Raw genomic sequence first — 144,179 nt, forward strand, 5'->3', positions numbered from 1 at the left:
TAAATATCGGGTTACTAAGCGCAAGGCCGCATTTAGTAACCCTATGTTTACCCTGGTTACCATTGTAAATCTAAAAAAAAAAAACACATACTCACATTCCGGTGCCTGTCACGTCCCCCGGCGTCCGCTTCCCTGCACTCCTCCTGCATCCTGTGTCAGCGCTGGCCAGCCGTAAAGCAGAGCACAGCGGTGATGTCACCGCTCTGCTTTATGGCCGGCGCTTACACAGGATGCAGGAGGAGTGCAGGGAAGCGGACGCCGGGGACGTGACAGGCACCGGAATGTGAGTATGTGTTTTTTTTTTTTTACATTTACAATGGTAACCAGGGTAAACATCGGGTTACTAAGCGCGGCCCTGCGCTTAGTAACCCGATGTTTACCCTGGTTACCCGGGGACTTCGGCATCGTTGTTCGCTGGAGAGCTGTCTGTGTGACCGCTCTCCAGCGACTACACAAGGACTTTCCAACGATCATGGCCAGGTCGTATCGCTGGTCGTAATCGTTGGAAAATTGCTGAGTGTGACGGTATCTTAAGATTTTCACTTCCTTTCCTCTGGAATCTTGGTCTTCTTTACTTCTTCCCACAACAGATATCCTAATTGAATTATTTGGTCACCGCAGGCAGTCCAAACCTCAAAGGGAGTTTTAATTAGTTTTCTCACTTCTGAGCTATAGGCAATTTACTCTCTTCCCGTATGTTAAACATCTTAGATTGTAAGCTCTCTTTCTCCTGGAGATTTTAAGTTTTCTGTGACACAATCCAATAATAGGTTTGACCTGTAGCCCATGAGCAGGCAGAGGCTGTATTATAGACAGCATGACAGCACGTGCCTGATGTTGAAATCAGGCACGCAATCGAGACTGAGAATTCCTACAAACATTTGTGTCCCGATTAGTGGCTTGTCTATGTAGACGGCCAGACACCTGCGGAACAAGCAAAACGCTCATTGGTCAGCTGTAATGAGTTTTAAGCTTTCATCCTGTGTGACCCATATGTGCTGCTGAGATCTTCATATTCTGTGTTCATAGAATGATCATATCATTGACACTTCTATGGCAATGGAAGTACAGTTGACCTCACTAAACAGGCTATTAAATAACGATGCATTGGCTTAAATATGTAGAAGATCACGGATGTGGGTAGCCATTGAAAACACAACCTTTAAATACAGGAGTAAGTTCACTTTAAAGTGTTTTGCCAACTTGTTGAGTCATCATTAAACTTATTACACAGACCTTGCTTCTGGGAGTTACAGATTAACCCAGTCAGCAACCCTAGAGAAATCACTGTCCAGTCCCCAAGATCACTGGATTATCTCCTGCTCTTTTTCTTTTTTGATTGCCAGGATCTACTCAGGGTTTGTTTTCTCTCCGCTCAACGAATTCATTAACTAATCATTATCTCGTGTACCGGAGATAATTATGGTAAGCGCCTACAAATATTTAACAAAGAAGTTGCGCACAGCCGTGTTAAGGTTCATTTATACTGTGAGATTATCATAAACGACCATTCCTGAGAACAGGACCAGACTCGCGCTGCTGAGTACAATGGCGGCCTATGTGCATAGAAGGATCTGTTACAGAACATTCAGTGCCCATCTGACGAGGTGTCTACCTGTGTAAACTGGCTATTAAACCACTGTGATGGGTAACTGCTTAACAATCAGCGGTCATTTAATGCTGCAAAATTGGGTGGTGCAAATGCGCTCTATAGGGTTTTGCTGGAGGCTGGGGGTTTGAAGCAGATTTCACCTTCAGTAATTGCAAGGGGAGAAATCAATGCCTCACAAAGAATTGACATACTCCAGATTTGTAAAACTTCTCAGCATGTACATTTCTTCACTGACATTTTCCATGTTTAGATGAGATTTGCTGGTACCATATTAGGCAGCAAGTTATCCGCCCTTAAGTCGAAACTGAAAATGTATCCCAAATATGCAATCTGTACTCAGAAGTAGAACTTGGTAGAATTGATCAAACTAAAGGACATTTAAATCACTACTTCAATGGGTTTTTTTCAGTGCAGGAGTGAAGTTTGTAATCTAAGGCCCCTGCACCTAGTCTTATACTTAAGGTACTGTCACACTAGACGATATCGCTAGCGATCCGTGACGTTGCAGCGTCCTCGCTAGCGATATCGTCCAGTGTGACAGGCAGCAGCGATCAGGCCCCTGCTGGGAGATCGCTGGTCGGGGAAGAAAGTCCAGAACTTTATTTCATCGCTGGACTCCCCATAGACATCGCTGAATCGGCGTGTGTGACACCGATTCAGCGATGTCTTTGCTGGTAACCAGGGTAAACATCGGGTAACTAAGCGCAGGGCCGCGCTTAGTAACCCGATGTTTACCCTGGTTACCATCCTAAAAGTAAAAAAACAAACGCTACATACTTACCTACCGCTGTCTGTCCTCCAGCGCTGTGCTCTGCACTCCTCCTGCTCTGGCTGTGAGCGTCGGTCAGCCGGAAAGCAGAGCGGTGACGTCACCGCTCTGCTTTCTGGCTGCCCGGCGCTCACAGCCAGACCAGAGAAGCAGAGCGCCGAGGACAGACGGCTGTAGGTAAGTATGTAGCGTTTGTTTTTTTACTTTTTAGGATGGTAACCAGGGTAAACATCGGGTTACTAAGCGCGGCCCTGCGCTTAGTTACCCGATGTTTACCCTGGTTACCGGGGACCTCGGGATCGTTGGTCGCTGGAGAGCTGTCTGTGTGACAGCTCTCCAGCGACCAAACAGTGACGCTGCAGCGATCCGGATCGTTGTCGGTATCGCTGCAGCGTCGCTATGTGTGACGGTACCTTTACTCACCACTGTCTTCACCCTTTATTGGTGCTGCTCAAGTTCTGCGGCGCCATCTTGTGGCCGCAACTTCTGACTGACCGAAAGTCAGAAGTAATGTTCACAAGCACTTATTTTAAAGGGAACCTGTCACCACATTTGGCCAATAAGAGATATGGCCATCACCTTTCAGGGCAGTTATACAGCATTCTATAATGCTGTATATCTGCTCCCAACCTGACCTGCAAGAGAAGAGAAATAACTTTTGCTATACTCACTTGCGGGGCGGTCCGGTCCAATGGGTATTGCTTTTCTTGGTCTGGCGCCTCCCTTCTTCTTGTGATGCCGCCCTCCTGCTTGCTTCCTCTGGCTGACGCATCTGCTAAGCACCGCACTCCTGCGCAGGCGCACTTCTCTGCCCTGTTGAGGGCAGAGCAAAGTACTGCAGTGCGCAGGTGCCGGGAAAGGTCAGAGCCCCGTGCATGCGCACTGCAGTACTTTGCTCTGCTCTCGACGCGTCATCCACATGAAGCCAGCAGCAGGATGGGATCGTAAGAAGATGGGAGGTGCCGGACCAAAACCAGCGACACCCATCGGACCGGACCGTCTGTTGTGAATTCCGCTCTTGGGCTCCCTCCGGTGGTTGTAAGTGGCACTTTTGTGAGTTCTGCTCTTGGGCTCCCTCTTGTGGTTTCAAGTGGTATGGCTGCTCCTTGGATTTAGCTGTCAGCAGCTGCTTCTACTGATTGTCTTTTCTGCTCGGCTATTTATGCCTGGCTCTTTCCTTCAGCCAGTGCCACTTGTAAATGGTTCCTGGTTGGATTCACATCTCTTTGGATTTCCCTGTTATCCTGACCAGTTCAGCAAAGCTAAGTTCTTGCTTGCTCTTTTCCGTCCACAGATTGTGGACTTATCCGTTCTGTGCTTTCTATGTTTGTCCAGCTTATCATTATGAATTATCTCTGTGTTGCTGGAAGCTCTGGGAAGCAGATTTACCCTCCACACCTTTAGTCAGGTGTGGAGATTTTTGTAATCTCTGCGTGGATTTTTGTAGTGTTTTATACTGACCGCACAGTATTCCATCCTGTCCTATCTCTCTAGCTAGACTGGCCTCCTGTGCTCATCCTGGTTTCATTCTGTGTATGTCTTTTCCCTCTCCACTCAGTCATTATTTGTGGGGGGCTAATCTATCCTTTGGGGATTTTCTCTGAGGCAAGATAGTTTTCCTGCTTCTATCTTTAGGGGTAGTTAGCTCTTAGGCTGTGTCGAGGTGCCTAGGGAGAGTTAGGAGCATCCCACGGCTACTTCTAGTGTTGTGTTGAGCTTAGGGACTGCGGTCAGTACAGATACCACTTCCTTCAGAGCTCGTTCCATGTTGCTCCTAAACCTCCAGATCATAACACCGTCCCGCAGGTAAGTATAATAAAAGTTATTTTTCTTCTCTTACAGGTTGGGTTGGGGGCATATTTACAATATTATAGAATGTTGTATATCAACTCTGAAAGGTGATGGCCGCAACTCTTATTGGCCAATCCTGGTGACAGGTTCACTTGAAGGCTATAAAAGCTAGAATGAAGCTCATATAGACTTACATTGAAAATAGAATGTGAAGATGGGGACAGGTAAGTATAAGTCTAGAGTAAGAAACCTAAGATTATAAGCACCACTCCAGCGTTGGAATACAAAAAAACATGCTGCAGTGGTGTTGCTGTAATTACTCAACAGCTAAAAAAACACTGGATGATCCAGATTCAGAATAGCCTTATCTTATCTGAGTCATATTCTAGAATTTTGCCTCTGACCTTTACGAAGCTCCAGGGAGAACAACCACAATTATCTGCTTTAAACAACGTACATTACACTAACACTATTCTTAGCTGACTAGATCATAATGGTTACCATATATGTCCATTCCTATACAAAAATCATAAAAATTCCTGAAAAGTGTCCAGTTATGTTAGGCATTTTGAATGCGAATTCCTTATGTGTTTTATTGCAATCACACCATTTATGAGCCTTCATCAAGCCACATGCTGAGGGGGTCCGCTGATGCGGCTGCGAAGTGTGTCCAAAACAAAACTTAACTGCAAGGGAGAATGAGTGGATACGTTTGCAAAAAACAGTGGTGTTACTGGAAAACGTGTGTGCTCATTCGCTTATGCAAGTGGATGAGGCTTTTGCCCACACGTGGCAGACACTGCCTAAAGAGAAATAAATAACCGTGCACACAACTAGAGCGGGTGCCCGAGTAGGTTCCCACACCATTAATATATATAAAGAAACTCGGCACTCAACTTAAATGATCAAGTGGTGATTTATTGTTATCTACTGTAGTAGTATAACATTTTGGTCTTACTTCAGACCTTCTTCAGTTACCGATTACAGTGCATCTATTGGAATAGATGGACCAATAGGTTCAGTAGAGAAATGCTTGATCAGTCTGTCATAAATAGTAATGTTGGAGGGACCTGTCCATGGACATTCTGAGGGACCACCATTAGGCACTTCCAAATCCTTGTTCAAGCACAGCATTCTACTGTCCCTACACCAGGCTTTGGAAAGAAAAAGAAAGTTCCCAGCCATCCACCCACTGACCCAAACGCTAAATGGGCACATTTCCAGGCTGCTTGCAGACATGGAGGATTCCTACCGACTCATGGCGGTAGCCGTCCTCACGTGTCTAGGAAAATCACCCGTGCCCTTATCAGCGCACTTACTGAGATTGTCCACTTAATGACCAAGCATGGGCAAGCACTTGTGGCCAGAGACACTACATTTTCCAGATGGCACACTGGGTAGACATTGTGGAGGCTGGGGTTGAGTCCCTCCCTGGCACGGCACATGTAGTACCGACTCCGAGGATTGCTAGACCTATGTCTCTCAGGGTTTCCTCCACCTTCTACATCAGTTCATTCACTCCTCCGTATCCTCCATCTTCGATATGATATCTCAGAGCATGTTGTCCACATCAGCCGGAACCTGGAAGCTCTGCAGCGCTGCCTCAGCAAAGCGGCAACAGGCTCCGCTGAAGCTATTTTGTCTTGGAGGCAAACCGCACACCACAGCAGAAGGAATAATAGACCAGACAGATATGTGGCTTTCGCTGTTGAACCTACAACCAGGCATGGTCTTGTGTGATAATGGCCGTAATCTGGTGGCGGCTGTGAAGCTTGGCTGTGACATTAGTCACTATTCACGGACAGGCCGTAAGGCAGAGAAGTCAGACATTCCAGGGTCAGTACCAAGAAAGCATGTGGTAAAGTAATGGAAAAGATGAAGGCAAAAGTCAGGTCACAGTTCAGGGTCAGAATACCAGAGAACTAGTGGATAAGCAAAGGGGCAATAACAAATGGGTAGTCGAAAGGTCAGGCAGCAGTAGATCTGAACTCACCGCACAGGAATCGGGTAAACACACTAGACAGCAGAAGCTTTTGACTGGTATTGATCTGGGCCACACAGCTCACCTAAGTAGCAGGGCAATTACTATGAACAGGGAGCACCTGGAGATAATCTCTGCATCTCACGATCTCAGATAGGTCACCTGAGTTGTCAATCAAAGCACCGACAGCTGAGCATGCCCCAGCACAGGATAGGATGACAGAACTGTCTATCACTGAGTCCCAGACACATTGAGCTGAGGAATCGTGACACTGGCAAGCTCACACATGTACCATTCTTAGCCCACGTGCTCAACTTGGTAGTTCAGCGGTTTCTGAAAACCTACCCAGATTTGCCATAGCTTATGTTCAAGCTGTGTCAGCACCGGTTTCCACAGATTTGCGCAGCTGCTGTCACTCTGGCAGTGTTGCAACATTACATCCAAGTGCCAGCTCACCGATTGGTGTGCGACGTAATCATGCACTAGAACTCCTCACTGCACATTCTGGCATGGCTTTGCGAGCAGCAGATGTCAGTTGTTGAACACCAGCTCCAAGACGACCGTCTGTATTCTAGTCAGCCGCACATAACTGAAAAGTGGGCATGGATGTCTGAAATTTGTGGAGCTCTCCAAATCTTTGAGGACTCCACAGAGATGGTGAGCAGTGATTACACCATAATCAGAGCAACAGTCCATCTTATGTGCCTACTTAAACAGTCGTCAGTATACACAGCATTCTATGAACTGAAAAATAACTTTTTTATATTCACCTGCCGGGTGGTCCACTGGTCTTGGTCCAATGGTCCGGCACCTCCCATCTTCTTACAATGAGGTGATCCTGCATCATCCACACAGTCTCCTCGGCATTGCGCTCCTGTGCATTCATACTTCTCTGGCAGAGCAAAGCACTGCAGTGCGCAGGTGCTGGAAAAGGTCAAAGAGCCCCTGTACCTGTGCACTGCAGTGCTTTGCTCTGCCCTCAACAAGGCAGATAAGTATGCCTGCGCAGGAGCGGGATGCCGAGCAGACTGTGTAGGTGATGCAGGGTCGCATCATCTACAAGAAGCAAGCAGGAGGGCAGCAATTGTAGGAAGATGAGAGGCGCCGTACCAAGACCAGCGACATTCCTCTGACCAGACAGCCCCACAGGTGAGTATAATAAAAGTTATTTTTCAGTTCTTCCAGGTCGGGTTGGGGGCTTATATACAGTATTATAGAATGCTGTATATAATCCCTGAAAGGTGGTGGCCGTATCTTACAGTGCCTTGCGAAAGTATTCGCCCCCCTGGAACTTTTCAACCTTTCCCCACATATCATGCTTCAAACATAAAGATACCAAATGTAAATTTTTGGTGAAGAATCAACAACAAGTGGAACACAATTGTGAAGTTGAATGAAATTTATTGGTTATTTGAAATTTTTCTGGAAATTGAAAAACTGAAAAGTGGAGCATGGAATATTATTCTGCCCCTTTACTTTCAGTGCAGCAAACTCACTCCAGAAGTTCATTGTGGATCCCTGAATGATCCAATGTTGTCCTAAATGCCTAATGATGATAAATATAATCCACCTGTGTGTAATCAAGTCTCCGTATAAATGCACCGGCTCTGTGATAGTCTCAGGGTTCTGTTTGAAGCACAGAGAGCATCATGAAGACCAAGGAACACAACAGGTAGGTCCATGATACTGTTGTGGAGAAGTTTAAAGCCGGATTTGGATACAAAATGATTTCCAAAACTTTAAACATCCCAAGGAGCACTGTGCAAGCGACCATATTGAAATGGTAGGAGTATCATACCAATGCAAATCTACCAAGACCCGGCCGTCTCTCTAAACTTTCATCTCAAACAAGGAGAAGACTGATCAGAGATGCAGCCAAGAGGCCCATGATCACTCTGGATGAACTGCAGAGATCTACAGCTGAGGTGGGACAGTCTGTCCATAGGACAACAATCAGTCGTACACTGCACAAATCTGGCCTTTATGGAGGAGTGGCAAGAAGAAAGCCATTTCTCAAAGATATTCATAAAAAGTGTTGTTTAAAGTTTGCAAGCCACATGGGAGACATACCAAACATGTGGAAGAAGGTGCTCTGGTAAGATGAAACCAAAATCGAACTTTTTGGCAACAATGCCAAACGATATGTTTAGTGTAAAGGCAACAAAGCTCATCACACTGAACACACCATCCCCACTGTCAAAAATGGTGGTGGCAGCATCATGGTTTGCGCCTGCTTTTCTTCAGCAGAGACAGGGAAGATGGCTAAAATTGATGGGAAGATGGATGGAGCCAAATACAGGACCAACCACTCTTGAAGAAAACCTGTTGGAGTCTGCAAAAGACCTGAGACTGGGATGGAGATTTGTTTTCCAACAAGACAATGATCCCAAACATAAAGCATAATCTACAATGGAATGGTTCACAAATAAATGTATCCAGGTGTTAGAATGGCCAAGTCAAAATCCAGACCTCAATCCAATCGATAATGTGTGGAAAGAGCTGAAAACTGCTGTTCACAAACGATCTTCATCCAACCTCGCTGAGCTCGAGCTGTTTGCCAAGGAAAAATGGGCAAGAATTTCAGTCTCTCGATGTACAAAACTGATAGAGAGATACCCCAAGCGACTTGCAGCTGTAATCACAGCAAAAGGTGGCACAACAAAGTATTAAGTTAAAGGGGCCGAATAATATTGCACGCCAATATTTGCACAAAAATTTTAAAATAACCAATAAATTTTGTTCAACTTCATAATTGTGTTCCACTTGTTGTTGATTGTTCACCAAAAATTTACATGAGGTATCTTTATATTTGAAGCATGATATGTGGGAAAAGGTTGAAAAGTTCCAGGGAGCAAATACTTTCGCAAGGCACTGTATATCGGCCAAAACTGCTGACAGGTTCCCTTTAAGTTATATATTTTTTTTAATAAATCCTTTTAAAATGTTCCCTTATTTAGAAGTCATTATACAAAGGATTCTTAATTTTTTTTCCCTGTAAACTCCAATTTCTTGTTGATTTTGAAGATTTTATTGTCAGTCCTTAAATGGAGTAAAACTGTGACACCATTTTTCTCAGCAACGATTTGGGAGACAGATGCATAGATGCTTACAGGGGTCTTCCCCATGCTGTTCTCCTTCTATTCAGCATTTTTTTCCATCCATTTCAACATTTTCACTGCCCCCCAAGACCTTGTAGGGTTTGTCGGAAAAATGCTCAGATTTCCCATTGACTCCCATTATACTCATTACTCAAAACGAGCATTCTAGCATTAGGAATTGCTTGGTTCGAGTAACGAGCATCAAAGCATTTTAGTATGATATATTGTTTATACAGAGTATAAGGGTATGTGTCCACGGGGTGTAATGGCTGTGCTTTGGACGCAGCGGATACCCTGCTCCGCCCAAAGCGCCGCCCCCCTTTGTACACGCGGTGATTCCGCATGTGTTCATTGAACATCCATGGGATGCTAAGAACTTCCCTGTGGCCCGAGTGGTCATAGACTCAAACTGTGGTACTGAGTCCCATGTGGTGGGCGTAGTCAAGGACCTATTGCACCCTATTATAATAGAGTGGGACTTTGCATTATTTTGGGACTTGTGGGGGAAAGAGACTACGCCTGGTTGTCTGGACAAAAGCCAGGTCCCACCAAAGAAACCTCATTGCAGGCCACAGCTGACGGGTTTACTTTTTGTGTCCTTGTTGGCGATGAGGATGAAGACGCATCCCCAAGGGCCAACATCCCTGAGCTGGAGGTGTCCGGGGAAGCTTTGGAACCACTCAACTCAGGAATTTAACTGTAAAAGGGGCGTTTGACAATGTGACGGTGCTTAATGGTGTTGCTCAAGAGTCAAGGGCTGACATGAATTGCACATACTTTGTTGTAAATTTTGAGTTACTCTACAGGGTCACTCAGCTGAGAGGGGAGGTAGTTGAGCAGTTACTGGTGCCTGGGCCATATAGACACTGGGTTTTAGAGATGGCCCATAGGCATGTGTTAGGTGGTTACCTGGTCGTGGAAAAAACTCAGGAACGGATTCTCCAGAGATTCTATTGACCCGGATGTCACTGAGAAATCCTAAACTATTGTAGGTCATGTCCCACCTGCCAGCTGACCTCCCCAGTGGCCCACTTTCATAACCCCTTAGTGCCGTTGCCTGTTATTGAGGTGCCCTTCTATCGACCCCTGGTAGAGTCCGCCAGAGGGCATCAGTATATCTTGGTGGTACTAGACTATGCTATGTGATACTTGGAGGCCATTCCACTATGTAACTCCATCAAGTGTATCGCCTGAGAATTGGTCCATATCTTCTCTAGAACAGGGCTGCCTAAAGATATCCTGATGGACCAAGGGATCCTGTTTATGTCAAAAGTTAAGAAGGAGTTGTGCAAAACCCTGCAAGTCATCCAACTTCAGACCTCAGTCTACCATCCGCAGACTGATGGCTTGGTAGAAAGTCTGAATAAAACCTTGAAGGCCATGTTAAAGAAGATCATAGAGAAGTACTTCCGGGACTGGGAATGTCCACTACCATACCTTCTATTCTCCACCAGAGAACTCCCACAGGCCTTGACTGGATTCTCCCTTTTGAACTTTTGTATGGCCAACACCTCCATGGGCATAGCAAAAGAGACATGGGAGGTGGAGTCTACACCCTACCGTAGTGTAATTGAGCATGTGTCCCAGTTGCAAGAGAGGATTGCCAAGGTGATGCCCATTGTGAGAGAATATCTCCTCAAAGCACAAGAGGCGCAGTCGAGGGTGGACAATAGGTGGGCGAGGGTGAGATACTTCAACCCTGGGGTTCAAATACTGGTGCTGGTACCTATGGTAGAACACAAATTCCTGGCCAAGTGGCAGGGCTCTACGAAATAGATGAAAAGGTTGGGGATGTCAACTATAAAAGTCCACCAATCAGGGAGAAGGAAGAACTACCAGGTATACCACGTCAACCTGATTAAGTCGTGGTGAGATAGGGAGCCCATAGAAGCTCCATGTTTGGTGGCCAAGCCTGAAGCTGACATGGGAGAAGTCAAGGTGGCAGAGACGCTGTCAGGTACCCAAAAGCAACAATGCCGAGAGTTACAACAGTGGAACAGAGACCTGTTTTCGGAACTGTCAGGTTGTACAATAGTCATAGAGCATGAGGTTCTGGCGGAGCCTCATGTCCGGGTCAACTTGAACCCATATCGGATTCCTGAAGCCCGTTGAGAGGTGATCTCGAAAGAGGTAAAGCGCATGCTGAGCCTGGGAGTCATCGACGAGTCCAAGAGTCGCTGATCCAGTCCAATAATAATAATAATAAATAACGTTACATTTTAGAGAGAACTTGTACAGACAATAAAAGACATTCCAGCATAGCAATAATCACATAAATCAACAGATAACAAGAGGAATGAGGGCCCTGCTCACAAGCTTACAATCTATGAATAGCCTTAATACCGAAATCAGATGGAGATGGAGAATGGCGATTTTGTAATGACTTTAGGGTGCTTAACCCCTTCATGACCTTGGGATTTTTCATTTTTCCGTGTTCATTTTTCACTCCCCTCCTTCCCAGAGCCATAACTTTTTTATTTTTCCGTGAATTTGGCCATGTGAGGGCTTATTTTTTGCGGGACGAGTTTTACTTTTGAACGACATCATTGGTTTTAGCATGTCGTGTACTAGAAAACGGGAAAAAAATTCCAAGTGCGGTGAAATTGCAAAAAAAGTGCAATCCCACACTTGTTTTTTGTTTGGCATTTTTGCTAGGTTCACTAAATGCTAAAACTGACCTGACATTATGATTCTCCAGCTCAGTACGAGTTCATAGACACCTAACATGACTAGGTTATTTTTTATCTAAGTGGTGAAAAAAAATTCCAAACTTTGCTAAAAAAAAAAAAAATTGCACCATTTTCCGATACTCGTAGCGTCTCCATTTTTCGTGATCTGGGGTCGGTTGCGGGCTTATTTTTTGCGTGCCAAGATGACGTTTTTAATGATAGCATTTTGGTGCAGATACGTTCTTTTGATCGCCCGTTATTGCATTTTAATGCAATGTCGCGGCGACCTAAAAAACGTAATTCTGGCGTTTCGAATTTTTTTCTCGCTACGCCGTTTAGCGATCAGGTTAATGCTTTTTTTTAATTGATAGATCAGGCGATTCTGAGCGCGGCGATACCAAATATGTGTAGATTTGATTTTTTTTTATTGATTTATTTTGATTGGGGCGAAAGGGGGGTGATTTAAACTTTTATATTTTTTTTATTTTTTTCACTTTTTTTTCACTTTTTTTTTTACTTTTGCCATGCTTCAATAGCCTCCATGGGAGGCTAGAAGCAGGCACAACGCGATCGGCTCTGCTACATAGCAGCGATCTGCTGATCGCTGCTATGTAGCAGAAATGGAGGTGTGCTGTGAGCGCCGACCACAGGGTGGCGCTCACAGCCACCGGTCATCAGTAACCATAGAGGTCTCAAGGACCTCTATGGTTACTATGGAGACGCATCGCCGACCCCCGATCATGTGACGGGGTCGGCGATGACGTCATTTCCGGCCGCCCGGCCGGATGCGGTAGTTGAATGCCGCTGTCTGCGATTGACAGCGGCATTTAACTAGTTAATAGGTGCGGGCAGATCGCGATTCTGCCCGCACCTATTGCGGGCACATGTCAGCTGTTCAAAACAGCTGACATGTCCCGGCTTTGATGCGGGCTCACCGCGGAGCCCTGCATCAAAGCAGGGGATGTGACCTCGGACGTACTATCCCGTCCAAGGTCAGATAGGGGTTAATAAGGTCTCTTTATTTGATACATACCCAATGCCCATGTCGATGAGTTAATTAAGAGGCTAGGGTCGGCTCGGTACATCACTACTTTTGACCTCACAAAAGGGTATTGGCAAATCCTCATGTCACAAGACGCCAAGGAGAACACTGCCTTTTCAACGCCAGATGGATGCTTCCAATACACTAAGATGCTGTTTGGGTTACAAGGCACTCCAGCCATATTTCAGAGAGCCATTGACCGAATCCTATCTCCCCACAAGAGGTACGCAGCGGCCTACCTGGACGACATTGTGATCTTCAGCCAGGATTGGGGAAGCCATCTGAGCAAGTTCCAGGTGATACTTGATGCTCTACGGAAGCTCTACATAAAGCCAAAGAAATGTGCCTTGGGTATGGAGGAGGCTAAATACTTGGGCTGTGTTGTAGGCAGGGGCAAAATAAAGCCCCAGATAAATATAGTTGAGGAGATCCAAAGTTGGCCACAACCCCTCTCAAAGAAGCATGTCAGAGCTTTCCTGGGCATTGTGGGCTATTACCGCCGGTTTATCCCAAACTTCGTCATGGTAGCAGCCTCTCAAGACAGAAAGTTGGCTATGGCTAAGTGGTCTCCAGATGCTGAGATGGCCTTTTAGGAACTGAAGCTGGCCCTGTGTAAACAGATGATGCTGGTGGCACCAGATTTCTACAAGGAGTTTGTGGTCCAGACGGACGCTTTGGATGTCGGGCTGGGCGCTGTCTTATCTCACGAGGTGAACGGGTAAGAGCACCCCATAATGTATCTGAGTTGGAAGTTGTCATCCTGCGAGAATAATTACTACATAGTAGAGAAGGATTGTTTGGCCATCAAGTGGGCATTAGACACTTTAAGATACTACCTCTTAGGCAGGAAATTCAGATTAGTGTCAGACCATGCACCACTGAAGTGAATGAGGGAGAAGAAAGAGAACAATGCCCGAGTGACTTCAAGATTTTAACTTCCATGAGGAGCATAGGCCAGGGAAACTGCATGGCAATACTGATGCTCTGTCGAGAGTCCATTGTTGGTTGGCAGAAGGTGCCAAGCCCCCGCGGCTTTGGGCAGAGTGGGATGTATGAGCCGGCCGTCGGATGGGTCCTTGAGGGGAGATATGTGTCATCGTGGTTATTAGTCGTGGTGATGTGAGCTCGAAAGCAGGCTCCAGCACGTATAGCACCGAAAGAGTTCTTAAGCCATTCCAGGGCTGGGTTTAAGGAACAGTCATAAGAGATGGGTGGGAATGACTGCTCACGTATACCTACCCCAGGGGCGTGGTCTAGCAAATATAATGGAGATCGACTGTCTCCTTCAGTGTCTGGACCTGAAGATATGTGGATCTCCTGTGTGTTGGTTTATGCTAAAACCTAAAGAACAGGACACTATCCTGAGCGGGCGGACCCGCTGTATTGTATGGACATTTTACTTTCTGTCTTCACCTTGTGCTGGAAAAGGCTGTTTTTTTGTTTGCTATCCTGAGAAGTTTATGAACTGTAAATATACTTGCCTGGACATTTCAGCAATACCATTTCCTGTGCCTACCTCAACATTGGCTAGGAGAGTATAAATCCCTACAATGTGTACATATGATAGGATCAAACATATTTGTCCTCAATTTCGCCTCTAGGATTAGCAAAAAATACCTAAATAGCTAGTATAATATTGCTATAAGATTTGCAGAGTATTAAATTTTTCTCAATAACCTTAGCAAAGCATCTACTAATGGATTACCACCTTGTTATTTGTGGTTGAGTGTTTCAATTATTAATTGTTCCAGTAGAACTCCATTCTTAGCTCACCTGATAAGTCTCATTTGCTGGCACATGTCTTATGTTTTCCACAACTCCTTTTATGATTCCAGCCAATATTATATTTATAGTGCCAGGCACCATAGTTTACCTGCTTAGTGGTATCCACTGTTGCCTCCTAAAGTTCATGCACAGTTCCTGTACAGGGCCAATGATTAAATCATTGTGTGGGTACTGCAATACAGTTCATCGTTTTTTACCTTCCTGACCAGATTTTATAATTCTGACCAGCATCACTTTACGTTGTAGTAAATCTGGAATGCTTCAACAAATTCCAGTGATTTTCACATTGTTTTTCGTGACATATTGTACTTTGTCGGTCGTAAATTTAGGTACAATGTTTTTGCGTTTTGTATATGGATATATTGGAAGTTAGGCGAAAATTTAGCAATTTTCAAATTTTAAATTTTTAAATCCTAAATCCAGTTAGTCATAAAGTAGAAAATAATTTATGAATAACATTTCCCACGTTTAATTTACATCTGCAAATATTTTTTTTTGGTTAGGAAGTAGTTAGAAAGGTTAAAAGCTGATCAGAAATTTCTAATTTTTCCAACAAGATGATGGGACCCCATTACGTTTGAAGTGACCATGTAACAGAAAATACCCAAAAGTTCAACCATTTTAAAAACTGCACCCATCAAAGTGCTTAAAACCACATTCAATAAGTTTATTAACACTTTAGGTGCTTTACAGGAATTGAAGCAATGTGGAAGGAAAAAATGAACATTATAATTTTTCCCACAAAGATTTTCCTTTAGCCCCAAATTTTGCATTTTAAAAGAGTATCAGGATAAAATGGAACACACAATTTGTTGGGCAATTTCTCCTGAATACGCTGATACTCCATATGTGGTGAAAATATACTGTTTGGGAGCATAGCAAGGCTCAGGGAAGGCACACCATTTAACTTATGGAGTTCAAAATTTGCTGAAATAGATAGAGGACTCCATGTTGTGTTTGCAGAACCCCTGATGTCCCTAAGCAGTGGAGGTTCCGCACAAGTGACCCCATTTAGGAACCTATACCCCATATGGAATTTATCGAGAGGTGAGGTGAGCACCTTGAACCCACAGGTGCTTCACAGAATCTTATAATGTTGAGCTGTGAAAATGAAAAAATTAAATTTTTCCCACAAAAATGTTGGTTTATCTCCAAATATTTTATTTTTACAAGGTTCACAGGAGAAAATTGATCATCAAAAATTGTTGTGCAATTTCTCCTGAGTGCATCGATATTTCATATGTGGAGGAAAACTACTATTTTGGCACATGGCAGGGCTCAGAAGGGAAGGAGCGCCATTTTACTTTTTAAATGCAAAATCAGCTGCAATAGATCGTGAACATCATGTTGCGTTTGCAGAGCCTTGTGCCTAAACAGTGGAAACCCCTTACAAGTGACCCCATTTTGGAAACTAGGTCCCTCAAGGAATTTATCTGATAGTGTGGTGAGGACCTTGAACACACAACTGCTTCTCAGAATTTTATAACTTTGCGCTGTCAAAATGAAAAAATACATTTCTCCCATGAACCTGTTAGTTAAGCCCCAAGCTTTTCATTTTCACAAGAGAAACATGATAACATGGACTGTACAATGTGTTGTGCATTTTCTCCTGAAGACACCGATACCCCATATATGGTGAAAAACTATTGTTTGGGCACATGGCAGGGCTCGGAAGGGAAGGAGCACCAATTGAATTCTTGGAGCGCAATTTTGGCTGGAATAGATTGTGGTTGCTATGTCACATTTGAAGAGCGCCCGATATGGTATAACAGCAGATACCCTCACAAGTGACCCCATTTTGGACCTATACCTCTTGAAGGATTCATATAAGGGCATAGTAAACATTTTTAACCCTCAGGCGATTTACAGAATTCCATAGCACTGGGCTGAGTCAATGGAAAAGTACAATTTTTTCCACTAAAATGTTGCTTTGGCCCTGAGTTTTCAATTTTCAAATGTGATAATATGAGCAAATAAACAGTACAATTAGTTACACAATTTCTCCTGAGTGTGCCAATACCCCATATGTGGTTGAAAACTACTTTTGAGTCAATGTGCAAACCTCATGAGGCAAGGAGCACCATATTGTAGCGCAGAATTTGCTGGAATGGTTTGAGGGTGCCATGTCACATTGGAAGAGGCCCTGAGGTGGCAGAACAGCAGAACACCCCTCCCCCATAAGTGACCTAATTTTACAAACTACACCTCTCATTGAATTCATCTAGTGGTGTAGCGATCTGTTGTGAATTCCGCTCTTGGGCTCCCTCTGGTGGTTGTAAGTAGCATTTTTGTGAGTTCTGCTCTTTGGCTCCCTCCTGTGGTTTTTAGTGGTATAGCTGCTTCTTGGATTTAGCTTCAGCAGCTGTTTTCACTGATCGTCTTTCTGGCTCGGCTATATTAGTCTGGCCTTATCCCTCATTCAATGCCAGTTGTCAATTGTTCCTGCCTGGAGTCATTGCTCTTAGGACTTTCCTGACACTCTGACCAGTTCATCAAAGCTAAGTCCTTGCTTGTCCTTTTGCGGTTCTCTTGTTGTGGACTTTGTTGTTCAGCACTTTCTTGTTTTTGTTCATTTGTCCAGCTTTTCAGTATGGATCTATTCAGCTAAGCTGGAAGCTCTGGGCAGCAGAGTTTGCCCTCCACACCTTTAGTCAGGTGTGGAGATTTTTGCATTTCTCTGCGGTGGACTTTTTCTAGTTTTTATTACTGACCGCACAGCGTTCTGTCCTGTACTATTTTCTATCTAGCTAGAAGTGGCCTCCTGTGCTAAATCTTGTTTCATACTACGTATGTCATTTCCTTCTCCTCTCACAGTCATTATTTGTGGGGGGCTAATCTATCCTTTGGGGATTTTCTCTGAGGCAAGATAGTTTTCCTGCTTCTATCTTTAGGGGTAGTTAGCTCTTAGGCTGTGACGAGATGCCTAGGCAGAGTTAGGAGCATTCCACGGCTACTTCTAGTGTTGTGTTGAGCTTAGGGACTGCGGTCAGTATAGTTGCCACCTGCTCAGAGCTAGACGCATGTCGCTCCTTAATCACCAGATCATAACAGTACAACTGGCCAAAAAATGAGCTGAATGCCTCTCAAAAGAAGGAAGAGAAAAAGAGTTCTGAGCCATTTTTTTTTCTTTAGTTTGTTTTGTCTTTTTCCTTCCTCTTGATCTCTGGGTGATTCGGGATTTGGATGCAGGCATGGATGTTCAGGGTTTGTTTTCTCGTGTGGATCAGCTTGCTGCAAGAGTACAGAGTATTCAAGATTATGTGGTTCAGACTCCGGCCTTAGAGCCTAGAATTCCTACTCCGGATTTGTTTTACGGGGATAGATCTAAGTTTTTGAACTTTAAAAATAATTGCAAATTGTTTTTTGCTCTGAAACCCCGTTCCTCTGGTGACCCCATTCAGCAAGTAAAGATAGTTATTTCTCTACTGCGTGGCGACCCTCAGGACTGGGCATTCTCACTTGAGTCAGGGAATCCGGCATTGCTTAATGTAGATGCATTTTTTCAATCGCTCGGATTATTGTATGACGAACCTAACTCTGTAGAGCATGCTGAGAAAACACCGTTGGCCCTGTGTCAGGGTCAGGAAGCCGCAGAATTATACTGCCAGAAATTTAGAAAATGGTCTGTGCTCACTAAATGGAATGAGGAGGCTCTGGCAGCAATTTTCAGAAAGGGTCTTTCTGAAGCCCTTAAAGATGTTATGGTGGGGTTTCCCACGCTTGTTGGTTTGAGCGAATCTATGTCTCTGGCCATTCAGATTGATCGGCGCCTGCGCGAACGCAAAGTGGTGCACCATATTGCAGTGTCCTCTGAGCAAAGTCCTGAGCCCATGCAATGTGATAGGATTTTGACTAGAGCGGAACAGAGGGGATACAGACGTCAGAATGGGCTGTGTTTTTACTGTGGTGATTCTGCTCATACTATTTCTGATTGCCCTAAGTGTATTAAGAGGGTCGCTAGATGTGTTACCATTAGTACTGTGCAGCCTAAGTTTCTCCTGTCTGTGACCCTGATTTGCTCATTGTCATCTTTTTCTGTCATGGCATTTGTGGATTCAGGCGCTGCTCTGAACTTAATGGACTTAGAATTCGCTAGGCGCTGTGGTTTTTCTTTGCAGCCTTTGCAGAGTCCCATACCCTTGAGGGGTATTGATGCTACACCATTGGCCAAGAATAAACCTCAGTACTGGACGCAGATGACTATGTACACGGCTCCTGCACATCAGGAGGATTGTCGTTTTCTGGTGTTGCATAATTTACATGATGTTGTTGTATTGGGTTTTCCATGGTTACAAGTACACAATCCAGTGCTGGATTGGAAATCAATGTCTGTGACTAGTTGGGGTTGTCAAGGGGTACATAGTGACGTTCCTTTGATGTCAATTTCCTCTTCCCCCTCTTCTGATGTTCCTGAATTTTTGTTAGATTTCCAGGATGTATTCGATGAGCCCAAGTCCAGTTCCCTTCCTCCACATAGGGACTGTGATTGTGCTATTGACTTGATTCCTGGCTGTAAGTTCCCTAAGGGCCGACTTTTCAACCTGTCTGTGCCAGAGCATGCCGCCATGCGGAGCTATGTTAAGGAGTCTTTAGAGAAGGGGCATATTCGGCCGTCTTCGTCACCATTGGGAGCGGGATTCTTTTTTGTTGCCAAGAAGGATGGCTCCTTGAGACCCTGTATTGATTATCGCCTTCTTAATAAGATCACGGTCAAATTCCAATACCCTTTACCTTTGCTCTCTGATTTGTTTGCTAGGATTAAGGGGGCTAGTTGGTTTACCAAGATTGACCTTCGAGGGGCATATAATCTTGTTCGTATTAAACAGGGTGACGAATGGAAGACTGCATTTAATACGCCCGAAGGCCATTTTGAATACCTTGTGATGCAATTTGGGCTCTCTAATGCTCCATCTGTGTTCCAGTCTTTCATGCATGATATTTTCCGCAATTATCTTGACAAATTCTTGATTGTGTATTTGGATGATATTTTGATTTTTTCCGATGATTGGGAGTCTCATGTGAAGCAGGTCAGGATGGTATTCCAGATCCTTCGTGATAATGCTCTATTTGTGAAGGGGACTAAGTGCCTATTTGGAGTTCAGAAGGTCTCTTTTTTGGGGTTTATTTTTTCTCCTTCGTCTATAGAAATGGATCCTGTTAAGGTCCAAGCCATTCATGACTGGATTCAACCCACATCTGTGAAGAGCCTTCAGAAATGTTTGGGCTTTGCTAATTTTTATCACCGTTTCATTGTCAACTTCTCTAGTGTGGTTAAACCCCTGACCAATTTGACGAAGAAAGGCGCTGATGTGACTAATTGGTCCTCTGAGGCTGTTGAGGCCTTTCAGGAGCTTAAACGCTGATTTACTTCTGCCCCTGTGTTGTGTCAACCGGATGTTTCTCTTCCTTTTCAGGTTGAGGTTGACGCTTCTGAGATTGGGGCAGGGGCCGTTTTGTCACAGAGGAATTCTAATGGTTTCTTGATGAAGCCATGTGCCTTCTTTTCCTGAAAGTTTTCGCCTGCGGAACGCAATTATGATGTTGGCAATCGGGAGTTGTTGGCTATGAAGTGGGCATTTGAGGAGTGGCGACATTGGCTTGAGGGAGCCAAGCACCGCATTGTGGTCTCGACCGATCATAAGAATTTGATTTACCTTGAGTCGGCCAAGCGGCTGAACCCTAGACAGGCTCGGTGGTCCCTGTTTTTCTCTCGTTTTGATTTTGTGGTCTCGTATCTTCCAGGATCTAAGAATGTTAAGGCGGATGCCCTCTCTAGGAGTTTTTTGCCGGATTCTCCTGGAGTCCTTGAGCCGGTTGGCATTCTTAAGGAAGGGGTGATTCTTTCTGCCATCTCCCCTGATTTGCGGCGGGTGCTTCAGGAATTTCAGGCTGATAGGCCTGACCGCTGTCCTGTGGGAAAGCTGTTTGTTCCTGACAGATGGACGAGTAAAGTGATTTCTGAGGTCCATTGTTCAGTGTTGGCTGGTCATCCTGGGATTTTTGGTACCAGAGATTTGGTTGCTAGGTCCTTTTGGTGGCCTTCCTTGTCGCGCGATGTCCGTGCTTTTGTGCAGTCCTGTGGGACTTGCGCCCGAGCCAAGCCTTGCTGTTCCCGCGCTAGTGGGTTGCTTTTGCCTTTGCCCGTCCCGGAGAGGCCTTGGACGCATATTTCCATGGATTTTATTTTGGATCTTCCTGTGTCCCAGAGGATGTCTGTTATCTGAGTGGTTTGTGACCGGTTCTCTAAAATGGTCCATTTGGTACCTTTGCCTAAATTGCCTTCCTCCTCTGATTTGGTTCCATTGTTTTTTCAGCATGTGGTTCGTTTGCATGGCATTCCGGAGAATATTGTGTCTAACAGAGGTTCCCAGTTTGTTTCCAGGTTTTGGCGGTCCTTTTGTGCTAGGATGGGTATTGATTTGTCTTTTTCTTCGGCGTTCCATCCTCAGACCAATGGCCAAACTGAGCGAACTAATCAGACCTTGGAAACCTATTTGAGATGCTTTGTGTCTGCTGATCATGATGATTGGGTGACTTTCTTGCCGTTGGCCGAGTTTGCCCTTAATAATCGGGCCAGTTCGGCTACTTTGGTTTCGCCTTTCTTTTGTAATTTTGGTTTCCATCCTCGTTTTTCTTCAGGGCAGGTTGAGCCTTCTGATTGTCCTGGTGTTGATTCTGTGATGGACAGGTTACAGCAGATTTGGACTCATGTGGTAGACAATTTGACGTTGTCCCAGGAAAAGGCTCAGCGTTTTGCTAACCGCCGTCGGTGTGTTGGTCCTCGGCTTTGTGTGGGGGATTTGGTTTGGTTGTCCTCTCGTCATGTTCCTATGAAGGTTTCTTCCCCTAAGTTCAAGCCTCGTTTTATTGGTCCTTATAAGATTTCTGAGATTATCAATCCTGTGTCTTTTCATTTGGCCCTTCCAGCCTCTTTTGCCATCCACAATGTTTTCCATAGATCTTTGTTGCGGAGATATGTGGTGCCCGTTGTTCCATCTGTTGATCCTCCTGCCCCGGTGTTGGTTGAGGGGGAGTTGGAATATGTGGTTGAGAAAATTTTGGATTCTCGTTTTTCGAGGCGGAACCTTCAGTATCTTGTCAAGTGGAAGGGTTATGGCCAGTAGGATAATTCTTGGGTTCTTGCCTCCGATGTTCATGCCGCCGATTTGGTTCGTGCTTTTCATTTGGCTCATCCTGATCGGCCTGGGGGCTCTGGTGAGGGTTCGGTGACCCCTCCTTAATGGGGGGGTACTGTTGTGAATTCCGCTCTTGGGCTCCCTCTGGTGGTCGTAAGTAGCATTTTTGTGAGTTCTGCTCTTTGGCTCCCTCCTGTGGTTTTTAGTGGTATGGCTGCTTCTTGGATTTAGCTTCAGCAGCTGTTTTCGCTGATCGTCTTTCTGGCTCGGCTATATTAGTCTGGCCTTATCCCTCATTCAATGCCAGTTGTCAATTGTTCCTGCCTGGAGTCATTGCTCTTAGGACTTTCCTGACACTCTGACCAGTTCATCAAAGCTAAGTCCTTGCTTGTCCTTTTGCGGTTCTCTTGTTGTGGACTTTGTTGTCCAGCACTTTCTTGTTTTTGTTCATTTGTCCAGCTTTTCAGTATGGATCTATTCAGCTAAGCTGGAAGCTCTGGGCAGCAGAGTTTGCCCTCCACACCTTTAGTCAGGTGTGGAGATTTTTGCATTTCTCTGCGGTGGACTTTTTCTAGTTTTTATTACTGACCGCACAGCGTTCTGTCCTGTACTATTTTCTATCTAGCTAGAAGTGGCCTCCTGTGCTTAATCTTGTTTCATACTACGTATGTCATTTCCTTCTCCTCTCACAGTCAATATTTGTGGGGGGCTAATCTATCCTTTGGGGATTTTCTCTGAGGCAAGATAGTTTTCCTGCTTCTATCTTTAGGGGTAGTTAGCTCTTAGGCTGTGACGAGATGCCTAGGCAGAGTTAGGAGCATTCCACGGCTACTTCTAGTGTTGTGTTGAGCTTAGGGACTGCGGTCAGTATAGTTGCCACCTGCTCAGAGCTAGACGCATGTCGCTCCTTAATCACCAGATCATAACAGTGATCATATTGACACCACAGGTGTCACAGAACCAAATTTTATAATATTGGATGGTGAAGAAAATATAATTATATTTTTATACACAAATTTTAGCCCAACGTTTTATATTTTCACATGGGGAAGTGGGTAAAAATGGCACCAAGATTTGTCACAGAATTTCTTCTGAACATGGCAATACCTTATATATGGATGCACAGTATTCGGTACATTATATATATATATATATATATATATATATATATATATATATATATATATATACCGTTAAGTCCATATATATTTGGACAGAGACATCATTTTTCTAATTTTGCTTATAGGCATTACCACAATGAGTTTTAAACAAAACAATTCAGATGAAGTTGAAGTTCAGACTTTCAGCTTTCATTTGAGGGTATCCACATTAAAATTGGATGAAGGGTTTAGGAGTTTCAGCTCCTTAACATGTGCCACCCTGTTTTTAAAGGGACCAAAAGTAATTGGACAATTGACTCCAAGGCTATTTCATGGACAGATGTGGGCAATCCCTTCGTTAAGTCATTCTCAGTTAAGCAGTTAAAAAGCCTGGAGTTGATTTTAGGTGTGGAAGGTTTTGCTGTGAAGTAAACATGCATTTGGAAGGTTTTGCTGTGAAGTAAACATCCGGTCAATGGAGCTCTCCATGCAGGTGAAGCAAGCCATCCTTAAGCTGCGAAAACAGAAAAAACCCATCCGAGAAATTGCTACAATATTAGGAGTGGCAAAATCTACAGTTTGGTACATCCTGAGAAAGAAAGAAAGAAAGTACTGGTGAACTCATCAATGCAAAATGACCTGCACGCCCACGGATGACAACAGTGGTGGATGATCACAGAATAATCTCCATGGTGAAGAGAAACCCCTTCACAACAGCCAACCAAGTGAACAACACTCTCCAGGAGGTCGGTGTATCAATATCCAAATCTACCATAAAGAGAAGACTGCTTGAAAGTAAATAAAAAGTTCACTGCACGGTGCAAGGCACTCATAAGCATCAAGAATAAAAGGCTAGACTGGACTTTGCTAAAAAAACATCTAAAAAAGCCAGCACAGTTCTGGAAGAACTTTTTCTTTGGACAGATGAAACCAAGATCAACATCTACCAGAATGATGGAAAGAGAAAAGTATGGCGAAGGCATGGTGCAGCTCATTATCCACAGCATACCACATCATCTGTAAAACACGGCGGAGGCAGTGTGATGGCTTGGTCATGCATGGCTGCCAGTGGCACTGGGTCACTAGTGTTTATTGATGATGTGACACAGGACAGAAGCAGCCGAATGAATTCTGAGGTATTCAGAGACATACTGTGTGCTCAGATCCAGCCAAATGCAGCCAAACTGATTGGTCGTTGTTTCATACTGCAGATGGACAATGACCCAAAACATAAAGCCAAAGCAACTCAGGAGTTTATTAAAGCAAAGAAGTGGAATATTCTTGAATGGCCAAGTCCGTCACCTGATCTCAACCCAATTGAGCATGCATTTCACTTGTTAAAGACTAAACTTCAGACAGAAAGGCCCACAAACATATAGCAACTGAAAACCACCGCAGTGAAGGCCTGGCAGAGCATCAAAAAGGAGGAAACACAGCGTCTGGTGATGTCCATGAGTTCAAGACTTCAGGCAGTCATTGCCAACAAAGGGTTTTCAACCAAGTACTAGGAATGAACATTTTATTTAAAATTATTTAATCTGTCCAATTACTTTTGGTCCTTTTAAAAACAGAGTGGCACATGTTAAGGAGCTGAAACTCCTAAACCCTTCATCCAATTTTAATGTGGATACCCTCAAATGAAAGCTGAAAGTCTGAACTTCAACTGCATCTGAATTGTTTTGTTTAAATTTCTTTGTGGTAATGTCTATAACCAAAAGTAGAACCAAAAGTAGAAAAATGTTGTCTCTGTCCAAATATATATGGACTGTATGTATATAATGTACAAAAACAGCTTTACCATCCACCTCTCGTGTCTCCCCTTTTCCTCATAGTCTGTAAGCTTGCGAGCAGGGCCCTCATTCCTCTTGGTATCTATTTTGAACTGTATTTCTGTTATGCTGTAATGTCTATTATCTGTACAAGTCCCCTCTATAATTTGTAAAGCGCTGCGGAATATGTTGGCGCTATATGAATAAAAATTATTATTATTATTATTATTTACTAGAATGTCCTTACAGAATGATAACTTTCAGGTCAGTGCTGTATGTTACACAATCTTCTGTTAGTCATAAGATCCTGACTCTGCAGAATAGAGATAAGTACTCCCCTCCTAGATGAAATGCGCACAAAAGTCCATGCAAGGACGGAATGACACAGTGATAATGGCACACTTGCTGCATCAACAGCTTCTATAGGAGAGATGCCGATGCAGCTCTTTTAGATCAGCGGACCCAACAACACCAAAAAATTTCCTCGATTTATGAACGTTAAAATATCCCTAAGGATTGCCTCATACATTATGTTACAACAGAATCAATACTCTATAATACAGGCATAAAGTCTAATCTTGATATAATTATTTATTCTTTAAATACATGGAATTGAGCTATCATATGGCCATGTATATAAAGGTTACGATACTTGTTCTCTAGTGCAGATTGAAAACAATTCATGGGTGTTTTTTTTAAGTGACAAAGACATTCCTGTGACCTAGAACGTCCCTCCCTGCTCAAACTGGCACACCCTTCAGGACCTTGACCAGGGTAAGAAGCAAGAAGCGTGTCCTACAGACGCTGGTGAATAACTAAGGTATGGTTAATGAGAGCTGGGGTCTAGTAACTTCCTGGGTATACAATTTGTATAGTTTCTTCATAATAACTCAATCATTCTGGGCAATATTTCTCACAAAGCAGAGAAAATAGTTATAACCATGAAAGTATTCGGCCATGTCTCTAGTAGAGCTTAAAAATTCACAGCATGGCTTACAATACACGCAAGTCTAGTTTTGCTGACTAATGTGATACATAGGACAATGCTATAGAGTAGACTGATGTAGCAGGAGGCATCCTTGTAGTTGTATGACAACATTTTGATTGACTAGTTGAATAGTTTACTGACATATACTGTACGTCTCAGACATCTTGGCCTCAGTGTTATGTCTTTTGATAAGAGCAGAAGCCATAACTTTGTGACAGATCAGTCACGTTACGCTCAACATACTCCATTGACTTATAGGGTCATGCACACAACATCTCCAAAAGAGATCTAATATCTTGAAATTTTGCATTTGTGACATACAAATCCAATTCTTGCACTGGATGAAACAGGGCAGGCCATATTGTGGTGCCATTGTGGGAAGTGCCCTTAACCCATTGATGTAAATAAATTGGACCTGTCATGGATATATGTTCACAATCCATGTGCTAAATACAGTGTATGATATTTTAAAGAGCACCTACCCTTTATTGCTTGCCCAATGTGTGACAGGGTCTGATATACAGACTTTCTTTGAGCCTATATACCACTCTGTCTGCACGCAGACAAGCAGAACACATGAGACTAGTGTTTGGGAGTCTCATTTTACTATACAAATTATATTTGAAGACTATTGCCATATGACCAGTGATTGTTGCATGTCTTGTTGGTCTGATCACTAATATCCTTAATACACTTCTCAACACTGAAATTGCAACACCAAGATGGAAATGTCATGGCGTTATGAAAATCACAGGATTGATAAACATGTTAATGATTTGCAAATGATGAAAAAGATGGAAACTACATTTTCAGAACATTTATTCATTAAGTATCAGCGCTCTGCTTTACACGCACTTATTGCCCTTGGCTTTCTATCAATGAAGTTATTAAAAGTTATCTGAGGAATGTTCTGACATGCTGAATGCACTTGGGTACGAAACTCATCAAGATCCACTGCTGGCAGCTCCATTAGCAATTGCCGACCAATGACGTCTCAGATGTGTGCAACGTGGGACAGGTCCGGAGATGCTGCAGGACATGGTAGTACATTTAGACCACACAGGCTACACACAGCAGCACAAGCAAAATTTGGCCTGACATTGTTGTATTGAAAAATGGCTTCAATGACATTTGGAGAAATGGCCATACCACTGGTGTCATGATGAAATCAATATAACGCTGAGCAGTTAGTGTACCCTGGAATGAAGACTAGAGGGGTTCTGCTACTGCATATAATGTTAGCCCACATTATAATCCGAGGAGAAGGACCCTCGTTAAGGCCTCTTCATGGCGCTGCCATATGGTCTCCAGCTATCAGTGCATCCAAGACAAAAGTATGACTTATGCTATAGAGGATAGACCTCCATTCCAGCCTCCATTGCCATTTTGTTCTGTATCATTATAAACTTTGAGAATAGTAGCATGAGAACAATTGAACACCTGCAGCTGGACATCTGGCTCGTAGCCCAATATTATGCATACACCTTAGTATGTGTAGCCCCTGTTTGATACCGCAGGTTTTGTAAGTGATATCCAGTTTTACTTGCAGTATAGAATCTGTCTGTCACGCCCGCACATACTTACCCGGCTTCTCCTATCCCTCGGCGCGCTCACGATCCTGTCCCGCGCCGCTCTGCCTCCTCCTTCGCCGGCTCTCGGCGTCTGGTCTCTTCGCGCATGCGCGGTCACGTCTCCCCCGTCGCTGAGCCTTCTGGGAGGTCGCGACCCGGTGGCTCCGCCCCAACATGGCGGCGCCCATCGGGTATTTCTTCCCGGCGTCTTCCTAGGTAAGACGCCTTTGCTTTGTAGGTGCACTGTCTGCCGTCAGTGTCCCTATGCCCTAGGCTCCCCTGTACCAGTGTCTTTTCTCAGCCCAGTCCTTGCTTTGTCTCTGTATCCTGCCAGTCCGTGTTCCTGTTGTATCCTGCCAGTCCGTGTTCCTGCTGTGTCCTGCCAGCCCGTGTTCCTGCTGTATCCTGCCAGTCCGTGTTCCTGCTGTATCCTGCCAGTCCGTGTTCCTGCTGTATCCTCCCAGTCCGTGTTCCTGCTGTATTCTGCCAGTCCGTGTTCCTGCTGTATCCTGCCTGTCCGTGTTCCTGCTGTATTCTGCCAGTCCGTGTTCCTGCTGTATCCTGCCAGTCCGTGTTCCTGCTGTGTCCTGCCAGCCCGTGTTCCTGCTGTATCCTGCCTGTCCGTGTTCCTGCTGTATCCCGCCAGTCCGTGTTCCTGTTGTATCCTGCCGGTCCGTGTTCCTGCTGAGTCCTGCCGTTCCGTGTTCCAGACATTCTTTCAGTTAAGTCTTGTTTTCCTATTATTCCCTGCCATCCTTATAGCCTGTGGTTTCCTTCTTTATTTTGGGTCGTCCCTTTGGCTCTAGCTGTTGTGTCTCCATTCCCCCGAGGTCCTGCTCCTAACACTCCCTGTATAGGGGGTGATTCCATCTGGTCCGCTCGACCCCGGGGGCTCTAGAGTCACGACCCAGAGGGTCCACTCTCGGATTTCTGTCCGAATACTTACAGGAAGCAAAGGCCATGGACCCCGCTGGGGCCTCTGCTACGCAAAAAGAGCTACTCTTTTTGCGGGAGAATCAGTCCCGTATGATGTCCTTTATGAAGGCTATGGATTCTCGTTTGTCCACGCTCCAGTCCTCTGATCCTGGCAACGCCGCTCTACTCATTGGCTTACAGCAAGAGTTAGCTCAGCAGCGTGACACCCAGGCCCATATACTTAGTTATATGTCTTCTATTGACGATCGGCTGCTTTCCATCCAGACAGCCGCTTCTACGTCTGCTCCTGCTTCCCACCCTCCACCCCGCTTGGCTAAACCGCCTCGGTACAATGGGGATCCTAAGTCCTGCCGAGGATTTCTAAACCAATGCCGTCTTCACTTTGAGCTTCTGCCCCAGCATTACCCGACGGATCGGTCCAAAGTTGCGTTTTTGATTTCCCATCTAGAGGGTGACGCCTTGGCATGGGTTAATCCACTCTGGGAGCGAGACGATCCCCTAGTCTCCCGGTTGTCTGAATTTTTGGAGACTTTCCGTCTTGTCTTTGACGAACCTGGACGACTGGCCTCTACTACTGAAGCCCTATTCTCTCTCCATCAGGGATCGTTATCCGTAGGCCAGTACGCTATTCAGTTCCGCACCCTCTCCTCTGACTTGGGCTGGAACAATGAGGCGTTGGTGGGTGCTTTCTGGCGGGGTCTCTCTGGGCGCATAAAGGATGAGTTAGCTGGTCGGGACACCCCTACGGTTTTGGAGGAATTAATTTCCTTAGCGACCCGTATTGACCTTCGGTTCCAAGAACGCGCTCGCGAGCGGAGGTCTCTTCGTCCTTCTTCTGCCACCCGTAAGCCACTCAGTCCACAGCCTAGAACCTCCTCTCAGGCGTCCGCACCGGAACCTATGCAAGTGGACCGTCTTAAAATGTCCGAACAACGTCGTAAAGAGAGGCGCACTCAGGGGTTATGTTTTTACTGCGGAAGTGCTGCTCATTTATTGCGCTCTTGCCCTGAACGTCCGGAAAACTCCTCCGCCTAGGTCAGGTAAGAGAGGCCTCCCTAGGTGTGTGTGATTCCTCTCAACCCCTTACTTTGTCCGTTCTTTTGCATATTGCGGGCAAGGGCGTTTCTCTGGATGCGTATGTGGATTCGGGCGCTGCAGGGAATTTTATTAGGTTGGAAGAGGTTTTGAAATTCTCCGTTCCAGTCAGAACCTTAGAGGCTCCTGTGATTCTAGCATCTGTGGATGGTAAACCTTTACAGGAGACCATTACTCAAGTGACACTTGAGGTGGAACTTCAGGTTGGGGCTCTGCACAAGGAGAGAATTGCATTTTATGTTTTAGCGGGTCTGTCTCATCCTATGCTCTTAGGTCTTCCTTGGTTACGGAGCCACGAGCCCATTTTAGATTGGCGCAATGGTAATATCTTGCGCTGGGGTGAGCTTTGTCGGGAACGTTGTCTGCTGCCGGTGCGTCCTGTGGGATATTCCTCTAATTCTTCTCCTTCTTCTTCCTTTCCCGCCTTACCCTCTGTCTACAGCGCTTTTTCTGATGTCTTCAACAAGAAGGAGGCTGAGGAGCTTCCGCCTCACCGTCTCTATGATTGTTCCATAGATCTCGTGCCTGGAACTAACCCGCCCAGGGGCAGAAACTATCCTCTCTCTCCTGCTGAGACTCAAGCTATGTCTGAGTACATTCAAGAAAATCTTGCTAAAGGTTTCATCCGCAAGTCTTCTTCTCCGGCCGGAGCAGGGTTTTTTTTTCGTGAAGAAGAAAGACGGTTCCCTCCGTCCCTGCATTGATTATCGAGGCCTAAACAACATCACGGTGAAGAACAAATATCCTCTGCCACTCATTCCGGAACTCTTCGACCGTGTTCGGGGTGCGCAAATCTTTACCAAATTAGATCTACGTGGCGCATACAATCTGGTTCGTATTCGTGCAGGCGATGAGTGGAAGACCGCCTTCAATACGCGTGACGGTCACTACGAATACTTGGTTATGCCGTTTGGTCTCTGCAACGCCCCCGCGGTTTTCCAGGAATTTGTGAACGATGTATTTCGGGATCTTCTCTACTCCTCAGTCGTGGTTTACCTTGACGACATCCTCATCTTCTCTCCGGATCTCTCCACTCACAGGCGAGTTGTCCGCCGAGTCCTGCAAAGGCTAAGAGAGAATCATCTGTTCGCTAAGATTGAAAAGTGCGTCTTTGAACAGTCCTCTCTTCCCTTCCTAGGGTATATTGTCTCAAGATCTGGCTTAGAGATGGATCCAGAGAAGGTTTCTGCTGTCCTGAATTGGCCTCCTCCTCTTGGAACAAAAGCAATCCAACGTTTTCTTGGCTTTGCCAACTACTATAGACAATTTATTCCTCATTTTTCTTCCATGACCAAGCCTATCTCTGCCCTAGTTCGCAAGGGAGTCAATTCCAGCCTTTGGACCCCTGAGGCTGAAGAGTCTTTTTTGTCCCTTAAACAAAGTTTCGCTACGGCCCCTGTGCTTCATCGTCCTGATGCTAATAGACCGTTTGTCCTTGAGGTCGACGCATCTTCTATTGGAGCTGGAGCAGTACTTTTGCAAAGATCTTTGTCCGGACGTTTGGTGACCTGTGGTTTCTTTTCTAAAACTTTTTCCGCTCCTGAGCGTAACTACTCTATAGGGGATAAGGAGCTATTGGCTATCAAGCTAGCCTTGGAAGAATGGCGTTATCTTCTTGAAGGGTCTCTTCATCCATTCATCATTTACACTGACCACAAGAATCTGGCCTATATTCAGTCTGCCCAAAGACTAAATCCACGACAAGCCAGATGGTCTTTATTCTTCGGACGATTTGAGTTTGAACTTCATTTCCGACTTGGAAATAAGAATGTCAAAGCAGATGCTCTTTCGAGATCCTTTCAACCTCAGGACATGGAGGATTCTCCGGCTCACATAATTGATCCTGCGAGGATCGTCACTCTTGCTCCTCTAAGAGTGATTCCTACTCCTCCTGGCAAGACTCTTGTGGCTAATCAAGACAAGGAGAGAGTTTTACGTTGGGGTCACTCCTCCAAAATTGCAGGACATGTAGGAGTCAAGAAGACACTGTCTCTTATCTCTCGGCACTACTGGTGGCCATCTCTCCGTCAAGACGTCACCAAATTCATCGCTTCTTGTCCTTCTTGTGCTAAAAATAAAGTCCCTAGGCAGCTTCCCTCCGGTCTCCTGCATCCTCTGCCTGTGCCTTCCATTCCATGGAGTCATATCGCTATGGACTTCATCACTGATCTACCTTCTTCCTTGAATTGCTCTGTCATCTTGGTTGTTGTAGATCGGTTCTCTAAAATGGCTCACTTCATCGCTTTGCCTGGTCTGCCTTCCGCTCCTGAGTTGGCAAAGATCTTTTTACACCAAGTCTTCCGTCTTCATGGTTTTCCACATCATATTGTCTCAGACCGTGGAGTACAATTTACCTCACGTTTTTGGAGAGCTCTCTGCAGTCTATTAAAGGTTAACTTGGACTTCTCTTCCGCCTATCACCCTCAGTCCAACGGACAAGTGGAGCGAGTTAATCAAGTTCTGACTACATATCTGCGACACTTCACCAATGCACACCAAGATGACTGGGTCTCTCTTCTCCCTTGGGCTGAATTCTCTTACAACAATCTTCCCAGCGAGTCTTCCTCCAAATCTCCCTTTTTCGTAGTCTATGGTCAACATCCGAACATTCCTCTTCCTGTTTCTCTTTCCTCGGGGGTACCGGCAGCGGATTTCTTGTCCCGGGAATTCTCTACGATTTGGAATGAGACCAAAGTGGCTCTTGAGAAAGCTAGCCTTAATATGAAAAGGTTTGCTGACAAGAAGCGTTTGGATGCTCCGCCATATTCTCCGGGTGATAAAGTTTGGCTCTCCTCTCGCTATATCAAGCTTAAAATTCCCTCTTACAAACTGGGTCCTCGCTACATTGGTCCTTTTCCTATCTTGAGTCGCATTAATGATGTCTCTTATAAGTTGAAGCTACCTGCCTCTTTGCGCATCCCCAATGCCTTCCATGTGTCTCTTCTTAAACCCGCAGTCTTTAATTGTTTTCACTCCGCTACCTCTTCCTCTCCTCAGCTCTGTACTTCTGATGGAATCTTTAATGTTAAAGATATTCTTGCCAAAAAAGTAGTTAGGGGTAAAACTTATTTTTTGATTGATTGGGAGGGATTTGGCCCTGAGGAGAGGTCCTGGGAGCCCTGAGAGAACATCAACGCTCCCCTTATCATGAAAAGATTCCTTTCTAGCCTTAAAAGGAGGGGGACTAAGGAGGGGGGTACTGTCACGCCCGCACATACTTACCCGGCTTCTCCCATCCCTCGGCGCGCTCACGATCCTGTCCCGCGCCGCTCTGCCTCCTCCTTCGCCGGCTCTCGGCGTCTGGTCTCTTTGCGCATGCGCGGTCGCGTCTCCCCCGTCGCTGAGCCTTCTGGGAGGTCGCGACCCGGTGGCTCCGCCCCAACATGGCGGCACCCATCGGGTATTTCTTCCCGGCGTCTTCCTAGGTAAGACGCCTTTGCTTTGTAGGTGCACTGTCTGCCGTCAGTGTCCCTATGCCCTAGGCTCCCCTGTACCAGTGTCTTTTCTCAGCCCAGTCCTTGCTTTGTCTCTGTATCCTGCCAGTCCGTGTTCCTGTTGTATCCTGCCAGTCCGTGTTCCTGCTGTGTCCTGCCAGCCCGTGTTCCTGCTGTATCCTGCCAGTCCGTGTTCCTGCTGTATCCTCCCAGTCCGTGTTCCTGCTGTATTCTGCCAGTCCGTGTTCCTGCTGTATCCTGCCTGTCCGTGTTCCTGCTGTATTCTGCCAGTCCGTGTTCCTGCTGTATCCTGCCAGTCCGTGTTCCTGCTGTGTCCTGCCAGCCCGTGTTCCTGCTGTATCCTGCCTGTCCGTGTTCCTGCTGTATCCCGCCAGTCCGTGTTCCTGTTGTATCCTGCCGGTCCGTGTTCCTGCTGAGTCCTGCCGTTCCGTGTTCCAGACATTCTTTCAGTTAAGTCTTGTTTTCCTATTATTCCCTGCCATCCTTATAGCCTGTGGTTTCCTTCTTTATTTTGGGTCGTCCCTTTGGCTCTAGCTGTTGTGTCTCCATTCCCCCGAGGTCCTGCTCCTAACACTCCCTGTATAGGGGGTGATTCCATCTGGTCCGCTCGACCCCGGGGGCTCTAGAGTCACGACCCAGAGGGTCCACTCTCGGATTTCTGTCCGAATACTTACACTGTCACTATGCGCCATTCTTCTAATCTAACTATGTGACCATGCAGAGGTTTGCTTCTGTTCACCTCATACTGTCATTCTAGGTGGTTGTTGTTTTCCCAACCACTGGGACACACAACGTTGAACAATGCTGACATCTCGGCCTACGTATGCGATGTACCAGAAATTTACATCAGTTTGCAGGCAGGTTGAAAAATAGGAGGCGTTACACAATCATCCCATAAGACTTCATCTGATTTTTGAGGTTTCACGTGGCTAAAAAATTTCTTTCAATTAGTTTTTTCCCCTTTCACATGCCACAGAATGGTGCTAGGTACTTAAATATGTGATCATTTGCAGATCTTAGCGACACATGCTATTTCCTAAATTTGTATAACCTTACAACTTGCACTTCTAGGTGTTTCATTTTCAGTGTTCAGGAGTGTATATATCTTTTATGTATATTTTAATAAATTTTGTAATGATTAATAAACTTTAGACATTGGTGAATTATGTTTGTGTGAGACCCCTATTTTTGTGTTGGTATTATGTATTGATTAATTTGTTGTGTTTCATTGCAGCGTGTGTTTTTTTGGCTCTCACAGGTGGTGTATACCATCACAATATACATGGTAATGAGACTAAATAACTAAGCCTTTGCTTGATGAGAGCCAGTGAGACACCATAATATTGTTACAGTGTTCTGCATCTTTTCTAATAACAGATACCATATTTTTACCAGAAATAATGGATCCCCAAGATGAAATCCCTTTTCACATTGTTAGTCCACTGAAGGAAAGTTTAGCTCTCTCCAAACTAGCTGGTACTCAGGTCCTAATAAAATTGGAAAACATTCAACCATTGGGTTCCTTCAAGATTCGTGGTATAGGACATTTTTGTCAGAAGGTGAGTTGGTTCCCAATTGTAAGATGCTTATTCTGGTGTGGTTTTGTGATAAGTCTCAGCTTAAAGGGAAAATGTCAGGCGATTTAAACTGCTTCGGTGTTTTGCAGAAAGCATACTTTAAAGAGCTAGCTGGCAACCATAGCCAGAGATAAGACAAGTCAGGCTCTGCCCCAGCCAGATCTTCCCAGTACCACTTCAAATGATTGACAGGTTTCTTGCTTGCGTGTACCTAGAAAGAGACATGTCAATCACCTACAGCATGGCCAGGGTCTATAGCTGGAGACAAGACTAGTCCAGCTCCAGAGGCAGGAAAGGCGAGGCTGGAGCGACTCTGAAAAAAAAAATACCTGGCTGTCGAAGGACATCCATTAATACCAAATATTAAAAAATTAAACAGGCTTTAAGTTAAACATATATGTTTTTTTTTAAATAAAGGTGTTCATGGAATATTCAGGGTATGTTCCCACGATCAGTAAACGCTGCGGGTTTGACGCTGCGTACATCCGCAGCGTGCAACCTGCAGCGGACAAATATTACAGCATAGTGGATGGGATTTCAAGAAATTCCATGTCCACTATGCCTGCATAGACGCCTACAGCTTTCCTGCGGAGATGGACATGCGGTACGTCTTTCCAGACTGCAGCATGTCTATTTATCTTACGGAGATGCTCAGTCTCCACATGTATTGGACACAGTGATTCCGCACTGTTCAAAGAACACCTGCGTTCAAAAGCCGGCAGCGCTTTGGATGCAACATACACGTGCTGTGTCCAAAGCGCTGCTGATTACTGACCGTGGGGACCTAGCCTCACATATAGCACACACACTTTTTTTGGCATGACTACCACAATATCGAGACAAAATTCTGATATTTTGCAAAAAAACACAATGTTTTGCTACAATCAGTTTTGCAATAGTACAGTACAATTATTAGAGTTTTATAATAATAATTTTATTTTTATAGTGCCGACATATTCCGCAGCGCTTTACATTTTAGAGGGGACTTGCACAGACAATAGACATTACAGCATAACGATAAACACAAAGATCAAAACAGATACCAAGAGGAATGTGGGCTTACAATCTATGAGGAAAAGGGGAGACACAAAAGGTGGATAATAAGCTATATTTCCGTATGTTCATCAAATGACCACAGGCAAATTTTTTGTGTACAAGAGGTAAACTATGAAAGTGTTTATTAAAGGGAATATTATTCTTTTATTTAAATTAGGTTTTTCTGTTAAATGCATTTTAAATATTTTAAAAAAATGTTGGTAATGCATTTTATTTTTTTCATATTACATTCTTTATTAAAATAAAAATGTGAACTCTTGCAATTGTCTATGTGGCCACTAGGTTTTATAGACTTCCTGTTTCATGAAACAACACATGTAGGTTAGCAGCATTGAGCTGATTATTATTATTATTATTTATATAGCACCATTAATTCCATGGTGCTGTACATGAGAAAGGGGTTACATACAGAGTTATAGATATCGATTACAGTAAGCAAATTTACAATGACAGACTGGTACAGAGGGGAGATGACCCCGTCCTTGCGATCTTACATTATACGGGATATTGGGGAACAGACAGAAGGTCTGTGGTGGCTGATGCAGATCCAGAGGCATACGTAGAAATCAAGGGGCCCATAGCAGAAGTCCTAATTGGGCCCCTTCCACAAAAAAAGAAATAATATTTGTCAGGGACACAGAAGAACATATCTCACAACCTTGCAGCCTTTACAAAATCATTTTGCTCCAATTAAAGCTACTAGTGTTCTCAGTACTTTTCATGGACCCTATAAAATAGGATGCCAAAAAAGTGCCCCCAAAACATAGTATGATAAACCCAAAGTGAATTCCTCCACAGTATCCTCCACACACAGTTTGCTTACCGTATAGTGCCCTACCTCCTCAAAGTATATTACCGTCAGTGATTCCAATTTAGTGTGATGACTCCACAGTGACTCCAACACAGTTTGATGGCCCTGCCACAAGCCTCCATACAACATGATGGCCCCCATGTAGCCCTCTATTCAGTATAACAGCCCTCCATACAATATAGTGGCCCTCCACACAGTGTCATGGCCCTCACATAGCCCTTCAAACATTATAATGGCCATCATAGAACTGTACACATAGTATGAAGGCATGAGGGACCACACCCAAGCCTCCACACTGTATAATGACCTTCCATACAGTATAATGACCCATATATCTTTCCACACAGTATCATGGCCCCCACAGAACCCTCTACACAGTATTATGACCATAACACAACCCACCACACTGTATAATAGCCCACACAACAGTATAATGTTCCCCCACATATCCCTGAAAACATTTTAATGACCCCCACATAGCCCTCCAAATAGGATAATATCCCCCACAATGTCCTATAAAATACTTCCCTCTCCCTTGTTTCCCTGCTGCTCTGGTCTCTTCAGCATTTGGTCTGAAACCTTGGACTGCACATGAGCACAAAGTAGTGATGTCATTGCAACCGCTGCACTCAAATGCATAGGGAGAATGATGGAGGAGGGAGCTGACGGCTCCCTGGTCCACCATTGCTGTCAACTGTATCTGCATTCAGAATGGGTGGGTGAGTCATTGGATACATAGTGGATTCGTGGTCTGCTGCTATTAGCGGTATGCCACTGCTCAAACCCTATCTTTTGTATTGAATCATATAATGAGCAAGGGCAAAGGTCATTGTAAAGGGATGGAAAGCTGGGCCAGTTGTGACATCACCTATTCTGCATGGTTGATGCTGTGTTATCATCTGTGTATGGAGATGTTACCTGTCATTGTAACCCTGCCTCTGATAATTAGAAAACTTTTGTGATTCTATACGGATAGGATGTATGAACCTAAAATAGCCCTAGTAGTCAGTGTGAAAATGACAAGATTACTTATTTTGTTTTATAATACAGACAGTAATATGAAAAAAAGCATTGCCAAACTTTTGTTTAAAACGACATGTAGCACAAAAAACTAAATTATGCAATAGGTCATTTGCTGATCAAATATTCTGTTTAGTTACAGCAAGAGGATATGTTGAAACCTTTTTAAATACATTACATTTTCTATAAGTACTTGAGATACAATGAAATCCTGCACTATATACACCAAACATACTAAGGCCATGTTCACACAGTGCGTTTTTTACTGCGGAACCGCCGCGATTTTGCCGCTGCGGCTCCGCAGCTGTTTTCCATGCAGGGTACAGTACACTGTACCCTATGGAAAACAGGAACCACTGTGCACATGATGCGGGAATTAACTAAAAAAGCCGCGTTGAATAGCTGCGATAAAAAAGAAGTACCATGTCACTTCTTTTTGCGGAACTGCAGCGGTTCTGCACCCATAGACCTCCATTGTGAGGTCAGACCCGCAGTAAAACCCGCAGATGAATAAAATATCTGCGGGTTTTCTGCGGTTTGTGGTGCAGAACCGCTGCAGTGTGGCTGCCCCCCGTGCCCCAATCCCACCCCCCATGCTCCGATGCCACCCCCCGTGCTCCGACGCCCCCCCGTGCCCTCATCTCCCCCCCTTATACTTACCCGGCCTCCCGGTGTCCGTCCGTCTTCTCCCTGGGCGCCGCCATCTTCCAAAATGGCGGGCGCATGCGCAGTGTGCCCGCCGAATCTGCCGGCCGGCAGATTCGTTCCAAAGTGCATTTTGATCACTGAGATATAACCTATCTCAGTGATCAAACTAAAAAAAATAGTAAATGACCCCCCCCCCCCTTTGTCACCCCCATAGGTAGTGACAATAAAAAAATAAATAATTTTTTTTTTTCCCACTAAGGTTAGAATAGGGGTAGGGTTAGAGTTAGAGTTAGGGGTAGGGTTAGGGTATTTTCAGCCATTTTAACCCTAAAAAACTTCCTAGAAAACACACAGACTCTGCATAGAAAACTGCATAAAAAAACACACTAAAAAACGCACCAAAAAACGCATCAAAAAACGCACCAAAAAAAGGACCTGCGTTTTCTGCCAAGAGCTGCGGTTTTTAGTGCAGAAAAAACAGCAGGGAAATCAGGAACGTGTGAACATGGCCTAAAACATGAACCAGTGTTTGGTATTATAGACCGGTACATGCAGTTTATATAGCCTGTCCATTTATTGGCCAAGGAAACACTGATGTCTCCTTTCAAAGTTTTCTTTTCTTCTGCAGTTGGCAAAGAAGGGATGTAAGAAATTTGTCTGCTCTTCAGGTACCCCAATATTAACATGTCTAAATACTTACTGTATATAATAAGATCAGTAATATGCCCGTGATATATTCTACAATATTCTCCTTTCGTAACCAATTTTTTTCATATTTCTAAACAATTGATAAATATCTGTGTTTGTTCAATGCTTCTTTTATTTATCTTCATCCAGGTGGGAATGCTGGATTAGCAGCAGCATATGCCTGCAGTAAACTGGGGATGCCAGCCACTATTATTGTGCCAGAGTCCACCCCTAAAAAAATCGTACATAAACTGAAAGAGCTGAATGCAGAAGTGGTGGTAACTGGAAAGGTGAGAAAAGGAGTGGAAATATGGAAATATCTAGTAACGGAATTATGGGACAAAACAATGAGTGATGGAAATAAACATGAAAAGGTTTTAATATTATGAACACCTCTTGTGTGTGTTATATACAGTGGAGAAAATAAGTATTTCATACACTGCCAATTTTGCAAGTTTTACCACTTACAAAGAAAAAAGGAACAAAGGTTTCTGCACCAAATATTGAATAGTTTTCCTGTTATATCAAATACTTATTTCATCCATTAAACTGCTGATTAATTATGTAAAATTCATACAATGCGATTTTCTGGTTTTTATTTTTAGATTCTGTCTCTCTACGATAAAAATTACAGACCTCTCTATTTGTAGGTGGGAAAACTTGCAAAGTCGGCAATGTATCAAATACTTATTTTCCCCACTTTGTATGTGTGTGTGTGTGTGTGTGTACATATATATATATATATATATATATATATATATATATATATATATATATATAATCGTATTTTTCGGCATATAAGATGACCCCCAACTCTTTTGGGGTCATCTTATACAGCGGGTGTCGTCTTATACGGCGTGTGCAGGGAGCGGTCCCGGATGGTTCCCAGGGTCTAGAGGAGAGGAGTCTCTCCTTCAGGCCCTGGGATCCATATTCTTGTAAAAAAAAAGAATAAAAATAAAAAATATGGATGTACTTACCTTCCGACGGCCCCCGGAGTTCTCCCTGTTCTCAGCAGTGCATGCGGCGGCTGCCGTTCCAAGGGATGCATTGCGCACCATGAAGGACATTTGTGACAACATTACTCCCTGTTTACTCCATAACACTATTGTAATGTTCTGAGGTTTAAAGGGAACCGGTCATCTGATTTATGCTGCCCAAACAGTAACGATTGCAACCAGGTATATTTTACTCTGCAATGCTCTGACATGTCAGAGGAAATATACTTTAACCCCTTTCTGATATTGGACGTAATGTGCCCTGGGCCTATTTGACCAGTGATGGAATATTACATCGACGCGATCGCCCGCGGACACAGGGGGTGTACGGACAAATCCAGCACTTTAACTCCCGAAATGCTGTGATTGAACATGATCACAGCATTCCGGAAGTCGGCAGAGGGCTAACAGCCCGTCTGCCTTTGGATCGGAGACCTCGCGGCATGTCGTGGGGTACCGATCGTTGCCATGGTGACCCGATGTCGTCATGACAACATCCGGGTCACTGAACCTAGCAAACTTGCTGATCATGCCCAGTGCATGATGAGCAAGTTTGTCTGTCAGTGCAGAGCTGACAGTGTCTATAGCATGGGGATGCTGCTTCATCTCCATTCTATAGAAGCGATCATCCTGCAAAAAATTATAGTCCCATAGTGGGACAAAGAAAAAAGTTAGAAAAATGTAAAAAAAAAATGTTTCAAATAATTATAAAAATATTTTACAAAAATAATAAAAAATAATAAAAAAATCAAAAGGTGATATATCTCTAAATAAATATTTGGAAAAAAAACTAAACAATAAAAGTGCACATATTCGGTATAACCATGTCCGCAAAGATCTAACCTATAAAATTGTCCCACTAGTTAACCCCTTTAGTGAACACCATAAAAAAATTAAAGCCCTAGGCTAAAAAACAATGCTTTATCATCTGTGATGCAGTGTCCCATGCTGCAGCTAAGCTGAGCTGTGTGAGCTCCTCAGGTTAAGCACGTAACTGGGTTTGTGAAATAGGGTTCGGCATAATTGTAAATGGCCGGTATGTGTCGCAGAGGGAATCTTCGCTGTAAGCCAGTATTGTTGTTCTTGGATTTGTAGTTCCATAAGAGTTGTATTTGTCTAGCTTTAAAGGGAGGCTTACAGGGTTAGTCGGAGAGCTGGGCGAGTCTGACTAACCACACACACCTCCCACCTATGGGAGTGGTTACAAGTATATAAGGTGACCATGGTTCAAATGGTCTTTCTCTGCTTGCAAGGTCCTGTGTGTGGACCTGATTCCTGGGAAGCACATGGGGGAGAGTGTGTAAGGTCCTGGAAGGTCTATGTGTTGGAAGGTCCGAGGTGGGATGGACTTCCTGAAGAGCACAGGTGAGGCCTTGGACCTGGAGGCCTATGTGTTGGAAGCTCCTGGGAGCAGGATTTCTTGAATAGCACTTGCTGTGTTGGAAGATCCTGGGAGTAGGACTTCCTGAATAGCATGGCCATGTCTGTAGAGTCTGTGATGCACTGCATTGGGGGAGCTATCGCCTGTCTGAGGATCTGGACTGTCAGGTGGCCTGGTGAGCAAGGCATTGTCTGGGATGGTGATCCCAGTTCGACAGCTTCCCTGTGAGAAAGAGTACTGACAGGAGTCAGCAGGTGGAGCAGGATCTCCTGGAAGGTAACCCAGAGTAAGGGAAACTGTGTGCACTGACAGGGGGTCAGTTAATGAACTGTGCGGTCACCCATGGTAACTCGACAGAGTAAGGTCCAACATGTTTAGAGGCTGCAACCTAATGTTGTGTGTTGGTGCCTGTTGTGTTCCATGGACATTAATGAACTGTTCGGCGTGCGGTCACCCACGGTAACTGGACAAAGAGGTCCAGCGTGTTTAGTAACTACACGTTAAAGCCGCATACTATGAAGTGCTGTGGAGTATGTGTTAAGCCTGTGATATATAACATGTCCTCAAGTGGTTTATGATTGCAAAATAAACCAAAAAGACTGTTCATGTGAAAAAACGTGCCCATGTGCTTTAATCCCTCCCATTGCTAAGTGAGTATTCCCCAACCGGTTAGTGATCGCGGCATCACACATCATACCGCCAAACGAAAAGTGGAATAACACACAATCAAAAAGGCAGATATAAAAAAAATGGCACAGCTGAAAACATCATTTTGTCCTGCAAAAAACAAACTATCATACAGTTCCTTCAGCGTAAAAATAAAAAAGTTGTAGCTCTCACAATTAAACGATGCAAAAACAATTATTTTTTCTATAAAATAGTTTCTTTTGTATAAAAGCGCCAAAACATAAAAAAAGTATATACGGTAAATGAGTTATCGCTGTAATCATACTGACCTGAAGAATAAAACTGCTTTATCAATTTTACCACATACGGAACGGCATAAAGCACCCCCCAAAAGAAATTCCTGAATTGCTGCTTTATGTTTGTTCTGCCTAACAAAAATCGGAATAGAAAGTGATAAAAAAATGTCATGTGCCCGGGAATGGTACCAATAAAAATGTCAACGTTAACAAGCCATCACATGACTTTGTGGGCCAAAATATGGAAAAATTATAGTTCTCAAAATGTGATGATGCAAAAACTATTTTTTACAATAAAATGCGTCTATTAGTGTGTGACAACAGCCAAACATAAAAACTCGATATAAATGTGGTATTGCTGTAATCGCACCGATCCGAAGAGTAAATCGTCTAATTACTTATACCACACGAGAAATGGCGTAAAAAATAAAACCAATTCTTCATCAACTGTTCAATTGTAGTAAGGCTCAGCACACATTTATCCTGCGTCTGCATTGAGCCCTTACACCGGGGTTTCCGTGTATCTCTGAAATACGTGATTCAGACAGAACCTCTGGCAGAAGATTCCCTATAATGAGACAGATGGAGGCACTGTGGACGCCGTCTGGGATGTGATCCAGCGTTGTCCATCTTTTTTAGGCCTGCATAAAAGTGCCATCGGCAACAGTTTTGTGCACTTCTGAAAAGGACAACGCTAAACAGAGGCCAGACGGAGTCCAGAGTACCTCTGCTGCCTCATTATAGTGAATGGATCCCTCGGGGGTTTCATCTGATTTAGATGGAAACGCCAAAGTAAGTGGTCAGCGTAGAACGCCGGATAAATGTGAGCCCAAACGTTATGTAAAATGTTCCCAATAAAAGCTTCATCTCAATCCACAAAAAAGTTCTCACTCAGGTCTGTCATCTGTTAACGGAAATATAGGGGGCATCCACATTACTGGTAGCACAAAGGCTCTGGAAAAGCGAAATGGCTCCTCACCCGCCAAAAGAAATTCAGCAAATTCTGCGCTCCGAAATCCAAATGCTCCCCTCCCTTTTGAGCGCCACAGTGTACCTAAACCACATATTGTGTCCACGTTTGGGATTTCTGAAGCGATGAAAACCCGCCTAACTTACGGGTGCATGCCTCCAGAAGCACGGGCTGGGCATAATGTACTGGTGACGGTAACGTACTGGTCACTACAGCGTACTGGTCAATACAGCGGCAGTTTGCAGTCTTCACTTGGCAACATTCATTGCTGCTTGTTTCTGGAAAATACTTGTGGCGTAAAATCAGCACTACACCTGCAGATAAATTTCCAAAGGGGTATAATTTCCAAAATGGGGTCACTTGAGGGGGGATTCTGCTCTTCTAGCACTTAGGGCTCTGTATGTGGAGTCCGCAAACTCTTCTAGGAAAATCTGCACTCAAGGAGGCAAATAGCGCTCCGTTCATCCCGAGTCTCTCCGTATGGCTAAGTAGCACTGTGCAGCCACATATGGGGTATTGCCATGTTCAGTAGAAATTGTGGACAAATTTTGGTGCCATTTTTACCCACTTCTTATGTCAAAATGTAAAATTTGGGGCTAAAACTAAATTGTGTTGGTAAAAATATATGGTAGTTATTTTTTCTTCACTGCTCAAATGGTATAAAATTCTGTGGCACACCTGTGATGTCAATATGATCACTGCACCTCTAGATTAATTGATTGAGAGCTGTAGTTTATAAAATGGGGTCACTTATGGGGTTCTGTTCAGGCACCTCATAGGATCTCCTAGAGGGTCATGTCACCTGCAAACCAAAGCAGTAAAATCTGGCGCTCCTTGCCTTCTGAGCTTTGCACTGTCTCTGAAAAATATTTCACTATTAGGCCATGTGCACACGCTGCGTTTCCGCAGCTGTGGGTCCATAGCGGTTTCCCATGCGTTTACAGTACCATGTAAACCTATGGGAAATGCAATCCGCAGTGCACATGCTGCGGAAAAAAACGCGCGGAAACGCAGCGGTTTGTTTTCCGCAGCATGTCAATTCTTTGTGCGGATTCCGCAGCGGTTTTATACCTGCTCCATAATAGAAAACCGCAGGTGTAAAACCGCAGTAGAATCCGCTCAAAAAACAGCGATAAATCCGCAGGAAAAACACACTGTTTTTACCCTGCGGATTTATCAAATCCGCTGGGGAAAAATCCGCAGTGGATCATTCTACGCGTGCACATACCCTAACATGTAGGGTATCGGTACACTCAGGAAAAAATGGACCTCAGTTTGTTGTAAAAAAAATCCTATTAGCCCTTAGAAAAAATAAAAACTTGGGGCTAAAACAACATTTTTGTGAGGAAAATGTGATTTTATTATTTTCATGGCTCAATGTTATAAACTTCTGTGAAGCACCTGGGGGTTCAAGGTGCTTACCATGCATCTAAATACATTCCTTGAGGGGTCTATTTTCCAAAATGGGGTCCCTTGTGTGGGTTTTCCACTGTATAGGCACATCAGGGGCTCTCCAAATAGGACATGACGTACGCTAATGATTCCAGTAAATTTTACATTCAAAAAGTCAAATGATGCTGCTTCCCTTCCGAGCCCTGCCATGCGCCTAAACAGTAGTTTTCTCCCACATATGGGGTATCAGCATACTCAGGAGAAATTGCACAACAAATTGAAAAGTGCAATTTCTCCTGTTATGAAAATGCAATATTTTGCAGTAAAAAGATATTTGTGGGGAAAATTTGATTTTTTTAATTTTTACGGCTCAACGATATAAACTTCTGTGAAGCACCTGAGGGTTTTATATGCTCACCACACATCTAGATCAGTTCCCTGAGGGGTCTAGTTTCCAAAATTGTGTCACTTGTGTGGGATTTTCACTGTTTAGGCACATCATAGGCTCTCCAAACGCGACATGTCGTTTGCCAATTGTTGCAGCAAATTTTTCATTTAAAAAGTCAAATGGCTCTTATTCCCTTCTGAGCCATGCCGTGCGCTCAAACAGTGGTTTTCTCAATCATATGGGGTATCGGTGTACTCAGGAGAAATTGCACAACAAATTTTGGGGTCCATTTTTTTCCTATTATCGTTGTCAAAATAAAAAAAATTGGAGAAAAAAAGTTAAATGTTAATTTTTTATTGCATATTCCAAATATTCCTGAGAAGCACCTGAAGGGTTAATAAACTTCTTGAATTTGGTTTTGAGCACCTTGAGGGGTGCAGTTTTTTAGAATTGTGTCACTTTTGGGTTTCTTATAGACCCTTCGAAGCGACTTCAAATGTCATGTGGTCCCTAAAAAAAATAAAACATAATTTGGACATATTGTTTGCGTGATTCTCCAACAGGTTTGGGATGATGCCGATGCATACGCCCATCGCTTGACTGAGGCACCAGGCTCTGTATATATCTCCCCATTCAATCACCCTCTGGTATGGTGAGTACACTTGAAATGGAGCAGTCCAATATTCTCCAACTCTCAGCAGTAACTCCATAGACATTATATTGGTATTTATCCTAGAAGAAGACATTCTCTAGCCTGTCATGTTGCATATATGTTGCACTAAAGCCATCGTCTTGCTTTAAGCTGCCTAGAAAGAAAAAAGGCTCCGAAACAAATAATTTTACATTTTTAGTTTTGTTTTCTACTTTCTTCCAGGGAAGGTCACTCCAGTCTTATTTTGGAACTAAAGTCTTCTCTTGGCAATCAAAAACCAGGAGCTCTTGTGGTTGCAGTTGGAGGTGGAGGCCTTTTGGCTGGGTTGGTTGAAGGAATTGTCAAGGTGGGCTGGTCTGATGTGCCCATTATTGCCATGGAAACAGTGGGTGCTCATTGCCTAAATGCAGCCCTTCAGGCCGGGAGACCAGTGTCATTACCTGACATTACAAGGTGGGATATTATTAGGGATAGAAAGCAGAGATCTGGAAAATTGTAAGGTAACGGAATATTGATATAACACATCTCCCAAGAAATGACAAACTCAGTTTTAATAGGTAAATTACATTTATTTTTGTGTATTTAATTTATTTTGGATAGATGGAAAATCCAGCAGCCAATTATTTTATACTTGTTGCATTTTACCCAGCCTTATATTTGTTGGGTAATAACTAGATGAAATTTGGGAAAACACTTTTTCTACCAAGTAATTCACAGTTGGAGAAATAAAAAAGAGGAAAATGAATAAAAACAGAGTCTTAAAAAAAGAGGAAGATGAGTGTGAACTGAGCCTTAAGGATAGATGAGGAAGGAAGGTGACCAGGACCTTTATGTACTATAATCCAGAAGGGGTCATGGCAAAGATTTTTTTTCACAAAACTTCTGTTTCATTAATTGCTATATTTAGAGAAGCGTGTAGTCATCATTTTTTCCAGATAAGGTGTAATGTATAAAACGCAAGACAAAAGAATAATAACAGTCAATGGGGCATGTACCAGAAATGGATTCTTACTGATGGGTATACTCTGGTGATACAAGAAAATAATTGTGATTTGTAGTATTTTAGTTTAATTCTCATTCCACTGACCAAATGGACACTAAGCATAGAATAGCAAACTCACCTGTCTGTCATTGAGAAGAAAAGTATCTGTAATTACAGCCCCTCTTCAAGCTGCAATTTACTAGGGTTATTAAGCCCCAGTTTGTTCCTGACAGCTCCTTGCTAGCAACCAGATTGGACTGTCCAATTAACTGTGACAATCTGACACTTCTGAAGTGAGAACTGTCCCTTTATCCCAGACACTCACACATGACTAGGTTGGAGGCAGTCAGCTGCGCTCCCTTGTCCATAGGTTTGTGTAGTGGTCTCTATTATTTTCCTTGTAATAATGTTTAACATGCCTGTCTCTTACAGCATTGCAAAGTGTCTAGGTGCGAAAACAGTATGTGACAGAGCACTGGAGTGTGCAAAAAAATACAAAGTCATCTCAGTGACTGTGGATGATAAAGATGCCTTGGCGGCAGTGGAGATGTTCTTAGGTAGGTGGAAACAGCTTGTCCTCTCTGTTTCAAAGCCCCCATATACATAGACTAAAGACACCCGAAGCCACTGATATCAGCTGACTATCTAATGTATGAACATCCCCCGAAATCCAACTGCTGATCCTATTATTCTTTGGAGATAAGTCACTGCCAGAGGAGTCTGGCAGTGGTCTTTTACATTGCGGCTTTAAGTCTCCTCATCTCGGCATGCTTAGCATGTCAATCTCTGCAAGAAAAAATTATACTTCTTAGATATCGGTCGGACGCCTCTCACACAGCCAAACCAGATCTCCACTTTGCACTGACGAGGGGCAGTACCCCGAAACACAGTGTCTGCAAATTGAGATTCTGGTTTGGCTATTATCCTAAGTCATGTGACAAGGCTCGTTAAAGTGTCAACATTGACTTGTAGGATTGCTACTTCCATTAGGTGGCACGAGAGTTCTAGTTCTCTTCCTCTCTGAAGAGACAATTTGCATAATTAGCATATTTCCCAGAGGAGCATTGCGGCTTTAAGTCTCCTCATCTTGGCATGCTTAGCATGTCAATCTCCGCAAGGAGAAACGATACTTCTTGGATAACAGAGAACCCTTGAAAGCTTAACTGAGTCGTATGTCCCTGTGTATGGGTAAATTGTGTGAAATAGCTGTCGGCCAAATGATCATTTTGCTGTCAGCTACAAAATATACTGTGTATGGGGCCTTTAACACACTATATTCAATATATAGACTCTGGTGCTTAAGGACAACCTATGCACCTCTGCCTCATGAGAAAACACCAGTCCTTCAAGTCACGCATGATGAACAGAAGCCCTGGAGCTTCAAGCAACACAATAGGGGCAGAATGGAGCGTATAGTACTAAAGGTACCGTCACACTTAAGCGACGCTGCAGCGATACCGACAACGATCCAGATCGCTGCAGCGTCGCTGTTTGGTCGCTGGAGAGCTGTCACACAGACAGCTCTCCAGCGACCAACTATGCCAGTAACCAGGGTAAACATCGGGTTACTAAGCGCAGGGCCGCACTTAGTAACCCGATGTTTACCCTGGTTACCAGCGTAAAAGTAAAAAAAAAAAAAACACTACATACTTACCTTCCGCTGTCTGTCCCTCGGCGCTCTGCTTCTCTGCCCTGTGTAAGCACAGCGGCCGGAAAGCACAGCGGTGACGTCACCGCTCTGCTTTCCGGCCGCTGTGCTTACACACGGCAGAGAAGCAGAGCGCCGAGGGACAGACAACGGAAGGTAAGTATGTAGTGTTTTTTTTTTTTTTTACTTTTACGCTGGTAACCAGGGTAAACATCGGGTTACTAAGTGCGACGAAATAAAGTGCTGGACTTTCTGCAGCGACCAACGACATCACAGCAGGATTCTGATCGCTGCTGTGTGTCAAACTGAACGATATCGCTAGCCAGGACGCTGCAATGTCACGGATCGCTAGCGATATCGTTCAGTGTGACGGTACCTTAAGATTGGTGATACATGGAATAAGTATTAAGTATTTTTAGGAAGCCCCTGTAGCTATGTCTATGCTATGTTCTCCCTAAACCCAATTACATTTTTTCTCCTATGCATCACTAGGTTCACATTGGTAGCAGTATCCAAAACATGGCTTTTTTTGTTGTATTGCATTGTGTTGACCAGTGGTTTCCTACTATGGATAATAGAGCGGTGTCCTTAACAAGGAAATGTAACATCTGTCAGATGTTGTAGTCAAGGGGTCAATGCTGCCATCATGTCAACAAAGACCAGGGGCATGGGGGCAGCAGCGAAGAGGCAACGCTGGAGCGGCAAGGGGTAAGCAAAGGTAATTTTTTGTTATTTCTAAAATGTGCATGTTTGTGAGTTTAGAAAAAAAATTCTGTAAAAGCCCTTTAATAGGTCATAGGGGTAATTGTTATCGTCTTGAGACCCCCTTTATTGCACTTGTTTTTTCACTTGTGTTTGTGCAACACCCGCTACGGCCGTGAGGTACTCGGAACCGGGTCGGACAGTTCAGGGGTGGTCACGGCAGCAGTGACCCGGTCCGTGGCCCTGCGCGCAATAAAAGAGGTGAGGGAATGTTTGTAGGGAATTGTTCGTGATGCAACCTTTGATATTCGGCTATAGATGGCCGACGCTGCTTAAATGGACCGCTGGGGTAGATGGTAATGCGGCTAGGATGGTCCTGCTCCCCACAGGTGGAGTGGCGCCCCAGGGCAACCAGAACAGTCCATCAGGGGTTGTGGAAGTTGGGGTGCAGGAATGATTGGAGGATACAGGGACTGTTGTTTCTTTACCTTTAATTGTAGGTGCAGTCCGAAGCACAGGTACAGGTGGTATTGGAAATCTGGGCAGCCTGGAAGCAGTTCAGAATCCCCTAGCCAGGTGGGGTTGGAAGCCTCCCTACTGCGCTTTTTTTAGGTTCTTGATGCCTTAAGCTCTCTTTAAGTCCTTCTCTCAGTCTGTCCTTTTGGTGGAACACTACCCACATGACAGGCAGCTCGAGCCTTTTCCTGATGTCACTCCCTCGTGGTGACTCCGGGCTCTCCAGTATGCTGCTGTGCATTTGGGCATCAGATGTGGCCAGGAGACCTGCAATCTCCTGTTCTCCGGATTCAGTTGCGGGGCATGCAGTTCCCACACAACCACGGATTACGGTGTCCGGTCAGTCCTGGGGTCATCTCAATCACAGCTCCTATCCCCAGCTTTTCCTCACTTGCTTCCTCTTCCTTCACTGTCTCTGACTAACTGACTATTCCCACTTCCAGACCAGAACTTATCAGGGAAGCTCCCCTGTAACTGGGTTTAGAGCTCCCTCTTCTGGTCTGGAGTCAGGAAAGTGTTGCATGCTAGTGTTACCCCTTAAAGGGATCCCTTCTTGCTTCCAGGCATGGCATTACCCCCTGTGAGGGAGGCATTGCCACTGTGGCATCCGGACTCCTGGGGTGCCACATTTGTATGGTAAAACATTGCTAAAAAATATGAGCTTGAGTCAAAAATATTCTGCTCTCCATATATATTAAAACTTATTTCGGCCGCACTTTCCATATGAGGTCGCCGTCTTCCCAGTCGCTGCTGTGCAGGTTTGAACATGTTATGTCCATTCATTTGTGACTTTGGGGTAAATAGTGTTTGCCACACTTATAATTTGCTCATCACTCCAACACAGAGGTATCCTGGCTTGTTCGAAGCTCCTATATTTCTTTCAGATAGCTTGGTTCTAGCCAGAGTTACTGCAGAATATCAAGGGCCTCTTTCGAGTGAATCTCCTTGTGTGTATCAATGGATAAAGAAGTTCAAGGAAAGTTGCAAAAGTGTGAGCCCTGATTAAGGAGCTGGATGCCAGTCCAAAACTGATGACAGTGTTGAGCGTGCATGTGTACTGATTCTATTGGAAAGACGAGTGACAGTGGATTATATCTACTGAAAAAAAGCCCCACGAGGATGAAAATTAACATTTGATGAAGAGGTGAAGGCAGTGGTGAATTTGTGGCTCGGTTTTCTGCATAAAATATTTTTCAATGAGGGAATATGAAAGCTTGTTGATGATAATTTCCCTGCTTTTCAATGCAGTTTGTCTATGTTAAATTATGTATTTGTCTTTTTTTAAACTACGGTAATTGAAATAAATTTCACAGAGGAGTGCAAGCAATTTTTGACTCATCCTCGTATATAAATCAAACCATTTGTCGTAACTTTCTTTCATTTACAACAAAAGGACTTCTCCTTCTGCCTCTAACCTCTGGCATGTCATTCATCATCTTCATATTAGACTCACTTCACCTTTAAAGGGAACCTGTCACCCCGTTTTTTCAGATTGAGATATAAATACTGTTAAATAGGGCCTGCGCTGTGCGTTACTATAGTGTATGTAGTGTACCCTGATTCCCCACCTATGCTGAGAAATACATTACCAAAGTCGCCGTTTTCGCCTGTCAATCAGGCTGGTCTGGTCAGGTGGGCGTGGTGACATCGCTCTTTTCTTCCCCAGCTTTCCGTTGGTGGCGTAGTGGTGTGCGCATGTCCAAGTTCCGAATTCCCTGCGCGCACGTGAAGAAACAGCGCGCGATCTGCGCTGTTATCCCTTTCATCGGTGGGGGCGGCCATCTTCCTGGGGCCGCACGTGCGCAGATGGAGTGCTCTGCTGCACGGGGCTTCAGGAAAATGGCCGCGGGATGCCGCGCGTGCGCAGAAGAGATCGCGGCGGCCATTTTCCCAAAGCCGAGTTTGCATCATACTTTTGGCCACATTCCAACTAGACTTTCACAGACTCGCCAGCACTTTTTTGCGCTGTTCGTTAAAAATATTTGAGGAGTCCATTATATTTTTGAGGCAGAAGAAACTTATTCAGGTTATAATGACTGTAATTATCATAATTTTACAGTTAATGCAGCTGATGTCTTCTTACCAGAATGATGGATTGTAGACATGTATCTCTTATAATCATAATGATTTATTATGGTTTTCCAATGTGTCCATAAAAAATATTGTCCGCTTGTTATTTTTTGATAAGCTGTCCAAAAAAATAAAAGGTTGGGCCTCACTCAACACACTTAGATTGAGTGAGGCCACACACGACTAGTTGGATTGTGGCCGCGAGTATGCATATCACATACTTGCTGTCACATGACCACTGGTGTCAGCATTGGAGAATCCTGACAGCACGCACTGTGTGGATTCACAAGAGGGACTGCAGACCTTTTTGCCAAACCTGGACAATACCTTTCAGACCATGTTCATATGTTCAGTATTTGGTTAGTATTTTACCTCAGTATTTGTAAGCCAAAGCCAGGAGTGGAAAAATCTGAGGAAAAGTATAATAGAAACACGTCACCACTAGGGTTGAGCAAAACGGATCGGACAAATTCAAAAATCGCGGACTTTCGGCAAAGTCGGGTTTCATGAAACCTGACCTGATCCTAGTGGGGAATCAGCCATGAGGCCAGCGGTCTTCGCGCCATAGTCGCGTTTCGTATGACGCTTTCAGCGCCATTTTTCAGCCAATGAAGGAGGACACAGAGTGTGGGCAGCGTGATGACGTAGGTCTCAGTCCCCACCATCTTAGAGAAGGGCATGACAGTGATTGGCTTGCTTTCTGCGGCTTCACAGGGGCTATAAAGGGGCGTGCACGCCGACCGCCCTCTTACTTCTGCCGATCGTAGCATAGGGAGTGGTTGCCGCAGCTGCATCAGAAGAAGGGATATAGTTAGGGAGGGAAGATTAACCCCCAAACTGCTTGTGCTGTAGCGATTTCCACTGTCCAACACCACCATTTGTTTGCAGGGACAGTGGAGGCTATATTTTTGTACATCAGCTCTGTAGCTTATTAGACTGCCCTATAAGGCTCCCTGATAGCTACATTGCTGTTTGCACGCCGCTGTGCAAACCAACTGCTTTTTTAAAAGCAAAAATCCTGTTGCTCCTTTCTGCACAGTTATCTTGTTTATTTGTCCACACTTTTGTGTGCAGCAGTCCGTTTTATCGCTGCCATACTTTTCCTGAGATCATTGTAGGGAGATTGAAATTGTACTACAGTCCTTGTATTTTTTCATATATCTTCCAGCCACTTTCTGCCACTTAGATTGCGTTGTTTATATACACTGGGCCTGAGTTTTAGGTCAGTCTCCCCCCCCAAAAAGGGGAGATTCAAATTCTCACAAAGTGGATCTACTGCAGTCCTGTTCGTTTGTCGTATGTCAGCCAGCCACTTTCTGCCACTTAGATTGCGCTGTTTTACACACTGGGCCTGAGTTTTGGGTCAGTCTCCCCAAAATAAAGGGAGTTTCAAATTCTCACAAAGTGGATCTACTGCAGTCCTGTTAGTTTGGTGTATGTCAGCCAGCTACTTTCTGCCACTTAGATTGCGTTGTTTTATACACTGGGCCTGAATTTTGGGTCAGTCTCCCCCCAAAAAAGGGAGTTTCAAATTCTCACAAAGTGGATCTACTGCAGTCCTGTTAGTTTGGTGTATGTCAGCCAGCCACTTTCTGGCACTTACATTGCGTTGTTTTATACACTGGGCCTGAGTTTTGGGTCAGTCTCCCCCCAAAAAAAGGGAGATTCAAATTCTCAACAAGTTTATATACACTTTCTACTTTGTTTTACTGTACCATATAACGGTTGTTATTTTGGTTAGATTTTCCAAAAAATTAGGAAGTCTCATGGAAGAGGCCGTGGGCGGTAGTTGTCAGCTGGTACTGATGGTGGTGGTGCATCTGGTGGTAGTGGCAAAAGCACAATAGCACCTAAGCCTGGAGGTGTTGAGCCAGCGTCATCATCTGGCTTCACAAGGCCTCGAATGCTCCCTTTTCTGGGAGTAGGAAAACGGCTTTTAAAGCCGGAGCAGCAGGAAAAAGTTTTGGCTTTCATTGCTGACTCAGCCTCTAGCTCTTTCGCCTCCTCTTCAGAAAGTTCCAAATATAAAAGCAGCGAGTCGTCAGTGGATGCTCCCGGTCAGGAACAAGACGCTTCCTTGTGTCCTTCACCCAAACCAAAAGTGAAGGATGCATCAGGCGACACTACAGGTTACTCCATGAAGCTCTTTACACATACCGTGCCTGGGTTAGAACGGGAAATTGTAAACTGCCCATTACAAGATGAATCGGACATGGAGTGCACTGATGCACAGCCACAGCTAGATTATAATGCTGTTCCATTGACTCAGATCACTACATTGCCCTCGCAGTGTACTGAGCCAGAATCTGACCCTGATGAGACTATGGTGCCCCATCCTGAACGCTATAGCACCTTACACGGTGACACATGACATTGAAGAGGAGGTGATAGATGACCCAGTTGTTGACCCAGATTGGCAGCCATTGGGGGAAGATGGTGCCGCTGCCAGTAGCTCTGAAGCGGAGGAGGATGATCTGCAGCAGCCATCTACATCGCAACAGCTGTCATCTGGCAGGCCCGTATCAGGCCAAAAACGTTTGTCAAAAACAAAAACAGTTTTGGGACAGCGTGGCCATCCGGTGAAAGTAGCACAGCGTGCAATGCCTGAAAAGGTATTCCATAGTAGGAAGAGTGCAGTGTGGCAATGTTTTAACCAAGATCCGAATGATCAGTCAAAAGTTATCTGTAAGAAATGATCAAAGACCTTTAGCAGAGGGAAGAATCTTCAAAATTTAAATACATCGTGCATGCTTAGACATTTAACGAGCATGCACATGCAAACCTGGACTAACTACCAAACGTCCTGTACCGTTGGTGCACCTGCTCAGAATGAAGGTAGTCAGCAACGCTACATTGCTTCCCTCACTGTGAGCCCACCGGTTAGGACACCACCAGCAGCAAATGTGGAGGTATTGTCGCAAGGCCAAAGCAGTCAGGGAATCACAAGGTTATTTGTAGGAAACACTGTATGTAGGCCAACATCGAGAATACCATCACCAATCCTCTCTGAATCCGCCATGTCCACCACCACCACCACCACCGCTAGTTCCACCATATGCACCTCTCCAGTCCAGCTCACTCTACAAGAGACTCTCGTTAGGAAAAGAAAGTACTCATCCTCTCATCCGCATACCCAGGGTTTGAACACCCATATTGCTAGACTAATCTCGTTAGAGAGGATGCCCTACCGGTTGGTTGAAAGCGAAGCCGCTGTTGTGAATTCTGTTGTCGGGCTCCCTCCTGTGGTCATGAATGGTACTTCGGCTGGTTCTGTCCATGGACTTCCTCTGGTGGGTGTTTCTGAGTTTCCTTTCACAGGTGACGAGGTTAATTCGTTAGCTGCTGCTCTATTTAACTCCACTTAGATCTTTGCTCCACGCCACCTGTCAATGTTCCAGTATTGGTCTAGTTCACTCCTGGATCGTTCTTGTGACCTGTCTTCCCATCAGAAGCTAAGTTCCAGCTTGTATTTCTTTGGTTTGCTATTTTTCTGTCCAGCTTGCTATTTAATTTGTTGTCTTGCTTGCTGGAAGCTCTGGGACGCAGAGGGAGCGCCTCCGCACCGTGAGTCGGTGCGGAGGGTCTTTTTGCGCCCTCTGCGTGGTCTTTTTGTAGGTTTTTGTGCTGACCGCAAAGTAACCTTTCCTATCCTCGGTCTGTTCAGTAAGTCGGGCCTCACTTTGCTTAATCTATTTCATCTCTGTGTTTGTATTTTCATCTTTACTCACAGTCATTATATGTGGGGGGCTGCCTTTTCCTTTGGGGAATTTCTCTGAGGCAAGGTAGGCTTTATTTTCCGATCTTCAGGGCTAGCTAGTTTCTTAGGCTGTGCCGAGTTGCATAGGGAGCGTTAGGCGCAATCCACGGCTATTTCTAGTGTGGTTGATAGGTTTAGGGATTGCGGTCAGCAGAGTTCCCACGTCCCAGAGCTCGTCCTTTATTATCAGTAACTATCAGGTCATTCCGTGTGCTCTTAACCACCAGGTCCATTATTGTCCTGACCACCAGGTCATAACAGTACAGGTGGCCCAAAGTACTAATGCATCTCAATAGAGGGATAAGAGAAGTTCTGAGCCCATTTTTTTTTCTTTGCAGTGTGTTTTGTCTCAATTTTCCCCTTTACCTCTGGGTGGTTCAGGACACTGGTGTAAACATGGACATTCAAGGTCTGTCCTCTTGGATGGATAATCTCACTACATTTTCCCTTGCGCCAGGAGATCCAGCATTGCGTGATGTTGATGCGTTTTTCCTGGCGATTGGATTGCTTTATGACGAACCTAATTCAGTGGATCAGGCAGAGAAAATCTTGCTGGCTCTGTGTCAGGGTCAGGATGAAGCGGAGATATATTGTCAGAAGTTTAGAAAGTGGTCTGTGCTCACTCAGTGGAATGAATGTGCCCTGGCAGCAATCTTCAGAAAGGGTCTCTCTGAAGCCCTTAAGGATGTCATGGTGGGGTTTCCCATGCCTGCTGGTCTGAATGAGTCTATGTCCTTGGCCATTCAGATCGATCGACGCTTGCGTGAGCGTAAAGCTGTGCACCATTTGGCGGTACTATCTGAGCATGGGCCTGAGCCTATGCAATGTGATAGGACTTTGACCAGAGCTGAACGGCAAGAACACAGACGTCGGAATGGGCTGCGTTTTTACTGTGGTGAATCCACTCATGCTATCTCCGATTGTCCTAAGCACACTAAGCGGTTCGCTAGGTCTGCCACCATTGGTACGGTACAGTCTAAACTTCTATTGTCTGTTACTCTGATTTGCTCTTTGTCATCCTATTCTGTTATGGCATTTGTGGATTCAGGCGCTGCCCTGAATTTGATGGACTTGGAGTATGCTAGGCGCTGTGGTTTTTTCTTGGAGCCCTTGCAGTATCCTATTCCATTGAGAGGAATTGATGCTACGCCTTTGGCCAAGAATAAGCCTCAGTATTGGACCCAATTGACCATGTGCATGGCTCCTGCACGTCAGGAGGATATCCGCTTTCTGGTGTTGCATAATCTGCATGATGTGGTCGTTTTGGTGTTGCCATGGCTACAGGTTCATAATCCAGTATTGGACTGGAAATCTATGTCTGTGTCCAGCTGGGGTTGCCAGGGGGTACATGGTGATGTTCCATTTTTGTCTATTTCGTCTTCCACTCCTTCTGAAGTTCCAGAGTTTTTGTCGGATTATCGGGATGTATTTGATGAGCCCAAAGCCAGTGCCCTACCTCCTCATAGGGATTGCGATTGTGCAATTAATTTGATTCCTGGTAGTAAGTTTCCTAAGGGCCAATTGTTCAATTTATCTGTGCCAGAACACGCCGCTATGCGGAGTTATATAAAGGAATCCTTGGAGAAAGGCCATATTCGCCCGTCGTCATCACCGTAAGGAGCAGGCTTCTTTTTTTGTGGCCAAGAAGGATGGTTCTTTGAGACCTTGCATTGATTACCGCCTTCTTAATAAAATTACAGTCAAATTTCAGTATCCTTTGCCGTTGCTGTCTGATTTGTTTGCTCGTATTAAAAGGGCTAGTTGGTTCACCAAGATAGATCTTCGAGGGGCGTATAATCTTGTGCGTATTAAACAAGGCGATGAATGGAAAACAGCATTTAATACGCCCGAGGGCCATTTTGAGTACCTGGTTATGCCATTCGGGCTTTCCAATGCTCCATCAGTATTTCAGTTCTTTATGCATGATATCTTCCGAGAGTACCTGGATAAATTCCTGATTGTGTATTTGGATGATATTTTGGTCTTTTCGGATGATTGGGAGTCTCATGTGAAGCAGGTCAGAATGGTGTTCCAGGTCCTTCGTGCGAATTCCTTGTTTGTGAAGGGGTCAAAGTGTCTCTTTGGAGTTCAGAAGGTTTCATTTTTGGGGTTCATTTTTTCCCCTTCTACTATCGAGATGGACCCTGTTAAAGTCCAGGCCATTTACGATTGGACTCAGCCGACATCTGTGAAGAGCCTGCAAAAGTTCCTGGGCTTTGCTAATTTTTATCGGCGCTTCATCGCTAATTTTTCTACTGTTGCTAAACCGTTGACTGATTTGACCAAGAAGGGTGCTGATGTGGTCAATTGGTCTTCTGCGGCTGTAGAGGCTTTTCAGAAGTTGAAGCGTCATTTTTCTTCTGCCCCTGTGTTGTGCCAGCCAGATGTTTCGCTTCCGTTTCAGGTTGAGGTTGATGCTTCTGAGATTGGAGCAGGGGCTGTTTTGTCGCAAAGAAGTTCTGATGGCTCGGTGATTAAGCCATGTGCTTTCTTTTCTAGAAAGTTTTCGCCTGCTGAGCGTAACTATGATGTTGGTAATCGTGAATTGTTGGCCATGAAGTGGGCATTCGAGGAGTGGCGTCATTGGCTGGAAGGAGCCAAGCATCGCGTGGTGGTCTTGACAGATCACAAGAATTTGACTTATCTTGAGTCTGCCAAACGGTTGAATCCGAGACAGGCTCGATGGTCGTTATTTTTCTCCCGTTTTGATTTTGTGGTTTCGTACCTTCCGGGCTCTAAGAATGTGAAGGCTGATGCCCTGTCAAGGAGTTTTGTGCCTGACTCTCCGGGTGTTCCTGAGCCGGCGGGTATTCTCAAAGAGGGAGTAATTTTGTCTGCCATCTCCCCTGATTTGCGGCGGGTGCTGCAAAAATTTCAGGCTGATAGACCTGACCATTGCCCAGCGGAGAAACTGTTTGTCCCTGATAGATGGACTAGTAGAGTTATCTCTGAGATTCATTGTTCAGTGTTGGCTGGGCATCCTGGAATCTTTGGTACCAGAGATTTGGTGGCTAGATCCTTCTGGTGGCTGTCTTTGTCGCGGGATGTGCGTTCTTTTGTGCAGTCCTGTGGGACTTGTGCTCGGGCTAAGCCCTGCTGTTCTCGTGCCAGTGGGTTGCTTTTGCCCTTGCCGGTCCCGAAGAGGCCCTGGACGCATATTTCTATGGATTTTATTTCGGATCTCCCCGTCTCTCAAAAGATGTCGGTCATTTGGGTGGTTTGTGATCGCTTTCCTAAGATGGTCCATTTGGTACCTTTGTCTAAATTGCCTTCCTCCTCTGATTTGGTGCCATTATTTTTCCAGCATGTGGTTCATTTACATGGTATCCCAGAGAACATCGTTTCTGACAGAGGTTCCCAGTTTGTTTCAAGGTTTTGGCGATCCTTTTGTGCTAGGATGGGCATTGATTTGTCTTTTTCCTCGGCTTTCCATCCTCAGACAAATGGCCAAACCGAACGAACTAATCAAACTTTGGAAACATATCTGAGATGCTTTGTTTCTGCTGATCAGGATGATTGGGTATCCTTTTTGCCGTTGGCTGAGTTCGCCCTTAATAATCGGACCAGCTCGGCTACTTTGGTTTCGTCGTTTTTCTGCAATTCTGGTTTCCATCCTCGTTTCTCTTCAGGGCAGGTTGAGTCTTCAGACTGTCCTGGTGTAGATACTGTGGTGGATAGGTTGCAGCAGATTTGGACTCATGTGGTGGACAATTTGACATTGTCCCAGGAGAAGGCTCAACGTTTCGCTAACCGCCGGCGCTGTGTGGGTCCCCGACTTCGTGTTGGGGATTTGGTTTGGTTGTCGTCTCGTTATGTTCCTATGAAGGTTTCCTCTCCTAAGTTTAAGCCTCGTTTCATTGGTCCGTATAAGATTTCTGAGGTTATCAATCCTGTGTCATTTTGTTTGGCGTTTCCTGCTTCTTTTGCCATCCATAATGTGTTCCATAGGTCGTTATTGCGGAGATACGTGGCGCCTGTGGTTCCATCCGTTGATCCTCCTGCCCCGGTGTTAGTTGAGGGGGAGTTGGAGTATGTGGTGGAGAAGATTTTGGATTCTCGTGTTTCGAGACGGAAACTCCAGTACCTGGTCAAGTGGAAGGGTTATGGTCAGGAAGATAATTCCTGGGTTTTTGCCTCTGATGTTCATGCTGCCGATCTGGTTCGTGCCTTTCATTTGGCTCATCCTGGTCGGCCTGGGGGCTCTGGTGAGGGTTCGGTGACCCCTCCTCAAGGGGGGGGGGTACTGTTGTGAATTCTGTTGTCGGGCTCCCTCCTGTGGTCATGAATGGTACTTCGGCTGGTTCTGTCCATGGACTTCCTCTGGTGGGTGTTTCTGAGTTTCCTTTCACAGGTGACGAGGTTAATTCGTTAGCTGCTGCTCTATTTAACTCCACTTAGATCTTTGCTCCACGCCACCTGTCAATGTTCCAGTATTGGTCTAGTTCACTCCTGGATCGTTCTTGTGACCTGTCTTCCCATCAGAAGCTAAGTTCCAGTTTGTATTTCTTTGGTTTGCTATTTTTCTGTCCAGCTTGCTATTTAATTTGTTGTTTTGCTTGCTGGAAGCTCTGGGACGCAGAGGGAGCACCTCCGCACCGTGAGTCGGTGCGGAGGGTCTTTTTGCGCCCTCTGCGTGGTCTTTTTGTAGGTTTTTGTGCTGACCGCAAAGTAACCTTTCCTATCCTCGGTCTGTTCAGTAAGTCGGGCCTCACTTTGCTTAATCTATTTCAACTCTGTGTTTGTATTTTCATCTTTACTCACAGTCATTATATGTGGGGGGCTGCCTTTTCCTTTGGGGAATTTTTCTGAGGCAAGGTAGGCTTTATTTTCCTATCTTCAGGGCTAGCTAGTTTCTTAGGCTGTGCCGAGTTGCATAGGGAGCGTTAGGCGCAATCCACGGCTATTTCTAGTGTGGTTGATAGGTTTAGGGATTGCGGTCAGCAGAGTTCCCACGTCCCAGAGCTCGTCCTTTATTATCAGTAACTATCAGGTCATTCCTTGTGCTCTTAACCACCAGGTCCATTATTGTCCTGACCACCAGGTCATAACACTACGCAGTGCCATGCTATGACCTAACCAGTCGACGCTTCTTTGCGAGAAAAGCCATCCCAGCCCTCCACCAGCATGTCAAAGACCGCATTGTCCATGCACCGAGGCAATCAGTCAGTGGAAAGGTGCACCTAACAACAGATGCATGGACCACTAGGCATGGCCAGTGACGTTACGTGTCCATCACGGCACACTGGGTTAATGTGGTGGATGCAGGGTCCACAGGTTACAGCCATAGTGGGACAGTTCTGCCTAGCCCCCGGTCTAGGAAACAGTTGGCTGTAGGCTTTCGCAACCCCTCCTCCTCCTCCTCCAGAAGCGAAAGCTCGTCCACAGAGCGCAGGCACATGACCACTCCATCCGCAGCTGCTAGTGTTGCACACGAGGTGTCCCATTATCGAACAGCTAGTGGTAAGCGTCAGCAGGCTGTGTTAGAAATGAAATGTTTGGGCGACAACAGACCGCGGAAGTACTAGCCGAGTACTTGCAGCAATAAACTCATAGCTGGGCAGTGTACATCTTGAGGCAGGCAAGGTAGTCAGTGATAACAGAAGGAATTTTATGGCTGCCATAGCCCTTTTGGAACTTAAACACATTCCTTGCCTGGCTCACACCTTGAACCTGGTGGTGCAGTGCTTCCTCAAAAATTACCCGGAGTTACCAGCCCTGCTCCTGAAGGTGCGAAGACTTTGCTCGCACATCTACCGGTCGCCCGTACACTCCAGCCGTATGCTGAACCATCAGCGATCGCTGAATCTTCCCCAGCACCGCCTAATAATCAACGTTGCAACAAGGTGGAACTCCACACTGCACATGGTTCGAGGCTGTGCGAACAGAGGCGTGTTGTAATTACTTTGTGGGAGGATACACATAGACGGGCAGGCAGTTGGATGGCAGACATGGAGTTGTCTGGTGTGCAGTGGTCGAAGCTCCAAGACCTCTGTCAAGTCCTTCAGTGTTTTGAGGAATGCACACGGCTGGTAAGTGCAGATGACGCCATCATAAGCATGAGCATCCCACTAATGAGTCTGCTGATGCAAAGTTTGACGCACATTAAGAAGCTGGCGTCTGCAGTCGAGGAGGAGGGAAGCCTTGATGACAGTCAGCCATTGTCTGCTCAGGGAACTCTCCTGGACAAGGTGGAGGACGAAGGGGAGGAGGAGGAGGATGATGGGGATGAATATTTATGGGAGGAGGATGCTTCTCAGGGGGCAATAGGAACTGGTGGTGTTGCAAGGTCAAGTACAGGGTTTTTGCGGGACACAAGTGATGTTGATTTGCAAGAAAGTGCTCCTCAACCCAGCACAAGCAGTGAATTGACACCTGGAACATTGGCCCACATTGCTGAGTATGCCTTGTGTATCCTAAAAAGGGACCCCCGCATTATCAAAATGATGACCGATTACGATTACTGGTTGGCCTGCCTCCTGGATCCACGATATAAAGGAAAATGACAAAATATCATGCCACATGAGAACCTTGAGCAAATATTGGCTACCAAACAATCAACTCTTGTAGACCGTTTGGTTCAGGCATTCCCAGCACACAGCCGTAGGGGGCAACATGGCAGAGGTGTTAGAGGTGCACAAATCCAAAGTGGCATTGGACAGAGGGGTTTTATGACCAGGTTGTGGAGTGATTTCACAATGACGGCTGACACGACAGGTAGTGCTGCATCGATTCAAAGTGACAGGAGACAGCATTTGTCCAGTATGGTTACGAACTACTTTTCCTCCCTTATCGATGTTCTCCCTCACAGGTCATTCCACTTTGATTACTGGGCATTGTAAGACTCATGCTGGTGTGGTAGTTGGAGGCAGGTATATCTCGCCCAGGTGTTTGTCCTATGTGAATTAGGCCACTCAGTATCTTCAGGGTGCTAATGGGTTAATAAGTGCAGGAATAAAAGATGACCAGCTGGGGGTTTCCAGCGTCTGCCTGGGGCACACAGATTGCCTGTCTGTGTGAGACAAACGTGAGTGAGAGCTATGTTCAAGAATTGTGTAATGTTAGCTGGGTGGGAGAAGCCCCTCAGCTGTTGAGATCAGGGCTGCCACTAGAAATTTCGGGGCCCCATACTGGCAAAATTTTCGGGGCCCCCTTGAGACTCCGCCCAGGCTCCACCCCAGCCCTGCCTCCAGGCTCCACCCCTCGAACTGTCCACAGTCCCACCGCTCTCTCTTGGAAAATCTCCACTTCTCACCTATCACACATTAACAGTTCCCATCACCAGATCACACATATAGCCGGCAGCTTTTGTTTTGGCCAAAAGATTTTTTAAGCCGCCACCAGAACACGGTTGACACTTTTGGCCGGGCCCTACTGTACTGTAACCTACTAAATATTTGTTAAAATATGCAATACAATTTAGGTATATTTTTATTTATTTTTCAATTTTTAAAATGACCTATAATACTACATACAAGGAACAAATACCACAGCACTATGACCAGATGACATATTACCACCACAGTGACCGAATAATATCAAACACAAGGAACAAATACCACAACACCATGACCAGACCGCATATTACCACCACATAGTGACTGAATACTACAATACTGATCAGTAATAAAAAAAAAAACCACAATACTATCACCACCAGTGCCATTATGCACAGGAGATCTGTAATTAGTAAGCAGTGTCTGTGTAGAGGTAATACAGTGATCACTGGTGACATTATACACAGGAGCTCTGTATATAGTATACAGTGTATAGTGTCAGTGTATAGTTAACACTGACTCACCAGTGACGTCTCTAGGTGAAGTCCTTCATCTTTCATCCAGCACAGACCGCCATCATTTCTTCCAGCCAGGACTCGTCTCTGCAGGAAATAACACAGTTATCTTGAGTTCCATTTGCAGAACACATTACTTAATTTTCACAGCCTCTACATTACACCACATAAAGAAGGTGACATAGTATCACTCTACACAGTAACAGGACCTCCCCCCATTTAAAACAGTATACTCAAAAAATAAACTAAATACATCACTGCAATAATAATATCCCTTAATTAGCCCCTATGGTAATATTCGCCATCCTAGCCCCTGTGTGTCTCATTGCAGGCTCCAGCCATATGTTCTCCCATCCTGCCCTCATGAGTATCCATTCTGCCCCATATGATCTCCCCATCCTGCCCCATCTGTCTCCATCGTATCCATCCTGCCCCATCTGTCTCCAATCCTGCCCCATCTGTCTCCATTCTGCCCCATCTGTTTCCAATCCTGCCCCATCTGTGTCCAGCACTCTGCCCCATCTGTGTCCAGCACTCTGCCCCATATGTTTCCAATCCTGCCCCATCTGTGTCCAGCACTCTGCCCCATCTGTGTCCAGCACTCTGCCCCATCTGTGTCCAATTTTGCCCCATCTGTGTCCAGCACTCTGCCCCATCTGTGTCCAATCCTGCCCCATCTGTGTCCAGCACTCTGCCCCATCTGTGTCCAATCCTGCCCCATCTGTGTCCAGCACTCTGCCCCATCTGTGTCCAATCCTGCCCCATCTGTGTCCAGCACTCTGCTCCATCTGTGTCCAATCCTGCCCCATCTGTGTCCAGCACTCTGCCCCATCTGTGTCCAGCACTCTGCCCCATCTGTGTCCAGCATATCTGCCCCATCTGTGTCCAGCACTCTGCCCCATCTGTGTCCAGCACTCTGCCCCATCTGTGTCCAATCCTGCCCCATCTCTGTCCAGCACTCTGCCCCATCTCTGTCCAGCACTCTGCCCCATCTCTGTCCAGCACTCTGCCCCATCTCTGTCCAGCACTGTGCCCCATCTCTGTCCAGCACTCTGCCCCATCTCTGTCCAGCACTCTGCCCCATCTCTGTCCAGCACTCTGCCCCATCTCTGTCCAGCACTCTGCCCCATCTCTGTCCAGCACTCTGCCCAGCACTCTGCCCCGCACTCTGCCCAGCACTCTGCCCCATCTCTTCCCAGCACTCTGCCCCATCTCTGTCCAGCACTCTGCCCCATCTCTGTCCAGCACTCTGCCCCTTCTCTGTCCAGCACTCTGCCCCTTCTCTGTCCAGCACTCTGCCCCATCTCTGTCCAGCACTCTGCCCCATCTCTGTCCAGCACTCTGCCCAGCACTCTGCCCCATCTCTTCCCAGCACTCTGCCCCATCTCTTCCCAGCACTCTGCCCCATCTCTGTCCAGCACTCTGTCCCATCTCTGTCCAGCACTCTGCCCCATCTCTTCCCAGCACTCTGTCCCATCTCTTCCCAGCACTCTGCCCCATCTCTGTCCAGCACTCTGCCCCATCTCTGTCCAGCGTTTTGCCCTGGGCCCCCGGATCGCCGCTCTCAAGAAAAAAAAAGTTCTTCTTACCTGCCGCGCTCCTGCGGCGGGCGAAGTCTCCACGCAGCTGCAGTGTGCATGCACTCGCCGGCGACTGACAATGATGTCAGACGCCGGCGACATGCACGCACGCTGCGGCTGACGTCAGCGCCTGCCAGCCTCAGATTGGCTGGCGGCGCCGCGGCTGTTAACTATTGACGTGCGGGCCCGCGCCCGCACGTCAATAGCTTTAAACAGCTGCAGCGTCGGCGCTAAGGGCCCGGTTCAGCCTGCGGCTGCCGGTAGGGGCCCGGTGAGCAGATAAGACGGGGCCCGATGCGGGCCCCCTCTGCTCACCGGGCCCCATACGCCAGTCACGGCCGTCATGCCCTGATGGCGGCCCTGGTTGAGATAGCAACGTGTTGGTTTAGTTAGCGCCGGACAGGCTAGGATTTATTTTTATGTTTTGTTTTATCTATGTTGCTTTCACATTAATAAATCTGACCTGAGGTCAGCCTGCTCAGAAAACCTGCTGTACGCCTCAGATTCAATGCACAAACCACGTGGCCTTTGACCCCAGCAAAGGCGATCCCAGACTGTTGTGTCACATTGTGGTGGAGAATGCGGGCATACCGTGGCACAGGCGACAGCATGGAAGACGTGGTGAAAGCCTTAGTACAGTCCACTGCCGTACAGCAGCAGGCCACTGCCGCACAGCACGAAGCTAATCGCTTGATGGCCGCACAGCTGAAGGAGTTAGTGGACATGACGGTTGCAGACCGCCAACTTCTCCAACAGGTGGCGCAGCGCCTGGTGAGCATGCCTGACGCTGACCCGGAAGCAGAGTCCAGAAGGATCCATGTGAGTCGATACTGGCAAAAGCTGACTGCAGAAGATGACGTCGAGGCATACCTGACAACGTTTGAGCGGACAGCATTGAGAAAGAAGTGGCCGAAGGCACGATTGGCCAATTTGATTGCCCCGTTTCTCTCCGGCGAGGCCCAAAAAGCTTACCATGATTTGGACCCGGAGGTCGCTCAGGACTTTGAGAAACTGAAAGCTGAGATCCTGGCCCGGCTAGGTGTGACGACGGCTGTCCGGGCACAGAGGGTACATCAGTGGACATACCAGCAAGATAAACCGGCGCGGTCTCAGATGTTCGACCTGATCTACTTGACAAAGAAATGGCTGCAACCCGAGGTACTGACAATACCCGAAATAATCTAGCGGGTTGTCCTGGACAAGTACCTGAGAGTACTACCCCCAGTGCTGAAAAGGTGGGTAAGCCAAGGAAATCCCACGACAGCGGATCAACTTGTGGAGTTGGTCGAGCGTTATTCCGTGGCAGAAGGACTTCCCGACGACACCGCCAACCCCCGGTCTGTGCCTCCTCCTCGTGGAACCGGTAAGACTGTTCCAGGGACCACGGGTGAAGGAAAATCGCTTAAAACTGTGGGGGAGGAGTCCGGGACTGCTCGCACTCCGAGATCAAGAGTATTGGACGGTGGTCTCAGTAGGGGACCTGTTAGGTGTTTCCGCTGCCATGAGAAGGGTCATGTTTCTGCGAACTGTCCTGTTACCACTGAACCCATGCAGTGCGACGTTATAGACTCTAAAAAACGCATGTCTTTGGTTACACAGCTAGGGAGTGTGAATGCGGGTCAAAATGATACAGCGAAACACCTGTGTGAATTATCTGTTGATGGGAAAAATGTTGTGGCATTACTAGACTCTGGAAGTGTGGTGACTCTGGTGAAAGCTAGTCTGATGGCACTTCCATCTGGTCCGGCTGACAAGTTTTCTGTGACGTGTGTGCATGGTGACACCTGCTCGTACTTAACAGCGGTCATATGGATTTCTACTCCCTATGGGTCAGTGCAGCACAAAGTGGGACTCGTACCCGCATTGTTACAGGATGTAATCCTGGGCAGGGATTTTCCCTATTTCTGGCAGTTGTGGGAGAATCAGTTGCTCCTTCACGGTAGCTGTACCCGTGAATCTTCTCCCATGCCATCTGGAGGTCCCGAGTCCCTAGAGGAGACCCCACAGGAAGATGTTGCTGGGGAGGTTAGTGAATCTAACCTTCAGTACCCCTTCTCCGTCATGGTGGGGGAAACGGAGGAAACTGAGGAACCTCAGCGAGAGGCGGAGGCAGACAGCCATCCGGCACCCTGCCTGCCAGATTTGGGAGTCCAGGTGGATGACTTCCACAGCGAGCAAATGAAAGATCCTACCCTGACTCCGGCTAGGAAAAATGTAAAAATGATAGATGGGGTACCCGTAGAACCTGACATTAGGCTAGCGTACCCGTATATGGTTCTTGAAAATGATTTGCTCTACCAGGTAGAAAAAAAGGGGAAGACACAGTGCAACGGTTAGTGGTACCCAAACCTTATCGGCGGAAGGTACTGGATTTGGCCCACGGACATATAATGGGGGGACATCTGGGGGTACAAAAAACCACATAAAGGATATTGCATTGTTTTGTGTGGCCTGGAATACATTATGATGTGCGTAACTATTGTGAGTCCTGTCCAGAGTGCCAAATCGCGGCCCCTAAATCTCGGTTCCGTAGCCCTTTGGTACCCCTTCCTATCATTGGGGTCCCTTTTGAGAGAATTGGGATTGATTTGGTTGGGCCCCTTCCCCGATCCGCACGTGGGCACCAACATATCCTCATCATCGTGGACTATGCCACTCGTTACCTGGAAGCCGTCCCTTTGCGTAACACAGCTACCAAGACGATCGCCAAGGAATTGGTACAAGTGTTTAGTCGGGTGGGAATTCCAAAACAGATACTCACCGACCAGGGGACTCCCTTTATGTCGAGGGTAATGAAGGAGCTCTGCAGGCTCTTACAAATAGACCCGTTGCGTACGTCTGTCTATCACCCTCAAACAGATGGCCTGGTTGAGCGCTTCAACAAAACCTTAAAACAGATGCTCCGGAAGGCGATAGACAAAGATGGGAAGAACTGGGATTACTTGTTACCCTATTTGCTGTTTGCCATTAGGGAAGTTCCCCAGTCTTCCACAGGGTTTTCGCCTTTCGAACTGTTGTACGCCCGTCGTCCCCGGGGACTGCTGGACGTAGCAAAAGAAACCTGGGAAGGTCAAGTCACTCCCTTTAAAACGGTGATCGACCATGTAACACAAATGCAGGATCGTATTGCCGCTGTCATGCCCATTGTTAGGGACCATATGTTACAGGCCCAGGAAGCCCAGAGGCAAAGTTATGATAGAGGCGCTAAGGTCCGTACATTTGCACCCGGCGATAGGGTGTTGGTCCTAATCCCTACGGTGGATAGTAAATTCCTGGCGAAATGGCAGGGCCCATTTGAGGTCCGAGAAAGAGTTGGTGAAGTGAACTATAAAGTGTACCAGCCGTGTAAGAGAAAACCGGAACAGATTTATCATGTGAATCTGATAAAATCCTGGAAAGACCGCTCTGCCCTAACGGCGGATCTGCCCCGTCCGGTTTGTTCACCTACCGTACCGGAGGTGCAGGTTGCCGAGACTCTCTCAGAACGACAAAAATCTGAGGTTAAGCAATTTTTGTTACAGAACCGACAGTTTTTCTCCGAAAAACCTGGCCGGACTAAGTTGGTGAAACATGAGATTGTCACAGAGCCTGGCGTCACTGTTCATGTGAAGCCCTACCGGATTCCGGAAGCCCGCCGTGAAGCCATCTCCCGGGAAGTGATGGCAATGTTGGACTTAGGAGTCATTGAGGAGTCGCACAGCGCCTGGTCCAGTCCAATTGTTGATACCTAAACCGGATGGCTCCATCCGGTTTTGTAATGACTTTAGGAAACTGAATGCAGTTTCTAAATTTGATGCGTACCCTATGCCCCAGGTCGATGAGTTGATCGACCGGCTTGGTAAAGCCCGATACATTACGACCCTGGATTTAACAAAGGGGTACTGGCAGATTCCTCTGGCTGAGGCGGCCAGAGAGAAGACGGCATTTGCTACACCGGAAGGTCTGTTCCAGTATGTCTGTATGCCGTTTGGACTTCACGGAGCTCCGGCAACGTTCCAGAGATTGATGGATCGAGTCTTGAGGCCTCACAGACAGTACGCTTCTGCCTACCTGGATGACATCATAATTTACAGCATGGACTGGGAAACTCATCTCCAGAAGGTACAAGCGGTGATTGATGACCTGCGAGATGCAGGTTTAACGGCAAACCCCAAGAAATGCCACATCGGGCTTGAAGAAGCCCGATACTTGGGCTACGTGATTGGCCGAGGAGTGGTTAAACCTCAGATCGACAAAATACAGGCAATTCAGGGCTGGCCACAACCAGTGAACAAAAAACAAGTACAGGCTTTCCTGGGGATTGCCGGCTATTATCGCCGGTTCATACCCAATTTTGCAGCCATGGCTACTCCCTTGACGGATCTTACCAAGGGGAAGGGTTCCGTCATGGTAAAATGGACCTCAGCTGCTGAAGAGGCCTTCCACAGCCTGAAACGGGCTTTGTGCTCTCAGCCCGTACTAGTGACTCCTGATTTCAGCAGCGAGTTTGTGGTACAAACTGATGCCTCTGATACTGGTGTCGGAGCTGTACTTTCCCAGGTGAGGGACGGAGTCGAACACCCGGTCCTCTACCTCAGTCGGAAACTGAATGTACATGAGCAGAGGTATGCGGTGGTTGAAAAAGAGTGCCTAGCCATTAAATGGGCTCTCGACTCCCTCAAGTATTACCTGGCCGGTAGGAAGTTTAGGCTGGTCACAGACCATGCCCCTCTCAAGTGGATGCACCTCCACAAAGACCGTAATAGTCGGGTAACCCGGTGGTTCCTTACCCTGCAGGCTTACTCTTTTACGGTGGAGCACCGACCTGGGGTGCAGATGGGGAACGCCGATGCCCTATCCCGAGTGCACTGTTTCAAGAGTGTTCTTGCTCGACCGGAGTGGTCTGAGCAAGGGGGGGGGGATATGTAAGACTCATGCTGGTGTTGTAGTTGGAGGCAGGTATATCTCGCCCAGGTGTTTGTCCTATGTGAATTAGGCCACTCAGTATCTTCAGGGTGCTAATGGGTTAATAAGTGCAGGAATAAAAGATGACCAGCTGGGGGTTTCCAGCGTCTGCCTGGGGCACACAGATTGCCTGTCTGTGTGAGACAAACATGAGTGAGAGCTATGTTCAAGAATTGTGTAATGTTAGCTGGGTGGGAGAAGCCCCTCAGCTGTTGAGATAGCAACGTGTTGGTTTAGTTAGCACCGGACAGGCTAGGATTTATTTTTATGTTTTGTTTTTCTATGTTGCTTTCACGTTAATAAATCTGACCTGAGGTCAGCTTGCTCAGAAACCTGCTGTACTTCAATGCACAAACCACGTGGCCTTTGACCCCAGCAAAGGCGATCCCAGACTGTTGTGTCACAGCATCTAAAATAGACACCTGGCCTGAATTGGCAGAATATGCATTACAGGAACTCGCTTGCCCTGCTTCTAGTGTGCCTGAAAAATGTCTTGCTTTTGGCATCCTCTTACTGACTTCTCCAATTCCTCCATTTGCAGCTGCTGAATGTCCACCATAGGCCATTTTTATACCTCTCTAAATGGGCTGACTCCCCCCACAGGGCCATGGTCACCACCTGGCGCAAGCACCCGTGCGAGTGCCGTTTGCCTGGACAGGTGGGTGCGCCCACTCTTGGGCGACAGCACTGACACAGGGTCCCTCATAGTGCAATGAAGTGTCTCTGACGGTGGTGGTGCACCACCATTGTCAGACACACCGTCGTAATATGAGGGGCCCTGTGCCAGTACCACCGCCCATGAGAGAGTGTTCCCCCCAGCTCGAACAGTGCTCTACCACTTGCAATACTTACCTCTCCCTGCTCCACCACTGTGTAGTCTGTGCTGTTAAGTCCTTCAATGGCACTGCCAATACAAATTTGTTGAAATGATAGATGATAGCTAAAATATACAGGGGCCCTGGCCTCCATTTAGACCAGTTAATACTTTGCGCCTACTACCACTGTCTGCTACTCAGCAGAGGAGCCCACCCCAGTACCTAGCTATGCCACCTGTTTAGTCCTGTTACCAATTTTGAACTGCTTTTAGCTTACTTTTGTATTTGGGCCTACTAACTATGTCTGCGCCACTCATTACAATTGTCCTCCACTGAACAAAGCAATGCCGCCTGTTTAGTCCTGTTACCAGTTTTGAACTGTATTTACCTACTTTTGTATTTTGGGCCTAGTACCTTTGTCTGCGCCACTCATTACAATTGTCCTCCACATAACAAAGCTGTGCTGCCTATTTAGTCCTGTTACCAATTTTGAACTGCTTTTAGCCTACTTTTGTATTTGGGCCTACTACCTGTGTCTGCGCCATTCATTACAATTGTCCTCCACAGAACAAAGCTATGCCGCCTGTTTAGTCCTGTTACCAATTTTGAACTGCTTTTAGCCTACTTTTGTATTTGGGCCTACTACCTGTGTCTGCGCCACTCATTACAATTGTCCTCCACTTAACAAAGCTATGCCGCCTGTTTAGTCCTGTTACCAATTTTGAACTGAATTTAGCCTACTTTTTTATTTTGGGCCTACTAACTGTGTCTGCGCCACTCATTACAATTGTCCTCCACTGAACAAAGCAATGCCGCCTGTTTAGTCCTGTTACCAATTTTGAACTGCTTTTAGCCTACTTTTGTATTTGGGCCTACTACCTGTGTCTGCGCCACTCATTACAATTGTCCTCCACTTAACAAAGCTATGCCGCCTGTTTAGTTCTGTTACCAATTTTGAACTGAATTTAGCCTACTTTTTTTATTTTGGGCCTACTAACTGTGTCTGCGCCACTCATTACAATTGCCCTCCACTGAACAAAGCAATGCTGCCTGTTTAGTCCTGTTACCAATTTTGAACTGCCTTTAGCCTACTTTTTTTATTTTGGGCCTATATATGTGTTTCCTCCTCATCCTGCCCATTGCCCAGCCACTGCTAGATGAGTCTGCTGGTACATTGACCCAGACAATTACATTCCCCTTGCACTCTACACAGCCAGAATCTGACCCTGCTGAAAGTCAGGTTCCCCTTCCCGCATACCATACCACCTTACACGGGGACAAAGAGGAAGGTGCAGATGAAAGTGCAGGTTCCTTCATCAGGTGAGGGGGGGGGGGGGCATACTCTTTGGCACTGGCACAGGGCCCCTCATAGTATGCAAACGTGTCTATGGCAGTGGGAGGCGCCACCCGCCGTCAAAAACACTGCCGTACTATGAAGGGCCCTGTGTCAGTGCCAACGGGGCCCCCCCTGCTTGCTCAGGATCACAGCACTTGCAAAGTTGAAATACTTACCTCTCCCTGCTCCACCGCCGTGACGTATTCTGCGTTTCCTGGGCCCACGAAAATCTTGAGCCAGCCCTACCCCCCCACAACTTTAGCCAAATGACCCCGTTTTCAATGCCTAACTATTATTATAAAGTAAATTAAGATTGACAAGCTTAAGAAATAAGAATTGATGTTTTTGGCATTAAAATGGGCACTGTAGGTGTTTCCTGTCCTCCACTCACTGCCGACTTTGATTCCCCATTGACTTGCATTGGGTTTCGTGTTTCGATCTGCCACCGACTTTTCGAAATAATCGGCCGATTTCACCTTTTGATGCGAAACCCGACTCGATCCTAAAAAAGTAAAAGTCACTCAACTCTAGTCACCACTTCTGTATTTATCACCAGCTCCTGGTTTTGTCTTACAAACACTGAGGTAAAATACTGATCAAATACTGAACGTGTGAATACAGCCTAAATCATGTGCTGTCTTTTCTCATATATCTAAGGCTATGTGCCCACGGTCAGGAAATAGCAGCGTTTTGGACGCAGCAGATAATTAACATGCTGCAGCTCGAAAACCCGCACCATGGGTGAGTTTCCGTAGCTTTAAATACAAAAACAGTGGACATGGGATTTCTATAAATCCCATCCAATTTTTTCCATGTTTTGGATGCATCACAGGTGAGATGTGTCCAAAACGCTGCTCTTCCTGATTGTGGGCATGTACCCTTAGGCACCATCCAGATGTCCGTGAGTCACATACTGTATGTGTTCTATCCATGTATTTGTGTATTTTACAGATAGAACATTTACCCATCACAGTCTATGAGGCTATTCACCTGTCTGTGATTTTCTCTTTTTTTTCAGTTGGTTTGCGAAAAAACAGTCCAAATCATGGAAAACAATTCCCCATACAAGTCTTTGGGTTTATGAAAATCACATACATATGATGAATATTTGGTGAATAATTTGTGATGACAAGATATTACTTACCGTACTTTGCATTTGCTTTTGTTCCCTCATTTATGTTATTACTCATTGTGTAACATTTTCTATTTTTTGGGGTGCTTCTTTCCTCACTCCCCCCCCCCTCTCTATCTCTTACAGAGGATGAGCTGATGTTGGTGGAAGCTGCCTGTGGAGCTGCACTTGCTGCAGTTTATTCGGGACACATCCAGCGCTTGCAAAAGGAGGGCAAGTTGGAACAGTTGGCGGGGCCACTGATAATGATCGTTTGTGGTGGAAGTTCAATAAGTCTGTCTGAACTCCAGAACTTCAAGTCCCAACTAGGAATGGTTTAATTGCCTGAATAAAGAAAATTGTATAAATGAGTAAGACTTGTAGTGCTTCAGCTGAGAATTCATGGTCTTTCCACTGGAGGGAGTCTGGAGACCAACAATTATCTTCTACGTTGATGAGAACGGAATGTTTGCAAGATTTCTATTAACCTTTGACTTCAGTTCTAGCTATTGATCAATACAACACTCTCGCATTTTCTCTATACCTTCTGGTCTTTTCATTTTTCTCCTCCCTGACTTGCCAGTTTTCTAGCCCTTTGCTTCTGTCTACCCTCGCCACTGCTGATGAATTTCCTACTAGCATGAGTCCTCTTACAGATTCTCTTTAGGATCAGAGCTCTATAAATCATAACTCTCCAGCCAATATCTTATGTAAAAAGGCACCTCGGGGCTGGGAAATCCTATTACCAGAAGCACCATTAATTATTGCAAGTCAGCTTTCCCTCCAGCTGTAATATGTTATCTGCAGCCCTTTTAGCCCAGACAGCGGCCTTCCCCACGAAATCGCTGGAGGGGATGCAGAGAATGTTTGGAAAATAAAATAAATAAATATACAAATAAAATAATCAATGTTTTAGCCACCAATTTGCAGTTGGTATCTATCTATCTATCTATCTATCTATCTATCTATCTATCTATCATCTATCTATCTATCTATCTATCTATCTCATATCTATCTAAACAAGAAAAGCTAAGAGCAGCACAAAAAATACAATAAGGGTGCAAAGCCCCCCAGGCATGTACCAAACCTTATACAGGGATTCAAAAATGGAGGCAGCGCACCATGCTTGAAAAAGGTCCACACTTAGGACTGAAACATTGCTGTTATGGGCTATTAAATGTAAGCACCCTTAACCTTTACAGAGCACCTGATTTTCTATTTGTTAATCACAGTTTGAACGGTGCTGATTGGCATTACCAATTCCTTGTATATCTTTTTCTATCCCTTTCCTATTTTATACAGTTCAACTACCTTTTCCCGTAGATCCATTGACAATTCTTTTGCTTTCCCCATGACTCACAATCCAGAAACGTCAGTGGCTGGATGAAAGATGCAAGAGTCTGTCTGGATCCCAGACAGATGTACACACACTGATTACAAGCGAACAGGTCACAGGTGAGGCTGTTACCTTTAGTAGCCATTCACACCCATTTGTGTCAACGTCTGTGCATGTTATCAGGCCAAAATCACCAGGGTATGTAAGCTTTTGATCAGGGTCATTTGGATGTTTTGGTTTGTCATTATGATTTAAAAAGAGAAAACACAGTAGTATGACCATAAATGGCTTCACCCAACCACTAACCATGAGTGGAGAAAAAGTTTTGGTGTTTTCATTCATATTCTTTGAAAAAAAGCCAAGAAAGCAAAAATTCTGCAGGAGTATGTAAACTTTTGAGCACAACTGTATTTACCTTTTTTATTCTTTGCAGTATTTGTTCACTAATTGTACCGCTCAGCACTATGTTCATGTTGGGTTTTTTTTGCAAGCAATTGTATGATAATCTAAAGTAATCTATTAAGTAATCTATTAATCTACAATATTAATAAAGATTAATCTATTTATTGCAAGCAATGATCATACTTTAGATCTATTAACTATCACCTTTTTTATGCCATTGACACCTTTGATGAAGGTACCAATTTTTTATGTAGCAATAACTATCATTTGAGTTATCTGCATCAACTGTTATGTAATATTTTAGCATCTTTACCTCAGTCAGAATGTTCTGTTTTAAAGGGGATGTCTGACTTATAGCTGAGCAAAAAGATTTCCAGGACCCTAGAACGGCATTCATGTTGGTTCGCTGTTGGAGCCAGACCAGGGCAGTGCATTCTGTGAACCTCTTGTGTGATTACAAGCCCCCACAACATCATGACAAGTGTCACATTGGCTTAGTAATCACAAAAGATGCCCATGAAGCTGACCTTAGAGTGTCAGGTGAGGTAGGTTTCACTGCATTGGTTCAGTTGCCATAGAATACTGACGTGGCCCTGGACAAGGCTCCTGCAAATCTTTTTACTGAACTCTACTGACATGTAAAAATATTTCCAAGTAGCAGGGATGGTTTCAATCTTGATAGATCCAGAGCAGGTCCTTCCAGTGCTCTCCACTGGGACAGAAGGTCTGTAATTGGCTGCAGTGGTCACCCAACTGGAATACAACTGGAGTGGCCTCTAGTGGATCCACTGGGTTTAGAAGAGCATGCCTTATTTTATTATTTTAAACCCTTCCTTGACATCTGGAAATTAATTTTAGAAGTCAGACAACCCCAATACCACAAGTCACAATCATTTATGCCAACCCAAAGCCATACATTTTGATTTTATGCAATATAGAGAATTATTTTTTCAATTAGCAATATGTATTCTATATATTTTTTAGGGAGCATCATGCATGTTAATTGAGAATTTAAGTATCTTAAGGACATAGGGGCTGGCACTGTCAGCCTGTCCTGTCAAATTCACTGGGGTCTCCTGACTTTCATCTAATATATATGTGGGGGCCTTTAAAGTCCGTCTGGTGAGAGAGGCAGAATTAGAAAAAGTTTAAGAAGTCATCAAGACTGTCACACAGGGCTGGGACGAGGGGTAGGCAGGGTAAGCACCCGCCTAGGGTGCTACCTCCTGCCTCCCATGGGGGGCATGCTTTAGGGAAAAAAAGACAATGCCCAATGCCTGCGGCCACCAAACAACTTCCTCCGGCTGCAGGCATTCAGCACAGTGACAGTAGGGGAACAAGCACACGTGGGAGCAGTTTCACTCACTGACACCACTCACCCATCTCTCTGCCTGCGGTCCGGCCATTGCTCCCTCCCCACATTTAAATGTATTCGCGTCTGTTAGATGCTAACACAATTGCTGTGAGTCGTGCCGCCTGGCAGAGGAATTGTAATCAGCGCTCTCCTCCTGCTGGGAACCCCATCAGAATGCAGACCACTTTTGGTCTGTCCCCCTTTGGAGATGGCGTACACAGAGGACATCGGATGGCGTAATACGGTGACATCACACCATCCAGCGCCCACTACTATACAGGAAAGTAAAAGAGATGGAGGCCACGGTGTACAGGGAGTCTGGAATAGGTGAGAATATTTCTCATTTTACCAGTGAACGATCGACATTACTTGAGGGGCTGGCTGTGTGGGACATACGAGAGGCTGGCTGTGGGGGGAATATGAGGGGTTGGCTCAAATTTCATTATTTCATGCAATAAAATGCAAATTCATTATGTAAAAATCATGCAATGTGATGTTCTGGAATTTTTTTTTTAAGATTCTGTCTTTCACAGTTGAAGTGTACCTAAAATAAAAATTACAGAACTATCCATCCTTTATAGGTGGAAAAACTTGCAAAATCGGCAGTGTTTCAAATACTTTTTTTCACCACAGTATATTGGAGACTGTAGGGAATATTATACTGGGAAATGTATGAGACATTATACCGGGAATTATGGGTGACATTATACCTGGGCTTTAGGGACATCATACTATATAGGATATGTGGGGGCATCATTGTATATGCGGCTGTGGGGGCATCATACTGAATATGGGTTGTTGTGGACATCATACTGTATATTGGGGCTGTGGTGGCCATCATAGTGTATATTGGGGGATGTTGTGGATATCGTACCGCATGAATGGCTGTGATCACCATCATACCATATAAGGGGACAGTGTGAGGGGGACACAGTATGGAGCGGACAATGTGGTGGCCAGTATGAGTGCATAGTGTGAAAACAGTGCACATAATGGTTATGAAGAGGGGCAGCGTGAAATGGGGGCACAGTATGGAGAAAAGTCATCTTGACTGAGGGACAATGTGGAGATGTAGAGAGTGTAAGGGAAAAGTAGAGAGGAGACAGCCGTGATACAGGCCGTGGTTCATAAGGGCGGATGGTGTAACCGTAATAGATGATAATTCTAGCCAGTATGGCGGGTATAGCTCATTAATGCAGAAAGTGAGGAGGCCTAATACCATAGGAGACTTATTTAGGTCATAATATGGACAGATATTTTAATGTAGAGTTCATTTTAATAACACTTTTATTTAAAGCACTGTGTTGGGATGTGCTGCAGAAGACCAAAGAAGAATGAAGTCTGCAGAGAAGAACTGTGGCGTCTGGACAAGATGGCGAGGTAAGGAAAGAAGAGACTCAATCAGAGAAGATGCCATCCATAAGGTACCTGGATATAAATGTTTACTTGTTGATACTGACTATGTCTCATCAGTACTGCGGTTCCTGTATGGTCTGCCGTTTGATAAAGGCTGATAACTCCCAGCATCTCCTTACCATTGTTAAGGACATACTGGGATTAGCAGTTTCATGACATACAAATGTATATGGACCTGACTTGACATTACAATTGACCGTACTAAGCTTGGTGATGTATTCATGAAGTGATGGTGGTTCTGGGGACATATACATGTACAAATGATGGCACTGGTATTGTGTTTACTGATGGTGGTTGCCGTGATGTATTCATGTACTGATGGTGGTTCTGTTCATGTATTTATGTACTAATGGTGGTTCTGGTGCCGTACTAATGTACTGATAGTGGTTCTAGTGACCTATTTATTTACTAATTCGGGTCCTGGTGTTGTATTTATGTTGTTTTGATGGCTCTGATGTTTTATTTATGTGCTGATGATTTTGGTTTCAAATTCATGTACTGATAATGGCTCTGGTGATGAATACAGCACCAGAACCATCATCACTGCACAAATACATCATCAGAGTTATCAACAGTACATGAATACATCACCAGAACCACCATCAGTGCAGGAATAATGACACAAGAACCACCATCAGTCCATGAATAAGTCACCAGAATCACCTTCAGTACAGGAATACAGCCCCAGAACCACCATAAGTTTTGTTGCAAACTGTACTTTTTATATGATGGACTTGAAATACTTCCATCAAAGTTTTTATATTCTTAATATATTGCAGTCATCATATTATACCACACAATGCATTTAAAATAGGCTTATTTTGCCCTTCTACCCAGCTAATTCTTCTCTTTTCTCTGCTGTATGTAGAAACAGTAAGTCTCTTGTCTCTGCATTCATCATTCCTCTCTTCATCTCCTGATTCAACTTCTTCCTCCTCCCCCTTGTCATGGACTTTTGCTGTGACTCATGACTCACAGAGAAAATTGACCTCCTATTTCTACATATAGCTTAGAAGGATCCAGCTAGACAGTTTTAAATCACGTGATGTCATAGATCTAATGGAAAACGGAAGAATTTACTGGGTACAAAGGCAAAATGAGCAATTATAAGTACACAGTTCTATATAATATAATGATTGCAATATATTAAGAGGATAAATATTTTGATGGGAGTTCTTCTTTAAAAAACAATCATACGTATCTGTATCCTTTTATCAATATTGGGGTCTATTTAGTTTCCATTAAGGCATCTGCCAGATGATGGACACTTTAATTGAAACCACACAGCCCCGATTATAGTTAAGTCATATTAGTTTCCATAACCATCTGTAGTGCAGTGGGGTTGGTGCTGCGTGACAGACAGGCAGTGACAACAAGAAAGATCAAAACAAAGAGTCTTTAATGTCCAACGTACTCACAAATGGAAAACAATTGGTATCCTTCGGATCGTAGCCGGGAATCAAGACCGTACATATACAAGTTCGGTTGCTGTGGGCGACTGCACCACCGTGTCACGCCAAAGGGTGCCCGGCCTTTTGGCTTAGCTTGTCTCCTTGTTACTTTACACAGGCTGAGCTTTGCAGATCCACCTGCTCTGCAGTTTGCAAACCAAGACTGACCCACCCAACCCTTTGCTGCAGGGTTTTTAAATGTAATCTGTTGCCATGGGCCACTTGTAAGACCCGGCCTGGTGGGAGTGAACTGACCCACTACCATCCTGTAGTTCTTTTAAAAAAAATAAAAGCCCACATCAGGTTTTGTTAAATCTGCCCTGGGCAAAAAGCTTGTCCACGACCAAACTTGCTTTATTTTTCCCTGTAATCACAGCTATATCTGTGACTGCACTACACACCAGCGGCCTTAATACGCTTCTATGCACATCCTGGGGGACACATAGTGACCCTCGCATATACCGTAATACCTGTCACTGCCTCACACATCCTTGGCTCTGACATTTAAAATATAGGATGGCAGGGATGAACATCGCTGTTTATCCCTTGTGTCCAAATGGTCCACAAACAATGAATGATTCTTTATCTAACTTTGAAAGCCTACTCCATGTTGAACCTCACCCCTAAAGCACATCACTTTTTTTGGTGAAAAAAGAGAGACCTTAATCTCTGACCCTTTCCTTTACTTGGAGGCTGAGGGTTCATCGGGATAGGGAAATTGGGGGGCTGTCAGCTTCATCTACCTGGGTCATCAAGATACCTTGTCCGGACCCTGCTGTCACTTGTACACATCATCCTAAAATGAAAATACATTCCATGATGTGACATTGCTGCATTGACATTAGGTGTCATATATCTTCCATTTAATATGCTTATTCTGTCATCATCCATCTATAAATAAATTTTCTACATTTTGCTTCATTTCCTGACCCTCCACCTCACACTATTCTGTCCTTTAACTTTCAACCTCTATTATCTCTCTGCCCCTCCTGGGTCTTCCTTGCTGCATCTTCTTTCCTCTGAACACCTTATTTTTCCTAGCCAGTGTATATTTAAGAAGCAATTTCTTGCAGACTCATTTTTTGTAATGTTGTCTGGGAGAAAATAACTTTTGCGGTGTCCTGCATTCAGCTGATTACCACCAATCACAAATCATCTTGCCATGCTGTACCCGATAGCACAAAGACAACTGGTTTAGCAAATTATTAACCCTATGTTCCCTAGAGCAGAAAAGTAATGTGCAGGAGAAGGTAAGAATTACACATTTGCAGCATTTTAGCATATATATATATGGGATTTAATTTACTTTCTAACTCTAAATGTTGCAAAATAAAAAAAATATAACACAAGCAGGCAGCAAATTTGTGAAATATCATTTTTTACAGTCTGGAGAATTTTTTTTCCAATTTTCAATAGATATTCTCTATTATCTTTTTAGGTAGTGAAGTGCAGGACAACGGAGAATATAAATATTGCATTTTATGGCCACCTTTGTAATAGTAGCGGCTCTATAGTCACTGCTTTGTGCTATATACATCGTATTTGGGACTGGTCTCCTTTCTCTCTAACAATTCTCTCTAATTTCTCTCTAATTTCGTTGTAAGTCAAAACTATACATGTAAACTGACACACAACAATTCTGGTAATTCCTTTTAGGGTTCAATGCCCTTATATACTTATTCTTTACTAGATGGTGGCCCGATTCTAACGCATCGGGTATTCTAGAATATGCATGTCCACGTAGTATATTGCCCAGCCACGTAGTATATTGCCCAGCCACGTTGTATATTGCCCAGCCATGTAGTATATTGCTCAGCCACGTTGTATATTGCCCAGTCACGTAGTATATTGCCCAGTCACGTAGTATATTGCCCAGCCACGTATTATATTGCCCAGCCACGTAGTATATTGCCCAGCCACGTAGTATATTGCCCAGTGACTTACTATATTGCCCAGTCACGTAGTATATTGCCCAGCCACGTAGTATACAGCACAGCCACGTAGTATATTGCCCAGTCATGTAGTATATTGCCCAGCCACGTAGTATATTGCCCAGCGACGTAGTATATTGCCCAGTGACGTAGTATATTGCCCAGCCACGTAGTATATTACCCAGTGATGTAGTATATTGCCCAGCCACGTAGTATATTGCCCAGCCACGTAGTATATTGCCCAGTCATGTAGTATATTGCCCAGCCACGTAGTATATTGCCCAGCCACGTAGTATATTGCCCAGTCACGTAGTATATTGCCCAGTGACGTAGTATATTGCCCAGCCATGTAGTATAGCAGGACCTGTGATGACGTCACGGTGACATGACTGTGACGTCATGGCAGGTCCCTCTCGCGCAAGCGCACAGGGCCTGTGATGATGTCGCGGTCACATGACCATGACGTCATGGCAGGTCCTTCTCCCATACCATCCTTGCCACTGGAACCTGCCGCTTGCATGGAGCGGTCACCGGAGCGTCGCAAAAGGTGAGTATATAATGATTTTTTATTTTTTTTATTATTTTTAACATTAGATGTTTTTACTATTGACGCTGCATAAGCAGCATCAATAGTAAAAACTTGGTCACACAGGGTTAATAGCGGCGGTAACGGAGTGAGTTACCCGCGGCATAACACAGTCCGTTACCGCTGGCATTAACCCTGTGTGAGCGGTGACTGCGGGGAGTATGGAGCGGGCGCTCACTGCAGGAGAGTAGGGAGAGACTAATCGGACTGTGGCCGTCGCTGATTGGTCGCGGCAGCCATGACAGGCAGCTGGCGAGACCAATCCGCTACATGGATTCCATGACAGACAGAGGCCGCGACCAATGAATATCCGTGACAGACAGAAGGAGAGACAGACAGAAAGACGGAAGTGACCCTTAGACAATTATATAGTAGATGGAACAGCATAGGTTGTCTTGTCTATATGATATGTCTGCTCCACTTGAGTAATTCTGTGTTAATGTTCTTTTTTTTCATAATTGAAATTACATTTCATAATAGACACATGTGTAGCTAGGGGTTCAGCACAGGGGGTCCTAATCAGGTAACCCTGATAACAACTACAGTGGTGGACCCTAATCATGGGATATGGGGAAACCTCAGCAGATGAGAGCACTGTTATTGAAAAGAGGTTACTATACAAAGACCATCACTGATATTACCACCATATAGTGAACATATTGTGGTAGATACCAGCCCTGCAGAACATATAGGAGATTAGAGTACAGTTATATATAGTGATCTACACATAATGTTCTTTCTGATGGAGTCGTTCACTTTTTCTGTCTTTTCCATCTGGCCCAGACCGACATGACAACTTCTACCGGCCACGATTCATCTGTAAAGTTTACAACAATGACACATTTGATTTGTCATATTTCTAGCACCAGCCCCATCTACTCACAAACTGTACACACTCCTCATCCTGCTGATACCCCAATGCTGAGTCGGTTTTACTGCATTTGTCCTGTTACTGGACCTGCTATGTGGCCCACAACAAGCTCCTCTTAATGCCCTACGTAACAATAATTTTCTGTACTAGCACTGTTTTTCGATTCTTAGTTTCTTATATTTTATCCTTGGTGTCTAATTGGTGCCTACTTGACTGAGAGAGCGCTTTAATATTCTGTTAACATGTCCGTTTATCTTTTTCATTTAGAACAGAGCAACCGAATGGAAAGAACGAAATTAGCATCCTGTTCATTCCCATTTCAAAGGGAAGCAAAGCGACCCAGTGGATTGGCATGATGTCCGTCTGCACTGAAATAGTTTTTTCCAAAACAACAAATGGAAACCAGACTGGACCCTATAAACCTATGGGGCCCCCTAGCTTTCATTTGAAACAGGAATGCAAAAGAAGCTAGTTTCTGTTTAACTATTTTGTCTGTTCTATATGTAACTATAAGCTACTTTCACACTGGCGTTTTTTGCCAGACGTCGCAATGCGTCGTTTATGGCAAAAAACGCATCCTGCAAAGTTATTTGCAGGATGCGTTTTTGCCCCATAGATTAACATTGGCGACGCATTGCGACGCTTTGCCACACGTCGCAACCGTTTGCTCCTGACGGACCGCTTTTTCCGACCGCGCATGCGCGGCTGGAACTCCGCCCCCACCTCACCGCACCTCACAATGGGGCAGCAGATGCGCCGGAGAAATGCATCCGTTGCACCCGTTGTGCAGTGCATCAAACGCTAGCGTCGGAATCTCTGCCCGACGCATTGCGACGGGGAGATTCCGACGCTAGTGTGAAAGTAGCCTAAACCGGACATGTGAATAGAGCCTAATTGGTAGGATGAATATGATTAAACCTTTCTTCTGCCTATGAGACTCTTAGGCGGGAATCACAGTAGCACATGGCACATGGCATGCGATGAGAGAGCATCCAATGAGATATGGTAATGACACTCGGCTCTTGCTCTGCTGCAAGCGTGAGCCGAGTGTCAGTGCGCTGTGCTCCGATCCTCTCACATGAGAGCATTGCAGCACAGGTACGGAGGAGACGGGTACAGTAATTTCTCCATCTCCTCCATTGCCTGTCTCTTCCTCTCCTTGACGAAGCAATGTGTGAAACGCGCGTTGGAGTGCGGGGTGGCGGTGCCAGCATATGCAGCATGATTTATAATTTAATTAGTGTATTTTTCTGCTACTGGCAATGCTCTTTATGATGTTAATAATTGCTGACCATACTTTTAGTGTGGGTCTCTGGAATAACAGTGAAGCTGTAATGTAATAACAATTAAGCAATGATACACGTGCACTGCACTTTATATTTATTTTGATTATCGTGGATTGGCTTCCCTGTGCTCCTAGTGTCTCACACTATGGGACTAAAATTTGTAGCATTTGCATTTGACAATTATGATGGTGTATATGCCGACAGAACGTAGCGTCAAGCAGGGGACACAGCGCGGCGGCAGCACCCAGGAAAAGAGCGCGGCAGCAAGCACCGGGGACACAGCATGGCAGCAGCACGGGACAGAGCGTGACAGTAAGCACCGGGGACACAGCGCGGCGGTAGCACCCGGCAGCATCGGGGATACAGCGCAGCGGCCGCACATTGGAACACCCCCTCATCCCAGCCTGCGGCCTGCAGCAAAGCTCCACTCTTGCCTCCTCCAGCAGCAACCCAGGGAACCCCGCTTCACCGCAGCCATCACACTCAGTAAGCAATAAGACGCTTGGATTATAAGAAGCACCACCATTTTTTTTAATTTTTTTTTTTAATTTTTCCCTATTTTTCTTCTCAAAATTTGGGGTGCGTCTTATGATCCGGAGCTGTTGTGAATTCTGCTCTTGGGCTCCCTCCGGTGGTTATGAGTGGTAGTGCTGCTGTCTTTGGATCGTAGCATTTATCAGGTGTGTTCACTTATTGCAATTTGGACTGGGCTATTTAGTCTTCCTTGATCCTTTAGTCAGTGCTAGTTGTCCATTGTTTTTGGAGGATTCACATCCATACCTGGTCTCTCCTGTTTTGCTGTTCATTTCAACAAAGATAAGTTCTGGCTTTGTTTTTGCTGTCCACAGGTTGTGGACCTTATAGTTCAGTGCATTTTCATGTTTTGTCTTGTCCAGCTTTGTCTGTGAAGGATTTTTTGCAGCCAAGCTGTGTCTCTGGAGATGCAGATTTACCCTCCATGTCTTTAGTCAGATGTGGAGATTTGTATTTTCTGTGGTGGATATTTTCTAGTGTTTTAATACTGACCGAATAGTACTCTGTCCTATTCTTTCTTTTTAGCTAGAATGGCCTCCTTTGCTAAATCCTGATTTCAGTCTGCGTATGTCATTTCCCTCTCCTCTCACAGTCAATATTTGTGGGGGGCTGTCTATCCTTTGGGGATTTTCTCTGAGGCAAAATAGTTTTCCCGTTTTTATCTTTAGGGGAAGTTAGTTCTTAGGCTGTGTCGAGGTGTCTAGGGAGTGTTAGGTACATCCCACGGCTACTTCTAGTTCCGGTGCTAAGTTCAGGGTCTGCGGTCAGTACAGGTACCACCTTCTCCAGAGTACGTCTCATGCTGCTCTTAGGCCACCAGATCATAACACGGAGCGTCTTATAAAGAGAAAAATAAGATAGTTGTTTTTTGTTTCAGGACAACCTAGTCCGATGTTTCACAAGCACCCATAGACTTGTATGGGTGCGTCTGAGCCGAGTCTGGCTGCCAATCGCAGCGTGCTGCAATTGTTGTTGCCTGCTGAATCGGCATGAGAAAATACATGTTTTCTGCTCTGTCCCATAGTATAACACTGGGTCAATTGCTAAAACATCAGATAACACTCGGTCATGTTATACTCTAGTGTGACCCTTGCATTGAAGTAGCACTCTAGTGTTTTTTATTGCACTGCTGGAGTGGTGTTTTAAATGTAATTCCCTAGCCCCCTGTCTCATTGTCACCTTCTGCAGCCTTCATCCTTTTCCAGTGTCGCTCCTGTTGGTCTCCGGCAAAAAGTGAAAAACATTTCAATACATCTATAAGAGAGAGTGAGAATACAGATTAGATATTAGAAAAAACTTTTTGACAGTAAGGGTGATCAATGAGTGGAAAGGGCTGCCACTAGAGGTGGTGCGTTCTCCTTCAATGGAAGTCTTCAAACAGAGGCTGGACAGATATCTGTCCATGATGGTTTAGTGAATCCTGCATTGCATTGAGCAGGGGGCTGGACACGATGACCCTTTAGGCCCCTTCCAACTCTAACGCTCTATGATTCTATGATATGACAGCCTTGCTCTGGCTCTCATAGACTTGCATTGAGCTCTTGTGATGTAGCTTTTGACTTCCAACCAGTCAAAAGTTAAAGGCACAAGATGGCTCCATGGGAACAGAGCGACATCAGTAACAGTTGAAGACACCAGAAGGTGAGTGTAAGAACAGGGGCAGGAGGCTTACATTTAAAGCGCCACTCCGGCACTGAAAGAAAACAAAACTTTGGAGTGGTGCTACAAGCAATACTAGCCTTGGCATTCTGAAGATGCTGTTCTTGCTTTTCTGTTTCCTTACATTTACTACAACTTATAGACTACTCATGGCAACAGATTAAAAGAAATGCGCCTGTGCAAATATTCCATTCTGATTACTTCTTTGAACAGTTTGTTGCTGCAGCAATACAAAAGATAAAAATAAAAATAGGACATCAAGCTCCTTTAACCCCTTAACGACCGCCAATACGCCTTTTAATGGCGGAAGTAAAGGGGCCTTATTCCTCAGTGCCGCTTTTTAACGGCACCGAGAAATAAATGTATAGTGTCCCACAGCACTGGAAAATCTCTGAGGTCTCTGCTACAGGGGGTAGCTGAGACCCCGGGGAACATGATTCAGGTAGGTTTTTACCATCCCCTGTCACACACAAAAAAAGTCAGATTTTCCATTAATTTCTCTTTCCTCTGATATGATCTAGCATACCAGTGGAGAAAGAAATGAGGTCCCCCGAGCCTTCCCAGATCCTCTTGCTCCGTCCCCCCAACCCTCCACGTCATCTTCCTTGAAGAAAATGGCGGGTGCATGCGCATTGCGCATGCCAAGATCAAGATCTGTTGGCTGGTACCAGGCAACAATAGGAGATTTTTCCAATTGGTTAATCTTGATCACTATGATAGACCCTATCACAGTGATCAAAATAAAAAGATAGTAAATCAGACCGGCTCTTTGTCACCCCCTTTGTCACAATTGGGGGGTTTCCACTGTTTAGGCACATCAGGGGGTCTCCAAACACGACATGGTGCCTGCCATCGATTCCAGACAATTTTGTGCTCAAAAAGTCAAACGTGCTCCCTCCCTTCTGAGCCCTGCTATGCGCCCAAGCAGTGGTTTTCCCCCACATATCGTGTACTGAGGAGAAATTGAACAAATTTTGTGGTCCATTTCTCCTGTTACCCTTGTGCAGGGCTGCCACTAAGAATTTTGGGGCCCCATACTGGCTACATTTTTGGGGCCCCCTTGAGACTCCACCCAGGCTCCACCACAGCCCCGCCTTAACCCCTTAAACTGTCCACAGTCCCACCGCTCTCTCTTGGAAAAACTCCACTTCTCACCAATCACACACATAGCCAGCAGATTTTGTTTTGGCCAAAAGATTTTTTTAATCTGCCACGATGACAAGGTAGACTTTTTTGGCCGAGCACTATTCTACTCTAACCTATTAAACATTTGTTAAAATATGCAATGCAATTTAGGTATATTTTTATTTATTTTTCAATCTTTAAAATGATCAATAATGCAACATACAAGGGACAAATACCACCACACCATGACCAGACACCATATTACCACCACATAGGGACTATAATACCACATAAAAGGAACAAATACCGTCACACCATGTCCAGATCACATATTGTTCAGTCACTGTGGTGGTAATATCACATACAAGGGACAAATACCACCGCACCATGTCCAGACCACGTATTACCACCACATTGTTACCAATAATACCACATACAAGGAACAAATACCAACACAACATGACCAGACCACATATTACCACCACACAGTGACCGAATAATAGCACATACAAGGAACAAATACCAACACACCATGACCAGACCACATATTACCACCACATAGTGACCAAATAATAGCCCATACAAGGAACAAATACCGCCACACCATGGCCGGACAACATATAACTACCACATTGTGACTGAATTTTACAATATTGATCATTAATAAAAGAAAAATACTATCACTAGGGTTGAGCGACCTTGACCTTTTTAGAGTCGAGCCGTGTTTCGCGAAACCCGACTATCTTAGAAGTCGAGTCGAGTGGAATCGGCCGATTATCGCGAAAAGTCGGGTATCGCCCGAAACACGAAACCCAATGCAAGTCAATGGGGGAGCATAGTCGGCAGTGAGTGGAGGCCAGGAAAACACCTACACTGCCCATTTTAATGGCAAAAACATCCATTCTTGTTAAAGAAGCTTGTCAATCGTAATTTACCTTATAATAATTGGAAGGCATTTGAAATTGGGGGTCATTTGGCTAAAGTTGTGGGGGGTAGGGCTGGTTCAAGTAATTAGTGGGCCCAGTAAATCTGGACCACGTCACGGCAGTGGAGCAGGGAGAGGTAAGTATTTCAACTTTGCAAGTGCTGTGATCCTGAGCAAGCAGGGGGGGCCCACTCGTTGGCATTGGCACTGGCACAGGGCCCCTCAAAGTACAGCGGTGTGTTTGCATGGCGGGGGCGCCTCCCACCGGCAGCAACACTTTTGCGTACTATGAGAGGCCCTGTGCCAGTGACGTCGCCAACTAGTATTCCTCCCCCCACCTGATGAAGGAACCTGCACTTTCATCTGCACCTTCCTCTTTGTCCCCGTGTAAGGTGGTATGGTATGCGGGAAGAGGAACCTGACTTTCAGCAGGGTCACAATCTTGCTGTGTAGCGTGCACGGGGAATTTTGCGTTATGGGTCAATGTACCAGCAGACTCATCTATCACTGGCTGGGCAATCGGCAGGATGAGGAGGAAACACAGATATAGGCCCAAAGAATAAAGTTGGCTAAATGCAGTTCAAAATTGGTAACACAGGACTAACCAGGGGGCATTGCAGTGGAGGACAACTGGAATGAGAGGCTGACACAGAGAGTAGGCCCAAATCAGTAAGTAGTCGAAATGCAGTTCAAAATTGGCAACCGTAGTAAACAGGCGGCACAGCTTTGTTCAGTGGAGGAGAACAGCAAGGAGTGGCAGACACCGATAGTAGGCCCCAACCCAACTAGTAGGCCAAATGCAGTCTAACATTAACAACTACTTAACGAGAGCCTGAAAATGGAATTTCAGGACAGGAAACCAGGAGAACAGCAAGGAGTGGCAGACACCGATAGTAGGCCCCAAACCAACTAGTACGCCAAATGCAGTTGTTCCGTTTAACCACAATTTAATGAGAGCCTGAAGATAGAAGTTCAGGAAAGGCAACCTGGAGAACACCTTGGAGTGTAACACACCATCTCTCTACACCCCATACCCAATTTGTAGGCCTAATGCAGCGTAGTTTCCAACAACTACTAAACGAGAGCCGGAAGATTGAAGCTCAGGAAAGGCAACCTGGAGAACACCTTGGAGTGGAACACACCATCTCTCTAAACCCCATACCCAATTTGTAGGCCTAATGCAGTGTAGTTTCCAACAACTACTAAATGAGAGCATGAAGATCGAAGCATTGGCGAGGAAACCTGGGGAACACCTTGGAGTGGAACACACCATCTCTCTACACCCCATACCCAATTTGTAGGCCTAATGCAGCGTAGTTTCCAACAACTACTAAACGAGAGCCGGAAGATCGAAGCTCAGGAAAGGCAACCTGGAGAACACCTTGGAGTGGAACACACCATCTCTCTACACCCCATACCCAATTTGTAGGCCTAATGCAGTGAAGTTTCCAAGAACTACTAAACGAGAGCCGGAAGATCGAAGCTCAGGAAAGGCAACCTGGAGAACACCTTGGAGTGGAACACACCATCTCTCTACACCCCATACCCAATTTGTAGGCCTAATGCAGTGTAGTTTCCAAGAACTACTAAACGAGAGCCGGAAGATCGAAGCTCAGGAAAGGAAACCTGGAGAACACCTTGGAGTGGAACACACCATCTCTCCACCCCATACCCAATTTGTAGGCCTAATGCAGTGTAGTTTCCACGAACTACTAAACGAGAGCCGGAAGATCGGAGCTCAGGAAAGGTAACCTGGAGAACACCTTGGAGTGGAACACACCATCTCTCTACACCCCATACCCAATTTGTAGGCCTAATGCAGTGTAGTTTCCAACAACTACTAAACGAGAGCATTAAGATCGAAGCAATGGCGAGGAAACCTGGGGCACACCTTGGGGAGGCAGACACCGTTAGTAGGCCCTACCAAAGTTGTACCCCCAATGCAGTTTTAAAATTCCTAGAGGCTGAAAACAAGACTATTGACGCTCAGCTTTTTTCAAAGGAACACAGCTGAATTGAGTGGCGCAGACAGACACAGGTAGTAGGACTTAACCCAAAAATGTGGCTCACTGCAGCTTAAAAAAGTTACAGGGGTACACAAGCAGCAGTGCTCTGGGCAGTGGAGGACAATTTCAATAGTGGACCGCAGACAGACTTTGTACGCCTACTATTAAAAAAAGGATGCTCTATGCAATTAAAAATAGGTTCCAGGGGTCCACGGGCAGCAGTGGTGTGGTCAGTGGACGAGTATTGGAAGGAGGGACCGCAGACAGGCGTAGTAGGCCTAACATAACAAAATTAGGCTGTAGACACTGTAAAATTGGTTCCAGGGGTACACGGGCAGCAGTGGTGTGGTCAGCGGAGGAAAATTGGAATTAGGGACTGCAGACAGACTTTGTAGGCTGTCCCCTGTGGACCATGCATCCAACACATTAACCCAGTGCGCCGTAATGGACACGTAACTTTTTGTGGACATGCCTACTGGTCCATGCGTCTCTTGTCAGGTGCACCTTTCTACTGTTTGATTGCCTGAGTGCTATGACAATGCAGACTTTTTCATGCCGGTGGAGGGCTGGGATGGCTTTTCTCGCAAAAGAAATGTCGACTGGGTAGCTTGAACCGTTGCACAGCGTAGTTCATCTGGGCTTTCTAAATATAAAACAAAGAAAAAAAGGAGGCTACATGCACTTTCAGCTGGGTTCCAGGGGTACACGGCCAGCATTGGTCTGGTCAGTGGAGAACTATTGGAAGGAGTGACCGCAAACAGGCATCGAAGGCCTAACATAATAACACATTGCTGTTGGCAATTTTAAATTGGTTCCAGGGGAACACGGGCAGCAGTGGCCTGGTCAGTGTAGTAGTAGTAGAAAGAACGGACCGCAGACAGGCATCGAAGGCCTAAAATAAAAAAAATTGGGCTGGCTGTAGGTAATTTTAAATTGGTTCCAGGGGTACACGGGCAGCAGTGGTGTGGTCAGTGGAGGCATATTGTAAGGAGTGACCGCAGACAGGCATCGAAGGCCTAAAATAATAACACATGGCTGTAGGCAATTTTAAATTGGTTCCAGGGGTACACGGGCAGCAGTGGTGTGGTCAGTGGAGGCCTAGTGGAAGGAGTGACCGCAGACAGGCATCGAAGGCCTAAAATAATAACACATGGCTGTAGGCAATTTTAAATTGGTTCCAGGGGTACACGGGCAGCAGTGGCCTGGTCAGTGTAGTAGTAGTAGAAAGAACGGACCGCAGACAGGCATCGAAGGCCTAAAATAAAAAAATTGGGCTGGCTGTAGGCAATTTTAAATTGGTTCCAGGGGTACACGGGCAGCAGTGGTGTGGTCAGTGGAGGCATAGTGGAAGGAGTGACCGCAGACAGGCTTCGAAGGCCTAACATAACAAAAATGTCAATACAATGGTATTGTCAGTGGCAGGCATTGAAGGATGTCAGCGCATAGACTAAACATTGGTGGAGCTGTGAGATAATTTTGCAAGTGGTAGAGCACTGTTTGAGCTGGGGGGGGGGAACTGTCTTGTGGCCGGCGGTACAGGCCCAGGGCCCCTCATATTACAACGGTGTGTCTGACATTGGGTGCGCACCACCACCGCCAGAGACACTTTATTGTACTAGGAGGGACCCAGTGGCAGTGCCGTCGACCAAAAGCGGGCACACCCACCTCTTCAGACAAACAGCACTCTCACGGATGCTGTCGCCAAGTGTCGATACCACGGCCCCGTGTGGGGAGTTTGGCCATTTAGTGAGGTGTAAACATGTCGTATGCTGGACAATCAGGTGCAGAAAATTACGAGATTGGAAAAGGCATTCAGAATAGTCCACAGGCAAGACCTTTTCATAGGAAAGCTAGGTGTCAGCCGGGCAAGGTGGGGCAAAAGATTTCGAAATCCAGTTGTGGTTCATTTTAATGAAGGTTAGATCATCTACATTTTGGGTAGCCAGACGAGTCCTTTTTTCTGTTAGTATTGAACCTGCAGCACTGAATACTCTTTCTGATAGGACACTAGCTGCCGGGCAAGCAAGCTCCTGCAATGCATATTCTGCCAATTCTGGCCAGGTGTCTAATTTTGATGCCCAGTAATCAAATGGGAATGACGGTTGAGGGAAAACATCGATAAGGGATGAAAAATAGTTTGTAACCATACTGGACAAATGTTGTCTCCTGTCACTTTGAATTGATGCTGCAGTACCTGTCCTGTCTGCGGTCATAGCAAAATCACTCCACAACCTGGTCAGAAAACCCCTCTGGCCAACGCCACTTCTGATTTCTGCCCCTCTAACTCCTCTGGTCTGCTGGCCCCTGCAGCTCGTGTGAGAACGATCACGGGCGCTGTGTGCAGGGAATGCCAGAAGCAAACGGTCAACAAGAGTTGATTGTTTGGTTGCTAATATTAGTTCCAAGTTCTCATGTGGCATTATATTTTGCAATTTGCCTTTATAGCGAGGATCAAGGAGGCAGGCCAACCAGTAATCGTCATCGTTCATCATTTTAGTTATGCGTGTGTCCCTTTTGAGGATACGTAAGGCATAATCCGCCATGTGGGCCAAAGTTCCAGTTCTCAAATCTGCGGTTGTGCTTGGTTGAGGGGCAGTTTCAGGCAAATCCACGTCACTTGTGTCCCTCCAAAAACCAGAACCCGGCCTTGCCGCGCCACCAATTTCCAGTGGCCCCGGAAAAGCTTCCTCATTAAAAATATAATCATCCCCATCATCCTCCTCATCCTCCTCTTCGCCCGCTAACTCGTCCTGTACACTGCCCTGGCCAGACAATGGCTGACTGTCATCAAGGCTTTCCTCTTCCTCAGCTGCAGACGCCTGATCCTTTATGTGCGTCAAACTTTGCATCAGCAGACGCATTAGGGGGATGCTCATGCTTATTATGGCGTTGTCTGCACTAACCAGCCGTGTGCATTCCTCAAAACACTGAAGGACTTGACACATGTCTTGAATCTTCGACCACTGCACACCTGACAACTCCATGTCTGCCATCCTACTGCCTGCCCGTGTATGTGTATCCTCCCACAAAAACATAACAGCCCGCCTCTGTTCGCACAGTCTCTGAAGCATGTGCAGTGTTGAGTTCCACCTTGTTGCAACGTCTATGATTAGGCGATGCTGGGGAAGGTTCAAAGAACGCTGATAGGTCTGCATACGGCTGGAGTGTACGGGCGAACGGCGGATATGTGAGCAAAGTCCACGCACTTTGAGGAGCAGGTCGGATAACCCCGGATAACTTTTCAGGAAGCACTGCACCACCAGGTTTAAGGTGTGAGCCAGGCAAGGAATGTGTTTCAGTTGGGAAAGGGAGATGGCAGCCATGAAATTCCTTCCGTTATCACTCACTACCTTGCCTGCCTCAAGATCTACAGTGCCCAGCCACGACTGCGTTTGTTTCTGCAAGAACTCGGACAGAACTTCTGCGGTGTGTCTGTTGTCGCCCAAACACTTCATAGCCAATACAGCCTGCTGACGTTTGCCAGTAGCTGCCCCATAATGGGAGACCTGGTGTGCAACAGTGGCAGCTGCGGATGGAGTGGTTGTGCGACTGCGGTCTGTGGACGAGCTCTCGCTTCTGCAGGAGGACGAAGAGGAGGAGGAGGGGGTGCGAACGGCTACAGCCAACTGTTTCCTAGACCGTGGGCTAGGCAGAACTGTCCCAAACTTGCTGTCCCCTGTGGACCCTGCATCCACAACATTCACCCAGTGTGCCGTGATGGACACGTAACGTCCCTGGCCATGCCTACTGGTCCATGCATCTGTTGTCAGGTGCACCTTTGTGCTCACAGATTGCCTGAGTGCATGGACGATGCGCTCTTTAACATGCTGGTGGAGGGCTGGGATGGCTTTTCTGGAAAAAAAGTGTCGACTGGGTAGCTCGTAGCGTGGTACAGCGTAGTCCATCAGGGCTTTGAAAGCTTTGCTTTCAACTAACCGGTAGGGCATCATCTCTAACGAGATTAGTCTAGCTATGTGGGCGTTCAAACCCTGTGTACGCAGATGCGAGGCTAAGTACTTCCTTTTTCTAACCATAGTCTCATCTCATGTAGGGTGAGCTGGACTGGAGAGCTGGAGATCGTGGAACTAGCGGGGGTGCTGGTGGACATGGCAGACTGAGAGACGGTGGGAGATGGTATTGTTGCCGCCGGTGCCCTAGATGCAGTGTTTCCTACTACGAAACTGGTGATTCCCTGACCCTGACTGCTTTGGCCTGGCAAAGAAACCTGCACAGATACTGCAGGTGGTGCGGAAAATGGTGGCCCTACACTGCCGGAAGGGATGTTGCGTTGCTGACTAGCTTCATTGGCCGAGGGTGCTACAACCTTAAGGGACGTTTGGTACTTAGTCCAGGCTTGCAAATGCATGGTGGTTAAATGTCTATGCATGCAACTTGTATTGAGACTTTTCAGATTCTGTCCTCTGCTTAAGGTAGTTGAACATTTTTGACAGATGACTTTGCGCTGATCAATTGGATGTTGTTTAAAAAAATGCCTGAAAAGGTATCCGATGCTAGAAAGAGTGCATCTTTCTAGCATCGGATACCTTTTCAGGCATTGCAGACTGAGCTTTAACCGGATGGCCACGCTGTCCTCCAACAGGTTTTGGCTTTGCCACGCGTTTTGGGCAAGATACGGGCCCGGCAGATGGAACCTGTTGCGATGTTGATGCCTGCTGCGGCCCCTCCTCCTCCGCTTCAGAACTGCTGCCGCCTGCACCCTGTTCCCCCAATGGCTGCCAATCGGGGTCAAGAACTGGGTCATCTATTACCTCTTCTTGTAGCTCGTGTGCAACTTCGTCTGTGTCACCGTGTCGGTCGGTGGTATAGCGTTCGTGATGGGGCAACATAGTCTCATCAGGGTCTGATTCTTGATCATTACCCTGCGAGGGCAATGTTGTGGTCTGAGTCAAAGGACCAGCATAGTAGTCTGGCTGTGGCTGTGCATCAGTGCACTCCATGTCAGATTCAACTTGTAATGGGCATGGACTGTTAACTGCTTCACTTTCTAAGCCAGGGACGGTATGTGTAAAGAGCTCCATGGAGTAACCCGTTGTGTCGCCTGCTGCATTCTTCTCTGTTGTTGTTTTTGCTGAAGAGGACAAGGAAGCGACTTGTCCCTGACCGTGAACATCCACTAACGACGCGGTGCTTTGACATTTACCAGTTTCACGAGAGGAGGCAAAAGAGCTAGAGGCTGAGTCAGCAAGATAAGCCAAAACTTGCTCTTGCTGCTCCGGCTTTAAAAGCGGTTTTCCTACTCCCAGAAAAGGGAGCGTTCGAGGCCTTGTGTAGCCAGACGACGAACCTGGCTCCACAGCTCCAGACTTAGGTGCAATATTTTTTTTCCCACGACCAGCTGATGCTCCACCACTACCACTACCCTCATTACCAGCTGACAATGAACGCCCTCGGCCACGACCTCTTCCACCAGACTTCCTCATTGTTTTAAAAACGTAAACAAACTAACGGTATTTGTTGCTGTCACACAACTTACACGGTGAGCTATAACTTCAGTATGATTTAGCTACCCCTTTACAGGTGAGTGAGACCACAACGAAAATCAGGCACAATGTTACACACTCTGTTGTTGGTGGCAACAAATGAGAGAGATGCCACACACGCAGGACTGTCACTGAAGCACAAATGTAAATATTAATCTCCCACTGATTTGATTTTTTTTTTTTTTTCAGGGAGACTTTAGGAAAAAAAAATAATAGAATAAAATGATTTTTTCAGGAAGAATTTAGAAACCAAATAAAATAAAATGATTTTTTCAGGGAGAATTTAGAAAACAAATAAAACAAAAAAAGGCTTTCTATGGCCCACTGAGTGAGAGATGACGCACACAGGAGTCAGGAGTGGCACACAAGCCCAGAGGCCAATATTTATCTCCCACTGATTGATGTAGTGATTTTTTCAGGTAGATTTTGGAACCCAAATCAAGCTAAAAAAAATAATAGGCTTTCTATGGCCCACAATTGGAGAGAGAGAGAGAGAGATGGCACACCCAGGAGTCAAGACTGGCACACAAGCAGAAAGGGCAATATTAATCTCCCACTGATTTGTTTTTTTGTTTTTTTTTCAGGGAGACTTTAGGAAAAAAAAATAATAGAATAAAATGATTTTTTCAGGAAGAATTTAGAAACCAAATAAAATAAAATGATTTTTTCAGGGAGAATTTAGAAAACAAATAAAACAAAAAAAGGCTTTCTATGGCCCACTGAGTGAGAGATGACGCACACAGGAGTCAGGAGTGGCACACAAGCCCAGAGGCCAATATTTATCTCCCACTGATTGATTTATTGATTTTTTCAGGTAGAATTTAGAACCCAAATCAACCAAAAACATAAATAGGCTTTCTATGGCCCACTATTTGTGAGAGAGATGGCACGCTCAGGACTGGCACACAAGCCCAGAGGCCAATATTAATCTCCCACTTTTTATTTTTTTTCAGGGAAAATTTATAAACCCAATAAAAAAATAAATAAATAGGCTTTCTATGGCCCACTATCTGAGAGAGAGAGATGGCACGCTTAGGACTGGCACACAAGCCCAAAGGCCAATATTAATCTCCCTTTTTTTTTTCAGGGAGAATTTATAAAACCAAAAAAAAATAAATAAATAGGCTTTCTATGGCCCACTATTTGTGAGAGAGATGGCACGCTCAGGACTGGCACACAAGCCCAGAGGCCAATATTAATCTCCCACTTTTTTTTTTTTGTTCCAGGGAAAATTTATAAACCCAATAAAAAAATAAATAAATAGGCTTTCTATGGCCCACTATCTGAGAGAGAGAGATGGCACGCTTAGGACTGGCACACAAGCCCAAAGGCCAATATTAATCTCCCTTTTTTTTTTCAGGGAGAATTTATAAAACCAAAAAAAAATAAATAAATAGTCTTTCTATGGCCCACTATTTGTGAGAGAGATGGCACGCTCAGGACTGGCACACAAGCCCAGAGGCCAATATTAATCTCCCACTTTTTTTTTTTTTGTTCCAGGGAAAATTTATAAACCCAATAAAAAAAATAATAAATAGGCTTTCTATGGCCCACTATCTGAGAGAGAGAGATGGCACGCTTAGGACTGGCACACAAGCCCAAAGGCCAATATTAATCTCCCACTGATTGATTTATTGATTTTTTTCAGGTAGAATTTAGAACCCAAATAAAGCAAAAAAAAAAAAAAAGGGCTTTCTATGGCCCACTGAGTGAGTGATGATGCACACAGGAGTCAGGAGTGGCACACAAGCCCTGAGGCCAATATTTTTCTCCCACTGATTGATGTAGTGATTTTTTCAGGTAGATTTTAGAACCCAAATCAAGCAAAAAAATAAATAGGCTTTCTATGGCCCACTATTTGTGAGAGAGATGGCACGCTCAGGACTGGCACACAAGCCCAGAGGCCAATATTAATCTCCCACTTTTTTTTTTTTTGTTCCAGGGAAAATTTATAAACCCAATAAAAAAATAATAAATAGGCTTTCTATGGCCCACTATCTGAGAGAGAGAGAGATGGCACGCTTAGGACTGGCACACAAGCCCAAAGGCCAATATTAATCTCCCACTGATTGATTTATTGATTTTTTCAGGTTGAATTTAGAACCCAAATAAAGCAAAAAAAAAAAAAAAAGGGCTTTCTATGGCCCACTGAGTGAGTGATGATGCACACAGGAGTCAGGAGTGGCACACAAGCCCTGAGGCCAATATTTTTCTCCCACTGATTGATGTAGTGATTTTTTCAGGTAGATTTTAGAACCCAAATCAAGCAAAAAAATAAATAGGCTTTCTATGGCCCACTGACTGAGAGATGGCACACACAGGAGTCAAGAGTGGCACACAAGCCCTGAGGCCAATATTTTTCTCCCACTGATTGATGTAGTGATTTTTTCAGGTAGATTTTATAACCCAAATCAAGCAAAAAAATAAATAGGCTTTCTATGGCCCACTGAGTGAGAGATGGCACACACAGGGATGGCACTCTAGCAGAAATGTCAATCTTAATCTCCCACAAAAAAAAAAAAAAAACAGGGAGTGTCCAACAATTACTATCTCCCTGCAGTAATCTCAGCCAGGTATGGCAGGCAGCAATAAGGAGTGGACTGATGCACAAATTAAATAAAAAGTGTGGACAAACAAAAAAGATAGCTGTGCAGAAAGGAAGGAACAAGAGGATTTGTGCTTTGAAAAAAGCAGTTGGTTTGCTCAGCGGCGTACACACAGCAATGCAGCTATCAGGGAGCCTTCTAGGGCAGCCCAATGAGCTACAGCGCTGAGGGGAAAAAAAAAAAAATGTAGCTTCCACTGTCCTTGCACACCGAAGGTGGTGTTGGGCAGTGGAAATCGCTACAGCACAAGCGGTTTGGTGGTTAATGGACCCTGCCTAATGCTATCCTTGCTTCTGACGAAGCGGCAGCAACCTCTCCCTAAGCTCAGATCAGCAGCAGTAACATGGCGGTCGGCGGGAACGCCCCTTTATAGCCCCTGTGATGCCGCAGACAGCAAGCCAATCACTGCAATGCCCTTCTCTAAGATGGTGGGGACCAGGACCTATGTCATCACGCTGCCCACACTCTGCGTTTACCTTCATTGGCTGAGAAATGGCGCTTTTCGCGTCATTCAAACGCGACTTTGGCGCGAAAATCGCGTACCGCATGGCCGACCCCGCACAGGGGTCGGATCGGGTTTCATGAAACCCGACTTTGCCAAAAGTCGGCGACTTTTGAAAATGAACGACCCGTTTCGCTCAACCCTAACTATCACCATAAGTGCCATTATACACAGGAGATCTGTACTTAGTATGCAGTGTCTGTGTACAGGTAATACAGTAATCACCGGTGACATTATACACAGAAGCTCTGTATATAGTATAATGTACAGGTAATACAGTGATGACTACTGACACTTTGCATGGGAGCTCTGCATATAGTGTATAGTGTACAGGTAATACAGTGATCACCAGTGACATTATACACAGGAGCTCTGTATACAGTATACAGAGTCAGTGTACGGGTAACACACTGACTCACCAGTGGCGTCTCTAGCTGAAGTCCTTCATCTTTGCTTTTCTTTTTAATCCAGCACAGACCGCCATCACTTCTTTCAGCCAGGACTCGTCTCTGCATAAAATAACACAGTTATCTAGAGCACCGCTTCCAGAGCACATTCACAACTTTTTCCCTTTCTTCTACACTACACATCTGAATACAGACGTGCACCCACCATTAATATATAATTAGTTATTATGCAACCCACCATTCCAAATATAAATTATAATCTACCAATGTGCCCTCACTATCTATACATAGCCACTTTCCCCATTTAATATATAAATTAATTAGAACCTGTACTCTTTGCCCCAATTCAATACCAGTAACTTTCTCCTCAATGCTCCCCACTATGTACCTCCCGCTCTAACCCTTAAGGTACCTTCACACTAAACGATATCGCTAGCGATCCGTGACGTTGCAGCGTCCTCGCTAGCGATATCGTTCAGAATCCTGCTGTGATGTCGTTGGTCGGGGCTAGAAGGCCAGAACTTTCTTTGGTCGCTGGCTCTCCCGCTGACATCGCTGAATCGGCGTGTGTGACACCGATTCAGCGATGTCTTTGCTGGTAACCAGGGTAAACATCGGGTTACTAAGCGCAGGGCCGCGCTTAGTAACCCGATGTTTACCCTGGTTACCATCCTAAAAGTAAAAAAAACAAACGCTTCATACTTACCTTCCGCTGTCTGTCCTCCGGCGCTGTGCTTTCCTGCACTCACTGTGAGCACAGCGGCCAGAAAGCAGAGCGGTGACGTCACCGCTCTGCTTTCCGGCCGCTGTGCTCACAGCCAGTACAGAGAAGCAGAGCGCCGGGGACAGACAGCGGAAGGTAAGTATGTAGCGTTTGTTTTTTTTACTTTTAGGATGGTAACCAGGGTAAACATTGGGTTACTAAGCGCGGCCCTGCGCTTAGTAACCCGATGTTTACCCTGGTTACCGGGGACCTAGGGATCGTTGGTCGCTAGAGAGCTGTCTGTGTGACAGCTCTCCAGCGACCAAACAGCGACGCTGCAGCGATCCGGATCGTTGTCTGGATCGCTGCAGCGTCGTTTAGTGTGAAGGTACCTTAACCCCGATTCATTATAGTTACATGCCCCTTCTGCCTCAATTCATTGTCATGTCTTCTCTCTCTCCGACCCTCTATTCATTATCAACTGCTCTTCCCCACATTCAATACATCATTTAATCCCCCACCCTCAAAATTCATCATTATTTGCTCTCCTTACTCCCCACCTTCAATTCACCATTTGCTCTCCCCACCCCCACCTTCAATTCTATTGCTGTTACCCGTCCCTCACCCCCACTTCATCATTTGCAGTCCCCATCACCCCCACATCATCATTTGCAGTCCCCATCACCCCCACATCATCATTTGCAGTCCGCATCACCCCCACTTCATCGTTTGCAGTCCCCCTTACTTCATCATTTGCAGGCACCTATCGCCCCTTCACTTCATCTGCAGTCTCCCTTCATCATTTGAAACCCCCTATCCCACTATCATTTCACCATATGCAGTACCCCCTCAAACACACTTCATCTTTTGCAGCCCCCTATCATTTCATCATGTGCAGTACTCCCTCAAACACACTTCATCATGTGCAGTCTCATTCCCCCCACCTCACCCATTTAACCCCTTCAAGACCCAGCCTATTTTGACCTTAAAGACCTTGCCGTTTTTTGCAATTCTGACCAGTGTCCCTTTATGAGGTAATAACTCAGGAACGCTTCAACGGATCCTAGCGGTTCTGAGACTGTTTTTTCGTGACATATTGGGCTTCATGTTAGTGGTAAATTTAGGTCAATAAATTCTGCATTTATTTGTGATAAACACGGAAATTTGGCGAAAATTTTGAAAATTTCGCAATTTTCACATTTTGAATTTTTATTCTGTTAAACCAGAGAGATATGTGACACAAAATAGTTAATAAATAACATTTCCCACATGTTTACTTTACATCAGCACAATTTTGGAAACAAAATTTTTTTTTGTTAGGAAGTTATAAGGGTTAAAATTTGACCAGCGATTTGTCATTTTTACAACGAAATTTACAAAACCATTTTTTTTAGGGACCACCTCACATTTGAAGTCAGTTTGAGGGGTCTATATGGCTGAAAATACCCAAAAGTGACACCATTCTAAAAACTGCACCCCTCAAGGTACTCAAAACCACATTCAAGAAGTTTATTAACCCTTCAGGTGCTTCACAGCAGCAGAAGCAACATGGAAGGAAAAAATGAACATTTAACTTTTTAGTCACAAAAATTATCTTTTAGCAACAATTTTTTTATTTTCCCAATGGTAAAAGGAGAAACTGAACCACGAAAGTTGTTGTCCAATTTGTCCTGAGTACGCTGATACCTCATATGTGGGGGTAAACCACTGTTTGGGCGCACGGCAGGGCTTGGAAGGGAAGGAGCGCCATTTGACTTTTTGAATCAAAAATTGGCTCCACTCTTTAGCGGACACCATGTCACGTTTGGAGAGCCCCCGTGTGCCTAAAAATTGGAGCTCCCCCACAAGTGACCCCATTTTGGAAACTAGACGCCCCAAGGAACTTATCTAGATGCATAGTGAGCACTTTGAACCCCCAGGTGCTTCACAAATTGATCCGTAAAAATGAAAAAGTACTTTTTTTTCACAAAAAAATTCTTTTAGCCTCAATTTTTTCATTTTCACATGGGCAACAGGATAAAATGGATCCTAAAATGTGTTGGGCAATTTCTCCTGAGTACACCAATACCTCACATGTGGGGGTAAACCACTGTTTGGGCACATGGTAAGGCTCGGAAGGGAAGGAGCGCCATTTGACTTTTTGAATGAAAAATTATTTCCATCGTTAGCGGACACCATGTCGCGTTTGGATAGCTCCTGTGTGCCTAAACATTGGCGCTCCCCCACAAGTGACCCCATTTTGGAAACTAGACCCCCCAAGGAACTTATTTAGATGCCTAGTGAGCACTTTAAACCCTCAGGTGCTTCACAAATTGATCTGTAAAAATGAAAAAGTACTTTTTTTTCACAAAAAAATTATTTTCGCCTCAATTTTTTCATTTTCACATGGGCAGTAGGATAAAATGGATCATAAAATTTGTTGGGCAATTTCTCCCGAGTACGCCGATACCTCATATGTGGGGGTAAACCACTGTTTGGGCACACGGCAGGGCTCGGAAGGGAAGGCGCGCCATTTGACTTTTTGAATGGAAAATTAGCTCCAATTGTTAGCGGACACCATGTCGCGTTTGGAGAGCCCCCTGTGTGCCTAAACATTGGAGCTCCCCCACAAGTGACCCCATTTTGGAAACTAGACCCCCCCAAGGAACTTATCTAGATGCATATTGAGCACTTTAAACCCCCAGGTGCTTCACAGAAGTTTATAACGCAGAGCCATGAAAATAAAAAATAATTTTTCTTTCCTCAAAAATGATTTTTTAGCCTGGAATTTCCTATTTTGCCAAGGATAATGGGAGAAATTGGACCCCAAATATTGTTGTCCAGTTTGTCCTGAGTACGCTGATACCCCATATGTGGGGGTAAACCACTGTTTGGGCGCACGGCAGGGCTCGGAAGGGATGGCACGCCATTTGGCTTTTTAAATGGAAAATTAGCTCCAATCATTAGCGGACACCATGTCACGTTTGGAGAGCCCCTGTGTGCTTAAACATTGGAGATCCCCCAGAAATGACACCATTTTGGAAACTAGACCCCCAAAGGAACTAATCTAGATGTGTGGTGAGGACTTTGAACCCCCAAGTGCTTCACAGAAGTTTATAACGCAGAGCCATGAAAATAAAAAAAAAAATTATTTTCTCAAAAATGATCTTTTAGCCTGCAATTTTTTATTTTCCCAAGGGTAACAGGAGAAATTTGACCCCAAAAGTTGTTGTCCAGTTTCTCCTGAGTACGCTGATACCCCATATGTGGGGGTAAATCACTGTTTGGGCACATGCCGGGGCTCGGAAGTGAAGTAGTGACGTTTTGAAATGCAGACTTTGATGGAATGCTCTGTGGGCGTCACGTTGCGTTTGCAGAGCCCCTGATGTGGCTTAACAGTAGAAACCCCCCACAAGTGACCCCATTTTGGAAACTAGACCCCCAAAGGAACTTATCTAGATGTGTGGTGAGCACTTTGAACCCCCAAGTGCTTCATAGAAGTTTATAATGCAGAGCCGTGAAAATAATAAATACGTTTTCTTTCCTCAAAAATAATTATTTAGCCCAGAATTTTTTAATTTTCCCAAGGGTAACAGGAGAAATTTGACCCCAAAAGTTGTTGTCCAGTTTCTCCTGAGTACGGTGATACCCCATATGTGGGGGTAAACTACTGTTTGGGCACATGCCGGGGCTTGGAATTGAAGTAGTGACGTTTTGAAATGCAGACTTTGATGGAATGCTCTGCGGGCGTCACGTTGCGTTTGCAGAGCCCCTGATGTGCCTAAACAGTAGAAACCCCCCACAAGTGACCCCATTTTGGAAACTAGACCCTGAAAGGAACTTATCTAGATGTGTGGTGAGCACTTTGAACCCCCAAGTGCTTCATAGAAGTTTATAATGCAGAGCCGTGAAAATAATAAATACGTTTTCTTTCCTCAAAAATAATTATTTAGCCCAGAATTTTTTATTTTCCCAAGGGTTACAGGAGAAATTGGACCCCAAAAGTTGTTGTCCAGTTTCTCCTGAGTACGCTGATACCCCATATGTGGGGGTAAACCACTGTTTGGGCACACGTCGGGGCTCAGAAGGGAAGTAGTGACTTTTGAAATGCAGACTTTGATGGAATGGTCTGCGGGTGTCACGTTGCGTTTGCAGAGCCCCTGGTGTGCCTAAACAGTAGAGACCCCCCACAAGTGACCCCATTTTAGAAACTAGACCCCCCAAGGAACTTATCTAGATATGTGGTGAGCACTTTGAACCCCCAAGTGCTTCACAGACGTTTACAACGCAGAGCCGTGAAAATAAAAAATCATTTTTCTTTCCTCAAAAATTATGTTTTAGCAAGCATTTTTTTAGATTCACAAGGGTAACAGGAGAAATTGGACCCCAGTAATTGTTGCGCAGTTTGTCCTGAGTATGCTGGTACCCCATATGTGGGGGTAAACCACTGTTTGGGCACACGTCAGGGCTCGGAAGTGAGGGAGCACCATTTGACTTTTTGAATACGAGATTGGCTGGAATCAATGGTGGCGCCATGTTGCGTTTGGAGACCCCTGATGTGCCTAAACAGTGGTAACCCCTCAATTCTAACTCCAACACTAACCCCAACACACCCCTAACCCTAATCCCAACTGTAGCCATAATCCTAATCACAACCCTAACCCCAACACACCCCTAACCACAACACTAACCCCAACACACCCCTAACCCTAACCACAACCCTAATTCCAACCCTAACCCTAAGGCTATGTGCCCACGTTGCGGATTCGTGTGAGATATTTCCGCACCATTTTTGAAAAATCTGCGGGTAAAAGGCACTGTGTTTTACCTGCGGATTTTCCGCGGATTTCCAGTGTTTTTTGTGCGGATTTCACCTGCGGATTCCTATTGAGGAACAGGTGTAAAACGCTGCGGAATCCGCACAAAGAATTGACATGCTGCGGAAAATACAACGCAGCGTTCCCGCGCGGTATTTTCCGCACCATGGGCACAGCGGATTTGGTTTTTCATATGTTTACATGGTACTGTAAACCTGATGGAACACTGCTGCGAATCCGCAGCCAAATCCGCACCGTGTGCACATAGCCTAATTCTAAAGGTATGTGCACACGCTGTGGATCCGCAGCAGTTTCCCATGAGTGTACAGTTCAATGTAAACCTATGGGAAACAAAAATCGCTGTACACATGCTGCGGAAAAACTGCACGGAAACGCAGCGGTTTACATTCCGCAGCATGTCACTTCTTTGTGCGGATTCCGCAGCGGTTTTACAACTGCTCCAATAGAAAATCGCAATTGTAAAACCGCAGTGAAATGCGCAGAAAAAAACGCGGTAAATCCGCCATAAATCCGCAGCGGTTTAGCACTGCGGATTTATCAAATCCGCAGCGGAAAAATCCGCAGAGGACCAGAATACGTGTGCACATTCCTAACCCTAACCCTAGCCCTAACCCTAACCCTAACCCTACCCCTAACCCTACCCCTAACCCTAACCCTACCCCTACCCCTAGCCCTAACCTTAACCCTAACCCTACCCCTAACCCTAACCCTACCTCTATTCTAACATTAGTGGAAAAAAAAAAAATTCTTTATTTTTTTATTGTCCCTACCTATGGGGGTGACAAAGGGGGGGGGGTCATTTATTATTTTTTTTAATTTGATCACTGAGATAGATTATACACTAGTATTTCCAGCCATGGCCGATGATATTTCAGCATCGGCCATGGCTGGATTGTAATATTTCACCCGTTATAATGGGTGAAATATTACAAATCGCTCTGATTGGCAGTTTCACTTTCAACAGCCAATCAGGGCGATCGTAGCCACGAGGGGGTGAAGCCACCCCCCCTGGGCTAAACTACCACTCCCCCTGTCCCTGCAGATCGGGTGAAATGGGAGTTAACCCTTTCACCCGATCTGCAGGGACGCGATCTTTCCATGACGCCGCATAGGCGTCATGGGTCGGAATGGCACCGACTTTCATGACGCCTACGTGGCGTCAAAGGTCGGGAAGGGGTTAAAAAAACAAAACTTTTTTATACTTACCTCAGTCATTTCCGGGGCGTCTAGTGTTTTCAGCAGTGAAGCAGCTAGAATGTATGGGCTATAGTCAGGACCTGAAAGGAGCCCATACATTCTAGCGCATTCACTACTGAGACAGCTAGAATGTATGGGCTGTAGTCAGGACCTGAAAGGAGCTCATACATTCTAACTACAGCCGAGCAGAAGCTGCACAGCTGACTAGGTTAGACGGCCGTGCACAGCTCCAAAAGCACCTGAAGAGTTAATAAACTTCTTGAAGTTGGCTTTGAGCACCTTGAGGGGTGCAGTTTTTAGAATAGTGTTACTTTTGGGTATTTTCTGTCATATTGAACGCTCAAAGTCGCTTCAAGTATGATGTGGTCCCTAAAAGATGGTTTTGTAAATTTCATTGAAAAAATGAGAAATCGCTGATCAACTTTTAACCCTTATAACTTCCTAACCTAAAAAATTATGATTCCAAAATTGTGCTGATGTAAAGTAGACATGTGAGACATGTTATTTTGTGTGACATGCCTCTCTGATTTAAGGGAACAAAAATTACAGGTCTGAAAATTGCTAAATTTTCGCCAAATTACATTTTTTTCACAAATAAACGCAAGTCTTATCAAAGACATTTTACCACTAACATAAAGTACAATATGTCACGAAAAAGCATTCTCAGAATCAGTGGAATCCGTTGAAGCGTCCCAGAGCTATAACCTCATAAAGTGACAGTGGTCAGAATTGTAAAAATTGGCTTAGTCAGTAAGGTCAAAATTGGCTCGGTCACTAATGTGTTAAAAGCAAAAGGGGACAAGTTGTGTACAAGTCTGCAGTGATTATTGGGTTCTAACATACGTGAAGCTGATAATTGAAAGTCAGTAAAAAAAAAAAATGTAAAGTAGTATTCTTCAATAGACTAATAACTGTTAAAGCAGTCACTTTTCCCATACATATTAACAATCAAAGGATACTTGATATACTTCACAACTACAACAAAATTTTTGTAGAACCCATCACTAAAAGGTGCTGTCATTCCTCATATGGTTTAATGCTAGTATAGTACTGAATAATATGGGTAGGATGATGGCCTTCAGTGCTGGGGTCCTGGATTCAAATCCCACCAAGGACAACATCTTAAAGGAGTTTGTATGTCTCCCCGTGTTTTCATAGGTTTCCTCCAGGTACTCAAGTTTCCTCCCACACTTCAAAGATGAACTTAGTTTGTGAGCCTCAATAGGGAGAGTGCTGATGATGTTAAAGACTGGTTTAAAGGGACTCTGTCACCTGAATTTGGCGGGACTGGTTTTGGGTCATATGGGCGGAGTTTTCGGGCGTTTGATTCACCCTTTCCTTACCCGCTGGCTGCATGCTGGCTGCAATATTGGATTGAAGTTCATTCTCTGTCCTCCATTGTACACGCCTGCGCAAAGCAATCTTGCCTTGTGCAGGCGTGTACTATGGAGGACAGAAAATGAACTTCAATCCAATATTGCAGCCAGCGGGTAAGGAAAGGGTGAATCAAACACCCGAAAACTCCGCCCATATGACCCAAAACCAGTTCCGCCAAATTCAGGTGACAGGTTCCCTTTAAGATTCCTCCTCACCCCGTTTTGCACCAGCTCTATACAATTTGGCAGAGAAGGGTGTGAAAATGCCAAAAGTCAAAAATACTTAGCTGAATCAAGGCAAGCATTTATGAAGTTATTTGTGAATCAACCTATTAATAATAGAACTTTATGGAAAGGGACTGTCTCCAAAATTAAATGGGTATTAGCAAAACTGATTTCCAGAACAGGGAACTTTTCTTTTATAACCTAATATTATGTTGAGCTTTGACCCACCTTGTAATGATACATTTCCTTGTACTTGTCAGGAATATTAAACGTATGACTTTCAGGTTATAATGCACCTGATAAACACATTATTAATAAGAGAAAATCAAATGCTTTCTTTTAACAAGGTATTTTGGGGGAAATCCATATTCCAGTCCGCCTCTTTGTTGTGTTTCACATAGCCCTCCTATCTTCTAGTTCTATGCTGGAAACAAGGGTTGAGCTGTCAAAATTGTGGATTATTGGGTAGGAGGCATCTTACAGCATAATCCTTATTATGGTAGATTCTCACTCAGCAGATTTTGTTCTTAGACTGTTCATTATGTCGGAATGGGATTTGACAAAAATCCATGTGTTGCCTACTATACCAATTCCATTCAGGTGACTTGAACTGATTTTAGGGTGAATTTTCTGCAAGAAATTCCACCATGTGTGAATATACCAACTTGCCACACATTGTGATTTAATTATAATTTATTAGAACTTCACGATTTTCTTTACTATGGGTGTAATATAGTTGAGAACATATTGACTATCCTGAGGGGACATTACTGGTGACAGGAGAGTCTTGTTTTGACAAGTAGTGCCATTTAAAAAAATGAAGAAAATCGATGGACAAAAAATAAGTCACATTCCAAGATACTTCATTGAGGAGGCAGAAGTAAAATCAGATAAAGTGTCTGCTGCTTGTGTCAAGGGGATCCCTGGCTGACACTACCTAACACTCGTCTTATTATGCAGCTGTTTAGGACTTGGCAGAGCTGACTATCTGCTTATAACAGATACTCCGCAGCATGCTGGTGACAAGAATTTACATTATGATTGTCACTGGCTAACTGATTACTAAGATTGAATTATGTCTGCATCTTACCTATCTGATGTTATCTGGGAGAGAAATAACCTAATGTTTGCATCAAATTAGCAGGAGAATGCTGTAAACTCTTGGATCTCATACACTTTTACTATCTATGGACCTAGAAATGCTGTAAAGATGTTGAAACATTTCTCGGTTATAGTCACATAATGGCTTGAAAGAAAACATCCATTCTTCAAGTTTGATGCTATCAACCTGGGGGCTAGAGAAATTGCAAGTGACTTCCTTGGCCAAGTTTTCTAGATACAGGAATATAGAGGTGAATTACATTTCTTATAATGTGCTGTAACTGTATGATGGAACCTTATTTTTAACGTGCCTTCATCAATACTTTTTATGGAACACTCCTCAGACAGTATACTGTATTGTAAATGCAGAGGACAAATAACCCTACCAAATATTGCAATTTCCAGCACAGTTCCTCTAAAAATCTTTACAGTTGTTTAAATAATGGCATTATACAGTACTGCTACCTCCATATCCTGCAAAAATTAATATACTTTACAGTGCCTAAACAGTAGTGAAACATAAAGCTCATTACATCCCAACAAAAAAATGATGAAATATCCATACAGCATGTGCAGTATTCTCATTATTGTGTTATACATACAGTAGATGTCATTGTAAAATCTATAAAGCCATCTCATAGTTCTCAAAATGAACATTGAATCATGGCTTCATCATGACTTTAAGACAACAAAAGCTAGCACTCTAAGGCTAGTTTCACACATCAGTTTTTTGTTTTCAGGCTAATTAATCCGGCTAATTTGTAAAAAAAGGGATCCGACGTAAATTGTGAAAAACTGATGGTCGGGATCCGTTATTTAGCTGGATCCGGCCTTCTTTAATGCGTATGGATTTTTTGACTTCCTGGTTCCGAGAGAGAGAGAGAGACCAGAACGGAAAATCTGTATGATTTGTATGGAAAATGCTTTGAAAACCGGATCCGGGCGCCGGATTCATTGTTTCACACCTCCGTTTCATATGTTTTTGTCCGATTCCGTCACTGTGTATTTTTTTCTGCCGGACAAAAAAACGTTGCAGTGGACGTTTTCTTCGTCCGCCGGAAACGACTATTTGGACGGATCCGGAAAAAAACGGATGCAACGTCTGGCCATCAGGCACAATCCAGCGCTAATACAACTCTATGGGAATAAAACAAATCCTTTTTTTCCAAAAATTGCCGGATTGTGCCTGAAACAAAAAGCCTGATGTGTGAAAGTAGCCTAAGAGAATCTACTGTACATGACCCCAATGCAGCTGAGATTGCTCTGCTGTGAACAGGTAATTCAAGTGGATTATCTGATGAATCGTAGACATGATGTCCAGGCATAAGAAGAATTCGGAAGCCAACAGATTTATAACCTGTGGAGATACCTAATGGCCTTTGCCTCCCTATGTCAGAGAACCGCAAAACAGACTGCAGTAAGCCCTGATTCCAGCTATGAATATGGCATTTTTTGTGATCAGCAAGAGTCCTAAAGTTAATGGTTATTGCAGGCATATTTTAGCATCTTGATGAAGTGGTGAATGTAATACATTGACTTACATCACTGGTCATTTGTCGCATCAGTCCCAAAATTAAAATCTGTCTGCTGGATTACAATATATATGAAATGTTACCTCTCTAAGGAAAGCTAAAATAATAATAGGAAATGAGGCATTAATATCTCCTGCCTGGGACCTCCAGGAGAAAAGATATCCTGAAAGTTAGAAACCTCTTAATTTTTAGGATCCTAGCCACATCCCATGATCAGTCCTCATATGATCTCACCGAGGCGAGGTATGTGGGCATGGTTTTTATCTAATAAAATCAGAGTTTGAGTTTTTGTCATTGTCAGTCCTGGTCATAGAGATGAGCGGTGTTCGAGTCGAATTGTTCGCCAATTTCAAATTCGAGCTGTTTTGGGCTGTGTTCGAGTCGTTCGACGAACTCGAACAATTTGCTTAAAATTCGGCTGTTTGAGTTTCTGTTCGATAACTGTTCGTTCACCAAAAGCCTAACTTGATTTTCACATTAAAACTGTTTATCAATGTTAATATTTGAAAGAAATTAGTCTGCAGTCAGCTAAGTTAGAGGGTGCTGGTGTGACGGACAAAAAGTCCCAAATCACAGTAGCAAGGAAATACACCGCACTCACGGATGGAAATATGTTGCAAAAATTATATAACAATTTATCAATGTTAATAGACTGTTTCAGTGTATAGTGTGCAGGGGGGAACGGGGGATAGATCTGTGCTGAAATAATGCCGATCTCCTTTTTTTTTTTTCCTGCATTTACAGTGGGGCGGTGCAGTCTCTCAGCCTATCAGCAGGGCGCACACACACACACATCAAAGTGCATGTGATGCACACAAGCAAGGTCATGTGTCATTGGCTGTATATGTCACATGTCCTTGCCCTATAAGAACCGTCGCCACAATTTCCTCACTGCTGCAGTTTAGTGTTAGATGGCACCGCTGCTGCTGTGGGCGCTATACAGTATAAGAGTGTGTGGAGCGCCCCCAGACACAGGGCCACGAGTTCTCGGTACCAGGCCTCTCTGGTTCGGTTCTGAGGCTGTCACGGTGGCTAGACCCAGTCCGTGACCCTGCTAAGGGGCGTCCAATAAAAGGTGATAGGAGTCTGCCAAGGTTTCGTGACGCCACCTGTGGTGTTCGGTCAGGGTGACCGACGCTGCTGTGGGGTCCGCTGGGGTGATGGAATGGCAGCTGGATGGTATACCTTCCCACAGGTGAAGTATGTCCCCAGGGCTTCCCAGTAAGGTGGATGGTGATGGTGTGAGGTGCAGTCAATAACGAGGACACAAGGTTGCAGTCTCTTTACCTCTTTACTGAAGACTTCAGGATCCTCAATCCAGAGCACGCTTAACAGGGCTATCTGAGACCGGCCGTTCCAATGGGCACTTCCAGAGTTCCCTTTGCAGGTGGAAATCAGTGCCTACCACTAGCGCTTGTGTGTTGTAGTGCTACCCTGCTGAGCATTCGGTATAGTCCTCACAACTGCTGTTCTCGTTTGTTCGTTCTTTCTAATTCTCTCTCGCTTGTTCCAGATGTTACTAGTTTCTCGTCCCCCAGTATGTTATGTGTTGTGAATTCTGTTGTCGAACTCCCTCCTGTGGTCGTGAATGGTACTTCGGCGAGTTCTGTCCATAGACTCCCTCTGGTGGCTGTGAGTGAAGCTGCTGCTTCTGAGGTTCCTTACACAGGTGACGTGGTTTATCCTTTGGTTGGCTGCTCTATTTAACTCCACTCAGATCGTTACTCCATGCCAGCTGTCAATGTTCTTGCATTGGTTCAGTTCGCTCTTGGATCTTTCTGGTGACCTGTCTTCTCCAGCAGAAGCTAAGTTCCTGGTAGTTATTATTTGTTCATTGTTTCCTTGTCCAGCTGGTTATCATGATTTTGTCTTGCTAGCTGGAAGCTCTGGGATGCAGAGTGGCATCTCTGCACCGTTAGTCGGTGCGGAGGTCTTTTTGCACACTCTGCGTGGTCTTTTGTAGTTTTTTGTGCTGACCGCAAAGATACCTTTCCTATTCTCTGTCTGTTTAGTAAGCCTGGCCTCCCTTTGCTGAAACCTGTTTCATTTCTGTGTTTGTGACTTTCATCTTTACTCACAGTCAATATATGTGGGGGGCTGCCTTTTCCTTTGGGGAATTTCTCTGAGGCAAGGTAGGCTTTATTTTCTATCTCTAGGGCTAGCTAGCTCTTAGGCTGTGAAGAGGCGTCTAGGGAGAGTCAGGAACGCTCCACGGCTATTTCTAGTTGTTGTGATAGGATTAGGGCCTGCGGTCAGCAGAGCTCCCACATCCCAGAGCTTGTCCTGTGTGAGTTTAACTATCAGGTCGTGCCGGGTGCTGCTAACCACCAGGTCACAACAGTACAGCTGGCCCAAAGTATTAATGCATCTCAATAGAGGGATAAGAGAAGTTCTGAGACCATTTTTTTTTCTTTGCACTGTGTTTTGTCTTTCTTTTCCCCTAAACCTTTGGGTGGTTCAGGACACAGGTGTAGATATGGACATTCAAGGTCTGTCCTCTTGTGTGGATCATCTCACTGCAAGGGTACAAAACATTCAAGATTTTGTGGTTCAGAATCCTATGTTAGAGCCTAGAATTCCTATTCCTGATTTATTTTCTGGGGATAGATCTAAGTTTCTGAATTTCAAAAATAATTGTAAACTGTTTCTAGCTTTGAAACCCCGCTCCTCTGGTGACCCCGTTCAACAAGTAAAAATCATTATTTCTTTGTTGCGTGGTGACCCTCAAGACTGGGCATTTTCCCTTGCGCCAGGAGATCCTGCATTGCGAGATGTTGATGCATTTTTTCTGGCGCTTGGATTGCTTTATGATGAACCAAATTCAGTGGATCAGGCAGAGAAAATCTTGCTGGCTTTGTGTCAGGGTCAGGATGAAGCGGAGGTGTACTGTCAGAAGTTTAGAAAGTGGTCTGTGCTTACTCAGTGGAATGAGTGTGCCCTGGCGGCAATTTTCAGAAAGGGTCTTTCTGAAGCCCTTAAGGATGTCATGGTGGGATTTTCCACGCCTGCTGGTCTGAATGAGTCTATGTCCTTGGCCATTCAGATCGATCGGCGCTTGCGTGAGCGCAAAGCTGTGCACCATCTGGCGGTATTCTCTGAGCATAGGCCTGAGCCTATGCAGTGTGATAGGACTTTGACCAGAGCTGAACGGCAAGAACACAGACGTCGGAATGGGCTGTGTTTTTACTGTGGTGAATCCACTCATGCTATCTCCGATTGTCCTAAGCACACTAAGCGGTTCGCTAGGTCTGCCACCATTGGTACGATACAGTCTAAATTTCTTTTGTCCGTTACTCTGATTTGCTCTCTGTCGTCCTATTCTGTTATGGCATTTGTGGATTCAGGCGCTGCCCTGAATTTGATGGACTTGGAGTTTGCCAGGTGCTGTGGTTTTTTCTTGGAGCCCTTGCAGTATCCTATTCCATTGAGAGGAATTGATGCTACGCCTTTGGCCAAGAATAAGCCTCAGTACTGGACTCAATTGACCATGTGCATGGCTCCTGCACATCAGGAGGATATTCGCTTTTTGGTGTTGCATAATCTGCATGATGTGGCCGTTTTGGGGTTGCCATGGCTACAGGTCCATAATCCAGTATTGTATTGGAAATCTATCTCTGTGTCCGGCTGGGGTTGTCAGGGGGTACATGGTGATGTTCCATTGCTGTCAATTTCGCCTTCCACTCCTTCTGAAGTCCCTGAGTTTTTGTCAGATTACCGGGATGTATTTGATGAGCCCAAATCCAGTGCCCTACCTCCTCATAGGGATTGCGATTGTGCTATTAATTTGATTACTGGTAGTAAGTTTCCTAAGGGCCGATTGTTCAATTTATCTGTGCCAGAGCACGCCGCTATGCGGAGTTATATAAAGGAATCCTTGGAGAAAGGTCATATTCGCCCGTCGTCATCACCGTTGGGAGCAGGGTTCTTTTTTGTGACCAAGAAGGATGGTTCTTTGAGACCTTGTATTGATTACCGCCTTCTTAATAAGATCACAGTCAAAATTCAGTACCCTTTGCCGCTGCTGTCTGATTAGTTTGCTCGGATTAAGGGGGCTAGTTGGTTCACCAAGATAGATCTTCGAGGGGCGTATAATCTTGTGCGAATTAAACAGGGCGATGAATGGAAAACAGCATTTAATACGCCCGAGGGCCATTTTGAGTACCTGGTTATGCCATTCGGGCTTTCTAATGCTCCATCTGTGTTTCAGTCCTTTATGCATGACATCTTTCGAGAGTACCTGGATAGATTCATGATTGTATATTTGGATGACATTTTGGTCTTTTTGGATGATTGGGAGTCTCATGTGAAGCAGGTCAGAATGGTGTTCCAGGTCCTTCGTGCGAATTCCTTGTTTGTGGAGGGGTCAAAGTGTCTCTTTGTAGTTCAGAACGTTTCATTTTTGGGTTTCATTTTTTCCCCTTCTACTATCGAGATGGACCCTGTTAAAGTTCAGGCCATTTATGATTGGACTCAGCCAACATCTGTGAAGAGCCTGCAGAAGTTCCTGGACTTTGCTAATTTTTACCGTCGCTTCATCGCTAATTTTTCTAGTATTGCTAAACCGTTGACTGATTTGACCAAGAAAGGTGCTGATGTGGTCAATTGGTCCTCTGTGGCTGTAGAGGCTTTTCAGGAGTTGAAGCGTCGTTTTTCTTCTGCCCCTGTGTTGTGCCAGCCAGATGTTTCTCTCCCGTTTCAGGTCGAGGTTGATGCTTCTGAGATTGGAGCAGGGGCTGTTTTGTCGCAAAGAAGTTCTGATGGCTCGTTGATGAAACCATGTGCCTTCTTTTCTAGAAAATTCTCGCCTGCTGAGCGCAATTATGATGTTGGCAATCGAGAGTTGTTGGCCATGAAGTGGGCATTCGAGGAGTGGCGACATTGGCTTGAAGGAGCTAAACATCGCGTGGTGGTCTTGACGGATCACAAGAATTTGACTTATCTCGAGTCTGCCAAACGGTTGAATCCTAGACAGGCTCGATGGTCGCTCTTTTTCTCCCGTTTTGACTTTGTGGTTTCATACCTTCCGGGATCTAAGAATGTGAAGGCTGATGCCCTGTCAAGGAGTTTTGTGCCTGACTCTCCGGGTGTTCCGGAGCCGGCGGGTATTCTTAAAGAGGGGGTAATTTTGTCTGCCATCTCCCCTGATTTGCGGCGCGTGCTGCAGAAGTTTCAGGCTGATAGACCTGACCGTTGTCCAGCGGAGAAACTGTTTGTCCCTGATAGATGGACTAGTAGAGTTATCTCTGAGGTTCATTGTTCGGTGTTGGCTGGTCATCCTGGAATCTTTGGTACCAGAGATTTGGTGGCTAGATCCTTTTGGTGGCCTTCTTTGTCACGGGATGTGCGTTCTTTTGTGCAGTCCTGTGGGACTTGTGCTCGGGCTAAGCCCTGCTGTTCTCGTGCCAGTGGGTTGCTTTTGCCTTTGCCGGTCCCGAAGACGCATATTTCCTTGGATTTTATTTCTGATCTCCCTGTTTCTCAAAGGATGTCGGTCATTTGGGTGGTTTGTGATCGCTTCTCTAAGATGGTCCATTTGGTACCCTTGTCTAAATTGCCTTCCTCCTCTGACTTGGTGCCATTGTTTTTCCAGCATGTGGTTCGTTTGCATGGCATTCCAGAGAACATCGTCTCGGACAGAGGTTCCCAGTTTGTTTCGAGGTTTTGGCGGTCCTTTTGTGCTAAGATGGGCATTGATTTGTCTTTTTCTTCGGCTTTCCATCCTCAGACTAATGGCCAAATCGAACGATCTAATCAGACTTTGGAAACATATCTGAGATGCCTTGTTTCTGCTGATCAGGATGATTGGGTGTCCTTCTTGCCTTTGGCTGAGTTTGCCCTTAATAATCGGGCCAGCTCGGCTACTTTAGTTTCTCTTTTTTTCTGTAATTCTGGTTTCCATCCTCGTTTCTCTTCAGGGCAGGTTGAGCCTTCGGACTGTCCTGGTGTGGATACGGTGGTGGACAGGTTGCAGCAGATTTGGACTCATGTGGTGGACAATTTGACATTGTCCCAGGAGAAGGCTCAACGTTTCGCTAACCGCCGGCGCTGTGTTGGTCCCCGACTTCATGTTGGGGATTTGGTTTGGTTGTCATCTCGTCATGTTCCTATGAAGGTTTCCTCTCCTAAGTTTAAGCCTCGTTTCATTGGGCCATATAAGATTTCTGAAGTTCTTAATCCTGTGTCATTTCGTTTGGACCTTCCAGCTTCTTTTGCCATCCATAATGTGTTCCATAGGTCGTTGTTGCGGAGATATGTGGCGCCTATGGTTCCCTCCGTTGATCCTCCTGCCCCGGTGTTGGTCGAGGGGGAGTTGGAGTATGTGGTGGAGAAGATTTTGGATTCTCGTGTTTCGAGACGGAAACTCCAGTACCTGGTCAAGTGGAAGGGTTATGGTCAGGAAGATAATTTCTGGGTTTTTGCCTCTGATGTTCATGCTGCCGATCTAGTTCGTGCCTTTCATTTGGCTCATCCTGATCGGCCTGGGGGCTCTGGTGAGGGTTCGGTGACCCCTCCTCAAGGGGGCGGTACTGTTGTGAATTCTGTTGTCGAACTCCCTCCTGTGGTCGTGAATGGTACTTCGGCGAGTTCTGTCCATAGACTCCCTCTGGTGGCTGTGAGTGAAGCTGCTGCTTCTGAGGTTCCTTACACAGGTGACGTGGTTTATCCTTTGGTTGGCTGCTCTATTTAACTCCACTCAGATCGTTACTCCATGCCAGCTGTCAATGTTCTTGCATTGGTTCAGTTCGCTCTTGGATCTTTCTGGTGACCTGTCTTCTCCAGCAGAAGCTAAGTTCCTGGTAGTTATTATTTGTTCATTGTTTCCTTGTCCAGCTGGTTATCATGATTTTGTCTTGCTAGCTGGAAGCTCTGGGATGCAGAGTGGCATCTCTGCACCGTTAGTCGGTGCGGAGGTCTTTTTGCACACTCTGCGTGGTCTTTTGTAGTTTTTTGTGCTGACCGCAAAGATACCCTTCGTATCCTCTGTCTGTTTAGTAAGTCTGGCCTCCCTTTGCTGAAACCTGTTTCATTTCTGTGTTTGTGACTTTCATCTTTACTCACAGTCAATATATGTGGGGGGCTGCCTTTTCCTTTGGGGAATTTCTCTGAGGCAAGGTAGGCTTTATTTTCTATCTCTAGGGCTAGCTAGCTCTTAGGCTGTGAAGAGGCGTCTACGGAGAGTCAGGAACGCTCCACGGCTATTTCTAGTTGTTGTGATAGGATTAGGGCCTGCGGTCAGCAGAGCTCCCACATCCCAGATCTTGTCCTGTGTGAGTTTAACTATCAGGTCGTGCCGGGTGCTCCTAACCACCAGGTCACAACGGTTATGGCTAGGACGCACCCGTATGACGGGAAGGCTCGGAGCTCTTCCGGGACCCTAGAGACGCCCCTCTCCACGCGTTGCCCCCTATGTCTTCGTAGGATATTTAAGGTAGACAGCCAACCTATAATTAACTGTCCTGCAGAGTTCGAAGTAAGGCCTAGAGTCAGTTACTCCCGCGGTGTTCCGGCCACCGGCTACGCGCCTCAGTAGGATGTTGCCTCGGTTTCACGGCATGACTCCTACTGGTTCTCCTTTGTGCTTGATCTCGTTTCTCACTGTTCCACAATATCCTTCCCTTTGTGTCCCTTTCTTAGGATACCGCCGCGTGGTGTGCAGGCGCGGTTCCGTTACGTTCTGCTCTGTTCGCTAGGCACCTGCCAGGTTCCCACGCCTGACAGGGACCCCCCTGTGTCTTCTCCCTGCAACACCCCCTGCCACGGGATGTTGCCTGAATCCAACCCAGTCAGCTTCTGAATAACTTCCTATCCAACCCCTAGTTTTACCAGTGTGAGGAGTGGCCCAATAAATAAAGCCTTTTGCTCCCCCTAGTGGACGGAGTGTGAAGTGTAATATGTGCTGGTGATACCTGGTCAGTAGAATTCCTTCAGTGCCATCAGACGTACCATCACTCCCCTTAGTGGCAGAGTGTCATACTGCAACGACCAGATCTCTGGGGCGCTGCATGTGAATTGTGAGCGAATTTGCAGTTCGATAGAGATAGGTTTAGGGAGTCGGGACTAGTTGTAATATCAGCCCTTTTCAGGGTAGGTTACAGCAGTTCATAGCACTTTTTGCCAGGCAGGTCTGTGCCAGTGCTGTGCAAGTGTTTGTCACAGCATTTGGTGTAACCTAGCTCAGCCAATTCTTTTGGGCTAGTAGCATTGTCTAGTAGTCATCTGAGTAGCCCGCCTGTGAAGCTAGCTACACCGTCTGTGTATCTAATAATTTTTTACTGCATCTAACCCAGTAAATCCTTTTGGGCTTAGTAGCAGTGTCTGCACGTCCGCGGAGTAGACCGCCTGTGATACTAGCTACACTGCCTGTGTATCTAATAATTTTTTACTGCATCTAACCCAGTAAATCGTTTTGGGCTTAGTAGCAGTGTCTGCACGTCAGCGGAGTAGCCTGCCTGTGAAGCTAGCTACACCGCCTGTGTATCTAATAATAACCCAGTAAATCGTTTTGGGCTAGTACCACAGTTTGGCCACTCAGCTCTGCTCGGTTTCCATACATCGTTTTTTGCGCCAACAACTACAGAGTTGCCAATTAGTTAAGCACCAAAATGAGTGGCAAAAGGCCTGCTGGTGGTGGAAAGGGGAATAGGCGTGTTGGAAAGTGAAAAAAAGGTTGTGTCTGTGGGGTAGGTGGTAAAGCAACAGTAACATCTGCAGAAGAAAGACCATCTTCCAGCCAAAGTAAGATGTGTACTTCTTTTCGTGGACAATCTGATATGATCCCCTTCTTACGACCATCGCTACAAATTCCAGATGAGGCACAAAAAGAGCAGGTGCTTGAACGGATATCATGTGCTGCTTCAAGTGGGCTCTCCTCTACCTCAACTTCAACATCACAAATACTCCAGTCCTCAGAGGTGTCACCGCAATCGCACTTGCTTCCTCACAGCTCCCAAGTCTCCAGCCGCCCGTCTGAGTATGGGGTAACACAGATGGTTGAGTCTGCAGAGCCGTTTACTCATACTATAGCCTGGGAATCAGAAGTCTGCTCCAGAGCTTCTGTGAATCCAGATGAGGAAATGATCTCCACTGATGCCCAAAATCTTTGTGAGTCGGATCCAGGCCCAGATGAAGAAGGTTCTGAGCATAATGTAGACCCTCGCTCCCAAACTGTATTTCCTGTTGGTGTAGACAATGAGGAAGATGATGATGAGACTGAGATACCTGATTGAAATGAAAACTTGACTTTTTGGTCAGGGCAGGAAGAGGTTGGCTCTGAGGACAACGGGTGTGAGAACACACAGGGTGATAATGACGAGGTTGGAGCCCCCACTTACTGTCAACCCCCAGTCCGCTAGTCCATGAGGTCAGCAGAGGAGGTGGAGGAGGATGCTAGTGACGACAAGGTTAGGTTGCGCCTTCATGGACAGAGATGGCGTACTGGAAGCACGTCAACAACTGCAGACTCAACCACAACTGTGCCTCTGAGCACAAGTCGTAGTGGCTCTTCAGGTCGCATGGGCTCTAAGCCTTGCATAGCCTGGGCATTTTTTGAAATCGCAAAGGATGACCCAACTCATGCTGTCTGTAAGATTTGTCACCAAAATCTCAGTGGAGGCCAAAAAAATGAATAATTTGAGTACTTCTTGCATGAACCGTCACATGGATATGAGGCATAAGTTGCAGTGGGAAGCTCACTGTGCTACAATGCGGCCTAGTGGGCTGGGCCAACTACCATCTGCCCCATCAAGTGCGTCCGCGGCCTCTTTATCCTCTGTGACTGTGGGGACAGCAGTCACACATGGTTTTGGACGCAGACCTTCCACCTCTTTACCCGCAACAGCCAGTGTGATTGGCAGGTCGTCGTACATTTGCAAGTGGAAACACCTGCTGGTGTTGAGCGCTCTCCGACATCGAGACCACCACATTTTGATCTAGGCAACATAATATCTCCGCCTGCACCTTCCTCACAGATCAGCAGTTTGCTGGGGACACCCTACTCAACCCCGCCTAAGCACAGCAGCCAGCCCTCGGTCCCTTAGATGTGAACAAGTAAAAGACCATTTCCTCCTAGCCATGACAAAGCTAAGAGGTTGAATTTCACCATCTGCAAGCTGCTGGCTACAGAAATGCTGCCTTTCCGCCTGGTGGACACAAAAGATTTTTGAGACCTTATGTCTGTCGCAGTGCCCCAGTACAAGATGCCCAGTTGCCACTACTTCTCAAAGAAAGCTGTGCCTGCGCTACACCAGCATGTCGCACACAACATCACCACTTCCTTGAGAAACTCTGTGTGTGACAGGGTGCATTTCACCACAGACACTTGGACGAATAGACATGGACAGGGGCGTTACATGTCGTGACTGGGCACTGGGTAACTATGGTGACAGCAGGAGAAGGGGCTGCTGTCTAAGTCTTGCCATCCCCACAATTTGTATCTAGAAGTTCCTCCACTGCTTCTGCCTCCTCAACCTCCTCTCGGTACTCCACCTGCACCCAAAGCCTGTCTGGTAGTGCCACCCACGTTCTACCTGCGCAGAGGGAATCCTGCACACCTCCTTACTATGCTGTCACCAGGGTTCAATGGCATCAGGCGGTGTTTACCTTGAAATGTCTGGGAAATGTGAGTCACACAGCTGAGGAGTTGTTGTCAGCTCTGGAGACCGAGTTCCATCAATGGTTGTCTCCACTGAACTTGCAGCCAGGGAAGGCAGTGTGCGACAATGCTGCAAACCTGAGTGCGGCCCTTCGCTGGGGCAATGTCAAACACGAGCCTTGTATGGCTCACGTTTTGAACCTGGGTGTCCAGCAAATTTTTATCCCACTATCCTGGACTAGATGGGGTTCTGCAGAGGGCACGGTCGCTGTGTGCTCACTTCCACCGTTCGCATCCTGCAGCACAATGACTTACATCTCTACAGAAGTCATTGGGCCTGCCAGTTCACGGGCTGAAATGCGATGTGCCCACACGGTGGAATTCAACTCTGTACATGTTGCAGCGACTGTGGCAGCAACGACGAGCCCTGGTGCAATACGTTATGACGTATAGCCTGGGCCAACGAGATCCAGAGGTGGGGCAAATCACGCTGCAGGAGTGGTCTCAGATAAGGGACCTATGCACCCTTCTGCACAGTTTTGAAATAGCGACGAAGATGTTTAGTGCTGACGATGCCATTATCAGCATGACTATTGCGGTCATTTACATGCTGGAGCACACCTTAAACAGTATTCAGAGTCAGGTTGTGACACAAGAGGAGGAAGAGGAACAGGAGGAGTCGTATGCGGAAGGGATAATATCTCCAAGGTCCAGACGGTCGGCAGCACCAAGGCGGCTGGCATTGGAGGGTGGGGAAGGGGGATTACCGAGGGCGCATAGTAACAGCCAAACTGTTGAGGAAGGTGCAGGAGCTGAGGAAGAATTGGAGGATGAACTGGCGCTGGGCATGGAAGACTCATCAGATGAGGGAGTCCTTGATCAAATTTCTGTTGTGCAAGGTTGGGGGGCAGAGGAAGGAAGCATGATTCTCACGTCGCCAGCACCAAGACAAGACTTGGTCCTCCTGATGCGCAAGACACAAGAGTGCCTTCTTGCTGAAACATGACCCTTGGATTGTCAGAATCCGAAGTAATGCCAACTACTGGGTTGCCACACTCTTAGATCCCCGGTACAAAAGTAAATTTGGCGAAATAATTCCTGCCATAGAAAGGGATTTACGCATGCAGGAGTATCAACAGAGACTGTTACAGAATCTTACATCTGCTTTTCCACAAAACACCAGTGGTGCACGTAGTGAATCTCTGAGTCCTAACTTGCCAACCGTGGGACTGTCGAGTCATCACTCAAACCATAACATCGTATCTGGTGGTAACAGCAATTTTTTCCAATCGTTTCAACAATTTTTTAGACCATCCTTTGCAAGGCCACAGGAGACAAGAAGTCTGATGTATAGCCAATGCCTAGGGAGGATGGTACAGGAATATCTCCAAGTTAACATCAATGCCATGACTGTGGAACTGGACCCTTGCTCGTTTTGGGCTTCCAATCTGGAAAAATGGCCTGAGCTCACCACTTACGCCTTGGAGATCTTGTCGTGCCCTGCAGCCAGCGTTCTCTCTGAACGTGTGTTCAGCGCTGCTGGTGGTGTGCTGACAGATAAGCGCACTGGGCTGTCCAGTGAGAATGTAGACAGACTAACGTTAATCAAGATGAACAAATCCTGGATCCGCAAGGACTTTCCTACCCCTGCGTCATCCTAAAAGCTTGATGATTTTTGAAAATCACCTCACCAACCATTTTAAGAAACTCTTGGGAAATTGATGCCACTTAAGTGGTGTATGTGGCCCAATTTTTTGAAAAAATGGATACTCTTTTTGGAGTGCCCTTTCTGTGTTTTACATGACGTTGGCATCGTCCATTCCAGGTGGGTGGGGTCGTTCCCCCCCTTTTAACCTTTAGAAACTACATACACTATGGCTTGGGGTAACACAGATGGTTGAGTCTGCAGAGCTGTTTAGTCATACTATGGCCTGGGATTCAGAGGTTTGCTCCAAAGCTTCAGTGTCTGCTAGTCAGCAGAGTAGCCCACCCATGAAGCAAGCTACACCACCTGTTAATCTAATTACTAATTTTTAACTGCATCTAGCCCAGGCAATACTTTGGGCCTAGTAGCAGTGTCTGCTACTCAGCAGAGTACACCACCCATGAAGCAAGCTACACAGCCTATTTATCTAATTACTAATTTTTAACTGCATCTAGACCAGGCAATACTTTGGGCCTAGTAGCAGTGTCTGCTGCTTAGCAGAATACCCCACCCATGAAGCAACTACACCGCCTGTTTATCTAAGCACTAATTTGTAACTGCATCTAGCCCAGTCAATACTTTGGGCCTATTAGCAGTGTCTGCTACTCAGCAGAGTACCCCACCAATGAAGCAACTACACCACCTTCTTCCTTTCTCAATCTAACCCCTCGGCTCTGGGGTGTCCGATCTCCCTCCAGCTCTCTCCATCTCACAGGTGGACTACCGCGTGTATTCACACTGTGGCAAATCTTTTGGGCCCAGGCATAAGAAGTCATCGAGGTTATGGATAATATGTGCCCCCTTAGAAACGTCCATGATGACCCATTCGAGGAAGCAAATAAACCATCTCAAATAGTGAGCAGGATATGGAGCACCCCATGGGCAAACAGCAATCTATATAGTATGCGCCTTCACAGAAGCAGCCCAATAGGCAGACACCATTCAGAGGCACAGGTAGTAACCGGAACGCCCCCTCAATGTCTGTTTTGGCCATTAGGGTGCCCCTTCCCAACTTCTTGACCCGCCTGATTGCCTCATCAAAGGAGGTATAGTATATAATACTGTACTTGGTTCCGTGTCAATGTTGTTGTTTACTGACCTGCCCCTTGGGTATGACAAATGATGGATAAGTCTGAATGTATTGGGTTCCTTTTTTGGCACGACTCCCAACAGGGATACAACTACATCTTCTAAGGAAAGTGTTCTGAATGGACACGCCATTCTACCTAAAGATATTTCTTTTTTACATTTTTTGTCACGACGTCTGGGTGTTGGTAGGCTGATTTTAGATTTTTACTCCAGCATTTCTTGATTTTAGAAGGGCATGACATGCCTATATCTGTGTCTCCTCCTTTTACTCCTCCACCTCTTTTCTATTTGCATGACTATATGTATTTGTGGCTTTTCCATGTGTTTGTTGTGTCTTCTGAGCAGTTTGTCAGCTTTAGGACACCTTTTTAAGGTGTTTTCTATGTGTTTTCTATGTGTTTGTATGTGTTTGTGTTTGCCTGCGATTGGTTTCAATGGGGTTCGACGGTGTTCGACGAACATTCGTCGAACACGCCCCAATTCGACGAACTGAACCGAACTCGAACACTACAGGGGAGGCTCAACACTAGTCCTGGAAGACACAGTTTGATGTTATTTTGTACCGTTTCCCTAAAAGGAAAGCTTCTCTCCACTACGATCTGTGCCTTTTCCTTGAAAAATGTACAGTATTTTTCTTTTGTAATCCCTTTTTATTTTATCTAATTGTATATGCTGTATCGTTTTGTCCATTTTATATATGCTGTATTGTTTTGTCCATTTTGTAACATCTTTGTTTATTTTTATAAACACTGCCTACTTTAGGATTAAATCTATAAAATCTAAAAGCTTTGTTCCTCTTGCTCTATAAAGCACACCCCTGAAGCCATATGCTACCTGTAATAAGTCTACAATCACACTCTATAAATGATTGGGGGTGGTAGATAGTTCCTTTTGTTATTGTGGAGTTTGGCAGTGACCGTACCGGAGTTTATATGTATATTCAATGCTTTGGAATCAGATGTTTATATACTATACGCTCACTGTGCGTTCCCCAATAACTGGCCTAGTAGTGAAAATAGCTGTGGCCTTGTGCATCCTTTGTCAGTCAATTGTGTTATTGTCCTATCGATTGGAGGCAGCTGAGTTTTAGTTTTTGACAATTGGTACCAGCCGGGATATCTCTGGATTCCCCGGCTTTGTTCCTGTAATAAATTGGTGGTAGCGGTGGGATCTAAGTGACCTCCTTGCTGTTCCCTGACATACAATCAAAATGCATGTATTACACCCTGTCTCCCTCTTTAATATTGTGATAAAACAATCTTTAAGCTGTAAATGGAAGGAAACACACCCGTTTGTGGTGTCCTCGATTCATGATCCAAGAAGTATCGTTTCTCCTTGCGGAGATCGACATGCTAAGCATGCCGAGATGAGGAGACTTAAAGCCTCTCGAATGGGAAATATGCTAATTATGCAAATTGTCTCTTCAGAGAGGAAGAAAACTAGAACTCTAGTGCCACCTATTGGAAGGTAGCAATCCTACAAGTCAATGTTGACCCTTTAACGAGCCTTGTCACTTAGGATAATAGCCAAACCAGAATCTCAATTTGCCTCTGGTGAGCACATGGAGGGCTGTGCGGCCCTCCAAAGAAATAACCACCCCACACCATTACTGACCCACTGCCAAACCGGTCATGCTGAAGGATGTTGCAGGCAGCAGTTCCCTCTCCACAGCATCTCCAGACTTTGTGACGTCTGTCACATGTGCTCCTCAGTGTAACATAGTAACATAGTTAGTAAGGCCGAAAAAAGACATTTGTCCATCCAGTTCAGCCTATATTCCATCATAATAAATCCCCAGATCTACGTCCATCTACAGAACCTAATTGTATGATACAATATTGTTCTGCTCCAGGAAGACATCCAGGCCTCTCTTGAACCCCTCGACTGAGTTCGCCATCACCACCTCCTCAGGCAAGCAATTCCAGATTCTCACTGCCCTAACAGTAAAGAATCCTCTTCTATGTTGGTGGAAAAACCTTCTCTCCTCCAGACGCAAAGAATGCCCCCTTGTGCCCGTCACCTTCCTTGGTATAAACAGATCCTCAGCGAGATATTTGTATTGTCCCCTTATATACTTATACATGGTTATTAGATCGCCCCTCAGTCGTCTTTTTTCTAGACTAAATAATCCTAATTTCGCTAATCTATCTGGGTATTGTAGTTCTCCCATCCCCTTTATTAATTTTGTTGCCCTCCTTTGTACTCTCTCTAGTTCCATTATATCCTTCCTGAGCACCGGTGACCAAAACTGGACACAGTACTCCATGTGCGGTCTAACTAGGGATTTGTACAGAGGCAGTATAATGCTCTCATCATGTGTATCCAGACCTCTTTTAATACACCCCATGATCCTGTTTGCCTTGGCAGCTGCTGCCTGGCACTGGCTGCTCCAGGTAAGTTTATCATTAACTAGGATCCCCAAGTCCTTCTCCCTGTCAGATTTACCCAGTGGTTTCCCATTCAGTGTGTAATGGTGATATTGATTCCTTCTTCCCATGTGTATAACCTTACATTTATCATTGTTAAACCTCATCTGCCACCTTTCAGCCCAAGTTTCCAACTTATCCAGATCCATCTGTAGCAGAATACTATCTTCTCTTGTATTAACTGCTTTACATAGTTTTGTATCATCTGCAAATATCGATATTTTACTGTGTAAACCTTCTACCAGATCATTAATGAATATGTTGAAGAGAACAGGTCCCAATACTGACCCCTGCGGTACCCCACTGGTCACAGCGACCCAGTTAGAGACTATACCATTTATAACCACCCTCTGCTTTCTATCACTAAGCCAGTTACTAACCCATTTACACACATTTTCCCCCAGACCAAGCATTCTCATTTTGTGTACCAGCCTCTTGTGCGGCACGGTATCAAACGCTTTGGAAAAATCGAGATATACCACGTCCAATGACTCACCGTGGTCCAGCCTATAGCTTACCTCTTCATAAAAACTGATTAGATTGGTTTGACAGGAGCGATTTCTCATAAACCCATGCTGATATGGAGTTAAACAGTTATTCTCATTGAGATAATCCAGAATAACATCCCTCAGAAACCCTTCAAATATTTTACCAACAATAGAGGTTAGACTTACTGGCCTATAATTTCCAGGTTCACTTTTAGAGCCCTTTTTGAATATTGGCACCACATTTGCTATGCGCCAATCCTGCGGAACAGACCCTGTCGCTATAGAGTCCCTAAAAATAAGAAATAATGGTTTATCTATTACATTACTTAGTTCTCTTAGTACTCGTGGGTGTATGCCATCCGGACCCGGAGATTTATCTATTTTAATCTTATTTAGCCGGTTTCGCACCTCTTCTTGGGTTAGATTGGTGACCCTTAATATAGGGTTTTCATTGTTTCTTGGGATTTCACCTAGCATTTCATTTTCCACCGTGAATACCGTGGAGAAGAAGGTGTTTAATATGTTAGCTTTTTCCTCGTCATCTACAACCATTCTTTCCTCACTATTTTTTAAGGGGCCTACATTTTCAGTTTTTATTCTTTTACTATTGATATAGTTGAAGAACAGTTTGGGATTAGTTTTACTCTCCTTAGCAATGTGCTTCTCTGTTTCCTTTTTGGCAGCTTTAATTAGTTTTTTAGATAAAGTATTTTTCTCCCTATAGTTTTTTAGAGCTTCAATGGTGCCATCCTGCTTTAGTAGTGCAAATGCTTTCTTTTTACTGTTAATTGCCTGTCTTACTTCTTTGTTTAGCCACATTGGGTTTTTCCTATTTCTAGTCCTTTTATTCCCACAAGGTATAAACCGCTTACACTGCCTATTTAGGATGTTCTTAAACATTTCCCATTTATTATCTGTATTCTTATTTCTGAGGATATTGTCCCAGTCTACCAGATTAAGGGCATCTCTAAGCTTGTCAAACTTTGCCTTCCTAAAGTTCAGTGTTTTTGTGACTCCCTGACAAGTCCCCCTAGTGAAAGACAGGTGAAACTGTACAATATTGTGGTCGCTATTTCCTAGATGCCCGACCAGCTGCAGATTTGTTATTCTGTCAGGTCTATTAGATAGTATTAGGTCTAAAAGTGCTGCTCCTCTGGTTGGATTCTGCACCAATTGTGAAAGATAATTTTTCTTGGTTATTAGCAGAAACCTGTTGCCTTTATGGGTTTCACAGGTTTCTGTTTCCCAGTTAATATCCGGGTAGTTAAAGTCCCCCATAACCAGGACCTCATTATGGGTTGCAGCTTCATCTATCTGCTTTAGAAGTAGACTTTCCATGGTTTCTGTTATATTTGGGGGTTTGTAACAGACCCCAATGAGAATTTTGTTACCATTTTTCCCTCCATGAATTTCGACCCATATGGACTCGACATCCTCATTTCCTTCGCTAATATCCTCCCTTAAAGTGGACTTTAGACAAGACTTTACATAGAGATAAACCCCTCCTCCTCTCCGATTTTTACGATCCTTTCTAAACAGACTGTAACCCTGTAAGTTAACTGCCCAGTCATAGCTTTCATCTAACCATGTCTCGGTTATTCCCACTATGTCAAAGTTACCTGTAGATATTTCTGCTTCTTGTTCTTCCATCTTGTTTGTCAGGCTTCTGGCGTTTGCGAGCATGCAGTTTAGAGGATTTTGTTTTGTTCCAATCTCCTCACTGTGGATTGTTTTAGAAATGTTCTTACCTCCCTTCTGAGTATGTTTTCCTGGATCTTCTTTGTTCAAGTCTAATGTTTTTCTTCCCGTCCCCTCTTCTTCTAGTGTGAACTTGCTTTCATCTGTGAAGAGCACAGGGCGCCAGTAGCGAATTTGAGAATCCTGGTGTTCCATGGCAAATGACAAGCATCCTGCATGGTGTTAGGCTGTGAGCACAACGTTCATCTGTGGACGTTGGGCACTCAGTCCATCCTCATTGAGTCGCTTTCTAACTGTTTGTGCAGACACATGCACATTTGTGGCCTGCTCGAGGTCATTTTGCAGGGCTCTGGCAGTGCTCTTTCTGCTCCTCCTTGCACAAAGGCAGAGGTAGTGGTCCTGCTGCTGGGTTGTTGCTCTTCTACGGCCCCCTTTACATCTCCTGGTGTACTGGCCTGTCTCCTGGGAGTGCCTCCAGCCTCTGGACACTACGCTGACGCAGCAAACTTTGCCTTGATGTGCTATCCTGGATGAGCTGCACTACCTGAGCCTCTTGTGTGGGTTGTAGAGTCTGTCTCATGCTACCACAAGTGTGAAAGCACAATCAACATTCAAAAGTGACCAAAACATCAGACAGAAAGCATTGGTACTGAGATGTGGTCCACACCTGCAGAACCACTCCTTTATTGAGGGTGTCTTGATAATTGCCAATAATTTCCATGTGTTGTCTATTCCATTTGCACAACAGCATGTGAAATTGATTGTCAATCAGTGTTGCTTCCTAAGTGGACAGTTTGATTTCACAGAAGTTTGATTTACTTGGAGTTATATTCTGTTGTTCAAGTGTTCCCTTTATTTTTGCATTTAGTTGGACCATCATTTAATTGTCAACAGGAAAATGACTCCAAACACACCTCCAGGCTGTGTAAGGGCTATTTGACCAAGAAGTAGAGTGATGGGGTGCTGCGCCAGATGACCTGGCCTCCACAGTCACCAGACCTGAACCCAATCGAGATGGTTTGGGGTGAGCAGGACCACAGAGTGAAGGCAAAAGGGCCACAAGTGCTAAGCATCTCTGAGAACTCCTTCAAGATTGTTGGAAGACCATTTCCGGTGACTACCTCTTGAAGCTCATCAAGAGAAAGCCAAGAAAGTGCAAAGCAGTCATCAAAGTAAAAGGTGGCTACTTTGAAGAACCTAGAGTATAAGACATATTTCCAGTTGTTTCACACTTTTTTGTTAAGTATATAATTCCACATGTGTTAATTCATAGTTTTTATGCCTTCAGTGTGAATTTACTATATATATATATATATATATATATATATATATATATATATATATATATATATATATATGTATATATATTGTGGTGCGGTGACCCACGTTGCAGCCAGGGGGTGCTGTGTGTGCGCTTCAAGATGCGCTTGGAGGCATAAATGTGTTGAGACAAAGTCCGCCAGGAGTGTAAATGGCCGGTGTGTGTGTTGCAGGGGAAGACACTCTACGCTGTCAGTCTACAGTTATGTTGTGTTCTGGGACCTGTAGTCCCACAAGTAATGGTGTAATGCTAATGGGAGACTGGCAGGGCTAGTTATGAGAGATGGGAGGATCAAACTAGCCACACACACCCACTTCCACCCAGGGGAGTGGTTACTCCTAGATAATGTGACCAGGGTGTGGGTCACATGGTTCCTGTGTATGGGTCTGTTTGGTCCATGTGCAAGGTCCTGGCCGGTCGGTGTTGGAGTCTCCTGGCATTGGAGAAGGCTTGGAAGCACTGTAGAGTGAGTCCTGCAATAGCCTGTGTGTTGGATTGTCCTGATGTGGGCTGGAGTCCTGGAAGCACCTGGTAAGAGTGTGAGTCCTGGAATGGTAAGAGTGTTGGACTGTCCTGGGATGGACTGGAGTCCTGTAAGCACTTGGTAAGATCATGGACTGATAGCCTGTGTGTTGGAAGTGCCTGGGATTGGACTTCCTGGAAGCGCATGGAAAGGCTGCATCTACAGAGCCTGAGATGGTTTATGTGTTGGGGAAGCTACAGTTCCTACTGTGGGTCTGGACTATCCGAGGTGCCCTGATCCCAAGGACGATGATCCCAGTGAGGCAGTTTCCCTGTGAACCAGCTCTGGCAGTAGTCAGGGCGTGGAGCCGAAGCTCCTCAGAGGTAACCCCTGGTATGGGAAAAACCTGTGATATACGGCAGAGACGTATCTGCCATTGGAACAGACTGTCGGGGTTTAAAATGTTCCGTTGATGCATGTAATGAACTGTAATGGAGAGAAAAGATGTGACTACCGAATGTTTTGTAAAGCCACACATGTTAAAGTGACAGACTGTGTGTAACCTGGCTTACGGTGCAGTTTATGATGCTTTAATAAACCGGAACAGACTTAATTTGTGTGAGAAATTGTGCCTGTATGCGTTATTCCCGTGCAAAGCAAGTGTCCCACCAAGACCCGAAGTAAGGGAAACGCTACAATTGGTGTTTGAATACGGGCAAACGGTTCCCCCTCCCAAAAAAGCACGTGTGAAGTTTTTTTTTCTCAAGTCAGCTTGCTGTGACTCGGAAGGGTTACGAAGGTGACAAGCATCTTGCTGTGGATCGGCGGGTCCACGAAGTCTGCGGTGGAGCCATACAGAGCATTGTGGAGTGCAGCTGCAGTTGCAGCAAGAGGTTCAGCAGCAGCGGCTTGTGGTTGCCAGCAGGAGCTGGTGAAATGTTGAAGAAAAATTTTTTTTTTGTGTTCCAGGTTGTGCAGACTCTTAAAGGGCCAGTGCGACCCAAATAGACATTTTTTCTGTACTGTGTCAACTGGTGCTGGAGAGTACCATGGGGAGTCCATGAGGTGTACCCCAGGGAAGAGGTGGTGTCCCTAAAAGGGTAGTGTCCCAAAAATGGTGCGGAAAACCCAAAAAGGGATGGTTGCCAAAAAGGGGCGGAGTCCTAAAAGGGGGCGGTATCCCAAAAGGTAGTAGTTGCCCAAAAAGGGGTGGTGACCCTAAAGGGGGTGGAATCCAAAAAAAGGACGGAGCCTTCTGAAGTTAAAGGGGTGACGCAGACTGGAGGGCCTCAGGCGCAGTTGTGTTATGCTGGTCCATGCTATACTGTGAATTGCTCAGCTAATGTTTTTCCATGACAGTGCTCCTTTTCTTTGGATGGAGAAAGTGTGGTGGGACTGATAGACCCAGGGTGTGAAGCGACTTTACGGAGAACCCATTCTGAATGCACTGTGTCACCTGGGTTAGGGACAAGAGTGAATGACATAGGTGGAAGACCTTGTAGCAAAAATGTGGTGACTAAAGATCTGTTGACACAGACAGATGGTGACTTGAGGGCTAATGTTCAAAGCCTACATGTTGACCGCTGGGGGCGGGGAAAACCTAACAAGGGTGTGATGATGAGGGATGCTCAAATCCGACTGAGACGGTCCTCTCGACTGGTAGGGCAAGGTGACTTGCGTACCCGGTATCAGAACCCCGGGTTAATGTCATGTGTCCACCCCAATAGGGTTGAACAAAGGGGGGAGGTATGTGGTGCGGTGACCCACGTTACAGCCAGGGGGTGCTGTGTGTGCGCTTCAAGATGCGCTTAGAGGCATAAATGTGTTGAGACAAAGTCCAGCACGAGTGTAAATGGCCGGTGTGTGTGTTGCAGAGGAAGACACTCTGCGCTGTCAGTCTAAAGTTATGTTGTGTTCTGGGTCCTGGTGTATGGTAATGGTGTAATGCTAATGGGAGACTGGCAGGGCTAGTTATGAGAGATGGGAGGATCAAACTAGCCACACACACCCACACTCCCACCCAGGGGAGTGGTTACACCCAGATAATGTGACCAGGGCGTGGGTCACATGGTTTCTGTGTATGGATCCGTTTGGTCTATGTGCAAGGTCCTGGCCGGTCAGTGTTGGAGTCTCCTGGCATTGGAGAAGTCCTGCAAGCACTGCTGAGACCATGGACCTAGTGGATGGGTCACTGTTGGATTCTCCTGGCATTGGAGAAGTCTTGGAAGCACTGTAGAGTGAGTCCTGCAATAGCCTGTGTGTTGGATTGTCCTGAAGTGGGCTGGAGTCCTGGAAGCTCTGCTGTGGCTATGGACTGAATGCTCGAGGGTGTTGGATTGTCCTTGAATGGACTGGAGTCCTGTAAGCACTTGGTAAGTGTCGTGAAACCTCCACCAGGTGGAGCTGGTGAGGGAGGAGAGGTTAAAGACAAAGCGTAGTAGCACAGAGCTCAGGCACAGGTGTCATACACAGAGATATCAGCAGGGCTGCCACTAGGAATTTCAGGGCCCCATAATGGCAAAATTTTCAGGGCCCCCTTAAGACTCCGCCCAGGCTCCACCCCAGCCCCGCCTCCACCCCTCGAACTGTCCACAGTCCCTCCGCTGTCTCTTGGCAAAACTCCACTTCTCACAAATCACACATTAACAGTTCCCATCACCAGATCAAACACATAGCCAGCAGCTTTTGTTTTGGCCAAAAGGTTTTTTTTAATCTGAGATGACAACAAGGTAGACTCTTTTGGCCGGGCCCTACTCTACTCTAACCTATTAAACATTTGTTAAAATATACAATACAATTTAGATGTATTTTTGTTTATTTTTCAATTTTTCAAATGACCAATAATACCACATACAAGGGACAAATGCCACAACACCATGACCAGACACCATATTATCACCACATAGTGACCTATAATACTATCTACAAGGAACAAATACCGCCACACCATGTGCAGACCACATATTACCACCACAGTGACTGAACAATACCGCATACAAGGGACAAATACCACCTCAGCATGTCCAGACCACATATTACCATCACATGGTGACCAACTACATACAAGGAACAAATACCAACACAACATGAACAGACCACATATTACCACCATACAGTTACCGAATAATAGCACATACAAGGAACAAATACCGCTACACCATGGCCGGACAACATATTACTACCACATTGTGACTGAAAAGTACAATACTGATCATTAATTTAAAAAAAATACTATTACCATAAGTGCCATTATACACAGGAGATCTGTACTTAGTATGCAGTGTGTGTACAGGTAATACAGCAATGCCATTATACACAGGAGCTCTTTATATAGTGTCAGTGTACAGGTAATACAGGGATCACCAGTGACATTATACACAGGAGCTCTGTATATAGGGTACAGTGTACATGTAATATAGCGATCACTAGTGACATTATACACAGGAGCTCTGTATATAGTGTATAGTGTACAGATAATATAGTGATCACCAGTGACATTATACACAGGAGCTCTGTATACAGTATAGAGTGTATGGGGTCAGTGTACAGGTAACGTACTCACCAGTGACGTCTCTAGCTAAAGTCCTTCATCTTTGCGTTTCTTTTTAATCCAGCGCAGACCGCTATCACTTCTTTCTGCCAGGACTCGTCTCTGCATAAAATAACACAGTTATCTAGAGCACCGCTTCCAGAGCACATTCCCCATTTTTCCCTTTCTTCTACACTACACATCTGACTACAGATGTTCACCCACCATTAATATATAATTGGTTATTATGCAACCCACCATTCCAAATATACAGTAAATTATAATCCACCACTGTGCCCCCACGATCTGAATATAGCCACTTTCCCTATTTAATACATATAAATTAATTAGCACCTGTATTCTTTCTCCCAATTTATTACCAGTCACTTTATCCTCAACGACCCCCACTATTTACCTCCCGCTCTAACCCTTACCCCAATTTATTATAGTTACATGCCCCTTCTGCCTCAATTCATTGCCATGTCTTCTCTCTCTCCCACCCTGTATTCATTATCAATTGCTCTTCCCCACCCTCAAAATTCATTATTTGCTCTCCCTACCTTCAATACACCATTTGCTCTTCCCACCCCCACCTTCAATTCAATTGCTGTCCACGTCCCTCACATTCACTTCATGTGCAGTCCCCATCACCCCCACATCATCATGTGCAGTCCCCATCACCCCCATATCATCATTTGCAGTCCGCATCACCCCCACATCATTTGCAGTCCCCATCACCCCCACATCATCATTTGCAGTTCCCATCACCCCACATCATCATTTGCAGTCCCCCACATCATTTGCAGTCCCCATCACCCCCACATCATCATTTGCAGTCCTCATCACCCCACATCATTTGCAGTCCCCATCATCCCCACATCATTTGCAGTCCCCATCACCCCCACATCATTTGCAGTCCCCATCACCCCCACATCATCATTTGCAGTCCCCCCACATAATTTGCAGTTCCCATCACCCCCACATCATCATTTGCAGTGCCCATCACCCCCACATCATTTGCAGTCCCCATCACCCCCACATCATTTGCAGTCCCCATCACCCCCACATCATTTGCAGTCCCCATCACCCCCACATCATTTGCAGTCCCCATCACCCCAATATCATCATTTGCAGTCCCCATCATCCCCACATCATTTGCAGTCCCCATCACCCCCACATCATCATTTGCAGTCCCCATCACCCCCACATCATTTGCAGTCCACATCACCCCCACATCATTTGCAGTCCCCATCACCCCCACATCATCATTTGCAGTCCCCATCACCCCCACATCATTTGCAGTCCCCATCACCCCCACATCATTTGCAGTCTGCATCACCCCCACATCATTTGTAGTCCCCATCACCCCCACATCATTTGCAGTCCCCATCACCCCCACATCATTTGCAGTCCCCATCACCTCCACATCATCATTTGCAGTCCCCTATCCCCCTTCACTTCATCTGCAGTCCCCTATCATTTCATGTGCAGTACCCCCTCAAATACACTTCATCATTTGCAGCCCCCTATTATTTCATCATGTGCAGTACTCCCTAAAACACACTTCATCATCTGCAGTCTCACTCCCCCCCACCTCACCTCACCTATTTAAAAAAACTAAAATGTTTTTTATACTTACCTCAGTCGTTCCTGGGGAGTCTAGTGTCTTCAGCAGTGAAGCAGCAGCTAGAATGTATGGGCTGCTGAGAGGACCTGACAGGAGCCCATACAGTCTAGCACATTCACTACTGAGATGGCTAGAATGTATTGGCTGTAGTCAGGACCTGCAGGGAGCCCATACATTCTAGCTACAGCCGAGCAGGAGCTGCGCAGCCGACTAGGTAAGACGGCCGTGCACAGCTCCAAGAAGGCTCCTGGGCCCCAGCGCCGACGTGTGCGCCGCAGTGCACAGTATTTTAGTGCATGATGGGACCCGATCAGTAGAAGCACAACAGTGGGGCCCCGGATCTGCGGGCCCCTCTGTGTACTGCTGCTGACCGGGTCCCATACAGCAGTAACGGCTGTAATGCTCTGATGGCGGCCCGGCCCTGGATATCAGCACTGTACACAGGGGCAGTCAGGAGAATAGTCAGGGACACGTGTTATGAGAGGCAATTCAGTAACACAATGTACATAGCGATCAGAGCACATACAGTGATCTGACAATAACCCAAAATAATAGAACGAGCTCTGAGACGTGGAAACTCTGTAGACCGCAATTCCTGATCCTCTCCAAACACAACTAGAGGCAGCTGTGGATTGCACCTAACGCTCCCTATGCAACTTGGCACAGCCTGAGAAACTAACTAGCCTGAAGATCGAAAAATAAGCCTACCTTGCCTCAGAGAAATACCCCAAAGGAAAAGGCAGCCCCCCACATATAATGACTGTGAGTAAGATGAAAAGACAAACGTAGGGATGAAATAGATTCAGCAAAGTGAGGCCCGATATTCTAGACAGAACGAGGATAGGAAGGATAACTTTGCGGTCTACACAAAACCCTAAAGAAAACCACGCAAAGGGGGCAAAAAGACCCTCCGTACCGAACTAACGGCACGGAGGTACACCCTTTGCGTCCCAGAGCTTCCAGCAAAACAAATAGACAAGCTGGACAGAAAAAATAGCAACAAATAGCAAAGAAGCACTTAGCTATGCAGAGCAGCAGGCCACAGGAATGATCCAGAGAAACACAAGTCCAACACTGGAACATTGACAGGAAGCATGGATCAAAGCATCAGGTGGAGTTAAGTAGAGAAGCAGCTAACGACCTCACCAGATCACCTGAGGGAGGAAACTCAGAAGCTGCAGTACCACTTTCCTCCACAAACGGAAGCTCCCAGAGAGAATCAGCCGAAGTACCACTTGTGACCACAGGAGTGAACTCTGCCACAGAATTCACAACAGACACGCAAGAAATCAGAGCCTACCGGGAACGTGGTAACCAAAACATGAAACGTGAGACAAAGTCAGGGAATAAGCCAAAGTCGGAACCAGAAGGAGAGCGTGGTATCAGAGATGGAAAACAAGAGGCGAAGTCCAGAGATCAGATCGAGTTGAACATGGGTACAGGCAGAGACACAAGGATCCACAAAACCAGAATACAGGTCAAGGGCTCAAGCTGGGAAGCATGAACTATCACTAACACTGATCAGCAGGCTGTGAGGGACTGAAATAGCCCAGCTCGCTCAAGAACGAGGCTGAGGAGATTAACCCCTGCATGACCAATCCCAAGAGAGGAAAGATGATAAACTCCGGACTGGACCATGACAGTACCCCCCTCTCAATGGGGGGCCACCGGACCCCCAGGCTTCCCTGGATCATGAGCGTGAAAAGCCCAGACCAAGCGATCAGCATGGACCAAACGTGCCGGCACCCATGACCGGTCCTCAGGACCGTAACCTTTCCAATGGACCAAGTATTGAAGTGACCAGCAGAGCATACGAGAATCCACCACCTGTTCCACCTCATACTCGGTCTGGCCATCTACCACAACAGGCGGCGGGTGCGAGTGAGACTCGCCAGAGGAGGGCACCGACGGCTTCAGAAGTGCCTTATGGAACACATTGGGGATCCGCAAAGACAAAGGCAAACGCAGGCGAACGGCCACAGGATTAATCACCTCTAAAATTTCATACGGATCAATAAACTTGGTGCCCAACTTAGCAGAGGGAATTCTCAGCCTTATATTTTTGGTGGATAACCATACCTTATCCCCCACCTGATAAGTCAGCCCCACCGAACGTCGTTTATCCGCAAAACATTTATATTTGCCCTGAGCCTCCCCAATGTTTCTCCGAACCTCCCTCCAGATCTCCCCCAACCGCAGAAAGGCCGAATCAGCCCCTGGACACTCCGAATCCAGCCGGGAAAACTCACCAAAATGAGGGTGAAATCCATAATTGCAGAAGAATGGAGAAGTGCCAGTGGACTGATTGACACGATTATTGTAAGCGAATTCCGTTATAGGAATTGCAGAGAACCAATCATCCTGTCTAGACGTGACAAGACACCGTAAAATCTGTTCCAAAGACTGATTGGTCCTTCCAGTCTGACTGTTGGTCTCGGGATGGTAGGCCGATGAAAAGGTCAGACTGATGCCCAGCCTTTTACAAAAAGCCCTCCAAAATTTTGCAACAAATTGCACCCCTCTATCAGACACAACACTGACAGGCATACCATGCAACCAGATAACATGCTCAATGAATAGTTTAGATAGAGTCTCAGCATTAGGAAGGCCAGTTAATGGTACAAAATGTGCTTGTTTACTGAACCTATCAACCACTACCCAGATAACAGTTTTTCCATTAGAGGGGGGAAAATCAGTGATAAAATCCATGGACAGATGAGTCCATGGTCTATCTGGAATTGGCAGTGGTACCAATTCCCCGGCCGGCGGGTTGTGAGAGGTTTTTGCGCGGGCACAAGTTTCACAGGATGACACAAACCCTATGACGTCAGAAGTCAACGAGGGCCACCAGAACAGCCTAGTGATGGCTTTCCGAGTGGCCGAGATTCCAGGATGTCCACTCAAAGCAGAGTCATGGAACTCCTGAAGCACCCTCAACCGATACTGGACAGGCACAAAGAGCTTATTTTTAGGTATGGACGACGGAGCAAGAGATTGGGCCTCACGAATCTCCTGTTCCAATTTCGGGGACACCACAGCCACCACCACCCCATGCTGAAGAATGGAGGAAGGAGGCTCAGGAGGTGATACTGGATCTAGACTGCGAGACAAGGCATCCGCCTTCACATTCTTGGACCCTGGTCTGAAAGTGATGAAAAACTGAAATCGAGAAAAAGAAAGTGACCACCGTGCCTGTCTAGGAGTCAAGCGTTTGGTGGACTCGATGTAAGACAGGTTCTTGTGATCAGTAATGACAGTTATACGATGGACCGCCCCCTCCAAAAATTGTCTCCATTCTTCAAACGCCAATTTAATGGCCAATAAGTCCCGGTCGCCCACATCATAATTCCTCTCAGCAGAGGAAAATTTTCTTGAAAAGAAGGCACAGGGTCCTAAGTTAGTTAATGTGGTGGGACCTTGGGACAACACAGCTGCCACCCCCACCTCAGAGGCGTCCACCTCTATGATAAATGGTTTAGGTAAATCAGGTTGAATCAGTACAGGGGCAGTCATGAAACGGGTTTTTAATGAAGAAAACGCCACCACCGCTGGAGCTGACCAGTTCTTGAGATCAGCCCCCTTTTGAGTGAGATCAGTGAGGGGTTTGACCACTTGAGAAAACCCCTTGATGAACTTTCTGTAGTAATTGGCGAAACCCAGAAATCGCTGAAGACCCTTGAGATCTCTGGGTTGCACCCAATCCACAATGGCCTGTATCTTCCTAGGGTCCATACGAAACCCCTCAGCGGACAAAATGACCCCTAGAAAGGACAATTCTTGAGTGAAAAATGAACACTTCTCCAGTTTGGCAGAGTGAGTTGTCCCTGAGCCTCTGGAGAACCGCACGAAGATGACTCATGTGACTTAGTCTATCAGAGGAATATATGAGTATATCATCAAGATAAACAACCACAAAGCGCCCAATAAAGTCAGAAAAAACATGGTTAATGAAATTCTGGAATACCGCTGGTGCGTTTGTCAAACGAACGGCATGACCAAATTTTCAAACAGACCCCCAGAAGTGAGAAATGCAGTTTTCCAATCATCCCCCTTCCGCATACGGATGAGATTGTATGCTCCCCTGAGGTCCAACTTAGAAAACCACCTAGCCCACGACAATTGATTGTACAAATCAGGTATAAGTGGGAGAGGATAAGTGTTTCTCACAGTGATCTTATTCAGTTCTTGAAAATCAAGGCATGGGCGTAAACCACCATCTTTTTTTTTACAAAAAAGAACCCCGCCGCCACGGGAGAGACAAATGGCCGAATATGCCCTTTACGGAGGCCTTCAGAGATATACTCCTTCATAGCAGCCCGCTCAGGGCCTGAGAGATTGTACAGACGGGCTTTGGGCAATTTGGCACTGGGAACAAGATCAATGGCACAATCGAATGGGCGGTGTGATGGTAGAACCTCAGCCTGCTTTTCGGAGAACACATCCTCAAAGTCCTTCAGGTACTCCGGAACACCCTCCAGACTGACGGATGACATAGACACAGTAGCAAGACAATTTTCAGAACAACTAGGTCCCCATTTAACAATATCCCGGGACCCCCAGTCAATAACCAGGTTATGCCGTTGCAACCAGGGAAATCCCAACACCAGGCCAGCAGGGAGGTTATCCAAAACAAAGCATGTCATACGCTCGTGGTGCAGGGCCCCCACCCTGAGGGTGAATTCTTTAGAATGAAATGGAGACTATCCTTTGTGAGAGGTGTAGAGTCAATAGCCACAATTTTTAAGGGAGTCTCCAACCTAACTGTCCCTAATCTACAGCGGGCCACCAGCTTAGAGTCAATCAGGTTCAGGGATGACCCACAGTCTACAAAAGCCGAAGTATGAACAAAGCTGTTCTCCACACCAAGTTCCACCTTTAACAGTATCTTTGCAAATGAATAAAATGGTATCTGAGAGTCTGAGTGACCTCCACGATGATCACCCAGATTCAGCCGCTTGTTAGACGAAGGACAGGAGGGGCAGTCCTTTTTCCAGTGTCTGGGATCTCTGCAGAAAAAACACATCTTTCCATCACACCGCCGTTTCCTCTCTTTCTCTTTGAGGTCGGTGGCTCCCACCTCCATAGGTTCAGATGGAAGCAAAACATCAGGGTTAGCAGGGAACAATGGAATCCCTCGTTGTGTAAGACCTCTTTCCCGTAGCCTCCGATCCATACGGATAACCTGAGTCATAGCCTCCTCCAAAGAGCAGAGAGGTGGATGGAGAGCCAGAGCGTCATTCAAGCAATCCGACAGTCCCTTTCTGAATAGACATCTCAGTGCGGAGTCATCCCAAGATACCTCAGTGGACCATCGACGGAACTCGGAGCTATACCATTCAGCTGAATGCTTCCCTTGAACCAGATCCATAATGGTGTCCTCTGCTACCCTTACACGGTCTGGTTCATCATAAATAAGTCCTAGGGCCTCAAAGGACCTATCCACTGACCTCCGTTCAGGGGCAGTAGGGGGCAGAGAGAAAGCCCAGGATTGGGGTCCCTTCCTAAGTAGGGAGATAATAATCCCTACCCGCTGAGTCTCATCCCCAGACGATTGAGGTCTGAGAGAAAACCATAATTTACAACTCTCCCTAAAAATGTGAAATTTATCTTTTTTGCCAGAAAACATGTCTGGAAGTTTAACCGAGGGTTCTGGAGAGTGCAAAACAACATCCACGGAGTCACCAGGTAGACTAACAACATGAGAAGTGCTTCCCTGCATGGTCATAACAGTCTCAGTCAGTTTTTTCTGTAAGTGGGTATGAGACGTGACAAGGGACTGATGTTTCACAGAAAAATCCTGCACCATCTGTGTCAAACTGGACACTTGATCCGCCAAGTTATGCAAGCGGATCCATGACCAGAGAAAAAAAATGCAAAGTCCTGTTTAAATGTATGGTTAGTGATAATGTTGTGAAACCTCCACCAGGGGGAGCTGGTGAGGGAAGAGATGTTAAACACAAAGCGTAGTAACACAGAGCTCAGGCACAGGTATCAAAGGTAATGAGAGAAGTCAGACAAGCCAAGGTCATACACAGAGATATCAGCACTGTACACAGGGGCAGTCAAGAGAATAGTCAGGGACATGCAAGAAATCAGAGCCTACCGGGAACGTGGTAACCAAAACATGAGACGTGAGACAAGGTCGGGGTATAAGCCAAAGTCGGAACCAGAGGGAGAGCGTGGTATCAGAGACGGAAAACAAGAGGCGAAGTCCAGAGATCAGATCAAGTCATACACGGGTACAGGCAGAGACACAAGGATCCACAAAACCAGAATACAGGTCAGGGGCTCAAGCTGGGAAGTATGAACTATCACTAACACTGATCAGCAGGCTGTGAGGGACTGAAATAGCCCAGCTAGCTCAAGAACGAGGCTGAGGAGATTAACCTCTGCATGACCAGTCCCAAGAGAGGAAAGATGATAATAAACTTCGGATTGGACCATGACAGTAAGATCATGGACTGATAGCCTGTGTGTTGGAAGTGCCTGGGATTGGACTTCCTGGAAGTGCATGGAAAGGCTGTATCTACAGAGCCTGAGATGGGTTATGTGTTGAGGAAGCTACAGTTCCTACTGTGGGTCTGGACTATCAGAGGTGCCCTGATCCCAAGGACGGTAATCCCAGTGAGGCAGTTTCCCTGTGAACCAGCACTGGCAGGAGTCAGGTCGTGGAGCCGAAGCTCCTGAGAGGTAACCCCTGGTATGGGAAAAAACCTGTGATATACGGCAGAGACGTATCTGCCATTGGAACAGACTGTTAGCGTTTAATATGTTCCGTTGATGCGTGTAATGAACTGTAATGGAGAGAAAAGACGTGACTACCGAATGTTTTGTAAAGCCACACGTGTTAAAGTAACAGACTGTGTGTAACCTGGCTTACGATGCGGTTTATGATGCTTTAATAAACCGGAACGGACTTAATTTGTGTGAGAAATTGTGCCTGTATGCATTATTCCCATGCAAAGCGAGTGTCCCCCAAGAACCGAAGTAAGGGAAACACTACAATATATATATATATATATATATATATATATATATATATATATATATATATACTGTATATTAACATATATATATATATATGCAGTTAAAACGCGAAGTTTACATACACTCTATAAAAGGACACATATGCATGTTTTTCTCAATATCTGACATGAAATCAGGATAAACCTTTCCCGTTTTAGATAAATCAGGATTACCATAATTATTAATATTTGCCAAATGCCAGAATGAGAGAGAGAGAGAGAGAGAGAGTGTGTTTTCATGCATTTTTATTACTTACTGCAAAGTCAAAAGTTTACATACATTTCATTAGTATTTGGTGCCATTGCCTTTAAACTGAATGACTTGGGTCAAAAGTTTGGGATTTCCTTCCACAAGCTTGTCACACTAGTTGGTCAGAAATTGGACCCATTTCTCCTGCCAAAACTGGTGTACCTGATCCAGGTTTGTAGGTCGTCTTGCTCGCACCTGCCTTTTCAGCTTTGCCCATACATTTTCAATAGGATTGAGATGCGGGCTTTGTGATGGCCACTCCAAAACATTGACTTTGTTATCCTTAAGCCACTTTGTCACCATTTCTGCCCAAGCTTTAACTTCCTAGCTGATGTTGCTTCAGTATTGCCACATAATGTTCTTTTCTCATGATGCCATCTATTTTGGGAAGTGCACAAGTCACTCTTGCAGAAAAACAATCCCACAAAATGATGCTGCCGCCTCCGTGTTTCATAGTTGGGATGGTGTTCTTAGGCTTCCCAGCTTCTCCCTTTTTCCTCCAAAGGTAGCGATGATCATTATGCCCAAAAAGTTCAATTTTTGTTTCGCCTGACCACAGGACATGTCTCCAAAAATTAAGGTCTTTATTCCTGTGTTCATTTGCAAAATATTAATCTGGCTTTTTTATGTTTCTGTTGGAGTTATGGCTTCTTCCTGGCAGATTGGCCTTTCAACCCATATTGACTCATTTCTCAGTATTGACTTAGTACTCATTTCACTGTGGATATGTGGATATTTGAGTCACCTGCCAGGGCCGTGGGGTACTCGGTACTGAGTCCTGAGTTCACAGGGGGATGTCACGGTAGCTGCGATCCGGTCCGTGGCCCTGGACGCCCATGTAAAAGGGAAAGGTCTTTAAAGGGAATAAAGTTTATGTTCGTGACGCCACCTGTGGTATTCGTTCAGTGGGGACCTACGCTGCTTTAAGGGGTCCACTGGGGTGATGTTATGGCAGCTAGATAATATAACTTCCCACAGGTGAAGTATATCCCCAGGGCTCCCGGTGTGCAGATGGTGAATAGCACAGTAAAGAATGAGAACACAGGGTTGCAGTCTCTTTACCTTGTTTACTGTCGACGTCATGCAGCCACTGTCCAGGGCACCAGATCACAGAACAGGCAGGGTCCATCCGGCTTGGAGGCAAGTTAGGAGTCCCCTTATCCAGGTGGAAATCAAAGCCTTCCTTGAGTGCCGTGGTGTTGTCCCTTACTCCCTATGGCTTCACATAAGGTCCTCACAGGTGTTCTCTCTCTCTGTCGACCCGTATGACTGGCGACTTGAGGTGGTTTATAGGGATTCTATCACACCCCAGCCTCTATGGGTGTCGCCGTGCCTCCTGGGTACTAAGGCAGACAGGGAACGTGGAATTCAGCTGTCCTGCCGGTCTCTGATGTAAATCGTGGAGAGCCTTACGATCCTCAGTGTTCTGGCTACCGGTCTCTGCACCTCAGAAGGAGGCAGCCTGCTCGGGGCTGGTCTCCCTATGGTATCCTCTCCTGTGCTTTGCTCTCCTGCACGTTCACTGCAATGTATTCGGCTTTCTCAATGTCTCTTTCCAGGAACTGCTGCTCTGCCGCTACACAGTTCCGTAAAACACTCCTCTGCCTCAGACTGATCCAGTCTGTTTCCAGGAAAGAACTGCTCTGACTTTTCCTACAGACTACCAGATATATATATACGGGGAGTCACCTAGTAAATAGGATCAAAAGTTCCCCCTGGTGGCCTGGAGTGTGAATGTGTTGCATGCTTGTGTTACCTGGTTACAGTTATTCCTTCTTGCCTTCAAGCATAACATCACTCTCCCCCTGAGGAAAACAATGCTACTGTGATGACCAGGATCCTGGGGCGCCAAATATTGACACAATCTTACCAGCTTCCACCATAATCTTCACAAGGTCTTTGGCTTTTGTCCTTGAGTTGATATGCACATATCGGACCAAAGCACATTCATCTCTGGGACACAGAATCCGCCTCCTTCCTGCCTGGTATGATGGCTGGACATTCCCATCTTGTTTGTAATTGTTTGCGGCAACTTCAGGTATCTTGAATTTGTACCCAAGAATGAGCCAGACTTGTGCAAGTCCACAATTCTTTCCTGATATCTTGGCTGATTTTCTTTAGACTTTCCCATGATGCTACACAAAGAAGCAGTGTGCATCAGGTGTGCATTAAAATACATCTACAGGTGTGTCTCTAATTAAGTCAGATGTTGCCAAAAAACCTATAAGACGCTTTCAAAAACATGACATCATCACATGGGCAGTCTAGAATTGTTTAAAGGCATCGCAATCTTAGTGTATGTAAACTTTTTACTTTGCAGTAAGTAATAAAAATGCCTTAAAACATTCTCTCTCTCATTATTCTGGCATTTGGAAAATATTAATAATTATGGTAATCTGAATTTTCCTAAAATGAGAAAGTTTTATTCTGATTTCATGTCAGATATTGAGAAAACATACATATGTGTCTTTTTGTATAGTGTATGTAAGCTTCAGGTTTCAACTGTATGTGTATACATTAAAGGGCTCCAAATAACCCACCCATAATTTTACGAGTGATCTTTTTTTC

At 45.5% G+C, this 144,179-nt stretch overlaps 1 protein-coding gene across 3 annotated transcripts; it reads left to right on the forward strand.

The window, feature by feature from the left end:
• The first annotated feature begins 1,277 nt into the window (after positions 1 to 1,277).
• Positions 1,278 to 74,458, forward strand: LOC138671609 (serine dehydratase-like). Of its 3 annotated transcripts, XM_069759794.1 has the most exons (10): positions 1,297 to 1,425; positions 25,453 to 25,572; positions 34,032 to 34,082; positions 34,175 to 34,356; positions 38,538 to 38,577; positions 38,747 to 38,886; positions 45,212 to 45,300; positions 45,523 to 45,753; positions 46,715 to 46,839; positions 72,698 to 74,458. In XM_069759794.1, exons 4-10 carry the CDS (start codon positions 34,198 to 34,200, stop codon positions 72,889 to 72,891), a joined length of 978 nt encoding a protein of 325 aa, XP_069615895.1. In that variant the 5' UTR covers positions 1,297 to 1,425; positions 25,453 to 25,572; positions 34,032 to 34,082; positions 34,175 to 34,197; the 3' UTR covers positions 72,892 to 74,458. The 3 variants fall into 3 exon arrangements, with proteins under 3 accessions (XP_069615889.1, XP_069615897.1, XP_069615895.1); XM_069759788.1 differs by lacking the exon at positions 34,032 to 34,082 and having other exon boundaries at positions 1,278 to 1,425; XM_069759796.1 differs by lacking the exon at positions 34,032 to 34,082 and having other exon boundaries at positions 1,278 to 1,425; positions 34,193 to 34,356.
• The last annotated feature ends 69,721 nt before the right edge of the window (positions 74,459 to 144,179 follow it).

The sequence above is a fragment of the Ranitomeya imitator genome, chromosome 1, assembly GCF_032444005.1.
Source record: "Ranitomeya imitator isolate aRanImi1 chromosome 1, aRanImi1.pri, whole genome shotgun sequence".
NCBI lineage: Eukaryota > Metazoa > Chordata > Amphibia > Anura > Dendrobatidae > Ranitomeya > Ranitomeya imitator.

What these genes read in the sequence shown, in the direction of transcription:
- LOC138671609 (XM_069759788.1), top strand. Translation starts at nt 34,198, where the DNA reads ATGGATCCCCAAGATGAAATCCCTTTTCACATTGTTAGTCCACTGAAG. An exon ending in AAGTGGTGGTAACTGGAAAG is followed by an intron (nt 38,887 to 45,211) that starts GTGAGAAAAGGA and finishes ATTCTCCAACAG; the next exon opens with GTTTGGGATGATGCCGATGC. An exon ending in GGCAGTGGAGATGTTCTTAG is followed by an intron (nt 46,840 to 72,697) that starts GTAGGTGGAAAC and finishes TATCTCTTACAG; the next exon opens with AGGATGAGCTGATGTTGGTG.